Here is a 144,179-nt window from a genome sequence, read left to right on the forward strand (position 1 = left end):
CGATATCTCACTCTCTTTCTCTAAAAATCAATAATCAAAAAGAAAGTATTTTTAGTTGTTCACTTTATGAAGAAAATATATTTTCTGCATTTTGATTTATATCGATTCATGTCCAGTAGCTCAATGACCGGTAAGTAGTAGGGGGCCTGACAAGAATAAGTCTAGAATAAACAAGAATTGACAAAAGAGGAGATTAAAGATGGCGGCGGACTGAGTGGAAGCTACACTGACACTCTCTGGGACCAAACTGGAATTACAACTAAAATAGAGAAAAACCACCCTGAATAATCAACTGCAACTGAAGACGAGCTAGAGGGCATCCTCACAACCAAGGAGGAAAAGTGGAGACTGCACAGAGACTGGTAGGAAGTGTGGAGGTGCAAGGGGGCTGGCTGGGCTCCTGGGCAGCAGCTGAAGGTCCAGAGGGAGATCTCAGCTGTGGGGGGTTCCCACTGAGGACTCTGGGGCCTAAACCCCAGGCTGGCTTCCCACCCAAGAGCACCACAACTGAGGAAGGTATCTACATAACACCTGGCTGTGAAAAGCAGCCGGGTTTCTGTCTGCCAGGGAGAGATGGCTGGAAATGCAGGCACCCTCTTAAAGAGCCAATGCACAAAGTTTCATGTGCAGCCACTCACCTTGGGTTCCAGGAGAGGGAGGGCAGAGTGGACTGGAGCTGTGTGAAGAAAATCTAGAGTTGCGGGCTCTGGAGATAGAGCTCAGAGGGCACCCCTCCAGATTTTTGGTGCCGAGTCATTCCTCCGTACTGCAAAGGACATCTTTCTCAGGCAGACAATTTACTGCTTTTGCCTGTGGGGGGAAGCATTTGTCCTACCCTGCTGGAAAACCTCTAGCCCTACTCAGAGGAGTTTCTACAGCCTGAGGCTCATTAAGAGAATCAGGTAAATCAGGCTTCGGGCAGAGGCAGGCTTCAGAGTGCTTTGACTTCAGAGTGCTTTGAGTCTCCCTGATCTGCTTCTGGATCTGGGCCTTGGAAAAGCAGACTCTGGTGTGCATCTTGGTCCTATCCAACTGCACCCAGCCCCAGCAGAGGACTCTCAAGTCGAGAGGAGAGTTGTTGATAGCCCCAAACAGGGTACTCAGGCCCAGTCACAAATAGCATCTGACATTGGCCTGCACCAGAGACCCTACAAAAAGACGGAGAGTCCTATCAGGCCTACCTAATACATGGAAACAAACCCAAACAGGTAGCCAAAATGGGGAAACAAAAGAACAAGCCCCATATGAAAGTACAAGAGAAGTCTCCAGAAAAAGAACTAAATGAAATGGAGATAAGCAATCAGAAATAGAGTTCAGAATACTGATTGTAAGGATGCTCAACAGCATGAAAAAAGATATGAACACTATGAAGGAAATGAAGAATGACATAGCAGAAATAAAGAATACATTGGAATGAATAAACAGCAGATGAGAGGAAACTGAGGATCGGATTAGTGATTTAGAGGACAGGGTAGAAAAAAATCACTCATCAGAGATCCAAAAAGAAAAAAACAATTAAAAAACAGGAGGACAGTCTAAGGGAGCTGTGGGACAACATGAAACACAACAATATTTGTATCATACAAGTGCCAGAGGAAGTTGAAAGTAAGCAAGGGTCAGAGAACCTGTTTGAAGAAATAATGGCAGAAAACTTCCCTAACCTAGTCAAGGAAAAAGTCACACAAGTTCAAGAGGCACAGAGTGCTCCAAGCAAGGAAAACCCAAAGAGGCCCATGCCCAGACAAATCATAATTAAAGTGCCAAAATTTCAAGACAAAGAATCTTAAAGGCAGCAAGAGAAAAGCAATCTGTTACCTACAAAGGAGCTCTCATAAGAGTGTCAGCTGACTTCTCATCAGAAACTCTACAGGCAAAAAGGGAATGGCATGAAGTATTCAAGGTAATGCAAAATAAGGATCTGAAACCAACACCACTCTATCCAGCAAGGCTAACATTCAAAGTAGATGGTGAAATAAAGAGCTTCCCAGACAAAGAAAGGCTAAAGGAGTTTATTACCACCAAACCAGTATTGCAGGAAATGTTAAAGGAACTGCTATAATTAGAAGTAGAAATAGAGAGAAAGAGAAACATAGGCATAAAGAATTAAAATGGCAATAGGTAAGTACCTATCAATAATAACCTTAAATATAAATGGATTAACTGCTCCAATAAAAAGACATACGGTGGCTGACTGGATAAAAAACATGACCCAAATATATGCTGTCCACAAGATGCCTACCTCAAAACAAATGACTGACACAGGATGAGAGTGAAGGGATGGAAAAAAATTTTCCATGCAAATGGAAATGAAAAAAAAAAAGCTGCGGTAGCACTACTCATATGGGACAAAATAGACTTCAAAATGAAGACCATAAAGAGAGATAAGTAAGGTCACTACATAATACTCAAGGGATCAATCCAACAAGAGGATATAACCCTGATAAACATATATACACCCAATATAGGAGCACCTAAATTTATAAAAAACTTCTAGAGGACTTTAAGAGAGAGATTGACAGCAATACAATCATACTAGGGGACTTTAACACCCCACTGATTTCACTGTATAGGTCTTCCAGACAAAATATCAACAAGGAAACAGTGACCTTAATGACACACTAGATCAGATGGATTTAATTGACATTTACAGAGCATTCCACCCCAAAGCTGCAGAATATACATTCTTCTCAAATGCCAATCAGTAGATGAGTGGATAAAAAAGCCCCGGCACATTTATACCATAAAATACTATGCAGCTGTAAAAAAGAAGAATCTCTTACCCTTTGGGAGAGCATGGAGGGAACTAGAAAGTATTATGCTAAGTGAAATAAGCCAGGCAGAGAAAGACAAGTACCTCATGATCTCACTCATATGTGGAATGTAATAAACAAAATAAACTGATAAACAGAATAGATCCAGAGACATAGAAGGAACAGACTGAAGGATCTCAGAGGGAAGGTAAGGATGGGGGAGTGGGTGGGGAGAGATCAATCAAATAACTTAAATGTCTATAAGCATAACCCATGGACACAGACATTGTTATGGAGAAGTCCTGGGAGTGAGGTGGATGCTGGATGGAGGAGATCAATAGGGGAAAAAGGGGGACCTCTGTAATACTTTCAATAATAAATATAAATTAAAAAAAAAACTGACAAGAATGGGTCTGGAGGAGATATATGTAAATGGAATTCTAGAAATAGGTATTGAATGGGTTCTACAAATGTTTAGCAGAGGATAGGGCATTAGAGGGAAGAAAACAGCTTTCTATGCTAAGCCATGTAATGGCCATTACAATATCGGTGGACTTGCCTGGTTATACACCCTACCCTCAGTATAAGCCTAATGGTGATAATGGCTCTCTACTGTCTGTTAAAGGTTTAGGCTGTAATAAAGAATAAAAAGTATTTATTCAAGCAAAGGATTGCAATCTAAGAAACACAGATTTGGGTAGCAACCCAACCTGTGCTCTGGAGAGAGCAAAACCAGGCAGTGTTTATAAAAGCAAAACCCACAAATTGTAACTCTTTCAAGTTTAAAAAAAAAAAGATTGCTGGGTAGGTTAACAGGGATTGGTTAGTTCCAATTTGTAAACAAGGGAGGCAAAAACTACAAGGGAAAGATTTCAAATTCATTGGGGGGGGGGGGGGAGAGACTGGGAAGGAAGTAAAATCCATGTACGCCCATGTAGCAGTTGTTGCAGGGTGTGGATGGCTCTGGGAGGTTTATGGCTGCTGATGTTTTGAGGTGAGTTGAGCAACTTAATAGCCACTCTGAGAACTGAGGCACAAAATGTGTATAAGCTGCATAGGCCTCACTTCCTCAATAGCCTCCTGACTATTTTAAGTGACTCTTAGCAATGCGTATTTCATTGTATTTCTGTTATCACATCCATAGTTACAGGATGCTTCACCAGTTCTATCCATTGTTTTAAAGACCTGTTCATTAGACTCCCCTCAAGTGTCCCATTTTTTCTTTTGACACTTGACACCTGTTCATTGAAGGGACCCTAGTAGGTACTCAAGACAACTGACCCAAAACTCCTCGGGCCTTTAGGGAATTTAATCTTTTCTTTGATGTTGCTATCCAGGCATCTAGACTGGTGTCTGTTACACAGAAACAAGTTTTCAATATATGTCTGTTGAATAAATGTATGTAGTGACTACTTTCCATTTGTGAGCTTTATGTTAGTGTCTATTTTGATGGTTACCAAAATCAAGAGATTTGTCTTTTGAGGTGTTCTATTCAAGAACTAGTCGTGGTGGTTGTTAGGTAGTTTTATTTACTTGCACCCAATAAAGACAGGATTTGCATCCAAAGCTCTGTCTCCCCCAAGGGAGGCTTAGTCATTTCTTATATGCACTATTTGGTTAATTAGAGGTTGATTTCTTCTTTGCAGAGTGAGTTCCTGTCAAATTCATCCTGTTTACAGCTGTAGCTGCAAAAACTGTACTACATTTTAACATTTAGCAAGAAAGCATTTAGTAAGAAGGGCCCAGACCTTGAGACATGATCTATTTTAATGTAGTTTGGTCAGCCTCCACTCTGGGCTATGGAGTCACTAGGACAGGGCTAAAGGGATGGTGGGTCCACTGATTATAAATTAACAGAGCAGAGGTACCAGGTTGAAAAATTATAGAATTATAATTTTTCAGCTATATAACTTAAATTCTAAATCGTTATGCCTTTTTTTACAGTCATTCTTTTCTAAATAACTTGAGAATTTTTTCACACTTTAGTTAAGTAATGGCAATTTTCCTTAATATTTTCAATATCCAATCCAAATTAAAATTTCTCCAATTTTCCCCAAATTATTTCTGAAAAGAAATGCCGTTGTTTCCGCCAGGAGCCAGTGGAGGACCACCCCTTGCATTTGCCAGAGGAGCTGAAGTTTGCACCCCAACCTCTTCCTTTTTCATGGCTACTCCAAGGCAGTGGGCGCTTCAGGATGGAGCTGAACCCCTTTCCTGCCACCGGCCGCCAGACGACCGCTGAAGCGGGCGATGAACCACCGTCCCTTTCGTGAGCAGCGCGCAGGCTGCCCAGGGAGCGCGGACGCAGCGTGAGTCCGTGAAAAATGAGATGACCTGAGTACCGAGTGAGAGCAGACGTAAACAAAGAGCTCAACCTCCTCTGGTTCTGAAGGAAACTGGGCGGGAGACTTGGAAGAAAAGCATTTCTCGGCTTTCAAAACGCCCACACTCTCGGCCAGGGCGACGCGGCGGCCGACGGGAAGCGTAGTCCCGGCCCGCGCGCCGCTCGCCGCCCGCACTCCGGGGGCTCCGCGCTCCTCGGCGCACGCGCGCGGCCGACCCCGCCTCCTCCGCGGACTTGGGGACTCGCGGGAAGCGGCTGGGGAACCTCGGGCTCTGCTGGAAAGCGAAGGGCCTGCACCCCGGGTGAGAGCGCGGGGACCCGCCGGGAAGGATGCGCCCGGGACGAGGGGTGGCAGCTAGAAGTCCGCGGGACCCTCCCCGCGCCCCCGGCGCCAAGTGCGCGCGCCTGGACGGGGCCCCGCGGAGGCCGGGCCTCGGGGCTCGGGGGCGCAGGTGGGCTGAGCCCCGTCGGGAGCTGGTGCCGTGCGGGCCGGTGCGAGGACCTTGTGCCCCGCCGCCTGCAGCGGACCAGAGAACCAGAGGAAAGCCCGAGCCGGCGGCCGAGGGGAAAGCGCGTTTGTAATGGGCACGGTGCGCGGCTGGAAGGGGCGGTGGGTCTGAGGTGAGCGCCCGAGCTCGAGGCAAAAAGACCCAGTCAAGGCCAGCGCTGTCACCGGTAGTCAGAGGGACAGAAGGAACCTGGGTAAGAGTCAGTGTTCCCATCTGGAAACGAGGATATTAATAATGACTGTTTCATTGTTGTTTTGAAACTTAGATCCAAGTCGTCACTCGTAAAATATATAGGCAAGTGCCAGGTAGGACAACTCAGTGACAACTGTTATTATATTTAGAAGACACTTGCTCCGCTCTTTTGTTCTTTCATTGGACGGCTTCATGTAACCTCAGCCGCTGTAAGGGACGCGGACGGAGGCTCGGGTTGGCGGAGGGCTGCGCTCACGGCCTGAGCGCCCACTGAAGGGCAGGTGTGCGGTGCGCGCGCGTCTTGCCGCAGTAAAGCGAGTGGTAATCTTTTTGCTGGTGGAGCCTCTTGCCTTCAGTTTGTAAAACACGCACCATCTGTGAAGCGCAGTGAAACAGCTACGCCTGTACTTACCATCTCGGGCTTTGTTTAAATATCACACCTGCCCAAAACCAGCGCTGCAGCCCTCACAGGCATGGGCAAGGTGGCCTGCCCTGAATGCCCAGGGATACAAGGCAAAGCGCACACAGGTGCGATGTACCATGTGTGAAATGTATTCCAGGGTTTCCAGTCTCTTCAAATCCCACGGGTCAGACAGAGGTTTCTGGCCCTTCTGCACTGTCAGGCTGTCTTAGGTCTGACATTACGATGAATTGTAAGAGTCAGGGTTTTGCTCCTTAAATGGATTTGTTTCTCAGGTCTATGTCTCAGTTCCACTGAAACAAAAGAAGGCCCTGTAGGAAGTAGGGGGCGCTCTGAACCGAGCCTTACCTGAAGGAGAGCACCCCACTGACCTTAGGGCTCTCTCCAGAGCTTCAGAGCAGAGGCAGAAGAGCCCAAAAAGGAGGAGACCCTAGATTTGGAAGGTCAGAAGCAGCTCTTGATTCCTCTGTCCAGAACGAGCTAGTCTTGGTGTTGATGCCACCTCCAGAAACGGGAGGGGGGGGGGGGACCTGGGGTGACCCAGGGCAGGCAGTTTAGGAAGGGCCATTTCATAGGAGAGCTTGTGAGAGTGAGTTCTGAGGGTAAGGGGTAACCAGGCAGAGGGAGGAAATTCTCCACTTTTCCTAAATTCTCCACTCTTTACAGATGCTGCGCTTCTGTCACCCATGTCCATCACATGTGACGTCCTGACCTCACAGGATCCCAGAATGATGGTACATGAAGGATTTTCCAAGATCATCAATTTCTGCGTCTTTTGAAAGTTCAGTGACTTGTTCAGGGAAACTCAGTTTGTGACGGGGCAGGTGAAAAACATTGTTCTCTCTTCTACAAGTAAGTCACCAAAAGCACCTTTCGAGACATACACCAAAGCTGAAACAACTAGAAAGTCCTGCTTTACAGCATTCTGTCTTTTTTACTAGGCTCTTTGTGGATGGTCTGTACTGGGGTAAATAATGTAAACAGTATTTTTCTGTTAATCTTAATGAAAAAAACGGTGTCTTTTCCTTTGGTGTAATTTAATTCAATGATTCCTCAATTTTTATTTCTTTGTGTTAGTCAGAAGGACACTTCATTATTGTTAACAAATTGAGGAAAGTTTATGTTCACTAGGCTGATCCCTGTAAGGCATAGGACCTGGAGTGTGACACTTGGGGAGGTGAATCTAGGAGCTGTAAGGCAGGTCAGATCTTGTGACTCCCATCTGTTTTTCTGTCCCCTCAGCTGAACCTCAGTTCTGTACACTCTCCCAAGAGCCACAGAAAATGAACATACCTCAGGTGAGCTCTTTATTCTTTCCCCACTTTATCTTCTAGTGGATTTGTGAGGTTTAGAAGAGTCTGTGCATTACATGGAAAATGTGAAATAGAAATAGATCATGTCAGTCTTGAGGGGAATTTTACCATAAACTGTTTGCTGTCAGCTCTTGGTCAGGGTAACTAGGTCCCCTTCAGGTGCTAGTTTGCTAAGATTGCATATTAGACACGAATGTGCATTGCATTATATTGAATACCGTTTGTGTATCTATTGAAATAAAGCTATAGCTTATGTCCTTTAATTTATAAATATTGTACACAATTTAATGGGTTTTCTACTATTACCTTGAATTCCTTTGTAGACCCTAATTGTTAATAGAATGATAAGTTGTTTTTTACAAATTTTCCTAGGGCTTTTTGCTGATACTGTATTTAGGATTTTTTTTTGGTACCCACAAGTTGGATTGGACTATACTTTCTTTTTTAAAAAAAAAATTGAGATATAATTGACATTAAGTTTAAGGTGTACAACCTGTTGGTTTGCTATGTTTATATATTGTAGTATGATTACTACAGTAGAGTTAGCTAGCGCCTTTATTGTGTCACATATTTATATATTTATATATGTTGAGGACAGTTAAGAATTAATTTCTTAGCAACTAAAGTATATAATACAGCATAATTGACTATAATCACTATGTTGTGCATTAGATCTCCCGAACTTATTTATCTACTAGTTATAAGTTTTAGACTATATTTACTTGATTCCCTTTGCAATTGTGTTACCATGTTCATAGCCTCATAAAAGGAAATGGAGCCCTGGCCAGTTTTCTCAGTGGTTAGAGTGTAGTCCTGTGGCCTGAAGGGTCTTCGAGTTCGATTCCCAGGCAAGGGCATGTACCTTGGTTACAGGCCTGATCCCTGGTCCTGGTCGGGGTTCATTCAGGAGGCAACCAATCAACCAATCGATATGTCTCTCGAACACTGATGTTTCTCTTTCCCCCTTCCCCTCCTCTCTCCTCTCCACTCTCTCTAAAAGAAAATCACTGGAAAAAATATCCTCAGGTGAGGATTAAAAAAGAAATTTTTTTTAAAAATGATAATGGGGCACTTTCCTGCTTCTTTTCTAATAATTTAGATGAGAAAGTTGTGTTATGTGTAGATTTTGTGAAACTCACTTATAAATTTGGGGGGACTTTTTGCATGAACACTTTGATTATTAAATTAATTCATTAGCGATAAGTCTATACCAAATTTGTATTTTTTCTTAGTATACCTTTTCTCATTACATTTTTTTCCTTAAATCCTCACCTGAGAATATTTTTTCCATTGCTTTTCAGAGAGAGTAGAAGGGAGAGAGAGAGAGAAACACCAGTGTGAGAGAGAAACATCCAGCTGTTGGCTCTCAGATGCACCCAACTGGAATATAAAAGAATTCTTGTGCCCTGGCTGGGTGGCTCGGTTGGTTGGAGCCATGTCCTGTACACTGAAAGGTTTTGGGTTCAATTCTGGTCAGCGCACATACCTAAGAAAATAAGGCAGTAGCTTTCTCATCATATTATGTGACAATATGTGTGTATAATTTAAAAATAAATATAAATAAATTGGAGCATGAGAATAAATTTTTTGCTAATTGTGCACATATCCCCAAAATATAAGATAGAGTTAGGGCCATAATAGTCATCTTTTATAGCATTTTGTTTTAAACTTTCTAAACAGTAAGTACATTAAATATTTTAAGTTTCCAAAAATATTTTCCATGTCCCTGATTCTGGACCCTAAGTTGATTAGAAATGTGTTATTATAGGCCTCAGTGTCATTCAAGGATGTGACTGTGGAGTTCACGCAAGCGGAGTGGCAACAGATGGACTCTGCTCAGAGGACCCTGTACAAAGAGGTGATGCTGGAGAACTACAGGCTCCTCGTCTCACTGGGTGAGCAGACCTTCCCCTGTGACTCCCCCTAGACTGCAGATTTTGTTTCTTTTTTAAATGTTAATCACTTTTGTTAAGGTATATTTAACAGAAAGTAAAATTCAGCCATTTTCCGCCTACAAATCAGTGAGTTTTACCATCATCAAAATCATGATTGGAATATTTCCATCATCCCAAAAAGATACCTTGTAACCCTTTGGAGTGAGTCCCCTCCCTCCATCCCTACCTCTCACAGTCTGGCAGTCACTCATCTCCTTTCTATTGCAACAGTTTGCCTTTTCTCAAATTTTATATAAACGGAATCAGAAAGTATATATTCTTTTGTCCAGCTTCTTTCAGTTAGCGTAATGCTTTTGAAAGGGTGTGTATGTGCGTATCACTAGTTTATTCTTTTTACCACAGTTTGTTCCTTTTAGTTGATAGACACGTGATTTGTTTTTTCACTTCAGAGCTGTTATGAATAAAGTAGCTATGAACATGCACATACAAGTTGTTGGCTGACATGTTTTCATTTCTGTTGTGTAAATGCCTAGGAGTGGGTTTGCTGGGTCTTCCAGTAAGTTTATATGTATATGATTTTATAAGAAACTGCTAAATGTTTCCAAGTTGGCTCTACTGTTTCTCATGCCCATAAGTAATGTCTGAGAGTTCTCATTGCTCTTTGGTTACCAGCATTTGGTTTGGTAAGTCGTCTTATGTTTAGCCACTGTAGTTGGTGTCCAGTTATATCCTGCTGGGTTGTAATTTGCATCTCCTTGGTGACTAGCAATGTTGAGCCTCTTTTCATGTGCTTTTTAATCATTCATAATTTCCTTTAATGAAGTGTCTGATCAAATCTTTTGCCCATTTTCTGTTTACTTTAGTTTAGTTTTTGTTGGTTTTGATGTTTTTTTTATTTTTGGCCTTATTGTTGAGCTGAAGGAGTTTAGACAGTTATCAAATATATGTTTGCAAACCCTTTTTTTCTTCATCTCTTGCTTGCTTTCTTAAGAAGAAAATGTTTTCAGATTGTTTTTAGCTTTTGCATATACTTAAAAATACTTTGTATATGACAGTTATAGATTCATAGGAATTAGCACAATTGTATTCACAATTTTCCCCCAATGGTTATTTCTTACATGACTATAATATAGTCTCAACACCATTTGTAAAATATCATTGGTACAATGTGTGTGAATAGCTCTATGCCATTTTATCACATTTGGAGATTCATGTAACCACCACCTCAAATAAAGTACAGAACAATTCTATCACCACAAAGATTCCTCTCGTGCCACCTCTTTATAGTCATATCTAGCCCCTCTCCTGCACCATTCCTACTCTCAGCTAGCTACTAATATGCCCTTCATCTCTACAGTTTTGCCATTTCAAGAACGTCATATAAATGGAATTATACAATATTTGATGTGTTGAAATTGAGACCCATCCAAGTTTTAGTGTGTTCCAATAGTTTATTTCTTTTATTTACTAAAATGGTATTCCACTGGGTGACTGTATCATAGTTTGTTTAGCCATTCACCTATTAAAGGACATTTTAGTTGTTTCTAATTTGGGGCTGTTTTATTTATTTATTGATTGATTTAATATTTATTTTTTGATTTCTTAGGAAGAGAGACACAGAGAGAGAGAAACAGCAGATTGTTGTTTCACTTATTTATGCATTCATTGGTTTATTCTAGTACGTGCCCTGATTGAAGATCGAACCCGAAACCTTGGCATGTCGTGATGATGCTCTAATCAACTGAGCTACCCAGCCAGGGTTGGGCTATTTTAATAAAGCTGCTATGGCCCTGACCAGTGTTGTTCAGTGGTTAGAGCTTTGGACAGTGCACAGAAGGGTCTCGGGTTTGATTCCCAGTCAAGGGCATGTATCTGGGTTGCAGGTTGGAGCAGGCAGGAGGCAACCAATTGATGTGTGTCTCTCACATGTATGTTTCTCTCTCTCTTGCTCTCTTTCCCCTTCCCTTCTCTCTCTTGCTCCCTCCCTCCCTGTCCATTGCCCCCCTCCACTTTCCCTAAAAAGCAATTGAAAAAATATCCTCGGGTAAGGATTAACAGCAACAAAAAAATACCTTCAAGTAAGAATTCACAAAATAAAATAGTAATACATACATAAGGCTGCTGTGAATGTTCATGTTCCGCTTTTTGTGTGAACATAATTAGTTCTCTGAGATAAATGCCCAGGAGTGCGATTGTGGCTGCTTGGTGAGTATATGTTTTGTTCTTTAAGAAACTGCCAAACTATTTTCCAGAGTAGCGGTACCATCCTGCATTTCTACCAGCAGTGTATGAGAGATTCAGTTACTTTCTATACTTCCCAGGACTTGGTATTATCATTATTTTTTGTATTAGTGGCTGTAATAGGTGTATAATGATAGCTCATCATGGTCTTAATTTGTATTTCCTTAATGGCTAGTGATGTTAAATATCTTTTCATGTGTTCATGTGCCATTTATGTATTATTAGATAGTAAATGTCTGTTCGTGGTTGTACATTTTTCCCCATCTTTATTGAGGTATAATGACAAAATAAAACTGTGTATACTTAAGGTATAATAAGACTTGATGTTTTGATATACATAATACATTGTAAAATAATTGCCACAATCAAGCTAATTTACATACCCATCATCTGACATAGTTACCTTCTGGGGAATGGGTTGAGAACACTTAAGATCTACCCTCTTGGGTGGCTTAATATACGTAAATCAATCAATGTAACACACCACATTAACAAAACAAAGGATAAAAATCATATGATCTTATCAACAGATGCAGAAAAAGCATTTGATGAGATACCACATCCATTTATGATTAAAACACACAATAAAATAGGAGTAGAAGAAAAGTGTCTTAATATAATAAATACCATATACAATAAACCCTCAGCTCAATGGTGAAAAACGGAAAGCTTTTCCTCTAAGATCAGGAATAGGACAAGAATGTCCACTCTCACCACTCTTATTCAACATAGTTCTGGAAGTCCTGGCCAGAGCAATAAGGCAAGAGAAAGACATAAAAGGCATCCAAATGGGGAAGGAAGAAGTAAAACTGTCACTTTTTGTGGACAACACGATTCTGTATATAGAAAACCCTAAAGACTCCACCAAAAAACTATTAGAAACAATAAACAAATACAGTAAAATTACAGTAAAATTGCAGGATACAAAATCGATGCAAAAATCAACAACAAAACTTCAGATAAAGAAATGAAAAAAGCAATTCCTTTTGCAATTACAACCAAAAGAATAAAATACCTAGGAATAAACTTAACAAAGAACATGAAAGACCTATATACTGAAAACCACAAAGCATTATTAAAAGAGATTGAAATAGACACAACAAAATGGAAAAATATCCCATGTTCATGGATTGGAAGAATCAACATAGTTAAAATGGCTGCATTACCCAAAGCAATATACAGATTTAATGGAATCTCCACCAAAATACCAATGTCATTTTTTAAAGATATAGAACGAGAAATCACCAGATTTGTATGGAACCATAAAAGACCCTGAATAGCCAAAGCAATCCTGAGAAAAAAGAACGAAGCTGGAAGTATCATGCTACCTGACTTCAAATTATACTACAGAGCTACAATGATCAAAACAGTGTGGTATTGGCACAGAAACACACACAGATCAGTGAAACAGAATAGAAAGCCCAGATATAAAACCACATGTATATGGGCAGATAATTTTGGACAAAGGAGCCAGAAACACACAATGGAGTAAAGATAGTCTCTTCAATAAATGGCGCTAGGAAAACTGGAAAGCCACATGCAAAAGAATGAAACTGGATTACAGTTTGTCCCCATATACAAAAATTAACTCAAAATGGATCAAAGACCTAAATACGAGACCCAAAACAGTAAGTTACATAGAAGAAAACATAGGCTCCAAAGTTATGGACCTTGGTCACAGAAAACATTTTATGAACTTCACCCCAAAGGCAAAGGAAGTAAAGGCAACAATAAATGAACGAGACTATATCAAACTAAAAAGCTTGTGCACAGCAAAAGAAACTGACAACAAAACACAGAGGCAGCCAACCAGATGGGAGATGATATTTGCAAACATTAGCTTCCACAAAGGTTTAATTTCCAAAATATATAAAGAACTCATAAAATTCAACAGCAAACAACCCAATCAAAAATGGGCAGAGGACCTGAACAGACACGTCTCCCAAAGAGACATACGAACAGCCAATAGATATATGAAAAGATGTTCAACCTCACTAACAATTAGGGAAATGTAAATCAAAACTACAAGGAGATGCCACCTCACACCGGTTAGAGTGGTTTTTATCAACAAGACAAGCAATAACAAGTGTTGGAGAGGTTGTGGAGAAAAGGGAACCCTCCTTCACTGCTGGTGGAAATGTAGACTGGTACAACCACTATGGAAAGCAGTCCGGCGACTCCTCAGAAAATTAAGAGTAGAGCTACCATATGACCCAGCAATCCCTCTCCTGGGTATATACCTGGAAAACTCAAAAACATGTGTTTGAAAAAGATATATGCACCCCTGTGTTCATTGCAGCATTATTCACAGTGGCCAAGACATGGAAACAACCCAAGTGTCCTGTTATACAGGACTAGATAAAGATGGTGTGGGACAGATACACAGTGGAATACTACTCAGCCATAAGAAAGGATGGAATACTGCCATTTGCAACAACATGGATGGACCTTGAGAATATTGTGCTAAGTGAAATAAGCCAGTCAGAAAAAGTTACGAACCATATGATTTCACTCATATGTAGGATATAAAACTGAAACTTGTGGACACAAACAGCAGTGTGGTGGTTGTCAAACGGAAGAGTGTGGGGAGTAAGGGGGTCTTAATATATGGTGATGGGAGAAGACATGACTTTGAGTGGTGGGCACACAGAGCAATATGCAGATTTTGTACCATAGAAACCCACACCTGAAACCTATATGTTCATATTGACCACTGTCACCCCAATAAACTTAATTTAAAAAGACCTACCCTCTTGGCATATTTCAAGTACAGATTCACCTGATTTTATTGCAGTTCACAGATTTTGCAAGACCCTCCTCCAGCAAAAGATTACAATTCCCTTTATTGTAATATTTACTTTATTATGGTGTTCTGGAACTGAACCCAGAGTATTTCCAAGGTATACTGTACAGTATTATTAACTATAGTCACATTGCTGTACATTAGATCTCCATAGTTTATCTTGCATAACTGAACTTTGTAACCCTTTACCAACATCTCCCCATTTCCCATTTCCCTAGCCCTTACAAACCACCATTCTGCTCTCTTTCTATGAATTTAACTTTTATATTCCAGTGAGGTTATGCAATATTTGTCTTCCTGTGTCTGACTTGTTTCACTTAGTAAATGTATTCCGGTTTTGTCCATGTTGGGGCAAATGTCAGAATTTTCTTCCTTTTTATGGCTGAATTGGATATATCATATCTTCTTTAATCATTCATCTGTCAATGGACAGATTGTTTCCATGGCGTGTCTGTTGTGAATAGTGCTGCAGTGAACATATGTGTGTACATATCTCTTTGAGATCCTGATTTCATTTCCTTTGGATATATACCCAGAAGTGGGATTGCTGGATCATTAAGTAGTTATATTTTTAGTTTTTTGAGGAACTTTCATACTGTTTTCCATAATGACTGAACCAATTTAATACCCCCACCAAGAGTATATGGGGGTCCCGATTTCTCCACATCCTTGCCAACACTTGTTATTCTTTTTCTTTTTTATGATTTCAGGTCCTTACGTTTAAGTATCTAATCCACCTTGAGTTGATTTTTGTATGTAGTGTGAATAAGAATCCAGTTTCATTACTCTGCATGTGGATATCCAGTTTTCTTCCACCATTTATTGAAGAGACCATTCTATCCCCATTGTGTGTTCTTGGCACCCTTGTTGAAGACCAGTTGACCACAGATGTGGAAGTATATTTCTGCGCTCTCTGTACTGTTCCATTGGTCTGTGTATCTATCTTTACTATAGCTTTGTAATATATTTTGCAATTAGGAAGTATGATACCTCCATCATTATTTTTTCTCAAGACTGCTTTGGCTATCTGAGTCTTTTGTGGTTCCAAATGAATTTTAAGGTAGTTTTTTCTATTTCTGTAAAGAATGCCATTAGGATTTTTATAGGGACTGGATTGAATCTGTAGATCACTTTGGATAGTGTAGACATTTTAACACTATAAATTTTTCCATTTCTCTCTTCAGATCTGCCAGTATTAGATATATGCATATGCTCTGGTGTTGGGTGTGTATGTATCTACTATTGTTATATTTTCCTGTGGAATAGACCCTTTAACCATTATATAATGACTTCCTTTGTCTCTAGAGACAGTTCTTAATGTCTATATTATATTTTTTTAATTTATCTTTATTGTTGAAAGTATTACAGATATCCCCCACTTTTTTCCCCATTGATCCCCTCCATCCCACATCCTCTCCCCCCCCAGGCCTTCACCACACTGTTGTCTGTGTCCATGGGATATGTGTATATGGATATAAGTTCTTTGATTTATCTCTTCCCACCCACTCCCCCACCCCCACCTTCCCACTGGGATTCATCAGTCTGTTCCATGCTTCTACGTTTCTGGATCTACTTTGTTCCTCAGTCTATTTTGTTTATTAGATTCCGTGTATGAGTGAGATCATGTAAAACTGAATCAGGAAGAATCAGAAAACCTGAATACACTAATAACAACTGATGAAAGTGAAGCAGTAATAAAAACAAACTCACAGTAAACAAAAGCCCTGGTCCGGATGTCCTCATAAGGGAGATTTCTAATTCTTTAAGTTTTAGGGTTAGATAGTTCACTAAAAATTTTTCTTGCTTTTTGAGGTAGGCCTGTAGTGCTATGAACTTCCCTCTTAGGACTGCTTTCTCTGTGTTCCATAGATATTGGGTGGTTGTGTTCATTTTCATTTGTTTCCAGGAAGTTTTTGATTTCTTCCTTGATCTTATTGGTAACCCATTCATTGTTTAATAATATGCTATTTAGCCTCCATGTGTTTCAATGTTTTTGAATGTTTTTACTGTAGTTGATTTCTAATTTCATGCCATTGTGATCTGAGATGCTTGATATGATTTCATTCTTCTTGAACTTGTAGAGACTGGTTTTGTGTCCTAACATGAGGTCTATCTTTGAGAATGTCCACTGTGGACTTGAGGAGAATGCCTATTCTGCAGATTTGTGGTGGAATGTTCTGTAAATGTCCGTTAAATCCATCTGATCTAGTGAGTCATTCAGAGTCACTGTTTCCTTGTTGATTTTTTGTCTCGAAGATCTATCCAGTGAAGTCAGTGGGGTGTTCAAAGTCCCCTACTATGACTGTATTGCTGTTGATCTCTCCTTTAAAGTTCTCCAGAAGTTTGGGGGTGTTTTTTCCCCCCAGCCTGTGTGAGTCTTTTGTTCTGATGTGGGTCTCTTGTAGACAGCATATATTTGGGTCTTATTTTCTTATAGCTTACAATCAGTATCCTGAACTCTATATCTGATAGATTATTTATCTCCATTCCATTTAGCTCTTTTTCTGGAGATTTTTCTTGTTCTTTCATTTGGGGCTTCTTTTGTCTCCCCATTTTGGCTGCCTATTTGGGTTTGTTTCTATGTATTAGGTAGGCCTGATAGAACTCTCAGTCTTTTTGTAGGGTCTCTGGTGCAGGCCAATGTCAGACGCTGTTTGTGACTGGCCTTGAGTACCCTGTTTGGAGCTATCAACAACCCTCAGCTTGAGGTCTCCTCTGCTAGGTCTAGGTGTGGTTGGACAGGACCAAGATGCACACCAGAGTCTGCTTTTCCAAGGCCCAGGTCCAGAAGCACATTAGGCAAAGACTCAAAGCACCCTGAAGCCTGCCTCTGTCTGCAGGCTGATTAATCATTCTCTTAATAAGCCTCAGGCTATAGTAACTCCCCCTGGTAGGGCTAGAGGTTTTCCAGCAGGGTGGGGCAATTGCTTCCCCCTCAGGCAAAAGCTGTTTGGAGTGTAAATGCCTGCCTCTGCAGTATGGGGGAATGACTAGGTTTCAGAACCTGGAGGGGTGCCCTCTGAGCTCTAGCTCCAGAGCCCACAACCCTAGATTTTCCTCACATAACTCCAGTCCACTCTGCCCTCCCTCTCCTGGAGCCCAAGGTGAGTGGCTGCACATGAAACTTTGTGTGTTGGCTCTTTAAGGGGGTGCCTGCATTTCCAGCTGTCTCTCCCTGGCAGACAGAAACCCGGCTGCTTTTCACAGCCAGATGTTCTGTGGGAGCCTTTCTCTATTCTGGTGCTCTTGGCTTGGAGGCCCAGACTCAGGGTTAGGCCCCAGAGTCCTCAGTGGGAAACTCCCCACAGCTGAGATCTCCCTCTGAACCTTCAGCTGCTGCCTGTGGGAGCCCAGCCAGCCCTCTTGCACCTCCACACTTCGTACCAGTCTCTATGTAGTCTTCACTTTTCCCTTGTTATGAGGGTGCTCTCCAGCTCATCTTCAGTTGCAGTTGATTATTCAGGGTGGTTTTTGTCTATTTTAGTTGTAATTCCAGTTTGGTCCTGAGAGAGTGTCAGTGTAGCTTCCACTCAGTACGCCACCAACTTTATTCCTCCTATATTGTTTCATATAAGTGTAGTCACCTCTACTTTCTTTTGTTTACTATTTGCATGGAATATCTTTTTCCATCCCTTCTCTTTCAGCCTATGTATATCTTTAATTCTAAAATGAGCCTCTTGTAGATGGCATATTTCTGGGATCTTGTTTTTCTGTCTATTCAGGTATTCTATGCCTTTTGATTTGAGAGTTTAATCTACTTACATTTAAAGTAATTATTGGTAGATCAGAGCTTACTAACGCCATGTTGTTAATTTTTTTGTCTCCTTTGCAGTTGTTTTGTCTGGTCACACCTTTCTGTCTTCATTTATAATTTTTGTAGTACTTTGATTCTTTTCACTTTACCTTTTATGTTTTTATTATAGGTTTTTGTTTGAAATTAGCTTGATTGTTGCATAAAATATCTTGAAGTTATAACCATCTGTTTTAAGTTGATAACAGCTTAACCTCAGTTGCACACAAAAACTCTACACGTTTAATCTTTCCATACTTTATGTTCTTGTAATCATTTTGATTATTTTTAATTTTTTCTTTTAATTTTTTATACTAGAATTAATAGTAATTTATGTGCCACCATTATAGTGTAACATTATTTTGTATTTGTTTGGGTTTTTGTGTGTTTTTTTAAATCCTCACCCGAGGATATTTTTTCCACTGCTTTTAAGAATGGAAGGGGTAGAGAGAGAGAGAGAGAAACATCAATGTGGGATAGACACATCCATTCATTGCCTCCCATACAAGGCCAGGTATATGCCCTTGACTGGAATCGAACCCTAGACACTTCAGTGTGCTGGCCGACGTTCTAACCACTGCGCAGAACTGGCTAGCGCTGTATTTATCTGTTTATTTACCTTTATTAGTGAAATTTATGCTTTCATACACTTTTGCATGTTTAATGTGTTTTCATTTTGATTTGAAGAACTCTCCTAATTAAACAGTGTACTCTACTTTTGAGGGTTCTTTTGATCTTTTGGGGGTTCCTTTGAGCTTCATGAATCTGGATGTCCATTTCCCTCACAATATTTGAGAACTTTTTAGCCATAATTTCTTTAACTAAACTTCTTACCCTTTTCTCTCTCTCTTCTCCTGAGACTCCCAGAACATGTATATTGGGTTTTTTGTTTGTGTACCATAAATTGAAAAGGCATTCTTCACTCTTTTTAATTCTTTTTTTGCCTCTGACTGAATAATTTCAAATGACTTATCTTCAAATTCACAAATTATTTCTTCTCCTTGATTGAATCTGCTGTTGACACTCTCTATTTAATTTAATATGTTCTTCAGCTCCAGAATGTCTTTTTGATTCTTTTCTATGATTTCTGTCTCTTTGTTGAACTTCTAGTTTTGTTCCTATGTTTTCCTGATTTTGTTTAATTGTCTGTGTTCTCTTATAGCTCACTGATCTTTCTTAAAACAATTATTTTTAATTCTTTGTCGGCCAACTCTTAGATCTCCATATCTTTGGAGTTAGTTACAGGCAGTTTATTGTTTTCCTTTGGTGATATCATGTGTCCTTGACTTTTTTTAGAACTCAAGGTGTTTTATTTGTTTATTATTATTATTACTATTATTTTTGTTCAAAATATTACAAATGTCCCTTTTTCTCCCCAATGACCCATTCCACCCGGTCCCACCTACTTCCCCAGTCCCTCTCCACACCATTGTCCATGTCCTTGGATTGTGCATATATGCATATAAGTTCTTTGGTTAAACTCTCCCCCTCCACCCCCCCATCCCTCTGAGATTCATCATTCTGATCCATGTCATTGAATCATCAGTTTATTAAGTTCTTTAGATTCCACATATAAGTGAGATCATGTGATGTTTGTTGTTCTCTGCCTGGCTTATTTCACTTAGCATAATTTTCTCCAGGTCCTTCCATACTGTCCCAAGCAGTACTAGATTCTTCTTCTTCACAGCTGCATAATAATATTCCATGGTGTAAATGTCCCACAGCGTTTTTGTCCATTCATCTACTGATGGGCATTTGGGCTGTTTCCAGATCTTAGCTATTGTAAATTGCACTGCTATGAACATAGGGGTGCATTTATTCTTTCTGATTAGTGTTTCAGGATTCTTAGGATATATTTCTATAAGTGGGATCACTAGGTCAAAAGGCAGCTCCATTTTTAATTTTTTGAGGAACCTCCATACTGTTTTTCATAGTGGTTGCACCAGTCTGCATTCCCACCAGCGGTGTACTAAGGTTCCCCTTTCTCCACATCCTCGCCAGCACATGTCATTTGTTGATTTGTTGATGGCAGCCATTCTGACAGGTGTGAAGTGATATCTCATTATGGTTTTAATTTCCATCTCCCTGATGATTAGCAAAGTAGAGCATTTTTTCATATGTCTCTTGGCCATCTCGATGTCCTCTTTGGAGAAGTGTCTATTCAGGTCCTTTGCCCATTTTTTAATTGGGTTGTTTGTCTTCCTCTTGCTGAGTAGTATGAGTTCTTTGTGTACTTTGGAAATTAGCCCCTTATCAGATACATTCTTGGCAAATATGTTTTCCCAGACTGTGGGGTTCCTTTGTATTTTGAAGCTGTTTTCTTTTGCTGTGCAGAAGCTTTTTAGTTTGATGTAGTCCCATATGTTTATTTTTTCTTATGTTTCTCTTGCCCTAGGAGATGTATTAGTGAAAATTTCACTAAGTGAGTTGTCTGTGACTTTACTGCCTATGCTTTCTCCCAGGATTTTTATAGTTTCACGACTTAGATTTAAATCTTTTATTCATTTTGAGTTTATTTTTGTGTATGGTGAAAGTTGGTGGTCTAGTTTCATTTTATTTGCATGTAACTGTCCAATTTTCTCAGCATCATTTATTGAAGAGGCTATGTTCCTTGTGGCTTTGTGCTAATGTCTTCACATTTTAAAGAGCAGCCACCTCTTTCAGACTTTATGGACTGGATTCAGTAGGGTAAGACATTTACCTATGGATGGGTATGAGGGTGACAGTTGGGTTGGGTACAGCAGCTCTGACTTAGGGTTAGGGGAGCAACAGCAGTGTCAACTCTGGGCAGTTCTATCAGCATCAGCAAAGACAGAGCTTGGGTGTGGGGGACGGGTCCTTGACAACAGTGGTTGGTAGGGTCTTTGGTGGCAAAAGCTTTTGTATTCCTCTTGCTGTCCTTTTCCCCTGCTGGGGTACATCAGTGCCAAAGTATAGGCATGCACAGTGGCAATGCCAGCATCCAGGACTTGAGCATGTGCATGGTGTCTCCAGGATGTGGTAGGAGAAGATAGGGGAGTTCCAGCCCCAAAGGTAGCATAGTAGCATCTCCTGCTCCAGAGTCACAGCAGCATGGACTTCAGGCAGGTCCATCAGCTGGGATAATTAGGCAGACTGTGAATGTCCTAAGTAGAGGAAGTTGTGAGTGTCTATTGCAACAGCAAGGGCTATTGGAATACTTGGTGGCACAGTCTGCAGGGGTCCTTTCCTCTCCCTTTCCCCCGCTGGAGGAGGTCATGGCTGAGGGAATGCCTCTTGGCACCAAGCTGGGCCAGGCTACGAGATGGGGTGACTCATGCAAAGTGCCTTCTATGCTTTCCTATGTGGCTGTCAGTTTTTGTGCTCCACTAGGTTGCCACAATGTCTTAATTATACTCTAGAACTGTCCCAGATCTTTTCATTGCTGGGTCATTGTTGGCGGGTGGGGACCTAGTCCTCGCCATCTTGTACTACACTCTCCTGTATGTTTCTTAATTGCAGGCTTTGCGAGTTTATATAGTCTAGATATGAGTTATGTATCAAATATGTGGTTTGCACATTTTTATACTAGTCTGTGATTTGTCGTTTCACCCTCTTCAGAAGGTCTTTTGCAGAGCCTACATTTTTAATTTTGATGTAGTACAATTTATCAGGGCTTTTGTTGTTGTTATGTCTAAGGACAGTTCACCAAGTCTTTGGTCCAAAGGTTTTCTCCAAATTTTAAAAATTATGTCATTTTATGTTTATATCTAAATGTATGGTACATTTGGAGTTAATTTTTGTATAGTGAGTGCGGTTTAAGTAGAGATCTATTTTTCTCCTATTTTCTATGCATTTGCTTATGTACCATTATCTTTCTTACATTGAACTGCATTTGTATCTTTCTTAAAAATCAGTAGGCTGTACCTGTGTGGGTCTGTTTCTTGGTTGTCTAAATCAGGTAGAGTGATGCTTCAAACCTTCTTCTTTTTTTCCTATTTTAAAAATTAAATTTATTGAGGTGACAGTGGTTAATATGAACATATAGGTTTCAAGTATGGGTTTCTATGTTACAAGACCTGTATATTGCACTGTGTGCCCACCACCCAAAGTCAAGTCTCCTGTCACCATATATTAGGACCCCGTTCACCTCTACTCCCTTTCCTCTGGCAACCACCACACTGCTGTTTGTGTCATGAGTTTCAGTTTTATATCCCATGGTGGCCAAGACATGGAAACAACCAAAGTGTCCTGCAATAGAGGACTGGATAAAGATGTGGGACATGCACACAGTGGAATACTACTCAGCCATAAGAAAGGGTGAAATACTGCCATTTGCAACAACATGGATGGACCTGGAGAATATTATGCTAAGTGAAATAAGTCAGTCAGAAAAAGCTAAGAACAATACTTCTTTTTAAAATGTTGTCTTAGCTGTTTTACATATAAATTTTGGAATAATGTCATTATGTTAAAAAAACCTTGGTGTTTGATAGGAATTACATTCAACATGTAAGTTATCGATTTTATAAGAGTTAATATTTTTACTGTGTTACAATTCATAAAAACTATATATACATTTATTGAGATCTTTGATTTTTTAATCAGTATTTTGTAGTTTGAGGCAGAGAAGATCTATATGTGTTTTGTTAGGTTTATAACTATTTCATTATTTTAAGTAACTGTATTTTAAATTCTGTTTCCTATCAGTTGTTTATTAGAAATACTTTTATATGTTGTTCTTTTATGCTGAGACCTTTCTGAACTTTCTTAGGATTGCAAAAGCAGACATACTGCCCTTATTTCCAACCTCAGAGGGAAAGCATCCAGTCTTTTACCAGGTGATGTTATTTAGCAGGAGGTCCTTACAGGTATTCCTCATCAACCTGAGGAAAGTCCCCTCTATTCTAGTTTCCAGAGAGTATTTATCATGAGTATATATTGAATTTTGTCAAATCCTTTTTTTTTGTATCTACAGCTGTATGTGGTTTTGCTTATTTACTCCATTTTTGACTCTTGAATCAGCCTTGAATACTTGGAGTAAACCTTACTTGGTCATGTAGTATAATCCTTTTTATTTATTGCTCAATTTAAAGTAGCTTTTTAAAATCATCACAAAGGATATGTTTTTATTGATTTTAGAGAGGGAGAAACATTCATTTAAGAGAAAGATCCATTGGTTGCCTCTCATACACACCCCAACAGGGGATCGAACCTGCAACCTTTTCGTGTATGGGGCGATGCTCCAACCAGCTGAGCCACCTGCCAGGGCTAAAGTACTTTTGCATCTCTATTCATGAGAGAAGTTGATTTGTAGTTTTGTACTGTCTTCATCTAGTATTCATATCAGGATAATGCTGGCGTCATAAAATTAGTTGAAAATTGTTCCCTCCTCTTCCATTTTTCTGGAAGAGATTGTGTATAAGTGGTGTTGATTCTTTTTTAAATGTTTGGTAGAATTCTCTAGCAAAAGCATCTGGGCCTGAAGATTTCTCTTTTGGGGTATTTTACATTACAAATTCAGTTTCTTTAATAGTTACTGTACTATTCAAGTTATCTCTGTTGGGTGAATTATAATATTTTTGCTTTTCTAGCATTTAGTCCATTTTATCTAACTTATCAGGTTTATATGCATAGAGTCATTCACACTATTATCTTATTTTGATGTCTGTAGGGTCTGTATGTAAATCCCTGTTTAATTTGTCATATTTCTATATTCACCCCTTTTACTCGTTCATTGTTGCTAGAGGTTTGTAAGTTTTATTGCTCTTTCCAACCAGCTTCTTTTATCATTGATTTTTCTCTATTGTTTGTTTGTTTGTTTCAATTATACTGATTTCTGCTTTTTATTTTTCCTTCTGTTTAAGTTGGATTTGTTGTGGTCTTTTATAGTTTCTTCATGTGAGATCATAGACTATTGATTTGTTTCCTCTTGTCTGACATAAGCATTTAGTGATATGAATTTTTCTCTCAACACTGCTTTAGCTGGATTGTACAAATTGTGTATCCAGTCACTAAAACAAATCCTTAATTTATATTTCCTCATACATCTCCTCTGATAGAACCATGATTTACAGCATGTGATCTTGAAATGCAAATAAAGCATAACAACGATTTACTTAAAATCCACTGTTTGGTAGCAGTTCTCAAGATATTTGACATTTAATTTTCATAGGGTGGTTTGAACACTCAGTTCAAGCATTGAACTAAATACTAGAAAAGTAATTGTGAACAAAATACAAAACATCTCTACTTTCAGGAAGCTCAGCATTTGGGGAGAAAATTAAAATTAATTAAATCATATAAACAAATGTAACTGTAAATTTGATAAGCAGCAGGAAGCAAAGTATACAATGAAGTTTCTCAAATAGCACTACTTGACTTCAAGGAGCTCAATGAAACATTTTCATAGAGGAATGTATGCTATTTGTTGAAGCTTGATGAAGGATACATCAGGGGAGGGGTTCACTGGACTTTTTACAGTATTTATGAAGTTTTTCAAACTCAAAGATAAAGAAATGTTAAGTTAAAGTGATGCTTGGGCAAAGCTATAAGAAAAGTGTAGGAATAAGTAAAATAAGGAAATATGAGCATTCTAAGCAGTGAAAAGAACAAGTGCCAAGATCCTTGGTAAAACAAAAGATAGTGAGTACAGAGTCTTAAAAACAAGATTAGTAAGGTTAGAACAAAGAAATCAAGATGGCATGTGGTACAAGATATGAGAAAAGGCCCAAGAGAAGTATTTTCTTGAGGCCATATTCTGAAGTTTTTAATCAGTAGGTAGCCATTGAGGGTATCAAGAAAAATAGTTACACAATGGGATCTACCTTTAAGAAATGAACATTTTTAGTACTAAAATAATTTCAGATGTATTAACTTCTACCCAGCAATCTCAAATCTAGGAGTCGATCATTTTTTACCCCAAAATTGTTGACCATTTTGGTCAATTTTTAAATAAACTTTATTGAGGAATAATTTGCATACAGTAAAACTCACAGATTTTAAGTGGACATCTAGATGAATTATATCGCATACACACTCATATAACCATCACATCATCAAGGCTAGGAGTCTATCTTAAAGCTCAGGTACAAAATGATATGTATACAAGGTTATTCATTATAGCATTGTTGGTAGTAGCAATAAAATATGAACAACCCAAATGTTGGTCATCATTGTCTACTTTACTAAATTTGTATTATATCTACCCTCGAATTAATACTATGTACGGGCAAGAATTTACATACAGATAGGAGTAATATTTAATATATTTTAAGTCAAAAAGAAGAGAACCAGAACAGTGTGCATAGAAAGCTATATTTTGAGGAAAAAAGGAAGAGAGACAAGAATATATGTAATTGCTTATATTGGCAAAAATGAAATACTGGAAGAATAATCAGAAAGTAATAAAAAATGGGGCAAGAGGGCAATGAGTGGAGGGGACATGAATGTAATTGAAACTTTGAATATACCTTTTTATGTACTTTGGGCTTTTGAACTACAAAATATTTTATATATTTAAAAATTACACCAAATTTTATTTTATTTTTTGTTAATCCTCACCTGAGGATTTTTTTTTCTTTGATTTTTTTAAGGAGAGTAGAAAGGAGGGAAGGAGGGAAAGAGAGACACATCGGCTGACTGCCTCCCACACACGCCCTGACCAGAGATCAAATCTGCAACCCTGGTATATGCCCTTGACCAGGAATAGAACCTGTGACCCTTTGGTGCATGGGCAAACACTCTAACCACTGAGCTATAGCGGCCAGGGCAAAAAATTACGCTAAATTTTAAAAGCAGTCCTTAAATGTGAAAATTTTGGAGACTAATGAACTGAGTGGACTTACTTTACCCTGTTCTTCCCCTTAACTACAGCTAATATCCTAGACATTATGTATAAAACAAACATAAGACTTTGGATAGTGGAGATAAGGAAACAGACAGGTTTCCTTAGAGTCCTCACAGAACGCAAGAAAGAACACCCAGTTTTCTCAATTTTATTTTGCATAACGTGTGAGCTTGGGTGCTGGATAAGATCAGTAACCCAGAAACACCAGTGGCCATGGACAGGAAATCCTGAGTAAAGCCTGATTTCTCTAGGTAAGGAAAAGGAAAGGGGCAAGCTAGAAAGACAGAAAACTAGAAACTGTTTTACTTCAGTCAAACACCATGGAAAAAATGGAAGCCAACCTCCATTAGTAAAGACTGACTTCCACCATTGTTCTGCAGAAACAAAGTACCTCGTTTCCAATAGGGTGATGCCAGAGAGGCCTACTGGAGAGCCAAGGCTTTCATCACTGACTAGCAGCAAAAAGTGGCTCCAGTTCCTACCCCGTGGTGTCAGTAGAGGCCAAGTAGAGAACCTGGACTTCAAACCTCACCCAGCCAAAAAAGACAGTATCTCCCTCTCTAGCTGCCAATGTCCCAGGAAGCCTACTAAAACAGAAGATAAAGAAGATCCAGAGTTTAATAACATAATGCCTAGAATGTCCCGGGTACAAGTACTAATAACAATGTATGAGGTGATGATAGCGTATGGGTAAGTTAATGACAGCAATACCACGAGGGATGGCAAGAGCCACAGGGAGTACTCTAAGGTAAATGTACTACATGGAAAGTGGCATTATTATGTTATTATAAGGTAAACATAGATTACTTAAAAATGTATATTGTTAATACTAGGCAGCCACTAAGAAGATTTTAAAAGAAGTATAAATGATAAAATAAGAGAAGAAATAAAAATGGATTCATATAAAATGATCCTTAAAAGCAGAGAAGGAAAAAAGGGAATTGGTGGGGAAAAACAAAGAACAAATGCAATGAATAGAAGGTATGAAAATTTAGTCCATCTGGGTCAGTAAATCACTGTAAGTGTGAATGGTCTAAAAACACCATGTGAAAAACAGAGAGTGTCAGATTCGTTGAAAAAGTAAGGCCCAACTCTATGATGTCTACAAGAAACACGTTATAAATATGAAGACTCAGGTTAAGAGTAAGTAGATATAGAAATATATAACATGCTAATACTAATCAAAAGAAAACTAAAGTAACTATATTGGTTTCAAAGTATACTTTAAAACATGGAAGATTACCAAAGATAAAGGAACACTGCATACTGACAAAGGGGTCAGCTCTCTAAAAAGACATAACAGTTCTAAACATTTATGCACCTAATACCAGAGCTTCAAAATACATGAGGCAAAAAATTGATAGCACTGAAAAGAGAAGTAGACATATCCACTATAGTAGAGTTGGAACCTTACAATCTGTTCTGTCAGTGTTAATCAGGAAGGCAGAAAATTAGTAAGGATAAAGATAGCGTGGACAACACTATCAATCAAATTGTATCTACTGACATATATATACACTGTTCCAACAGCAGGAAAATACAAATTCTTCGGAAGTATACATGAGACATTCACCAAAATGAAACACCTTTTAGGCCATAAGGCCTAAACTTTATGTGTTATAATTAAAAATATGTTCTCAGCCCTAGCCGGTTTGGCTCCGTGGTTAGAGCATCGGCTCCTGGACTGAAGGGTCCCAGGTTCAATTCCTGCCAATGGCACATACCTCGGTTATAGGCTTGATCCCCAGCCCTGTTCAGGGCGCATGCAGGAGGCAACCAGTTGTTTGCTTCTCACATTGTCCCTCCCTCCCTCCCTCCAACTCTCTCTGAAAAGCAATGGAATGTTCTCACACCACACTGGAAGTAGATAAGAAATCAAGTACAGACAGATAGCTGGAATATTCCTAAATATCTGAAAATTAACAAATACAATTCTAAATAATGTGTGGGTCAGATAAGTCAAGGAAAAATTTGAAATTTTCTCTGAAAATGAAAATAAATTTGTGAGATGCACGTAAAGCAGTACTCAGAGGTTAATTTATAGCAATAAGTGCATATAATGGAAAACAAGAAAAATCTAAAATCAGTAACCTAAGTTTCCACCTCAGGAAACTAGAGAAAGGAGAAAAATTAAACCTAAAGCAGCAAAATGAAATAAAAATTAGAGCAGAAATCACTGAAATTGAAAATAGAAAAATAATAGATAAAAATTTTTAAAATAAGACAAGTTTTTTGAAAAGATCAGTAAGTGTATTAATCTCTTGCCAGACTAACAAAGAGAAAAGAGGAAAGACACAAGTTACCAATATCAAATATGAAAGAGGGGCCATCACTTCTGATCCCACAGAAACTGAATGTGTAATAAGTTAATACTACAAACAACTCTGTGCCCATACATTTGATTATTTGGATAAAACAGACCAGTTCCTTGAAACATAAACTTCCATATATACTCATGATGAAATACATAACTTCACTAGTCCTATATCTATAAAAGAAACTGAAATTCGAGTTTAAAAATCTGAAAAGGAGAACACCAGACCTAGTTGATTTCACTAGTCAATTCTACAAAACTTTTAAGAAATAATGCCAAATCTATACAAACTGCTCCAGAAAAGTAAAGAGGAGCGAACACTTCCCAACCATTTCATGAGTCCAGTATTATTCTAATAATCATTGAGAAAACTACCAACTAATATTTCTCATGAACATAGATCCCCAATTTAAAAAATATATATATTTTTATTGATTTCAGAGAGAGAAAGGAAGAGGGAGAGAGAGAAACATCAATGATAAGAGAGAGTTGTTGATGGGCTGTGTCCTGCACGCCCCCTGCTGGGGATGTGCCCTGACCAGGAATCCAGTGGCAATCTCCTGGATCATAGGTAAATGCTGAACCACTGAGCCTCGCCATCCGGGCCCAAAAACCTTTTATAAAATCTAGGAAACCAAATTCAGCAATATATTAAAGGGTAATATATCCAAATGGGTTTCATTTCAGAAATGCAAGGCTGTGTCTACATAAACTGACCAATGTAAATCATTGGTCAGACAGTAAAAAATACTACATGATCATATCAGTAAGAATAAAAGCAGACAGTAAGAAATACTACATGATCATATCAGTAAGAATAAAAGAATACCTCTAAATTCTCAATTCATTTGCAACGAACTGAATGTTTGTGTTTCCCCACAAAATTAATATGTTGAAATCCTAACCCCTAGCATGATGGTATTTGGAAGTGGGGGCTTCTGGGAGATGATAAGTTCATCATGAACAGGAATAGTGCCCTTGTAAAGAGACCCCAGAGAGCTCACTCACCCTTTCCAGCATGTGAGGACATGGCAAGAGTCATAAAGTAGGCCCTCACTACAAACTGAATCTACTAGAAGCATGATCTTGGACTTCCTAGCCTCCAGAACTGTGAGAACTAAGTGTGTGTTATTTATAAGCCACCCAGTCTATGGCATTTTTTTAATAGCAGCTTGAATGGACTAAGATATCATTCATAAAAAAAATTAAAAAAACACATACACAGCACTCTCAAAAAATTAGGAATACTCTAATAAAGGGTATATATAAAAGGCCTAGTGCTAACATCATAATTACTGGGCAACAGAACACTCTTCTCTAAGTTAGGGAATAAGTAAAGAATTTCATTTCTCATCACTGTAAGTCAGTGTCTTACTGGAGCTCCTAGCTACCACAATAAGACAAGAAAGAGGGAAAAGCATACAGATTGAAAAGGAATAAATAAAACTTTGTTTGCAGGGGATATAATTTTCTATATAGAAAACCCCCAAAAAGGAATAAATAAAACTTTGTTTGCAGAGGATATAATTTTCTATATAGAAAACCCCCAAAACCTTCCTAGTAATTTTATAAGATGCAAGCTCAATTTACAAAAGTTAATTGCTGTTCTATATTTGAGAAGCAAACAACTGGAACTTTTTTAAAAAAACTGTTAGCAGTTGCTCTAAAAAAGAGGAAGTACTTAGGGATAAAACTAACAAAATACTAAATGTGTATGCAGAAAACTGTAAGAGAGTGATGAAAGAAATCAAAGGACATCTAAGTAATGAAGAGATGTTTCACATCCATCGATTGGATGAGTCACTATGGTTAAGATGTCAGCTTTCTCAAACTTGATGTATACTTTCAAGACGGTCTCAATCGTGATCCCAGCAAGTTTTTAATCAACGAACTGATTCTAAAAACATATGGAAAACCAAAGGACAATAGCCAAAATAAACCTGAAAAAGAACAAAGGTAGAAAACCAATATTTCCCAATTTTAAGGCATATGATATTGGCAAAAGAATACTTATTATTCAGTGAAACAGAATGGAGGGCCAAGATCCACACAAATACCATCAAGTGAGCTTGGACAAAAGTGCAAAGGCAAGTCAATGGGGAAAGGATAGCCTTTCATCAAATAGTACTGGAACAACTGGATTTCTGTATGTTAGGAAAGTGAAACTCACTTAGGTTACATATCTTACACAGAAGTGAACTCAAAATGGATGATAGACCTAAAATGTAAAATTCTAAAGAAAAGCTTCTAGAAGCTAAAAACAGGAGAAAATCTGTGAGCTGAAATGTTGATGAGTGTATCCATATACCAAAAGATAATCCATGAAAGAAAAAACATTGATATGTTGGACTTCATTAAAATTAAAAATATTTGCTTTTTAAAAAAACACACAACAACTTAAGAGAATGAAAACACAAGCCACAGACTGGGAGAAAATAATTTGCTAATCAAATACCTTATAAAGGACTTGTACTCAGAATATACAAAGAACTCTAAGACCCAACAGTAAGAGAGACTAATGTCAGCTAAATGGTGGACTGGGATACTCCAGGCTGTCCTTCCCCCATGTAAGCATTTTTAAAAAGCTGTCTGAACCAACTTTGTCAGACCTCTGGAAAACAAATGTTTGTATTAACCAAACACACAATCAAGAAAAAGTCGTCTTCAAAATGCTAAGAAAGTCTTGTGTGTTTTACTCACCCCTACCCCTCTCACAGCCCAGCACAGTGGTGGTCTTGGACTTGAGCAGGTGGCAGTACAGTTCCCAGGTCCTCCCTTGAACCAAATGGAGCAGAATACACTTTATTTGCAAATTATTATGTTCATCTGTGTGACCTGTGTGGGGGATACCTGAAAGACTTGACTCAAAAGTACTCATCTGTTTCATACAACACAGAATGCAGGAAGGAAAACTGAGAAAGGCACAAGGCGGACTGCAAGTCATAGATGCCTGGGGCAAGAGATTATGAGTGGAAATATACAATAGACCTAAGACCCACAGGTGAGTCCATGGGAAAATTTAGAAAGCCGCACACATGCCTGGGCAAGACATTCTCAGAAAAGACCCGAGAAGATGTTACACTTTCCCCTCTGGCTGATTTCTGTGCTCAGCAAACCTAGGGAAGTGGTGAAGTGCCCAGAATAGAGCCAGTGTGCAAAGGCTGGGAAAGACCATCCTTCTCTTTCTTGTGTTGTTCCATTTGGGTTGTTTTTTTTTGTTACAGCTCCTAACATTCAAGAGAATCAGTGTCAAAATATTAGCTGAATATAAACTAAAGAGAGACTTCAGGGATCATACACTACAGGGAGGTGACTTTGAAAAAATAATTTGGAAAAGTCTCAAAAGGATAACTATAGCCTTAAACACTTTTTTAAAAAGGAGTAAGCCCTGGGGAAGGGAGAATTTGATTTTCAAAGTTTTACCACATAATAGTCAAATGCCCAATTTTACAAAAAATCACAAAGCATATAAAGAAACAGGAAAACATGGCTCATTGAAAGGAATAGAATACATTGACAGAAGCAGTCCCTGAGGAAGTTCATACCGACTTACTGAACATCACTTAAAAATAATTGTCTTAAATGACTGAAGAGCTAAGAGAAAACCTGGAAGAAATAACTAAAAACCACCAAGAAAACAAAATAGTACTAAATGAGAATACTAACAAAGGGAGGGTAATCACAAAAAGAAAACAAACAGATTCTGCAGTTGAAAAATACAGTTTCTAAAGAAGTGAAGGGTGTACTGCTGGGCTTCAACAGCAGATAGTCTGCAGGCAGAAAACACAGCGACCTTAAACTGAGGACACTGAAATGAATGAACCTGAGGGAGCACAGAGGAAAAAGACTGAAGAGGACCGTGGCACTTGTAGAACACGATCGACAGAACAGTGGAAGCAAACAGGAGTCCCAAAGGGAGAAGAGAGAAAGGGGCAGAAAGGAATTTGAAGAGATAATGGCTTAAAACTTTCCAAATCTGATGTAATACATGAATCTACAAATCCAACAGACTTAGTGAACCCCAAGGAGGATAAGCCCCAAAGAGATGCAAATTGAAGCACATAATCAGTCAAAAGAGAGAATCATAAAAGCAGTGAGATAAGTAACCCGTCACAAACAAGGATCCTCAATACAATTTTCAGCTGTTTTCTCCCTCTAGAAACTTTGGAGACCAGAAAGCAGTGAGGTGATATATATAAAGTACTAAAGAAACAGAAAGTCTAAATAAATCTACAAGTAGTTTCTAGTACCATTCCCAATAAAAGAAATCGAAGTTTTCACATAGATGGTTCTCTTTGTCTCTCCCTCTCCCTTCCTCTCTCTGTTAAAAAAATCAATAAAATTATTTTTTTCCAAAGAAATGGCTAAAAATTTCCCAAATTTGGTGAAAGACATAAACCCACAGATTTAAGAAGCTGGGCAAACTCCATACAGGATAAACCTAAAGGAATTCATGAGAAAAACACCTTGACTTTCAAACTTCTGAAAACGAAAGAGAAATTAAAAATCATAAAAACAACAAGAGAAAAATGATACCTTCCTTATAAGGAAGAATACAATTTGAATATTTTTATGAATTGAATTTATTCTAGACAGTGTATCGTTGGGTCATTTTTAAACCATGTGTCAGTGTTCTATAGATGGGAAGTAAGCCATGTTGGTTAACAGTACTGTTCAAATCTTCTGTAGCTTATTTTTCATCTATTTGTTCTATCAATTATTAAGAAAGTGCTGTTACACTCTAGCTGTAATTGTAGATTTGGGTATTTGAATTTTATTAGGATTTGGTTTGCTTATTTTAAAGTAGTGTTAAAAGATGGAAAAATATTTAGGATTGTTTTGTCCTCTTGATGAATTATTGTGCAGTGAGGTGATGTATGTGCAGTGTTTGTCTTTATTCCAAATAATATTCCTTTATTTTGAATTTTACTTGGATATTAATATAGCCACTCGTATTTCTATTTATTGCGTTTGCATAGTATCTTTTTTGTTCCTTTTCTTATAACTTTTCTGTGTCTTTAAAGTGGATTTCTTGTAGACATCATATACTTGGGTCTTGACTTTATATCCAATCCACTAATCTCTGCCCTTTGATTGTAATGATTAGACTATTGTTAATACTATTATTGATATGGTTGTGATTAAATGTACAATGTGACTCTTTGCTAACTAGTTCTCCAGTATGTTTTTTCCTTTTTTCTACTTCAGTTGCTTTCTTTAGATTAATTGTATATCTATAGTGATTCCGTTCTATCTACTTTACTGGTTTATTAGCCGTGCTCTTTTCTATGGGTGTGTGGTTGCTTTTGCATTACAACAGAGATCTTTTTTCTTAATTGAATTTATTGGGGTTACATTGATTAATTATATAGGTTTCAGGGGTACAATTCTATAGTACATCATCTGTATATTGTATTGTATGTTCACCAACCCAAGTCATGTCTCTTTCCATTACCATTTGTCCCCTCTTTACCCTCTCTTGCCTCCCCCCACACCGCTTGCCTTCTGGTAATCACCATACTGTGTCTATGAGTGTGTTGGGTTGTTTTCTGCTTAATCCCTTCACCTTTTTCACCCAGCTCCCATACCTCCTCCCCGATGACAGCTATAAGTCTGTTTCTGTTTTGTTCAACATACGTCTTTGACTTTATCTATTACAGTCTACCTTCAAAAAATAACATTTACTTCATATATATTGTAAGAATCTTATAATAACTTTTTATTTTTACCTTTCATCTTTTGCGGTATTATCATCATATAGTATAAATCTCACAGTATACTGTCGTTTTAAAACATAATTTACCTTTTTTTTGAGTTCTGAAAATTAGGAAAGTATTTTTATCCTCATGTTTCCAGGTTGTGGTGCTCTTTATTTCTACATATAAACCTATTCCCACCTGATGGCATTTTTTCTTCTGTCTAAAGAATGTCTTTTATCTTTCCTGCAGTACATGTCAATTAGTGGTAAATCCTTTCAGGTTTTGTCTGTCAAAAAATGTTACATATTTGCTAAGTATGTAATTCTAGGTTGACTTTTGCTTTCTCTAGTACTTTAACACTGTCAGGTCATTGTCTTCCGATGCGTGTTCTGACCGGAAGCAGGCATTCTTTCTTACCTCTGTTCCTTGGTGCGTACTGTGTCTTTCTCTGTCTGCCGCAGGTTTTCTTTGACAGTGGTTGTCGGCAATTTGATTAAATATTCCTTGATGTGGTTTTCTTCATGTTTCCTCCTTGACATTTAGTTTCTTGGCTCCAAGGGCGTATACATTTCATCAGAATTTGAACATGTATTTACTCATTTCTTCAAATGTTTTTTCTTCCTCCTTTTTTCCTTACGAGATGCTACTGACACTCATTAGATAACTTGATATTATCCCACAGGTCACAGATAACTCTGCTTACTACTTTCCAGTCATTTTTCACTGTGGGTTTTTTCTTTCATAGTTTTAACTTATAGCTTAATTATGCCTTAAAGTCATCTGACTTGTGTCATTTATCTTTCCTTATGTGGTATCTATACTTTTATTAATACTAACCAGTGTTTTTTGATCTGTTTTATGGTTGGTTTTCTCATTTCAGATATTTTTCATATTTAGAATTTCAGTTTGTGTCTTTTTTAAAAATTCCCTTTTTCTTCTCATCATGTTCATATTTCTCTTTCTCTTCTTGAACACATGGAGTATATTTGCTATTTTAATGGCCTTGATTATTTTAATGTGTCATTTTGTATTCTGTTGCTACTTGCTGATTTTCTCCTTGAGAGTAGTTACATATCCCTGCTTGTGTTCATTCCTAGGAATTTTTGTTTGGTGCTGGATGTTACGAGTTTTATATTATGTGCTAGTCTTGTCACTGTATTTTAAATTGGCATGGAGGGTGGTGGTTCTGGGATGTGATTAAGTTATTTGGGATTAATTTGATCCTTTCAAGATTTGCTTTAAACTTTATTATGTTAGATTCAGAGCTCACTTTAGTCTCGGACTAATTTGGATCCTCTACTGCGGCAATAAATGCCCCTCTGGTTATTCTCCCCAGTTGGTTATAATTTAGGAAGTTTTTCTACCTTCACTGGTGGGAACAGAAACTTCCTACCCCTGTATATGCTTTGGTGATTTTTCAGCCTAGTCTTTTTCACTGGTCTTTACCCGACCTTCACCTGTTTTTCTTACAAGGTATTTCTGCAGGTATTCAAAATATTTTTTTACTGATTTTTAGAGAGAGAGGGAGAGGAAGGAAGGGAGAGAGAGAAAGAGCGATGTGAGAGTGAGCCACCGATTGGCTGCCTCCTGCACACCCCCATTGAGGATCGAGCCTGCAACCTGGGCATGTTCTGACCCAGAATCAAACCCGCAACTTTTTGGTGCACAGGATGACATCCAACCAACTGAGCCACACTGGTCAGGGCCAAGGCTCTTTTATCAGTACATCTCTCTTCTCTGGTACTTTATCCTACAAGTTCTAGTTGCCATAGCTTCCTTAAAGTCCATTTCTGTTTCCTCATCTTATTGAGTCAGCCAGGCTCTGTTTTGGTCTCTTTTTGTGCTGTGGGTTGAAAACTCTCTCAGCCTTAAGCAGCAATAATCATAGAACTCACCTCATTTATTTCCCTATTCTCAAGTATCCGTGTCTACACTGCCTGTTGTCTAGAGCCTAAAAACCATTTCTGTTTTTCAGATGTCTGATATGAGGAGTAAATCAGTTTCTTTTACTCTATTATAGACAGATTTCAAAGTCCTTATGAAGTCTCTTATTCAAAACACAGAAATTGACCATTTAGAATTTAATGTTATATAGGCTTCTGATTCAAGGGTTTAAGGAGAGTGATCCACTATGAATGTAAAAATATGTTTTTTGTTGTCACTTCTCCAAAAAAAGTTTCTAGTGAACATCCTCAGTGTACTGCTTCTGAAGCTGTACCTTCCTTCACGTTCAGAAATAGTGAAACCTATGCAGCTGGCTCAAGTGCTGAATTATTCCCCACTTCCAGGATACTGCTTCACCAAACCAGAACTGATCTTCATGTTGGAACAAGGAGAGGACCCATGGTTATTAGAGAAGGAATTTCTAAGCAGAAGCTCCCCCGGTAAGTTATTGAATACTGGCAGAAGGCATCTAAGAAAATTGGATCTAATAGGTCTAATGTGTAAGGTGGGCAACTAACAAAGGGAATGGATTACAGGTGTGTTGATACTCTTATTTTTTTCCTTTTTACTGAATTTATTGGGGTGACACTGGCTAACAAAATCGTGCAGGTGCACGATTCTACAACACATCATCGGTACGCTGTATTGTGTTTACCACTCCAAGTCTCCGTCCATCACCATTTATCCCCCGTACCCTCCTGCACCTCCCTCCAACTCACCTCCCCCAGCAATCACCATACTGTTATCTGTGTCCATGAGCTTTTTCTCTCTTTTTTCTCTGTTGCTCAATCCCTCCACTCCCCCCCCCAACACAGCAGTTAGCCTGCTCTCTATGAGTCTGTCCCTGTTTAGCTTGTGTGTTTTGTTCATTAGATTCCACATGGGTGAGATCATGTGGTACTTGGCTTTCTCTGCCTGGCTTATTTCACTTAGCATAATGCTCTCCAGGTCTCTCCAAGCTGTAGCAAAGGGTAAGAGACCCTTCTTTTTTACAGCTGAGTAGTATTCCATTGTGTAAATGTCCCACAGCTTTTATATCCACTCATCGAGTGATGGGACTCTAAAGACACAACTGTAAGAGATTTTTGCCCCAGAGCTCCGTTCATCTTTATTCAGTATATTTTCTTCTCTGTAATGAATAATTGAGCCATTCCTACTGTACTGTCATAAAGTTCCATGTTTTTTTTCCTCTGTTCTCTCCATTCTCCTACTATGATCATGCACTGAGTTTTTTAAAATAAATATTTTAATTTAGAATAGCTTCAAATTCACAGAAAAGTTGCAGGGATAGAAAGAATTCCTATATACCCTGTACCCAATGACCCTACTTTAACATCTTATGTTACTAGAAGATTTGTCATAACTAATAATATAACATTGATGCATTATTATTAAATGAACTCCATACTTCATTCATATTTTCTTGTTTTTGTTCTAAATTTTTAAACCTAAGTATACCATTTGAAGCTGAATAATAAGTAATGGATATATATTAACAGTATAAAGATAAAAACTAAAGCCCACCCAGCATGGCTCAGGAGATCGTGGTTCGATTCCGGTCAGGGCATATGCCCAGGTTGTGGGCTCGATCCCCAGGCAGGGGCTTGCAGGAGGCAGCCGATCAATGACTCTCTCATCACTGATGTTTCTATCTCTCACCCTCTTCCTTCCTCTCATTGAAACCAATAAAGACATAAAAACACACACACAAAATCTCTTGACACACACAAAAAAATTTAAAAAGATAAAAACTAAGAAAGGCCAATAAAACAACTAAAATTTGGAGTAAACAGATTAGAAGGGAGAAAGGAACCATTGATTTTATCATTATATAATAATTGCTCAATACCATCTAAATAAATAGATGATTAAGGACTTACATAATGAAATTAGACAACTGCTGGAGCAAACTGCAATCTTTCTGATTGTTAGGAGTTACATACATTTGACAGAGTAAAGAAAGCAGACCTGTTAATAGAAAAGTTTCCTATAAAGCTATGACAGGGGTCCCCTGGACCTCCATGGAGTTCATGGAGTCTCTGACAAGACACAGCATACAGTTATCCTCATAGCTTACATTTATACAGTGAAATGACGCAAGGCAAAATCAGCAAAGAGAAGGGTACATGGGATGAAGGCTAGAGGAAACCAGGTACAAGCTTCCAAGACCGCCAGCTAAGAATTGTGACAACACGTGAAATGTTGTCCACCTGGAAAATTCATTAGGACAAGGTTCTTGGGAACCACCTCGAAATCTAAGTTCTCATATACCAGCCAAGGGCTAATCTTCCAAGCAGACCTTTCTGAGGGTAGCAGTCTCAGGCCTGCTTGCAGACTCACTACATTACAGAGTAAAACAAACATGTCTGCCATATCACTGGTGTAAGCAGAATAAATTCACCTGTTAAGAGAAATGCTATCAAGTTATGAAAGAGATACACCTAAAATTTACTGTAGAGAGTTTGAAATGAAGTTATGAACTGGTAAGCCAAAAATAAAAAATAACTCAGTATGTATTTATTTGTGTAACTAATATGTAAGGTTCAATTCAGGTCAAAAAGGACAATTGCTAAAAAAGATAATTTTTAAAGGATATATAAAAGTTTTGAATATTAGTGTACCAAGAAAATTATCATCGAGTCATAAAGCAAAAATTTCAAGAGTTGTAAGGAGAAATAGGAACACATTTGATATTACAGACCTTAATATTCCTCTCTGATTTTATTCTAGAGCCAGTGGACTCTAGAATACTGCTCGGCATGACCAGCAAAACCTAAAACATTTACTCGCTGGCCTTTTACAGAAAAAGTTTATGGACCTCTGGCCTAGAAGTTAGAAGTAGCATATTTTATTACATCTATTGTGTGTCTTTCAAAACTCTATTCTGAAAACAAAGAATAAACCTCATTTTAAAGGACCTTGGAGCACTGACAAAATGTAAAAGAATTTTAGGCAAGCCCTGGCTGGTTTGGCTCAGTGGTTAGAACATTGGCCTGTGGACTGAAGGGTCGCAGGTTCGATTCCGGTCAAGGGCATGTCGTACGTCAGTTGCAGGCTCGATCCCCGCCCCCAGTCAGGGTGCATGCGGGAGGCAACCAGTCGATGTGTCTCTCCTATTGATGTTTCTCCCTCTCTTCCTCCCCCACTCTCTCTGAAAAGCAGTGGAAAAACTATCTTTGGTTGAGGATTAAATAAATAGATATATACAAATTGATTTCTTTACAAAAAATTTCTTTAGGAAAATGTCGATAAATTCTACAAAGTAAAGATATTTTTGTTTAATAACACTAAATTGCAAAGAATATGAGAAAAATTAAAATCCCTTGATCTTAATAATGAATGTATATCTTTTTTTAAAAACCTATTTTATCAAAGAGTAAATCAATATTGTACAATATCCAGAATTGTTTTTAATGAAAAATATATTTATCAGAACCTCTAAAGCAGTGCTTTGAGGAAAATTTTCAGTCTCATATACTTATTAAAAAAAACAAGGAAAGTTTTAAAAGAAAACTAAGCAGAGCAAAGGACATAATAAAGATAAAACTATAGTGGTAAAATATTACAAAACCAAAAGGTGGTTCTTGGAATAAAAATAATTAAAATAGCTAACCTCAAGTAGGAAGAAGAAAAAAGCACTACTCCTAATGTTAAGTTTGGGCTCAGATTCCTGCTTCTCTAATATACTCTTGGAATCCTTTCTTTTGTAAACTCTTAACCCACTTGAGCATGTCAGAAGAAAATGAGACTCTACTGGAGCATACAGTTATTTAATGAACTCCTTTCCTCAACTAGATTATAACCTCCCCAAAAAGGTCGTCTCTGTTTTACTCTTCCTTAATCTGGTATGTATCACAGTAAATATTATTTAACAACATGTAGATGGATTCCAAAGCCAGGTGGAGAATGGTATTTCATGCTGATTCACTCAGGAAACACTACTATAAATACAAATGCCCAAGTCAAACCTGTGGGACTTTTGAATCATCAAGTAGATCAGCATTGGAGCTGAGCCCTTGTGCTCAGTGAAGAAGCTCTCTAGGTAATTTTGAGGCACACAGCTTTTTATGGGTCATTTACATAATTTATATTACCAAAGTGTATAAGGAATATCACAGTGAGGGTCTTATTTTGGAGAGCTGTGCAAAGATGCATAAATATATCTTATATCATACAAGGTACTGTTGGTTAAAAGGTGAACCAGTATTTTAGGTACAACCAAGAAAGACAAAGGTGTTACCCATTTAACTATGGACTTTCCATCAGTTTTAAGATACCTCCTGATTTTAGTGATGGTAATTACTTTAAAAATAATGAGTCATAGATATAGGTGCTCTCTCGATATCCCTTGTTAAAGTAAATGATTCAGACACTAACTTCTTTTATATTTTTAAACAAATGTTTAAATTTGTGGGAAGATATTAGAGCACTTTTATTTTTTTATTTTTATTTCTTTTGTTTATCTTTATTGTTGAAAGTATTACAGATATCCTCCCTTTTTTCCCCATTGATCCCTTCCACCCCACATGCACACCCCCTCCTAGTCCTTCACCACACTATCATGTGTCCATGGGTTATGCATATACGCGTACAAGTTTTTGATTAATCTCTCCCCACCCGCTCCCCCACCCCTGCCTTCCCACTGAGATCCCTCAGTCTGTTCCATGCTTCTACGTTTCTGGATCTACTTTGTTCCTCAGTCTATTTTGTTTATTAGATTCCACTATGAGTGAGATCATGTAAAACTGAATCAGGAAGAATCAGAAAATCTGAATAGGGCAATAAGAACTGATGAAATTGAAACTAATAAAAAAAAAAACTCCCAGCAAACAAAGGCCCTGGTCTAGATGGCTTCATAGGGGAGCTAATTCTTTAAGTTGCAGGCTTAGATAGTTTACTAAAAATTCTTCTTGCTTTTTGAGGTATGCCTCTAGTGCTATGAACATCCCTTTTAAGACTGCTTTCACTCTGTCCCATAGATTTTGGGTTGTTGTGTGCTCATTTTCATTTGTTTCCAAGAAGTTTTTGATTTCTTTCTTGATCACATTGGTTACCCATTCATTGTTTAATAACATGTTATTTAGCCTCCATGTGTTTGAATGCTTTTGAGTGTTTTTACTGTAGTTGATTTCTCATTTCATGCATTGTGATCTGAGATGCTTGATATGATTTCAGTCTTCTTAAACTTGTAGAGACTGGTTTTGTGTCCTAATGTGTGGTCTGTCTTTGAGAATGACCCATGTGCACTTGAGAGGAATGTATATTCTGCAGCTTTGGGGTGAAGTGTTCTATAAATATCAATTAAATCCATCTGATCGAGTGTGCCATTTAGAGCCACTGTTCCTGTGTTGACTTTTTGTCTGGAATATCTATCCAGTGAAGTCAGTGGGGTGTTAAAGTCCACGATGATGACTGTATTGCTGTTGATGTCTCCCTTAAAGTCTTTAAGGTTATTGTTGATAGGTCCTTATTTATTGACACTTTAAATCTTTATGCCTATGTTTCTCTCTGTTCTTATTATTACAGCAGTCCCTTTAACATTTCTTGCTATGCTTGTATTTCTACTTCTAATTACAGCAGTCCCTTTAACATTTCCTGCAGTGCTGCTTTGGTGGTGATAAACTCTAGCCATTTTTTTATCTGGGAAGCTCTTTATTTCACCATCTATCTTGAATGATAGCCATGCTGGATAGAGTAGTCTTGGTTTCAGATCCTTGTTTTGCATTACCTTGAATACTTCATGCCATTCCCTTCTGGCCTGTAGAGTTTCTGATGAGAAGTCAGCTGACAGCCTTATGGGAGCTCCTTTGTAGGTAACAGATTGCTTTTCTCTAGCTCCCTTTAAGATTCTCTGTCTTGAATTTTTGGCGTTTTAATTATGATGTGTCTGGGCATGGGCATCTTTAGATTCTTCTGCTTGGGACTCTCTATGCCTCCTGAACTTGTATAACTTTTTCCTTCACCAGATTAGGGAAGTTTTCTGCCAGTATTTCTTCAAACAGGTTCTCTAACCCTTGCTTCATTTTACCTCTTCCAGCACTCCAGAAGAGGTCAAGTGATGCGAATATTGTTACATTTCATGTTGTTCCACAGCTCCCTTATACTGTCCTCCTGTTTTTTACTTGTTTTATCTTTTTGGATCTCTGATTAATTTTTTTCTACCTTGTCCTCTAATTCACTGATCTGATCCTCAGCTTCCTCTAATCTAATGTTTATTTCTTCCAATATATTCTTTATTTCTGCTATGTCTGTCATTCATCATTTCTGACTGGTCACTTTTCATAGTTTCTGTATCTTTTTTCATGCTGTTCATCATCCTTACAATCACTATTCAGAACTCTATATCTGATAGATTACTTATCTCCATTCCATTTAGCTCTTTGTTTCTATGTATTAGGTAGGCCTGCTAGGACTCTCAATCTTTTGGGAAGGTCTCTGGTGCAGGCCAGTGTCAGATGCTCTTTGTAACTGGCCTTGAGTACCCTGTTTGGGGCTATCAACAACCCTCAGCTTGAGGTCCCCTCTGCTAGGGCTGGGTGCAGATGGACAGGACCAAGGTGCACACCAGAGTCTGCTTTTCCAAGGCCCAGGTCCAGAAGCACATCAGGCAAAGACTCAAAGCACTCTGAAGTCTGCCTCTGCCTGCAGGCTGATTTATCTGATTCTCTTAATGAGCCTAAGGCTATAGAAACTCCACCAGGTAGGGGGAGAGGTTTTCCAGCATGGTGGGGCAATTGCTTCCCCTTCAGGCAAAAGCTGTTTGGAATGTAAATGCCTGCCTCTGCAGTATGGAGGAATGACTGGGCATCAGAATATGGAGGGGTGCCCTCTGAGCTCTGTCTCCAGAGCCCACAACTCTAGATTTTCCTCACACAGCTCCAGTCCACTCTGCACTCCCTCTCCTGGAGCCCAAAGTGAGTGGCTGCACACGAAACTTTGTGTGTTGGCTCTTTAAAGGGGTGCCTGCATTTCCAGCTGTCTCTCCAGCTGGCAGACAGAAACCCGGCTGCTTTTCACAGCCAGATGTTCTGTGGACACCTTTCTCAGTTCTGGTGCTCTTGGCTGGGAAGCCCAGCCTGGAGGTTAGGCCCCAGTGTCCTCAGTCGGAACCCCCTGCCACTGAGATAACCCTCCAACTTTCAGCTGCTGCCCAGCCCTTTCACACCTCCTTAGTTCCTACCAGTCTCCATGCAGTCTCCACTTTTCCTCCTTGGTATGAGGGTGCTCTCCAGCTCATCTTCAGTTGCAGTTGATTATTCAGGATGGTTTTTCTCTATTTTAGTTGTAATTCCAGTTTGGTCCCGAGAGAGTGTCAGTGTACTTTCCACTCAGTCTACTGCCATCTTTAATCCTCTCGATCCCTTTTGTTTTCAATTAAGATTTTGGAAAATAGTTTTGCCCTGCCTGACAGGGCATCTAAATCCTAAACAGTTCTAAGGCTATCCCAGAGGATAATTTAGGGAAAAATGCCAGTATAAAGTTATTGCTGGAAGTGAACCATTTAATGAGGACTGACATCTTGACAGGGTAAGAGCAGAAAATACTGTGAACTAGTTGAATAGTAGGTATACCATGAAATAAGCATGTAGTTTGTAAAACTTCCTTTTTCTAAATCATATCACTTAAATCTTTCATCTGCTGGTACCAAGGACAGTGCATTCAAAACCTTCAAATAATTTTAGCATAGGCCTGACATTTTTTGCATGGAGTGTGGGTAGCAGCAGGGCAATAGCAATCAAATAATGCACAATAAATTTATAGTAAATAAATGTAAAGGATATTTCTAAAATTTCTAGGGCCAGTTTGTAACATGTGATCCTTAAAAGTTCTCGCAGTCAATAAAAACTACATAGGCTTGTTAAAAAGTAGATGGAAAATAGGATTAAGAATAGACAGGGACAAGATTTGTTTGGGGAAAATGAGTAAACAAATTGAAAGAAGAAAGTTAAGACTTAATGATAAAGAGATATTCCCTATTGAACAGCCCTGATATAAATGCTAAATAAGACCAGGACCAGGATAAAGTGGTGACTCCAATATACATGGAAAACTTATTTAACTCTTACCACTTTTTCACTTCCACTGATACATTTATGTTTCTGTGAATGATACTACAAAGAATTAAAGGATGGCCAATTGAATGATTTCTTTCAACATGAAAAAGTTGGTGCCGTTATAAATTTATCTACTTAGTGTGATAACCCTTTGTTAATTCATCCCATTCTCTGCCTTTTCTGTCCCTAGGATCCAACTCTCTTAAGTGTAACCTCTCCTCTCCGTTGCTTTGTCCCTTTATATCTTCGTCTCTGTTTTGAAAATTATATCTGAAGATGCCAAAATATGTGTATATTTATTTCTAGTTTCCTCTCTTTTTTTCTACTACACAATGTTTATTTTTAACAAAAAGGAAGAATATACACTTGGAATTTCTTTATTTTGGGAAACTGAGCCAGAAACCAAGGAGTCAGATATGTCATAGGGCCTATAGGTCCCATTCCATAAGGAATATGTTAAATATTGTAAAGTAATTTTAATTTTCTTATTTTTAGAAAAATCTGAACTTGATGAACTCTCAGAGAAGAGCCCAGAAAGCCAAGGCAAAGAGTTGTGGCAAGTTTTATTTACCAACAAATCATTGACTACAGAGCAAGATATTTCAGGAAAGCCATGTAATCTGGATATAAACATTTTTCCTGCAAGAATGATGCCCTGTAAATCTGACACTGCTTACTTGCATCTCAGCTCATTGGCCCTACATTGTCAGTATTCAAGAAGGAAGGCTCCTGAGATTAATGTATGTGAGAAATGGCTCCTCGGTATTAAGGATGGCAGAACTAATACTGGAGAGAAATCCTTTGTTTACAGTAAAAATGTAAAAGCCTTTGGTCATAAAGAGGAAGTTATTCAGCATCAGACTTTGTGGCAAGCTTTTGAATATAAAGAATGTGGAAAATCTTGCCTTGGAAAGACTGCCCTTATTACATCTAATAACACCTACCCAAAAGTGAATTTTTATCAACTTAATAAATTTGGGGAAAACCAGTGTGATAAATCAACCCTTAGAGTCTCTCAGAGCAATCATCCAGAGGAGAAGAGTCACTATGTATTTAATGGATATGAATGTACTGAAAACAGAAATAATTACAGTAGAATCACTCAAAGAACTGACAAAGAAGGGAAATCTTTCAGCCCCAAATCCCACATTAGAGAACACCGGGAAATTCATATCGGGGTGAAACCCTTTGAATATGGAAAGAATTTCAGCCATAATTCAGCCCTCTTGGTGCATCAGAGAATTCACACAACAGACACATCCTCTGATTATAACACATCTACAGAGACATTGGGTGACCGGTCAACTTTCAGCATACATCAGAGAGCTCACATAACAGTGAAACCCTATGAGTGTAATGAGTGTGAAAAATCTTACTGTATGAATTCACACATGATTCAGCCTCAGAAAAGTCACACAGGGGAGAAACATTATGAATGTCATGAATGTGGGAAAGCTTTCAGTGAGAAAGCACGCCTAAGAAAACATCAGAGAACTCACACAGGAGAGAAACCCTATAAATGTGATGGGTGTGAGAAATCTTTCAGTGCAAAATCAGGCCTAAGAATACATCAGAGAACCCACACAGGGGAGAAACCCTTTGAATGTAATGAATGTGGGAAATCTTTCAACTATAAGTCAATTCTTATAGTACATGAGAGAACTCACACAGGGGAGAAACCCTTTGAATGTAGTGAATGTGGGAAATCCTTCAGCCATATGTCAGGCCTAAGGAATCATCGGAGAACTCACACAGGAGAAAGACCATATAAATGTGATGAATGTGGGAAGGCTTTCAAACTGAAGTCAGGCCTAAGAAAACATCATAGAACTCACACAGGGGAGAAGCCCTATAAATGTAGTCAGTGTGGGAAAGCTTTTGGTCAGAAATCACAACTCAGAGGACATCATAGAATCCACACAGGGGAGAAACCCTATAAATGTAATCATTGTGGGGAAGCTTTCAGCCAGAAATCAAACCTTAGAGTACATCACAGAACTCACACTGGGGAGAAACCGTATAAATGTGATGAGTGTGGAAAAACTTTCAGGCAGAAATCAAATCTCAGAGGACATCAAAGAACTCACACAGGGGAGAAACCCTATAAATGTAATGAATGTGGAAAAGCTTTCAGTGAGAAGTCAGTCCTAAGAAAACATCAGAGAACTCATACAGGGGAGAAACCCTATAATTGTAACCACTGTGGAGAAGCTTTCAGCCAGAAATCAAATCTCAGAGTACATCAGAGAACTCACACAGGGGAGAAACCCTATAAATGTGATAAATGTGGGAAAACTTTCAGCCAGAAATCAAGTCTTAGAGAACATCAGAAAGCCCATATAGGGAATTAAATGTGAATATAAAGAATATGGAACAACTCTAAGGTGGAAATCAAATCTCACAATACAAAACAACAAATAGAGAACCCCTGTGAATATAATGAACACTTGAAAGTTCCTCTGCATGATACCATCCTTCACTAAACACCAGAGATAAATTCTTAGAATATATTTTATATGGATAGTCTTTCATCCAGAGTATAGACCTCATTGTAGATCACAGAACTCACCCAGCAAAGAAACTCAGTAAAGATAATGAATATAAGAAATACTCTGTGCATTCAGTCCTCAGAAAACTCACACTGCAGGAAAACTCTGAGAATGTAAAGAAAATCTGGAAACTTTGCATCAGCAAACATACACATATATCATCAGAGAAATCACAGTGAGAAAACTGAGAATGTAATCAGTGTTTTATAACCATTAGCCAAAAACCAGCTTTCTCAGTACAGCTGAAAATATATAGAGTAGAGACCTCATAGCGTAGCAACATAGACATGAAATGACGTAATGGCTGTGGAGAATCCTTCTACTATAAGTCCTCCCTGAACTTGACTTCTCAGGGGTAATCCCCTATGTTATATAATAACTATTAATTGTTCACCAATAACCATTTCCTCTTCCTCATGACACACCTAGTCTAAATTTATCAACCACTCTGTCATCCAAATGGGGTCATATTATTAACCTCTGGCTAGTGGAATGTGGGGATCAATGGCAAGTCTTATTAGTTAACATCCCTCGAATTCTCAGTGTTTTCTCCTGTCCCCTACCAGAATGGAGTGGCAATTACCCTCAGTGAAACCATGGAGCTGAAGATGGAAGAGTACACAATGGAAGGAAACACAGTCAAAGAGCGACTGCCATTAGCCTTTAGGCAGTGACTAAATAAACTTGTTCTCTGCTCAGCTCCTATAGGTTTGGGTATAGTTAATATTTCCTGTACTCACCATCTCTCAGTTAACAAAGCCTATGGGTATTTCTGTGGACATCTGAACTCAGTATCAGAAACACCACATTGGAGAAACCCCTGATAATAGACTGAATGAGCACAGTTTTTATCCATAAGTATTCCTCATAAGTCAGGAACTATCAGGAAAAGAAATCCAACATTTCAACCTGTAGGAAATCCTGTACCAAAAATGACATCTCATTAAATATCTGATAATTGAGTTATGAATGTGTGAAAGTTTTCAACAAGTTATCAAATTTTAATATTTCTGAATGTGTTACAAGGGGGAAATCTATTAATGTAAGAGACGTAGGTAATAGCCTTTACCTTATAAATTCTTATATCAGAGCTTTTTCATATGTAATATTAAAACATTTAATGATATATAACTACTGATTCATAGACATTCACTAGAATAAGAAGCTTTAAAAGAAAATAAATAAATTCCATAAACTGAACAGTATTGAAGTATGTGAATATTTTCTGGGCTGTATGGTTTATCTGTGAGTTTGTATACATGCATGCCACTTAGCAGATATTTGTTTCACATGTGTATTGGAACTCAATGTTGTAATTACAACATTGTTTAGTAACTATTCTGACATCAGCTTCAATTTGCCACATGAATATTAATAACAAATAAACCTTTTATAGGAAGTGTCTGAAAAGTCAGAATCATACCACATTCCCTTTCTCACGCTGCCTTCTGACGTGTAGATATAGGGAAGGACACTCACAAAATTGTCTCTTTTCAGTGGAACCAAACAATGAAAACATACATGTAAGCATGCACACACACACACACATAAAATCTTAAATATCACTGTTTCTTTCCTCAGAGGTATCAACTGTACTTAAGGAGCCCTTTGAAGGCATTTTTTATTTATGGTACTTTTTTTCTTGTTAATCCTTACCAGAGGATATTTTTTCCATTGATTATTTTTAAAGAGAATGGAAGGCAGGGAGGGAGGAAGAGAGAGAAACATCTATGTGAGACAAACATCAATTGGTTGCCTCCTGCAGGAGCCCCAACTGGGGCCAGGGATCAAACCTACAACCCAGGTACATGCCCTTGACCAGGAATAGAACCCACGGCCCTTAGGTGTGCAGGCCAACGATCTAACCAACTGAGCCACACCAGCTGGGACTATTGATGATACTTTTTAAAATTTTTCCAGGTTTTAAAGTGTATTATACTTTAACATCTCTGCTGAAGTGACCTAACTGATCTTCCCCACTAGAGTCATTATGCATGGCATCTGGCATTCTCTCTCTCAGTTAAGCAACAGCTTGGGTCCCTGTTTCTCCCTCAGCCACCCAGCTTTCCGAACTTTGGGTGCGTTTCCTGCTCTGCAATCTCAGGTATCTAAAGCATTCAAGTCTGCCCAGCTCTTGTCTTCCTGAGAGCAGCAGTGCTCTTTCCTGCTCTCTACTTATCTGAGCTTTAACTGAAAGTTGTCAGTTGATTTTTAACAAATGTTCCAAGGTAATTTGATAGGAAAAGGAGGACTTTTTAAAAATTGTGATAAAATAACTGGATATTCATATATATAAAATGCACCTTTATGTTTATACTGTAATTATTTATTCAAAATAAGTTGTAGACCTAAACAAAATATCCAACAGTATAATTAGAAGATATAGAATAAACTAATTTCGCTCTGAGGCAAAATGAGATTTTTAAGATTTAACAGGAAACAAAAGCCAAAAAATAAGTTGGAATTTATTAAAATTTAAAGTGTCTGCTTTTCAATATGTTATCAAAATGAAAAAGGAAATCACAGATTGGGAGAAAATGTGTTTAGTAGATTCATCTGACAAAAAACTTGCACCCATAATATATAAAGACTGTTCATAAAGTAATAATAACAGACAACTCAGTTAAAATGGGCAAAATAAGAAAAAAGGTTAAAACAGGCATTTTACAAAAGAAGATATACTGTAAGTTGGAAAGATTGGAAATAAGGTGGACAATTAACTAGAAAAGATTCTAAAGCTTTAGTCATCAAGGAAGTACAAATTAAAACTATACGATAATGGTATTACAAGTCCATTTGACAGCTCTGTAACTACAACCAACAATTTCAATTCTAGCTATTCACCCCAGAGAAAGAATTGTACCCCCCAAAAATTAATAAAATAAGTTTTAAAGATTTCTATTAAGATGTTCATAGAATTTTAGTCATAATAGTCCCAAGTAGAAAGAACACAAATGTCCATCAATGCATAAATGTATAAACTGTGATATAGCTTTCTTAATGTAATGCCACTCAGCAATAAAAAGGAAGGAACTACTGGCTGGCCTGGCTCAGTGGTTGAGTGTTGACCTATGAACCTGGAGGGCACGGTTCAGTTCCCAGTCAGGGCACATGCCCAGGTTGTGGGCTCAATCCCCAGTAGGGGGTCTGCAGGAGGCAGCTGATCAGTGACTCTCATTGATGTTTCTATCTCTCCCTCTCCCTTCTCTCTCTGAAATCAATAAAAACATATTTTTTAAAAGAAGGAACTAATGCATGTAACAACATTGATAAATCTCAATAAGATTATGCTGGGCAAAAGAAGCCAGGCACAACAGAGTAGACTTGCATCATTCCATTTATATGAAATTCTAGGAAAGACATGTAATGTAGAAGGGCAGGAGGCAGGCATTGGTTGTCTGTGGGTGGAGTGAGGGTTAACTGGGTAGGGGAGCAAGGGAATGTGTGAATGTGATAGAATGTTCTGTATCTAGACTGTCCTGTGTTTACAAGCTATGTAAGTTTTCACATAAAAATACACTGAAATGAATATATAAATTACACCTCAAAATGGTTTATTTTAAAAGTCGTAAGTGAATTTTGGAATCCTAGTACACTGAGACCCAGATTCTGAATTTGTTAAGTGGTTTATTGCCTTAACCAGCTGGGTATTCATTCCCTTTCCTCTCCTGAGTGGCTGTGTGACCTTAGGGGAAACATTTCTCATCAGTGGTTTGGGCGTGACTACACCTGCAAATGTTTCAACAGTTAGGTGAGATGAAATCAAATAGAATGTTGAGAGAAAGCAGCCTTTTGTTTGTAATATAATGTAGTCTTGTATTAAAATTATTGGAACAGGGCAGCAGACAGGCAATAGATACAAGATATAGGAAAAGAAGTACAGACGATTACAGTGAAAGGGTGGAGTGTACTCTACTTAAGTGAGCATCAGAAACCATTTAGTTGCCATCAGTTTTAACTGCTAGACCTTACTTCATGCATTAATGCATTATATCAACATGCTATATTTTAAATGGAGATGAGGGTTTCAGTACTAAGTTTTCTATTCATATCATGTGTCTTGGTAACTTATCCTTGGAGAAAACAAAATCCAAAGCCTACACCCAAATAAGAAGATAAACAACAGTTTACCCTGGGCCCACAGGCCAAGTGCTTGTCTCACAGAAGCCCCACAGCAGCTGCATGTTCTGGGAAGGAAGGTGACCCTCCTAGCATGAATAGCACAGCAGTTGGTGTCTTCAAAAAGGCCAACCAGGTAGGTCTCAGGAGCCTCCTGTAAAGCCCCAAAGGACCCACACTGGAAGCACAGGTCAGGCTACAAGCTTTGAGCAATTCCTAGACTAGTATCTATAAAGGGCTATTGAGGATCAGAAGCTCCTGTGATTTCTGGTACTGCTTGATTTGTGAAGAGTGACAGGCCAAGATAGGTAAAAATGTGACACTAGCAGGTGGTCTTGCTGACAGCTCTGGTGCCAGGGTCCTGGGCATCATGGTCAACTTGGTACAGCACAGGCTGCTGAGCAACACTTCCCACTGCCTACTTTCCTGTGTGGTCTTTGAGAGAAAGAGTGGCCTCTGCACCTGAAGAGGCACAACGCAGCTGCAGGCACATAGTATGATTTTAGCTCTGGACCACATCAAAGTGTGTACCACTTTAAGCTTGAGCACATCACACCTTAATAGAGGTTTACCAGAAAAGGGAGTGCGAGAATTATGTTTCTAACAATCAAACATGGTAATTTTTCATAGTATTTGTGTGTGTGTGGAAAAATGAGTACAATTTTTTTTTTTAATTAAGTCTGGCTTCGCCTCACTCTTTGGCATATTTTCCCAATCTTTTCAGTGAGGTCACAGGACAGATCACTGTCCCCAAAATAGAAGAGACAGACAGGTAGAAACAGAGATCACAATTTACCGTAACAGATCCACGAGCAGAAACCTTTGTGGGAACCAGAAGTAGGTTAGAAAAATCTGAAGTATAACTGATGAATTGCTAGAAGCTAAGTATGGACAAGTCTGAGAGTTTTAAAACTCTAGGGAGGGGGGCAATCTCCAGGGAGTGCACCCACACTTTTGTGAGTTTTACTTCCAAGAGCTCCATCAGGTTCTCACAGTGAAGACTGGGGATAAATCCTCTCGTACTTCAGGCAGAGGGAGGGGAAATGTAACTATTTTGCAATAATCCAGAGCACTCTGTTCTTAACATGGCCTACCCTCAAAGGAAACTATTTTATCAGAACCTAACCTGCTGAGGCTTTATCAAAACCTAACCTGCTGAGGTTTTATCAGAACCTAATGACTCGAGGGGAGATCAATACCCAACTCCAGCCTCCTCTAGCCATCCCTACCCACCTAAGATGGGAAGGGAATTAAAAAGCCCTTGTAAAGTGTACATCCCAGGTGTACAGACTCAGTAAAAGACTGAAACCTAATTATAGGACTTTAGAACAACTTCCCTCCCCCCACAGCTAACTACAACACAAATAAAGGCCTAAGTACCAGAGTTACTTGTGCCCAGTATACCATGTCTGGCTTTCAACGAATATTTACAAGGCATAAAAAAAAAGTCTGAAGAGACAAAGCAAGCATCAGAAGCAGTCAGATATGGGAAGAGTATTGAAATTATCAGACCATCAGTTGGACTATGATTAACATGCTAAGGGATTTAATGAGGGGAAATGTGAAAAATTGCAAGACCATATGAGTAATGTAAGCAGAGAAGTAGAAATTCTATGAAAGAATAGAGAAGAAATGCTAGAGCTCAAAAACACTGTAACAGAAATGAATGCCTTTAATGAGCTCAGTAGTAGACTAAACATGGCTCAGGATATAATACATGAGCTTGAGAAAATAGAAACCTCTGGACAAAAATGGAACAGAATATCTAAGAAGTATGGAACTACTTCAAAAGGAGTAACATACTGATAATGGAATACCAGAACAAAGAGGAAAAGCGAGGGAAATATCTGAAGTAATAATGATTGATAATGCCCTTAAATTAATGCCAGACAACAAACCATAGATCCAGGAAGCTCAGAGAACACAAAGCAAGATATATGTTCCCAAAACTACACTTAGGCATATCATATTAAAATGGCAGAAAATAAAAGAAAAAAATATTTAAAGAAGCCAGGGAAAAATAATATCTCACCTAAAGATAAGCAAAGATAAGAATGACATCTCCTGAAAACAACGCAAGTAAGAAAACGATGAAATGAAATATTTAACGTGTTGAGAGAGAAAAACCTTACAAACCTAGAATTTTGTATCTTGCAAAATTCAAAGGTGAGGGAGAAGTGAAGAATTTTTCAAACAAACAAAAACTGAAGAGCCTTGGCCTGTGTGGCTCAGTTGGTTGAGCATGATGCCATGCACCAAAAGGTCGCCAGTCTGATTCTTGGTCAGGGGCACATGCCCAGGTTGTGGGTTTGGTCCCCTGTCAGAGTTCATACAGGAGGCAACCCATAGATGTTTCTCTCTGACATCGATGTCTCTCTCTCTCTCTCTCCCTCTCCCTTCCTCTCTCTCTAAAAGCCAATTAAAAAAAAACAATATTTTTTAAAAATTGAGGAAATGTGCTGCCAGTAAACCTGCCTTGCAAGAAATGCTATAGTTCTTCAGAGAAAAGAAATTTATATAGATCAGAAACTCGTATCTACATAAATAAAGCAAGAACATTAGACAAGAAGCAAGTGATAGTAAAATAAACCTTTGATTTTTCTTATTCTTAATTGATGTAATATAACAGTTTGTTCAAAATATTGTGAGCAACAATGTATTCAATAACCATAGCTTATCTACAAGTGAAATGAGTAACAGTAATGTTACAAGGGCCAGGAAGAAGGAATTAGAAATTTTTGTTATTATAGGTACTTGAACTACCCATGAAGTGATAGTGTTATTTGAAAGTGGACTTGGGTTAGTTGTAAATATATATTGCAAACTTTAGGGCAACCATGAAAAAAAGTACAAAAGGAAGTATAATTGATATGCTAAAAATAAGAGAAAATAGAATAATATAAAATGCTCAATTAAACCCTCAAAAGGCAGAAAAGGAATGGAAAAAAATAGCAACAAAGAACAGGGCAACAAATAGAAAACAGTAACAAGTATGGTAGATATTCATCCAACTATATCAATAATAACTAAATGTCAATGTCTAAATATACCAATTAAAAGATAAAGATTGTCAGAGTGCATCAAAAAATAAGACCCAATGATATGTTGTCCACAAGATATCCACCTTAATATAAAGATACATATAGATTAAAAATAGAAGGATAGAGAACAGTGTAACATGCTAACACTGTTGAATCAAGATAGCATTACAGTGCCTAGATTAATTCAGACAGAGCAGACTTCAGAGCAAGGAAAATCATCAGGGATTAAAGGGGCTTTACATAATGATAAAGGGATCAATTCTCCAAGAAGTCATAACAATCCCTAATATGTATATGCCTTAAAACAGAGCATTAAAATACATGAAGCAAAAACTCATAGAACTGGTAAGAGAAAGAGATGAATATACTATTATCACTGGAGACTTCAATAGCCCTCTATCAGAAAGACATATCCAGCAGGCATAAAATCAGTAAATACATACTTGGGCTCAACAGCACCATGAATTTACCTAATATAATTGACATTTGTAGACTCTTTCATCTAACAACAGAAGAATACATATTGTTCTCAAGCTCACATAAAAAATTTAACAATGTAGCCCACATTCTGCGTCATGAAACTCACCTTAACAAATGAAAAGGTATAGAAATTATATAATGTATACCCTAAGACAACAATGGAATTAAACTAGAAATCAATACAGAAACAAAGCTGGAAAATTCAAAAATAGTTGGAGATTAAGCAATATACTTCTAAGTAACAGCTGAGTCACAGAAGAAATCTCCAGGGAAATTTAAAAATATTTTTAAATAAAGGAAAATACAACATCAAAAATTGTGGCATGCAGAGAAAACAGCACTTAGAGGGAAATTTGTAGCCTTGTATGCCTATATTAGAAAAGAGAAAGGTCTAAAGTCAGTCATCTATGATTCCACCTTAGGAAACTAGGAAAAGAAGAACAAATTAAATCCAAAGTAAGTAGAAGAAAGAAAATAATTAGTGCAGAAATCAACAAAATTGAGAAAAACAATGAAACCAAAAGCTGATTCTTTTAAAAGATAAATATAAAAATTGATTAACCTCTAACCAATCTAGTAAAAAAAAAGACACAAATTACTAATATCAAAAATGAAAGTTGGGACATCACTACAGATGCCATGCACATTAAAAGGGTAACAAAAGAATACTATGAATAACTCTATGCCCACAAATCTGACAACCTAGATGAAATGGACCAATTTCTTGAAAGACACAATCTACCAACACTCACACAAGAAGAAATAGACAATCTGAATAGGCCTATATCTATTAAAGAAATTAAATCAATAATTACTAACCTTCCAAAACAGAAAGCAACAGGCCCAGATGAGTTCACCTGTGAATCCCACCAAACATTTAAAGAAGAGATGATACCAATCCTCTCCAGTCTCTTCCAGAAGACAGAAGCAAACGGAATATTGGTTAATCTGTTCTATGAAGACAGCACTGCCCTAACACCAAAACCAAACAAAGACATTGCAAGAAAAGTAAACTGTAGACCAATATCTATCATTAAAATAGATGCAAAAAATCTCCACAAAATATTAGCAAATTGAATCAAATAATGTATAAAGAGAATTATACACCACAGCCAAGTGGGGTTTATCCTACTCATGCAAGGCTACTTCCAGATTTAAAAGTCAAGGTACTGTAATATTATCTATCACATCAACAGGTTAAAGAAGAAAATTCACATGATCATATCAATAAATCCAGGAAAATGGTTTACCAAAATCCAAACTTATTAATAATAAAAATTCTCAGCAAACCAGGAATAGAGGAAAACTTCCTCAACTTGATAAAGAACATCCACAAAAGTCTTGCAACTAACATTATACCTAATGGCAAGAAACTAGATACTTTCCCGTTAATATTAGGAACAAGCAAGGATGTCCCCTCACCACTCCTTTTCAACATTGTGCTGGAAGTCCTAGTAATACAATAACCAAGTAAAGGAAATAAAATGTATACATAATGAAAAAAGAAATAAAACCATCTTTGTTCACAAATGTCATGATTGTCTATGTAAAACATCTGAAAGAATCTACAAAAAATACTCCTGGAACTAATAAGCAGTTATAGCAACGTTGCAGGATATAAGGTTAATATATGAACGCTGATTGTTTTTCTATATACTGGCAATGAACAAGTGAAATTTGAAAGTAAGGACACAATACTATTTACATTAGCACCCCAAGAAAATGAAAAACTTAAATATAAATCTAACAAAATATACACAAAACCTATGTCAAGAAAACTACAAAGCCCTGAAGAAAGAGATGAAATAATAAACAGATGAAGGGTATTCGATGCTTATGGTTAGGAAGGCTCAATATTGCAAACATATCAGTTCTTCCCAATTTGATCCATAAATTCAATGTGATTCCAATCAAATCCCAATAAGTTATTTTGTGGATATAAAGAAACTGATTCCAAAGTTTATATAGAGGCAGAATTGAAAGATAAAAACAAAGTCAGAAGACTGCCGTTATCCAACTTCAAGACTTGCCCTAAAGCTCCGGAATAAGGCGACGTGGCATGGGTGAAAGAACAGACTACTAGGTCAATGAAACTGGGCAAAGAGTGAAGACGGAGAATATAAAAATGCTGTCACTTTAACCAAGCTGCTAACATTATTATGATGATGAAGTTTGACGCACGAGAAAACACTCCGTTTTTGTTCTAACCAACCTGGGAATTTAAACTGATTTGAACTTCCCCACCTGTGTCAGTGCCTGGATATGCATCTGGACCCCAGACAATCCTCTGAGTACCCCACAAGGCCCCGCACCCCGACCCCCTGGACGTCTCCGGCAGAGGTCCACTTGCCGTCCATTCTCCAGACCGCCCGTCACCAGACGTCCCGACGCCCGTCCTCTGGGCGCCGCGCACCCGTCATCCAGGCTGCCTGACGCCTGCCTAGTAACTACCCCGGACCGCTCCCGGGCTAAGAACGCAGGCCCGGTAACCCGCGAGAATTTACTTTGGGCCATAGGGACTTCTAACGTCTCTCGTCCGTGGAACGCTTCCGGGGTTTGCCTCGCTGCGCTCCCACCGTGCGGACGCTAAGGCCTCGGGGTAAATCTTGGTCGCGGGCGCGAGCCGGCTCGGACGCCCTCGCGCAGCGCGCGCGCTCATGGGAAACGCAGTCCCGAGCCGCGCGGGGGCTCGCGCTGCACCCTGGGAACGGCGGCCTGCGCCGCCCCGCCCGCGCCGTCCGCCCGCCCGCCCGCCCCGCGGTGCCGAGGGTGCGCGGGTCAGGTGAGAACTTCGGGGGCAGCGCCCCGGCTGGGCTGGCGCCGCGGGGAGGAAACACGAAGTTACGATCTGACCTCGAGAGCAGGCTGCCCCCGCCTGTCCCGGAGCCGGGCCTGCGCGTCGTCCCGGGAAAGGGGGCGGGGCGGCGGGGCCTCGAGTGCCCACGGCGCGGGGGGCTGAGTCCCGGTCCCGCGGGCGGGGCGGGGCGGGGATGGGGAGCGGCGGGCCCGGGAAAGGGGGCGGGGCGGCGGGGCCCCGAGTCCCGGTCCCCCGGGCGGGGCGGGGCAGGAATGGGGAGCGGCGGACCCGGGAAAGGGGGCGGGGGCGGCGGGGCCCCGAGTCCCGGTCCGGCGGGCGGGCCGGGGAGAGCCCTGCCGCGGCGGGGGGACGGCGCTTCCTAACCTGACCGCCACCGGGTCTGCGCGGGGCCGAGCCTGGGCCGGAGGAGCGGGCAGCGCCGCCTCTGCCCCTTGGCCGCGGGAAACCGTGGTAGTGAAAACTGCTTTGCGACGCGGTGCAGAGAGAGAAATCAGAACTTGGAAAGCACTTGTTTAACCAAGTGCTAATTAATGAGCGCTAATAAGTACTTGTTAATAGGTCAGCATTACACGTTGGCTCCCATATTTGGAAGACAGCTTCGTTCTTTCCATTTAGTATTTCATTTAATTCTCACGACCACCCTATTTATAGGTATAACCACATCACTAAAAAATAAGAAAATGGGCTCAGAGGAGGAAAAAACGTACAGACCCAAGGTCACAAAGGTGAGGAAGGCGGGATGCAAATTCAGATGTGCTTCACTCCCAAACTCACTGGTCCTCCGCCCGGCCTACGGGAACCCAGCGTTGCAGCTTCCACCCACCAGCCGTGACTTGTGGTGGTAAAGTCCCTGCCGACCGAATCCCTCTGTGACAAGTGCACGTGTTCTGGGATTTCTGGCGTGTCTCCAGCGCCTCTGGGAAGGCTCCTGACACCCTCTGCTCTGTCCCGGCAGTGTCTACCTTCAGAAGGACAGTCTAGGCAGTGCTGCCCGATAGAAAGGTCAGGTGAGCCTCACATGTCATTTTAAATGTTCTAGTAGCCACATTAAAAACTAAAAAGAAACATGTGCAATTAATTTTAAGAACATACAGCAGGCCACTGAATAACGATATTTAATTCAACAGCGTCCTGTAACAACGATGGAGGCAGGAAAGTGGGTTCCCGGCTGTGCCACTGCCTAGAGTTTGCACATCTCCCCATGTGCCTGGGTTTCTCCAGGGACTTCCGTTTCTTCCCACACCCCAAAGTGTGCATGTGATTTTAACTGATGTGTTTACACTGTCCAGTCTGAGTGAGTGTGGCCTGCAATGGAAGGGTGGGGTCCTGCCTTGCATCCTGAGCTGCTGGGGAGGCTCTGGACACCCTAAACCTGAATAAGCAGGTTAGAAAAATCATTGTCTTACTTGTTTTCATTAATCTGTCTTAAATACATATATAACTCACATTAATTTCAGTGTTTAGTATTGGGAGTGTTTTGGGTCTTTATTTAGAAGTTTGGTGATGTTTTTATGACCAGAAATATGCCATAGGAGCTTAACTCTTGTTTATATCAATTAGCCTGTGATCAAATTAGTTGTGATACACCATTTCACTTAAAGCTGCCATTTCCAAGAACCTATCGATGATGTTAAATGAGGACTGACTGTATTGCATTTATCTTAACATGTGCAAAATGTTATTATTTCAACGTGGCACTAGTCACATTTCAGATGCTCAGTAGTAGGATGTGGCTATAGTAATGGATAGAACAGTTCTAATGAATTCCAAGAGACTCAGGTTTAACTTTATCATATACACTAGTGGTTCGCAACTAGGGTGATTTTGCTCCCCAGAGAACTTTTGAAATGTCTAGAGATGTTTTTGGTTGTCTCAACTGGGAGGAGGATTGCCTCTAGCACCTGGTGGGTAGGAGCCAGAAATCCTGCTAAATGTCCTACAATGCATAGGGTAACACCCCGTGATAAAGATTTATCCAGCCCAAAATGTCAACAATGTTGAAATGGAGAAACACTTCTCTCAATGAAAGATTCAACTAAAATGAATTTGTTTCCTAGCCTAAGGCTCAGCATCTCTGGAACAAAGTGGCTCTTGTGTGGCAAGAAGGAGGGAGCCCTAGGGACAGGAGTCCTGCCTGGAAGAACAGCCCATCGATAGGGACCACCTTCACCAGAGCTTTGGAACAGATGCAAGAGAGCTCAGAAAGAAGCGGGTCCTGATTCACTTCACCAGAAGCAGTTCTTCATCACCTTGACCAGAGAGAGCCAGACTTGGTGATGTTGCCACACTCACAGGCTGTGTGAAGTGGAAACCGTGGACCAGCTCACAGAAGGTGGGAAGCTGGGATTGAGAGGGATGGGTGACTGTCAGGCTTTACAGGAAAAGCCACAGCCAGAGCCAAGGAAGTTCTGTAGTAGTTCTTCTGAAGTAGCCCTTCATTTTCTTCCCTCTTTCCAGGCTCTGAGCCATTCTCACATCATGTCCTTCACATGTGGCATCTAGAGGTATGCTGAAGCTTCCTTTATCCTGAACAGATGGAATCACAAAGTGATAGTACAGGAAGGGATTTCTGTTTCTAACTCTTGAAACCAGGACAGAACTGGGAGCAAAGCACAGTGCTACTCATTCTGTCACAGGTAAGTGACTAGAAGTGTCTTATCAGAAGTCTTTTTAATAAGACTTTTAGAGGCTGTGGGGAGGTAGAAGACGGGGAAAGGGAGATAAATGGTGATAGAAGGAGACTTGACTTGGGTGGTAAACACTCAATATAGTACACAGATGATGTATTTATAGAATTACAGTCCTGAAACCTATATAATTTTATTAACTAATGTCACCCCAATAAGTTCAATAAATTTTTTTTTAATTAAAAGAAAAAGAACAGATTCAGGAGAATCTGAAGTAAATTTGACTCAAGAATTTTAGCCATCAGGTGGAGAATAGAAAAGGAAACTTAGCTGGGGCAGGGGGAAAGTGTTTTTGAGAAATTGCAACAAATTGGAACAAAATATTTTAAAATTTTTAATCAGTAAGCATCTTATCATTCTTTTCAGTTTTCTGTTGATTTTCTAACTCAAGGTGTGAATAATAATATTAATATAATTAATAATATTAAATAGAATAGTGATATTAATCCTGTTTTGATTTGTTGTTAATTAGAGGAGACATACTTTTTAAAAATCAATAGTAAGATAATTTACGATCACCCAATGAAAAATGGCAGGGTTACATCCGTGTGATCATATCAGAGATGTACATATTCAGGGCATGCTGTCTCTGCCGGCTGCGTCCTGCCCCTTCTCAAGGGCCGGTGGAACATTTCATAGGGAGGCCTTTCCCCCCGCTGGCGCAATAAGGTCTTGGGCAAGTGAATGCAGCAGCTCACCAGACCTCTCATGACTCCGCAACTCTCTCCTCACCCCCAGCGTATCCTTCACAGTTCTCTTCACTCTCCCAAGAGCAGCAGAAGATGAACAAGCCTCAGGTGAGTTGCTGATTAACACCTTTTTTATAATGGATTTTGTTAGTGGTTAAGGAACCGTACGTGCATGTGGACAAATAGAACTATAAATGTATCGGCGTAATTGAAGGAAGGTAGAGAAAAGCACATGAACAGCATGGCAGAGCTGGCATGTAGGCAGATGCAGGTCCTCATGGTACAGATTTTCCAAAGCACGGCTGTAAATCTCTTCCTAATTCTTCCAATAGGAGTGTCAGAGTGAGGCCAACAATGTTAGCTTATAGATGTATATTGATGACAAGCTTAAGTCAAGCATTCCTCATGGCACCTAAAATCCTCCAAGTCAGGAAGAAATGTCTTTGTTGGTCTTCATGTCAGTGATCATAGTGCAGAACTTTCTAATAACAACCCTGAAATATATGCAGGAGGAGGTTTCCACTTTTTCCTCAGTGGAAGTAGAGGCTACGTTTCCAAAGCAGGGCTGTTGTTCATACAGTTGCTCAGGTAACTAAAACAGAAGTTGAAGTAGATACTTTCCTGATCATCCTGTTGAATTCAGGAATGACACTTAGGCCAGCTGGAGGTCAGCCTGAGTGATCTATACATTCATGTCCTTAAAATATCTCTCCATAAACATTTCTCTCAGGTACTTGTCATGAACAAGTTATCCAGGAGAGTTTAAAGTTCTGTTCTCTGGCAAATGTCGCCACACTTTCCATTCACACCTCAGTCCGCTGCGTGAGGCCTCGATGTCTCTCATACACCTATGACCTGCAGGCTCCAGGGACCTAACTACAGTCAAATCCAGTGGGTCCTGCCCAGTCCTTTCCTTACTAGGCATGTGTCCACCCCACCCTTCTGGTAGAACTCGTGTGTCTGTGACGCCCTCCTCTGCCACTGTCCTGCCTCTCATTTCTTTCGTGGAGTCACTGTCCTTCTCTTGTGCTTTCATGTGCCTCATCCACAAGTTTCCATTCCTTCTCACTACTCTTCTGGCTACTTTTCTTGACTCATTCCATCCCTTCTCTGGTTTTAACAATGGTGTATGAGCTACTTCTCCCAAATGTGGCTCTGCAGCCCACCCTGACCAATAGCGCTCTTTGTGATGATAGAAATGAGCTATATCTGCCCTGTCCAGAGTGGTGCCACTAACCACATGTGCTGTTGAACCCTTGAAATGCAGCTTATTTGACTAAGGAACTGAATTTTTAAGTTTCAAATAGTCACATGTGGCTAGTGGCTACCACACTGGACACAGTTGATTCAGCATCTCTCTGTAGGTGGCTGCAGCTCAGCTGATTCAGAGTAAAAGCCAACATTTGCAGCCCTTCCTGAACTAGTCCTCCTCAACTTTCCCTATTCAGCCAGACACCCACACCACAAAAGCGGGGTGCATCTATCCTGGGTTCTCCTTGCGCGCGCACGCGCTCTCTCTCTCTCTCTCTCAAGTCCTGCCGCATCTGATCAGTTACCATGTTCTGCTCCTTTTCCTACTGGGGTCAGTCAAAAATAATAGCAGTTTTGTATGATTCAACCTAATGCATTTAAATGCATTTCTCTACTTTATTTCCCCTACTGCTATCTTATGGTCTCTCAACTGAACTGTTGGAATAGCTTCTCCACTAATCTGCCCACCTCTATCCTCACCTCCTCAAGCACATTTCACGTGGGTTGTTCATCTAAATGCTCATGAAATAATGTCTCTTCTGCCTGTAAATCACCTCAGTGGCTCCTCACCCCTCTACAGTAAAATTCCCAACTTCTCAAGATGACCAGCTCAGGCTTTGGAGGCATCGCCCCGTCCTATTTCTCCTTTTTACTTTATTGCTGCTCTGGCTTTTTTAACACTTATTTATTGAACAGCCAGGATGTTCCAGGGAATTGACATCTGCTTTAGTTGCAGCTTAAACAACACAGATAGTTTTTTTCCCTAACAGGGTTCACAATCTAGTGGAAATATGAAATTTACAAATTCAGTATGTAACTTTATTCTCAAGCAAAACCAAACCTCATTTAGCTTGTGCCTGGCTCGGCCTCATATTCCTTCCTATTGTCTCCTCTGGACTGACCCTGAGAACCACGTCCTCATTGTGTTCACCGGGTGCTATGGGCTGAATTGTGTGTCTCCCCTACAAAGTTCATATGCTAGAGCCCTAACCCTTAATGTTACTGTGTTTGGAAGTGGAGCTTTTAGGAGGTAATTAAGGTTACATGAGGTCATAAGGCACGGAGGCAAAGGCCACATAAGGACACAGTGAGAAGGTGGCCATCTGAGCCAGGAAGAAAGCCTCCCTGGAATGGGCCATGCTCATACCCCGATCGTGGACTTCCAGCCTCTAGAACTGTGAGGAAATAATCTCTGTTGGTTAAGCCACTCAGCCTGGCATTGGGTTATGGCAGCCTGCGCAGCTAGGACACCTGGCTCTTTACTTTCTTTTTCTTTTTTCCATTTTGTTTTTAATTGTGGTAAAGATAGATAACATAAAAGTTACCATCTTAGCCATTTTTTAAGTATACAGCTCAGTAGTATTAAGTACATTCATATTGTTGTGCACTCAATCTCCAGAACTGTTTTCATCTTGCAAAACTAAAGATCTAGACCCATTAAATAGCAACTCCCCATTCCTGCCTCCCTTCAGCCCCTGACAATCACTTTCTGTCTATGAATTTCACTGCTCATATACGTGGAATCATACAGTGATTTTTCTTTTTGTGACTGGCTTTTTCACTAACGTCAAGTTCTCAGAGTTCATCCATGTTGTAGCATGCGTCAGAATATACTTCCGTGTTAAGACTAAACAACATTCTACTGTGTGTCTTCACCCCGTTTTACTCATCTGTTCGCCTGGCGATGGACACCTAGGCTGCTTCTACCATGTTGTTGTTGCTAGCCCTCACCCGAGGACATTTTTTTCCATTTTGTTTTGTTTTGTTTTTTTAGAGAAAGTGAAAGGGAGGGGGGGGGGGAGAAATATCAATGTGAGAGAGGCGCATTTACTGGTCGCCTCCCGCATGCACCCCAACAGGGGCCAGGGATCGAACCTGCAACCAGGTATGTGCCCTGACCAGAAATCAAGCCCACGGCCCTTTGGTGCGTGGGCCAGCGCTCTAACCACTGAGCACACCTACCAGGGTGCTTCCACCTTTTGATTACTGTGAAAAATACTGCTATGGACATACGTATACAAATATATTCGAGACCCTGCCTTTAATTCTTGTGGCTATATACCCAGAAGTAGATTCTCTTGATTTTGTTGCTTTATAGTTAAGTTTTGAAATCAGGAAGTGCCAGTCCTCAAAGATCAGTGCCAGTGTTTTCTTGAAAGGTAGTCCTCTGTGTGTCATGGTTGCAAGTTTTTTTCCCTACTCCTAGATCCTGAAGATAGTCTGTGCTGTTAGTAGATTCTTGATTATTTAAGCTTGGTCACCTGGAATTGCTTTATTGTATGATATAAGGTGTCAAGGTTCATATTTCTATATGGATATCAAGTAGGTATGGTAATGTTTGTTTAAAAGACCATCCTCTGTCCACTGAATTGCAAGTGACCGTGTATGTGTGTGTGTGTATGTACAGCTAAACTGTATTCTGTTCCTTTGACCCAATTTATCCCTTTGCTAGTACTTCACTGTCATAATTACTGTTGCATTACAGTACGTCATGAAATATGATAGTATAGGCCTTAAAGTTAATTCTTCAAAAAATTTATTCGCTAAATTTTGGTCCTTTGCCTTTTCATAGAAATATTGTCAGTTTCCACAGAAAATCCTGCTGGGTTCATTGTTTATTGTTGGTTTATTAAAATGCAATGTATTTTTTAATACAGGTATATCTTGGAAATACTGCGGGTTCAGCTCTAGACCACTGCAGTAAAGCAAATATCACACACAGTAAAGTGAATCACATGAATTTTTTGGTTTCCTTGGATATAAAAGTTGTTTACACTAAACTATATAAAGTATGCAATAGCATTGTCAAAAAAATTGTACGTATCTTAATTGAAAAATAGTTTATTTCTAAAAAATGCTAACCATCACTTTGTTTTGGCATCGATATTACACTCTCATAAACTGGTTCTCCATTTTCCGTTTTATGGACAAGTTTAAGATTGCTCTTATTTCTTCTTTAATTTTATATATATATATCTTTATTGATTTCAGAGAGAGGAAGGAAGAGGGAGAGAGAGAGAGATAGAAACATCAATGATGATAGAGTCATTGATTGGCTGCCTTCTGCATCGCCCCTGCTGGGATTGAGCCCACAACCAGGGCATGTGCCCTGACCGGGAATTGAACCCTGATTTCCTGGATCCTATGCCAATGCTCTACCGCTGAGCCACGCCCAGCCGGCCTCTTCTTTAAATGTTTGGAAAATATACCATTAAAGCAAGTTGGCCTTGGAGTTTCTTCGTGGCTGGTTTTTTATTATGAATTCAGTTTCTGTAATAGACATAAAATATCTGAAAATGCCTATTTTTCTGGTGTCCTTTTTAAAAACAACTTTATGGAGATAAAAATCACATACCTTACAAGTCACATATTTAAAGTAGTCAATGGTTTTTAGTATATTCACTATTGTACAGTTATCACCACAGTCAATATTAAAACATCTTCACCACCTCAAAAATACTCCATCCCAACACACCCCCACCCTAAGCAACCACTAATCTACGTTTTGTCTCTATAGATTTGCCTAGTCTGGACATTTCAAATAAATGAAATTGTGTAATCTGTGGTCTTTGCTACTGTTTCTTTCACTTAGTATAATGTTTTCAAGGTTTCATTATATGGAATGCCACATTTTGTTTATCCATTCATCAACTGCTGTTCATAGGGTGTCTCTACCTTGGCTGTTACGAATTGTGCTACTATTAACATTTAATAAATAGATGATAGATGATGATAGATAGATAGATGATAGATAGATGGTAGATAGATGGTAGATAGATGATGATAGATGATGATAGATGATAGGTAGATAGATGATGATAGATGATAGATGATGATAGATAGATAGATGATTGATAGATAGATAGATAGATAGATAGATAGATAGATAGATAGATAGATAGATGATAGATAGATAGATGATAGATAGATGGATGATAGGTGATATATGGATACAAGTGTGTGAACATCTATTTTATTTTTTTTTCATTTCTTTGGGGAATAAACCTAGGAGTGGAATTGCTGAGTTACATGGTAACACTGCATGTATCTTATTCAGGAACTGCCAAACTATTTACCGCAACCACTGCCCCATTCTGCATTCCCCAGGCAGTGCGTGAGGGTTCCAGTTTCTCCACAGTGTTACCACCACTTGTTGTTTAACCCTTTTATAATCGCCACCCAAGGACGTGTATTGACTTTTAGAGAAAGAGGAAGGGAAAGAGAGAGAGGGAAGCATTAATGTGAGAGAGAAACATCGATCAGTTGCCTCCTGTATGGGCCCCAGCTGGGGATCAAACCCACAGCCAAGGTCTATGCCCTGAAGGGGAATCATACCTGCAACCTTTTGGTGTATGGGGTGATGCTCCAACCAACTGAGCTACCTGGCCAAGGCTAACTTTTTGTTTTTTAATTATGACCATCTTAGAGTGTGAAGTTGTAGCTCATTTGAGTTTTTGGTTTCAATTTGCATTTCCCTGACAATAACATTGAGCATCTTTTCACGTGCTTACTGGCCATTCATGGATCTTCTTTGGAGAAAAGTCTATTCAGGTCTTTTGCCCTTTTTTAAATTAGGTTGTCATTTTGTTGTTCAGTTGTAAGAGTTCTTTATATACTCTGGCTACCAGACGTTTCTTAGATTCAGATACTCCTCGATGGTTATGTCCTGATAAACACATCATTGAGTTGAAAATATAAGTAAAAACTGCATTTAACAGACCTAACCTACAAAATGTCATAGCTTAGCTTAGCCTACCTTAAACATGCTCAGAACATTTACATTAGCCTTCAGTTGGGCAAAATGATCTAAAACAAAACCTATCTTATAATAAAGTGTTGAATAGTTCATGTAATTTATTATATATTGCTTCGACACCATTATAAAGTCAAAAAATTGTAGGTCAAACCATTGTAAGTCTGGGGTTCTGTATATAATTCATGATTATTTCCTCCCATTCTGTGGGTTGTCCTGTGAGTTACTGAGAGAGTTCTGTTAAAATCACTGTAACTGTGGATCTATCTATCTAATTTCAGTTAACTTTTATTTATATTCAGTTAATTCTCATTATTCTTGGCAGTTATATTCTAAGTTACCATGAACATTGAATAAGCAAATACTGAATCCTTGCTGGGGGGAAATACAGGGCTAGGTTCCTGTAAGCCTCTGGTCACAATATTTTGGACAACCAGGACAACCAATCAGTCCAGAACCTCGTTTTATATGTGTTCTTGTTTTAAAACACCTTATTTGATATTATTGTTGTTTCATGATCTAACAGCCAACAGCACCATAATTAATACTTGTACAAAGCCTATCTAACCCCCCTCTTTTCTCCACAAGGCAGAACACAACCTTCTTGCACTCAGGAGCCTTAGACAGTACTTCTGCATTACATAGGAAGGCTGTTTTAAAAAGTGAAATCACAAGAAAAAACAGAAAAATGCAAAAAATGTGCCAAATAGACTGGAAAAAAGACACTTGTTTACAGTATGACAGCTGGGACATGCAGACAAGGCATTACTTTATTCAACCTCAGCTGGGAAACCATGTATTGGGCACTAAATTTTTTATCATTCTGTGAATGCAAATGACCACAAAATGATGAGTATTGATTTTGAGTTTACAAGTAAATTGTGGTGACTGGGTGAATTTGCAAATATAGAATCTCTGAATAATACAGTACTTCGAAGCTACATTTTCATGTGCCTACCAATTTATGTTACTTTTTTTTTAAATTTTATTTTTGTTTAAAATATTACAGATGTCCCTTTTTCTCCCCAATGGCCCATTCCACCCCGTCCCCTCCCCCTCCCCAGTCCCTGTCCCCACCATTGTCGGTGTCCTTGGGTTGTGCATATATACATATAAGTTCTTTGGTTACTCTCTCCCCCTCCACCCACCCGCCCTCCTCTATCCCTCTGACATTCATCAGTCTCATCTATGCTTCCATATCATTGAATCTATTCTGTTCATCAGTTTATGAAGTTCTTTAGATTCCACATATAAGCCAGATTATGTGATGTTTGTCCTTCTCTTCCTGGCTTATTTCACTTGGCATAATATTTTTCAGGTCCATCCATACTGTCCCCAAGGGTACAAGATTATTATTCTTTACAGCTGCGTAGTATTCCATGGTGTAAATGTCCCACAGCTTTTTTATCCACTCATCTCCTGATGGGCACTTGGGCTGTTTCCAGATCTTAGCTATTGTAAACTGTGCTGCTATGAACATAGGGGTGCATATATCCTTTCTGATTAGTGTCTCGGGATTCTTAGGATATATTCCTAGGAGTGGAATCACTGGGTCAAAAGGCAGCTCCATTTTTAATTTTTTGAGGAACCTCCATACTGTTTTCCATAGTGACTGCACCAGTCTGCATTCCCACCAGCAGTGTACTAGGGTTCCTGTCTCCACACCCTTGCCAGCACATGTCGTTTGTTGATTTGCTGAAGGCAGCCATTCTGACAGGTGTGAAGTGATACCTCATTGTGGTTTTAATTTGCATCTCTCTGATAATTGGCGACGTTGAGCATTTTCTCATGTGTCTCTTGGCCATCTGTATGTCCTCTTTGGAGAAGTGTCTATTCAGGTCCTTTGCCCATTTCTTAATTGGGTTGTTTGTCTTCCTCTTGCTGAGTACTACGAGTTCTTTGTACACTTTGGAAATTAGCCCCTTATCAGATATATCCTTAGCAAATATGTTTTCCCAGACTGTGGGGTTCCTTTGTATTTTGAGGCTGTTTTCTTTTGCTGTGCAGAAGCTTTTTAGTTTGATGTAGTCCCATGTGTTTATTTTTTCTATTGTTTCTCTTGCCCTAGGAGATGTATCCGTGGAAATTTCACTACATGGGATGTCTGTGACTTTACTGCCTATGTTTTCTTTCAGGGTTTTTATGGTTTCGTGACTTACATTTAAGTCTTTTATCCATTTTGAGTTTATTTTTGTGTATGGTGAAAGTTGGTCTTATTTCATTTTTTTGCACGTATCTGTCCAATTTTCTCGGGACTACTTATTGAAGAGACTGTCTTTACTCCATTGGATACTCTTGCCTCCTTTGTCAAATATTAACTGACCATAATGGCGTGGGTCTGTTTCTGGGGTCTCTTATGTTACATCTTTGTTAAAGGGCCATTTTATCATGCTGTTGTTATCCATTATGTTTTATCATTCCTTCTTCGAGTCTGCTTTCCATGGAAATATGAAATCAGCTTTCCTTTGGTTAGTGATTACTTATGTATCTTTTTCCATCTTCTTACTGCCAATCTACATATATTCCTCTCTATAAATGGTGTTTCCTTTGTTGCTTTATGCCATCAGTCCTTTAATTGGATTGGTTAGTCCAGAAGTTGGCGATTTGTTCTGTAATGGGTCAGAGTACATGTTTTCCTTTGATAGTTATAAGGTCGCTTATGGAACTCCTAGGCTGTGCTGTTTCAGCACAAAAGCAACTACAGACAATACTAAAGGCCGGGGGGGAGGGGGAGCAGTGACTGAGTCCCAATAAAACTTGATTGAAAAAGTGGAAAGCTGGATTTGGCCACAGGTCATAATGTGCTGATCCCTAGCCTAGAGTATGTATGGCTTGGGTTGTATATTGGGGTGTGAGATAAAATTGTAGGAAATTTTTTTATTTTTTTTGCTTAAAAAATTCAAGCAACAAAAGCTTTACTAATGTGCTTATTGATTGTACTTGTATATAACTCAAAATTATATACAAATTAAGTTAACACTTTCACTTATTTTCATTTATTGTTTTAAGCTCCTTACAGTAAACATGGTTTCATATGTATTTTTCTATTTCACCTCATTCTGAACCCTTCAAATTGAACAGAAATGTACTGTTGCAGGCATCAGTGTCATTCAAAGATGTGACTGTGGAGCTCACCCAGGAGGAGTGGCAGCAGATGGGTCCTATTCAAAGGAGCCTGTACAGACACGTGATGCTGGAGAACTACAACAACCTAGTCTCCGTGGGTGAGCATATAAGCATAACTTAGGTTTATAACACTGTAGAAGGCACTGCTTTTTTCTGCACTAGTACAAATGGATACTTTACTTAGATTTTAATGTTATTGGGGGTTTTAATTCAGTAGTATAACTAAGCCCTGTTGAGGAATGTGCTGTCAACTCCCAATGATAAATTCAAATGAGAACCTTCAGGTTGCTCTTCCTGAAGCTGTATCTTTTTCCACTTTTGGATACTAAAGAGCTTATCATCCAGCCTAAGCGCTCCATTGTGCCCTGTTTATAGGGAACTGCATTTTCAAACCAGAGGTCATCTTCAAGTTGGAGCAAGGAGAAGAGCCTTGGTTCTTAGAGGAAGAATTCTCAAACCAGAACCACCAAGGTGAGTTACTGAGCACTAGCAGAAAGCACTGTGGGGCTAGTTAGACTCTAGAAGGTCAATTTAGCATGAACACCTTTGTATTTCAAGACTTTTCTTAAAAGGCACAAAGGCACAAAAAGCACCAATCAAAAGGAAATGATTAACAAATTTAACTAAATGAAAATTGAGAACTTTGTTCATAAAAGATACCATTAAAAGGATGAAAAGACAAGCCAGAGTAGCAGAATATGTATACAGTACAAGTAAACTGAGAAGGATAAGCATCCTGAAAATGTAAGAACTTTTGCAGGTCAGTATAGGGAAAGGTAGCAACTCAATTGAAAAACAGGCTAAAGACTTTAAATAAGAACTTTGAAATGCCCAACTAAATGTTTGAAAATGTACTCAACCTTACTACTTTTCTCAGAGTGCAAAAAATATATAAGAGAGATGTACAATATGTGGTGAGGTCCTGATGAGGATGTGCAATATTAAAGATCCTCATTCACTGACTGAAAATGTAAACTGGTAAAACCACTGTGGAATTAGGAGGATGTTATCAATCAAGTTGAAGTTTTACATACCTTGTCACTAAGCAGTCCCTTTCCTAACTGTATACCCTACAGAAAGGCATGATTGTATTCTCTAGAATGAATAAAAGAATACTTATGGCAGTACTGTTTTTGTCAAAAATTGGGCTCATCAGCAGTAAAATAAATAATTGTATTCCTAAGGGAGAGCCCGGGCAGAATGGCTCAGTGGTTGAGCATCCACCCATGAACCAGGAGATCGAGATTTGATTCCCGGTCAGGGAACATGCCCAGCTTGTGGGCTTAGAGACAGCCGATCAATGACTCTCATCATTGATGTTTCTCTCTCTCCCTCTCTCTAAAATCAGTAAAAACATATTTTTAAAAAATAAAGCTACATAAAGTCTTATGCACTGATTAAAAAGATACTATTAAGTGAAAGAAACCAAAAAATATAAGTATGTATGTGTAATTATGTGTTAGAAAAAGGCAAAATCCAGTTACATTTTTTAGGAAGTCACATATTGGTGCTAAAACTATAAAGAAAATACAGGAAATTATTAAATATTAAGAGGGTCAAATAGGGATTTTTGCAGAGCAGTTTGTGTTCTATTTTCTGACGTGGTTTCTAATTCCATGAGTGTTCACTGTATACATTTATGTTGTACATATAAATTTGATGCAGATATAAATTATGATTAACAGAGAGTTAAGAAATGAGCCAAAAGTAGATGATATTTGCAAGTCATATAACACATAAACAACTAGCATCCAGAATACATAAAGAATTTAGAGGTTTTGTTTTGTATATGTTTTGGGGTTTTTTCCAGAGAGAGGAAGGGGGAGAGGGAGAGAGAGAGAAATGTCAACAATGAAAGAGAATCATAGATTGGCTGCCTCCTGCATGCCCCACACTGGGGACGGAACCCGTAACCTGGGCATGTGCTCTGACGGGGAATCAAACGAACTATGACCTCTAGGCTCATGAGTCAGTGCTGCACCTCTGAGCCACGCCTGCCCAGTTATACCTTTTTTTTTTCTTTTTATTGATTTCAGAGAGAGAAAGGGAGAGGGAGATAGAAACATCAGTGATGAGAGAGAATCATTGATTGGCTGCCTCCTGCATGCCTGCTACTCAGGATTGAGCTTGAAACCCGGCAATTGCCCTGACCAAGAATTGAATCAGGGTTCATGGGTCAGTGCTCAACCACTGAGCCACACCATCCAGGCATGGCTAGACCTTTCTTAAGTGTCATCTTCGCAGTAAGACTTTCCATGATACCCCATTTAAAACTGCATCATTCATATAAAATTGAAACGTGGAAATTTAGGATGAGGTAAGTGATCAGGGTCACTAATTGTTCAATTTTGATAGAATAAATCAAAGGTGAATCTAACTTGGTTGCAAGAATGGATTTTCCTTTCATCAGTTTTACACTTGTTTGTATTACTATACAGACTCACAGCTATAATGTGGGTTAAACCGTTCCCTATTGGGTCTAGCCCACCAGTGCTCATTATCTTCTCATTTTTCTTATTACTCTACTCAACTTTATAGTCCTTGTTATATTCATCCCATTACCTGGTTTTCCTGCTCCCTAAAATAACCACTTAAATAAAGGTATAATTTCTATTTTCCTCATCTTTCCCTTTTCCATCTAGGTAGGAAAAGCCCATCATAATCCAAATATAGATATGTATTTATTACCATTTTCCTCTCTCATTTTCACTAGATCAATATTTTTTAAAGGGAGTGAATATACATATATATACATACACATGTGCATGCATGCAAATTATTCAATCTTGAGAAACCAAAAATTGAAATGCAACATAAGGTGTATGTATATAAGCCCCACTCACAAAAAATGTAAGATTCAGATGTTTTCAATTTTTCCCAGTTTTAGAGCATTACAGAGATGATCACCTGATCAAGAAGAACAAGAAAATCAAAGACAGACACTTGCAGCATGTAACACTGATCAGTAATAAGCCTTTGACTAGCAAGGACAAGGACGTTTGGAGGAAACCATTTCATGTGCATATAGCTCCTGTTTCTTCAACAAAAATGTCCTGTAAATATGACCCATGGGGAGTGAATTTGCAAAATATTTCTCAATTTATCATTAATAGAACCCATTCAACAAAAAAAACAAGTTGCTGTAATATCTGTGAAAATTTGCCTTTCAAAATTAACTCTGCGAGAACTCATACTGTAGAGAAATTTTATGACTATAATAAAAATGGGAAAGCTCTCAGTTATAAGGAATATCTTCCTGAGCATCAAAAGTGTCAAACTTTGGAGCAAGGTTTTGAATATAATGAAACTGAAAAATTCTATGATGAGGCTGCCTGTGTCACAGATGAGAGTACTCACACAGGAAAAATGTCCTATAAAGATGGTGGATTTAGGCAAAACTGTGATAAGATGAATCTCTTTGACCAGAAAAGAACTGGGACAGAAGAGAAACACTCTCATCCTAAGCAGTGTGGGAAATCCTTCTGTGAGAAGTCAACTGTCAAGGAATACAATAAATTTAACATGGCTGTGAAACACTATGAATGTAATGCCATTGGGAATAATTTGCACAGGAATCCCACTCAGCCTCAGAGAATTGCCACAGAAGAGAATGCATTGGTATGTAATGACAAAACACAAACTGGGGATAAATCCTTTGAATATCATGAAAATAGAAAATCCTACCAGACATCAGTCCATAAAGTACACCAGAGAACTTGCTCTGAGGTAAAACCCTATAAATGTAATGTATGTGGGAAATCCTTCTGTCAAAAAGGACATCTCATTCAACATCAGAGAACCCACACAGGAGAAAAACCATTTGAATGTAATGAGTGTGGGAAAGCTTTCTCCCAGAAGTCTCATCTCAGTACACATCAGAGAATTCACACAGCAGAGAAACCCTATAAGTGTAATGAATGTGGAAAAACATTTGTCCAGAAATCAACCCTCAGGGGACATCAGAGAATTCACACAGGAGAGAAGCCCTATGAATGTAGTGAGTGTGGGAAAACTTTTGTTCAAAAGTCAACCCTCAGAGACCATCATAGAATTCACACAGGGGAGAAATCATTTCAGTGTAATGAATGTGGGAAAACTTTTGGCCAGAAATCAAACCTCAGAATGCATCAGAGAACTCACGGTGGTGAGAAAACTTACCAGTGTAATGAATGTGAAAAATCCTTCTGGCGAAAAGACCATCTCATTCAACATCAGAAAACACACACAGGAGAGAAACCTTTTAAATGTAACGAGTGTGGGAAAACTTTTGCCCGGACATCAACCCTCAGAGTTCATCAAAGAATTCACACTGGGGAGAAACCATTTAAATGTAATGAATGTGGGAAAAATTTTGTCCGGAAGGCAATACTTAGTGATCATCAGAGAATTCATACAGGGGAGAAACCCTTTCAGTGTAATAAATGTGGGAAAACTTTTGGCCAGAAATCAAACCTCAGAATACATCAGAGAACTCACAGTGGGGAGAAATCTTACAAATGTAATGAATATGGAAAATTGTATAAGAAGTCAACCCTAAATGTATGCCAAGGAATTCCGAGAGGGAGAAGACCCTATTGATATAGTAACTGGAAAATCCTTCTGGCTAAAAGATCAACCCATTTGACATTAGAAAATTCACACAGGAGAAAGACCATATAAATATGAGTGTAGGATGAATTTTGTCCAAAAGGTAACCCTGAGAGTATGTCAGAGAATTCACACAGGCTTCTGTTTTTTTCAAGCAACTGTGGAGAAAGCCCTTTTGAGTAAAGTCATGCCCTATTAGAACTCTCACACATCACACAGGATAATCTGTTCAATAGTAATTTCATTTTTCCTCTAGGCACATAACTAATCTAAATTTTCCAGCCTCCCTTTTATGTAAGTGGGATTTTGTGAATGGCTAGTGGAATGTGGATCCTTATGTTGTATGACATCCAGTTCTGACAAAAGACTTCCCCAACAAATTACCAGGCTGCTGTAAGGGTAGAATGGAGATAAATTCCAGCCCAACCTTAGGTACCATGGTTTAACATGGCACAGCACAAGATAAAAGCCAGGGTGCCTGAAATATGTGGAACAAAATTCTCTTCCACAACTTTTCATTTGAACATTTTGTGAGCAAGACTTAAACTTGTATTCTATTGGGTTCTTATATGTTTGGGTATGTTTCTGCACATAATTTAACCATCCCAACTCTGGAGAGGCAGAATACTACTTGTGTAAGCTAAGCTTACATCAGCCAGAGGGTACAAACCTTACTGGAGAGTTGATATGTGAAAGAGTCCCTCAAAGATCATCAGAGAATTCATACATAAGACATCCTTTCAATATAATGAAGTAAGTAGATCATACCACCTGGTACTAGGCTTTGGATGAACAAAAAAAGTTGGAAGATTATTTTTTAATTGGATGAATGGTGAGCAGCTATCATGCAACTAAAGTAAACATGGCTTGTTTCATGTCATGAAGCCGCTATCCATCCACACCTCCTGGCACTTTCATATATCTCAGCCTCAGCTGCTTTAAGGGGACAGAAGTTTTCCTGTTTGCAAAGGGGACTCAAGGCCTTTGGCACACTTCACATACTCTAGGGAACTTCAAGAGAGGGGAAGAACTCACGTTTTTATGGTCCTATAGGATACAGATACCCAAGTCAGCATCTTGCCAGTTCCCATGGAGGTAGGGGGGACCTAGATTTAATGTTGTTAGGGCAGGACTTACAGTAGGGAAGGGAAATTAATGTAACCTTATCAATAAATGGGGCCATTTGTACCAGTGCAATGAACTGTGGTTACTTCTGCATCTGGAAGTATAGTAGAAATTAATGTTGCCCTGGCCAGTGTGGCTCGGTTGGGCATCATCCCATGCACTGAGAGGTTGCCGGTTTGATTCATGGTTGGGCGCATGCCCAGGTTGGGGGCTTGATCCCCAGTAGGGGGCATGCAGGAGGCAGTTGATTGATGTTATCCTCTCATATATCGATGTTTCTCTCCATCTCCCTTCCCCTCTCTCTAAAATCAATAATAAAAACTTTTTTTTTTTAATTTTAGAAAAGAAATTAGTATTATATGTTGTCCTCTCCCTTCCCATAAGTCAGAGAGAATTCTCCCAGTAGGAGGTAAAGAAGATACCTTTGAGGTCCCACAGCCCTTAATGACCACTTTGGGCTTCAAGTCTCTGACTGATTTTGTTGATTCTGACTTTTAGCAAAAGGAGGACCCCTTGGCAGTGAGGGGGAAGGGTGGTTTGACTTGATGCCCTGACAAAGCTACCAGTTTTACCCCTTTTGTAGGCACCTGTTAGCATAGTCTTGAGCTTTTTTACACTGGACACCTGGCTCTCAGAGGCCTCTGACTTGATTTTGGAGTGTGTCATCTTAGACTTAGTAACAAGATGGAAAGGACTTAACAACCCTCGAGTGAAAGGCACATTGTGTATTCAGGAATACAGCTGTCCTAGTCCCAGTAGTATCAGCCATACATGAAATAGTAGCTATCCTTTAGAGAGGAAATTTATCGCCACTGCTGCCTGGAGCAAAGCTGCTGGCTCAGTAGGGCCCTAAATTCATAGAGTTTAAGTAGGCCTTGTTTTACTGATGGTTTGACTAGTTGAAATCACTCAGATTCTGACTATTCAACTCTGCCATTATACAGACCCAAAACTTGATGTGTTCTCAACTCTAGTCAGTATTCCCTTTGATAAAACTTGGTATGTTTTTATTTACTCGGGCTTTTTCTGTGCCTATTTGACATGTCAGATATAACACTACAGAATGACAAAAGCACCCCTCTTTGGTTCTGTGAACTGTGGGGAAAGTCACAGCTGTTGAGCACAGTATCTGGATTGTTTATCTAGATGCCCATGTTAAGAGACTATTCTCTGACAAAACTGACTGGAATCAAGTTGTTGATGAAGACTTCACTACCCTGATCGCCAGCTGCCCTGAATCAATTGTCATACTGACATAGCAAAACATCCACCATCATATACTGTATACAAAGTAAAGGTCTCTGTATATCCAATGCCTCCCTTGATGTATTTTGAAATTAGAATCTACTTTATTTTGTTCTAGATTAATAGTCAATGCTCAATATACCATTTGATTAACTTACCCCTTTCCTGATTTTAAGTATCTTCATATGCTAAATTGTCATTTGTAAAGATACTGTCTATGGCTGCTCATGACCCACTTCCTACATTCTGATATATTAGTAAAAGATCCTCCTTTTGTGAACAGGGCTACCTTATCTGAGCCCAAATACCCGATCTTTCTGGCCTGGCACTGAATGTTTCACTGAAGGGTACTTGAATCAAGTTTACAAAAAGAGAATATTTCCTTGGATGTTAGAAATGGAACATCCCAGACCTGTTACATTGTTACTCTAGAGCTGCCAGCAGTCCTGCCAAGAAGATGTATCTACAATAAGAGAAGATAATGCTATATTTAACTATTCCTGTTAGTGCTATATTTCCAGAAAATCAAAAGATTATTGTTTACTGTTTTGATGATAGTTGGTAATTTTAAGAAAGCCTCATTGTTTCTTAAAATATTTTCTTGGAGTCTTAAGATATTTAAAGTAATCTCCCTCTAACTCCCCCTTTTATATATAATTGTTGAGGGTTATGGTTGGATTTCCTATTAAGTACAGGATCATCTACCGGCTAGGATGGAACCAATGATACACCACATTAACGAAACAAAAGGTAGTATCATTTAATCATCTCAATAGATACAGAAAAAGCACTTGACAAAATTCAACATCCGTTCACGATCAAAACTTCCAACAAACGGTATACAGGGAACATACTTCAACATAATAAAGGCCAAATACCATATGATTTCCCTTATATGTGGAATCTAAAGAACAAAATAAATAAACAAAACAGACTCCTAGAGAACAAACTGATGGTTACCAGATGGGAGGGAGATTATAGGGGGTTGGGTGGAAAAGGTAAAGAAATTAAGAAGTACAAATTGGTAGTTATAAAATAGTCACAGGGATGCAAAGTACAACATAGGGAATATGTTGTAGTATTGTCAATAATATTGTAATGACCAAGTATGGTGCCATGTGGGTACTAGATTTATCTGAGGGAAAAATTATATAAATGTCTAACCACCATGCTGTACACCTGAACCGAATATAAAATAATATTGAAGGTCAACTATAACTTTAAAAATTAAATTAAAAACACACACCATGCAATAAAGGCCAAATACGACAAGCCAACAGCTAACATTATACCCAATGGTGAAAAGCTAAAAGCTTTTCCTCTAAAATCAGGAAAAAACCAAGGATACCCATCTCACCACTTTTATTCAACATAGTATTGGATGTCTTAGCCAGGGCAAGTAAGCAAGACAAAGAAAGAAAAGGCACCCAAAATTGGAAAGAAGTAAAACTGTCACTATTTTCAGATGATGTGACATAATATATAGAAAATCCTAAAGACTCCATCAAGAAAACTGTTAGAATTATTAAAAACAAAATCAACTGAGTAAATTTTAAATATTTTATTAGCATTATTCAGTTATTCATAATCAGTATCCCATCTAGCAAATAGAAAGGAGGTCTGAGGAGTTGTACAAAATGAAATCCTTTCATAGGTAGAAAGGAGCAGACCAAGTCGGTCATACCAACAAAAAGCAAATTGGTTGTGGCAAGGTCACCTTCCTTTAGGGGACAGCAAGCGTCTGTCAGATTACTTCACTAATGCTGACTACATAATTCCAGATTGACTGGTTTAAGATTCCATTCCTGTGAGAGGCTGAAACTGTGGTTTAGGTATTAACTCTCAGTTTCATGTGGAGCTAAGCATAAGTGACTCCATTGTGTACCTGCTGTCTCTTTTAACAGAACTAATAAACTCAGGAAAGTTGTAGGGTAAAACAAAAATACACAAAATTCTACTGTGTTTCTATACAGTAATAATGAACCATCAGAGAAATTAAGAAAACAATCCCATTTAAAATTACATCAAAAAGATTAAAGTATCTAAGAATAAACTTAACCAATAAAGTAAAAGACTCATATGTTGAAAACTACAAGACGTTAATTTAAAAGACGAAGAGAATACAAATAAATGGAAAGATATCCTGTGCTCATGGATTAGACGAACCAATATTGTTAAAATGTCCATACTACCCAAAGTGATCTACAGGTAAGTGCAAACCCTATGAAAATTCCACCATGGGTAACAAACCATGGAAAGCAAAACCAGGGATGAGGGGAGACTACTTAGGTTTTCTAAACTGATGGCGGAAGCAAAAGTATAACTGCCTGATATAGTTTAATGTGTGGGGAGAAGATATTTAACAAGGTTATATTATATATATGGGAAGGTAAAAGGAAGTTTACATCACCCAAACTAATAAAATGTCAACACTAGCAGCCTGTGATAATTTATATAAAATGTGACTCCTACAGAAACCAATAAAGCCAATCAGAAACACCCTAAAAGACTACTGGCAGATTAAAACTCTAAAAAATTTTCAGGTAACCCACAAGAAAGAAAAAAAGAAGAAAGAACAGAAGAAAATTAACAAAAGCAAACTTAAGCCCTAATGTATCAATAATTACACCAAATGTAAATGATCTAATGTACCTTTTAAAAGACAAACAATCAGATGAATTTAAAAACATAATCCAACTATATACTGTCTGCGAGAAACTCACTTCAAAAGTAAAGATGTAGGGAAGTTAAAAGTAATAGAACAGGAAGTGATAGACCATGCAAACATTTTTTTAAAAAGCCGAAGAGCTATATTAATATCAGACAGGAGACTGCACAGCAAAGAATATTAAGGTAGACAAAAGACAGTACATAATGATTAAAGGAACAATCTACCAAAATGACATACCAATACTAAATATGTATATACCAACAACAGAGCTTCAAAATATATAAGCAAAAACCAAGGCAACTAAAAAGAGAAATAAATAAATCCATTTCTGATAGAACTAGACAGAAATAAGGATACACAACATAGCGAAACCAGCAACCAACATGCTCTCATAGACATTTATAGAAAATTCCACCCAATAACAGCAGAATACATGTGCTTTTCAAAAATCTATACAATATGTACCAAGATAGGCAATATCCTGAGCAATTAAAAAACCAAGTTTAATAGAACTGAAATAAAGTGTATTCGCCAATCACAGTGAAATCAAACTAAAAATAAGTAACAGTTATAGAAAAATCTCCAAATACTTGGAAAGTAAACAACACATTTCTAAATAATCCTTCAGGGAGGAAGTGTCAAGAGAAATTTAAAAATACATTAAACAAAATGGAATGAAAATACATCAAAATTTGTGGGCTGCCGCTAAAACACTACCCAAATGGAAATTTATACCACAAAATCCTCATATTAGAAAACAGGACAGAAGATGTATTATAGAATTGTACACTTGAAACCTATATAATTTTATTAACCAATGTCACCCAAAAAAATTCAATAAAAAAGAAAACAGAAAAAATCTCATCAATAATTGAGTTTCCATCTCAAGAAAGTAGAAAAAGAAGAGCGAAATGAAACCCAAAAAAGCAGAAAGAAGGAAATTTACCCCCATTCATGATAAAAACCCCTAAGAAAACTAGGAATTGAGAATTTCCTCAACTTGATAAAGGACATTTATTAAAAACATACAGTTAACATCATATTTAATAGTAAAAGATTGAATGCTTCCCCCTAAAAGAGTAAACAAGGCAGAGATAATGATGTCTGTTCTCACCTTAAAGACATTATGCTAAGTGAAATAAGCCAGACACAGAAAGATAAATATTGCATGAATCCACTTATATTTACCTGGAGTAGTAAAATTCAGAGATAGAAAGTAGAACAGTGGGCCCGACTGGTTTGGCTCAGCGTTTGAGCATCAACCTATGATCCAGGAGTTCACAGTTCAATTCCTGGTCAGGGCACATGCCCGGGTTGTGGGCTCCATCCCGTCAGGGCCATGCAGGAGGCAGCTGATCAATGACTCATCAATGATGTTTCCATCTCTCCCTCTCCCTTCCTCTCTCTGAAATCAATAATGATTTTTTTTTTTTAAAGTAGAACAGTGGTTAATAGAGGCTGGCGGGGGGAAGGAATGGGGAGTTAGTGTGTGACAGGTAGCTTCAGTTAGGAAAGATGAAAAAGTTCGGGAGATAAATGGTGTTGAGGGTTGCACAACAATATGAATATATTTAATGCTACAGAACTCTACACTTAAAATTTATTATAATTGTGGCATGCAATCTTTCTCCCAGGAGCACACCCGTGCCTTTCCCTTCCCCCTCTTCTCCCACAGGTGTGCATCTCCTAAACTCTAAGGGACCTCATGAGACTTGCAACCAGGGGAGCAGTGGACAGCAGGAGCTCCACCAGGGCTAACCCCCTGAACCTATCTCCAAGGCTCCCTTTTCTCAGTGAGCTAAAGCAGACTCGCCTAGGTATCTCCTGTAGCTGCTTCTATCCTAGGCCTTTCTTTGTTTCACTGTTCCCAGAATAAGTGCTTTACCTCTAAGATTAGAAACAAGACATGAATATCTTCTCTCACCACTTGTATTCAATGTTATATTGGTAGCATACAGTTAAAAATGAAGAAGTAACATATCTTTATTAACAGATAACATAACTGCATATAAAACATCCTTGGGAATCTCCAAAAGATCCACTACAATCAATAAGATTAGCAAAGTTATAAAACGCAGTGTCAATATAAATAAATCAACTGAATTTCTACATACTTCCAACAAACAATTTGAAATTGACATTGTAAGCTACATGCCATTTATATCATCATTAAAATCAAAATACACATTAACAAAATGTGTAAAACATACACACTGAAAGTTACAAATCATTGCAAAGGAAAAGTAAAGACCTAAACAAAAAGAAGCAGAGTCTGGTCAAGATGGCAGCATAGGTAAATGCTGTACTCACTGCCTCCCACAACCACATCAAAATTACAACTGAAATACAGAACAACCATCATTGAGAACCACCTGAAATCTAGCTGAACCTTTGCTAAGCCTTCCCCCAGCAGAGCCGGCAGGCCAGCACCATATCTGGGCCTCCATCAACCTGACTCACACTTTTCACCCAACCCTGTGATTCCCTGAGACCCTGCCCCTCTCTACTTGCAGGCTCAACCAGTCCAGTTCCAATGGCTTTTTCATACAACTGGCCTCTCTTGCCTCATGTCTCGGAGTTTCCTAAAATCTCTCAAACAAGCAGCATCTGGCCTCAGCGGTCCCCATGCCTCTCAATAAGCAGTCCCAGGCCCGGCACTAGCGGCAGCCCACCTTTGTTCATAGCTTGGCCTCTCTGGGCACCTCCAAGCCCAACACAAGTAGCAGCCATCTACAGGTTGCTGTGTAGCTCATGCTGGCTGACCCTGGGCGGGCACAGGCAGAGGCTGACTTTGCACCTCCCAGGAGGCCCCAGAGACAGTACACCCAGTGGTCAGCTTCAACCACGCCAATTACAACCCCACCACATCCACAAGTGATACACACAAGGGGCGAACTTGGTGAACACAAAAGCCCCATTGAAGCATGTCCTGCTCCATAAGGGTGTCTCCTGCACAGCAGCTCTTCCATGTAGTGGAGGCTGGTCCTCAGAACTGATTGGCCAGAGGGTCAATCCCTCCCAGTGATACCAACAGCAATCAAGGCTCAACTACAACAGGACAGTGCACACAGCCCACACAGGGGAGCTGCTAGAGTGCCCACCCAGCTCAGGTGACTGGAGAGGCTGAGCCACTGGGCCCTACAGGACACCTACTACACAAGGCCACTTACCAGTTCCAGGAGACATAGAAGCTTTACCTAATACATAGAAACAAACACAGGGAAGCAGCCAAAATGCAGAGACAAAGAAACATGTCATAAATGAAAGAACATAAGAAATCTCCAGAAAAAGAACAAAATGAAATGGAAGCAAGCAAACTACTAGATACAGAGTTCAAAATAATGGTTATAAGTATGCTCAAGGAAGTAATGAGAATTTCAAGGAAATTAGTGAAAACAACAATATTAAAAAGGATGAGTCAGAAATGAAGGATACACTAACTGAAATGAAGAATAATTTACAGGAAATCTACAGTAGAGGAGATGAATCTGAGAATCAAATCAGTGACTTGGAAGCAAAATCACTCAATCAGAACAGCAAAAAGAAAAAAGAATAAAAAATAAGAAGATAGTGTAAAAAGCCTCTGGATCAACTTCAAACATACCAACACTCACATGGTGAGGTGCCGGAAGGAGAAGAGAAAGGGCAAGAAATTGAAAACCTATTTGAAAAAATAATGACAGGAAACTTCCCTAACTTGGTGAAGGAAATAGACATAAAAGTCCAGGAAGCACAGTGAGTCCCAAACAAGATGAACCAAAGAGGCCCACACCAAGACACATCATAATTAAAAAGCCAAAGGTTAAAGACAAAAAGAGAATCTTAAAAGCAGCAAAAGAAAAGCAATTAGTTACCTACAAGGGAACTTCCATAAGACTGTCAGCTGATTTCTCAAAGGAAACTTTGCAGGCAAGAAGGGATTGGCATGAAATATTCAAAGTGATGAAAAACAAGGACCTACAACCAAGATCACTCTACCCAGCAAAGCTATCATTCAGAATGGAAGGGCAGATAAAGAGTTTCCCAGGCAAGAAAAAGCAAAAGTTCACCACTACCAAACCAGTATTACGTGAAATGTTAAAGGGTCTTTCTTTTCTTTTATGTTTTTATTGATTTCAGAGAGCGGAAGAGAGAGGGAGAGAGAGATAGAAACATTGATCGGCTGCCTCCTGCACACCTACTGGGGATCGAGCCCAAAACTCTGGCATGCGCCCTGTCGGAAAATCAACTGATGACCTCATGGGGCATGGCACAACGCTGAACCAACTGAGCCACACCAGCCAGACTAAAGGGTCTTCTTTAAGAAGAAGGAAAAGAGGGCCTATGTCACCACCACTGGAGGAAGAATTGATGTGGTTGTTGCTCCCTCTCCTCCCTCAACTGGCTCCTGAGGCACGGGGGCCCCACAGTCCCTATGGCTGCTTTGCTCCCCCGATGTTCTCCTCCATGGGCTTCCACGCCCTTGCTCCTTCCTCAGGCTGCCTCTTACTCCAGGGTCTATGGAAGTAATGTCAGGACCCCTCAACCTGGCTCATCAACAGAGCAGATAAGATCATTTATTAGCTACAGGAAAATAGGAGGCTATTTCTTATCACTACAAGACTACAGCATATCTTCCTGAAGCCATGCAGCTGACACAGCCTGAGCAGGCGCATCTCTCACTGGAAGTGCAGAGGGACAGGCCCAGGAAGCAGCCCCCCTCACTTAGGAGGGTGGAGGAGGCAAAGCGGGAGGAGAGGCTGAAAGCCCAGCAGAGCCCTGACGGGGATGCCGCTGCCCAGTTCCAGGCATCTCTCAGGCCCTCTGCTGAGGATGCGGAAGGCCAGAGCTGCCTTCTCTCTCAGAAGCACAGCCCTTCCACTGAGAAACGCCTGCCTGGAATTCCGGGGGTCTGTGACAGGGATCCAGACTCACTGCCATTTTTACTTCAGCAAAAGTGTGAGCCAACAGAACCAAGCATTGGAAGCAAAGCCCCAAATGATGACAAAACAATTCTAGAGGAGCAGGCAGCCAAAACTGCGGATTTGAAGAGGCATGTGGAATTCCTCGTGGCTGAGAGAGAAAGATTAAAGAAAGAAAATAAACAGCTCATGGCTGAAAAGGCCAGACTTCTAAAAGGCCCAATAGAAAAGGAGCTAGATGTAGATGCTAGATTTTGTAGAAAAATCAGAGTTGTGGAGCTTGCCGCCACATTATTCAGAACCTGCTACAGTTTCTTCAACCTGGCAGAAGTTTGCAGCAAATACTGGGAAAGCCATGGATATGCCAATACCCAAACTTCCTCCCTTGGATTTTCCATCTCCAGAACTTCCCCTTATGGAACTCTCTGAGGATATTCTGAAAGGACTTATGAATAATTAAAATGGAAGGCCACAGAAGAGGTGAGAAGGGGAAATAATAGTTAATCCAGAAGAAACAAAAAAGGGAAAAGCACGTGCAAGGGTAATCCCAGAGATGCTTCATCATCTGGCGCACTGTGGAGAGGAGGCATCACCAGGACTTGGGAAACGGCCACTGTGAAACATGTCACATATCTGGCTTACTGACTTGAGCTAATGATTCCAGACTTGGCAGACGCTAAACTCTCGGAGGTTCACTTTCTCCTGATACAAACCAAATGGCCACCTGGAATAATCTTTCAAGCAACAATTCTTATCTTCAGAGTTAAGATGTATAAAAGTATGTGTAATTAATCTATAATGCCATAAATGACAATGCAAAACCTAAATAATATGATGGTCTGAGGGGCTGCCTTATATTTGAAACATGTTTTCTATCATGCAGTGACTGCATGTGTTTTGTTATGCAATCTTCATTTGTTTAATAAAGTGTGTAAGACAACTTTCTAGATGAAACTCTGTGTGCCACACTTTGCACTACCCATAACATAATGATAACCTCAAGACTAGCAGGAGAAATATTTAAATTTCCATCTTATGAAGAACCAAATTATTAGTTATGCTTCTAAAAAACTCTACCAGCTTACATAATTAATCAGGGTGCATGTTAATGTTACCTGTGAATATTACCTTATGTGGTAAAGGGACATTACAGGTGGTAAATGTAAGTGGGGGATTTTGAGATGAGATTAGATGGGGTTATCTGGGTGGACCCAGTGCAATCACATAGGTCCTTACAAGGGAAGGCAGGAGGTCACAGGAAGTAGTAGGAGATCTGAGGATAGACAAGAGAGGTGACAGTGATGTGTGGACGGGATCATGAACCACGGGATGCAGGTGGCCCCTCGAAGCTGAGAAGGCAAGGGAGTGGATTCTCCCCTCAGCCTGCAGAAGGCACCAGCCCTGCTGACACTGTGACTTTCATCCAGTAAAACTGATGTTGAACTTTTTGATCTGAACTAAAAGAATAAATGTGTGCTGTTGTAAGCCACTAAGTTTGTAGTAATTTGTTACAGCAGCAATAGGTCACTGATACACCATCTTTGAGAAAGGACAGAACTGACCTAAACTTCACCAAAACTGAAAGGAAGCTTAGGGCTGTGGAGGGGCTTGATTTAGAGCCCTTGGAGACCACGCCTGCTCCCGCGGCAGAGGTGGCAGCAAAGGCACACCGAGGGGTGTGTGGAACTGGGCTCTGACATGGAAGGCGGGCAGATTCAAAGGATGCAGAGGCCTGACTCCCTGGTGGGCCCCAGCACCTCCAGCGGATTCCAGCAGCCAGGAAAGACTCCATAGGCCTTTGTTCTGCACAGCTCAACAGGGCAATGACATCTTCATTGACTCAAATTAAAACTTTCCAAGTTCTGTTACCTCTGTATTCGCCACATGAGGGTGCTGGTCTCCCACTCACACACATGAAGGACTCAGGTTTCCTCCGGAACCCAGTGACAGCTGAAACGGCTGGAACCTTCAAAGTGAGATTTACTGAAGTCTGAGAGAAGGAAAGGAAAATAAATGCTTAGTGTCACAACCCAGTTAATCTGGTTTATATGTCAGTTTATCACCTTCAGCTAACACTTTACGGTAAACAAGGAGCCTCTGGTCCTCGTTCTGGGGCTGCCCTCCGAGAGGGAATCGTGTTTAGCCCCCACCACCCAGAGGGTTCCTGATGGACACCCCTAATCCCACCTTCTCCTCTCCCCTCCTCAGGAGGGTTTCCTGTCTGCAGATTATACCACTCAGGGGTCGGCCCTGAGCATGCCTCTCCCACAGGGTGTGAAAAGGATCACTGGTGTTCAAACATGGTGAGCCACACTGTTCCGAGCAAATATGATTTCCAGGAGGTATGCACGTCTATCAGGAGGTTTATAACTGGCCTGGGGTGACTGAGGCACACTTGGATGTGTGTGAATCACGATGCCCAGGAATGATGACAGACCCCCAGGTACTCTCAAATATAAGGGGAAAACTGAAACCATTTTACTATTGGGTCTGAGTGAAGATTTAGATAATACATGTTTTCCAAAATGGGAATAATGAACAGGACTAATAAGTAGGTCTCCTCCAAATCCACTCTAGTCCACTCTTGGATTTCCTTCCACTGAAAACATAAATGCAAATTGTCTTCTATTTATAGTGTATATAAGAAAACCACACCATCTAGTGTACTTCTTGTGTGACTTCATCAAACAAGATTATTACTTGTGAAATATTTGCCTGTTCTAGACAAAGGTTGATTCTTTACCACATTTGCTTTTTATGTTCTTGTCTAATGAACCAATCTGACACATAAAACATGATAGGAATTCTAATTTATTTTTCCAACCTGACAGATGCAGATAAATTCATCAAAACTTAGGTTTGATTTTACTTTTGAGCTGTTTCCATTCTGTTTTCAACAACGAGCAAAGGAAATGGTGAATTGCAACTTCACTTCGTCCTAACGTATGTCAGGTATCTTCAGGAAGGAGACCTCTGTTCAAGGCGCAGGGGTTACAGAGAACTAGGTATGTGACCGAATCTCCTCGAGAATTAGCTCTAGGCGACCCCAGTCACCATCGTCCATAGAATTGATATGATTTCTACATTTAGTCAGAGCACTTTTGGTGACATGTAGGAAAACAGCATACAATCAGCTTAAATCAAAGGGAAATTTTTTATCAGCTTTTAAAGGTGACTCCCAAAATGTAGGAGCAGAGGTGCAGCCCAAGCTCGGTAATGAACTGAAAGCAAAGCCTCCGTTGCCCTCAGAAATCTTTCTCCTTCGTGGACTCTGCATGTGTGCCCTGTCTCTCTAGCAGCCTGGACTTCTGTGCTCCTCACAACAGAGCAGAAGGTGTCTTCTCAAGGGGCATTCGTTTCTGCCCTGTCTAGGAGACCAGCCGGGCTAAGAGAGTGGGAAGCCTGGGGGACCAGCCCGATAGGTTATGTTCCATAAAACTGACAGAGCCCATGGTCTGTAACATGATGTGGCAATAGAAATGAACAAAATGTTAACATCAAATATTCCTAATCAAGTACCAAGAGGCAAGGTCCGGTGTGACCTTGTATTTGATACCTTAGAACAGTTTGTGTAACTAATGAGTATAATGAGATTGGCTGGTTGCTCCTAATTGCACTGGACAAAGTGGAGAAAGACAAGGAAGCATGCATGGATGTGAAATCCCAGCTGAATAAGTAACGTGACGTTTTCTGTGTCTGCCCTGAAAACCCTTATCTCCTGTAGCTGCAGAGCTGAGATTGCTGAAAAACAGACCTAGCGTTTCATCCTAAGGTAGGTGAATTACAACACAAATGGAATTCCCAGTCTCACAGGGTGTCTACCATTAACGTGGAACACTGACTGGAAAGAAATGGGATCCTGAAAATGGAAATGGGGATACATGGGAAGATGCTGATGAAATGGAATATTGGCCCCTAAATTCTGCCGAGTCTTCTTTGCCAGTAGAAGCAGCCACTTCACCTCCATCTGAGATTAACCCTACTTTGCCCAAGGAACCTGTAATGGCCTCAATGGAGGTAGCTGCCTTGAAGACAATGCTGATTCTCCTCAAGGCCCCCCACCACTTGTCTCTGCTTCTAGACTTATAATTGGACTCAAGTCCAACAGGCCCTAAAGTTGAAGTATGGGGTCTGATTCATGAGGAAGCACACCACACACCAAAAGAAGTACATGATTTTTCTAATTTATACAGACAGAAATTCAAAGACTGTACGTGGGAGGAGGTATTAAGAGTGTGGGATAATGGTGGGAGGAACATAAGGTTGGATCAGGCTGAACTTATTGGTGTGGACCCAGTGAGCACAGATTCTGGACTTAATGTTGCAGTTCAAGGACTTAGAAATGCCACTAATAATATGTTCAGCTGGTTGGACCAAAAGTGTGTCCTACACCAAATGAGACTGGAATTACAGAACTGCCTTGGTGCACTTAGAGGGAAGGATCCAGAGGCCTGGGGAGACTGGAGTATTAGAGTGGATTCATCATTGTAGACCTGCTCACCCACCTGGGTGCACCCAGAGGACACAGCTTCCACCATGACTATGAGAAATAAATTCGACAGGGAGCTTGGCGTCCGTGAAGGGCTCTAGTCATTCTCCTCCCTGTGTTAGAAATGACAGTGGGAGCTGCTGCCGCCAAACCTGGGAACCTAAATGCGGTGGGGTTATTGGATCCTGCCAGGGGGCAGGCATCAAGTGGTGGCATTCAATCACTGAAGGCAAGGTAGGCACAGTCGCTGAATGGACAGCAGATCCAAGCAGCCATTAGAATAGTCTGACTCGCAGAGACTTATGACCTTAACTGATCATGAGGTCTTTAGACGTGAAATAGACCGACAAGCTACCAAATTTTTACTTGATCTGTATAAGCGGAAGAGTTCTAGGTCAGTGAACAGAGGTCTAATGAATTTTTTTAAATGGCCCCCCAAACAATTCCAAGATGTTAGCCAGCTTACGATCCATACCCCTTGAATGAAGAGGAGGCCAGGTCCCATTGAGGAAGGACCCTGCTATTGTTGACAATGTGTACTGTTTATCTTCCTCCCAGCTTTCCCCAGAGAAGCCTAAGGCCTGTTACCAGGGTGACTGGCACTGGGATACAGAAAATAATCAGACTTTTTGTGGATTATTGGACACTGGCTCTGAGCTTGAAATGATTCCAAGGGACCCAAAATGTCACTGTGGTTTACTATCATAATTGAGGCTAACGAAGGTCAGGTGATCAATGAAGTTTAAGCTCAGTTCCAACTAACAGTGGATCCAGTGGGTCACCAAACCCATCTTGTGGTTATTTCCCCATTTCTAAAACTCCTAATTGCAACAGACATACTCAGCAATTGGCAGAATTCCCACAAAGGTTCCCAGATCTGTGGAATGAGGGCCATTGTGGTAGGAAAGGCAAGCAGAACTGCCTCTACCTAGAAAAACAGTGAACCAAAAGCAAAGCTATACCAGATGAGGTTTCATCGATTGAGCAAATTAATACATCCCTGTTGTCTAGCAGCAGCTACTGATCTGGCAAATCCTTTTTTCTCAATACTTATTAGAAAAGACCACCAGAAGCAGTTTGCTTTCAGCTGGTAAAGCCAACATTACACCTTCACTCTCTTACTTCAGGGGGACAATAATTCTCCATCTCAGTGTCATAATTTAGGCCACAAAACCCTTGCCCTCCCTTGCCTTGCCCTCCCACAAGACATCACACCGGTCCACCACACCGGCATTATGCTGACTGGACCGAGGGAGTAAGAAGTAGCAGCTTCTAGACTTACTGGTAGGACATTTGCATGCCAGGGGTGGGAATAATAAAAGTCCAGGGGCCTTCCGCCTCCATGAAATTTCTGGGGTCCAGTGACCTGGAGCAAGTCAAGATGTCTCTTCTAAGGTAAAGGACACGTTGCTGCATCTGGCCCCTCCCACAACCACAAAAGAGGCACGCCTGTGGGACTCAGTGGATTTCAGACACAGCATGTTCTTCATCGGGATGTGCTACTCTGGCCCATTTACCAGGTAACCTGGAAGCCACTGTTTTGAGAAGGGCCTGGACAAGAGAAGGCCCTGCAACAGGTCCAGGCTCCTGGGCAGGCTGCTCTGCCTGTTGGGCCACACGGTGCTTGGAGGGGCAGTGGCACACAGAGCTGCCGTTCGGAGACTTCGGCAGAACCTTAAGATCTTGCAGCAGAGCCATGCCTTCCTGTGGCTCCCGATGCCTATTGTGGATAACTGTTCTCATTTTGAGAAACAGCTTTTGGCCTGCTACTGGGCCTTAGTAGAGACCAAACACTTAATCATGGGTCATCAGGTTGTCGTGCACCTGAGCTGCCAATCATAAAGGGGTGTTATCTTTACCCGGCCCGATAAAGCTGGGCACTCCATCGCCAAAAGGAAGCACACGTGAGATTGGGCTTGAACGAGGAAGCCGCCCCAACGCCCATAGTGCCCTTTCCTCCTCCATTATCTCTGTCTCCCAGCCTCCACTTATGGCCGCATGGGAGTTCCCTACAATGCACTGGCTGGGGAGAGACTGCACGCTGTGCGGGCGCCACCCAAAGAGTGGACAGCTGCAGCACTCCAGCACTTTCTGGGACACACCTGAGGAGAGTGGTGAAGGGGAATCCTCCAGGGGGCAGGACGGCAGGACGTGCGCCTGGCTGTTCGCTTTGCTTGGAAGGACTGACCAGATGAGCACTTGGACGCAGATTCATGAGCTGTGGTCAGTGGTTTCGCCGGATGGTCAGACACTGGGAAGGAATATGATTAGGAAACTGGTGACAAAGAGGTCCGAGAGCAAGTGGACCCACCTCTCTGGGGGCGGGGAGGGAGTTGTGTCCCATGTGAATGGTTAGCAAAGGATGACCTCAGCAGAGGAGGATTTTAATTAATCAAATGGGTCAATCCTGTGGATACCAGTCAGCCTCTCTCCCAGCCACCCCTGTCATCACTCCGTGGGCTCATGAAAAGAGTGACTATGGTGGCGGAGGGGAGGTTATGCATGGACTCAGCAACACCAAGGCTGACCTGCCTCAGACACAACTGAGCACCCAATGTGCCAGCACCAGAGACCAACACTGAGCCCCAGTACAGCACCATTTTCCAGGGCGATCAGCCAGCTGCCCAGGGGCAGGCTGATTACATTTGCACCACTTCCCTCATGGAAACACTAGCATTTTGTTCTTCCTGAAGTACACACTCTGGATACAGATTTGCCTTCCCTGCATGCAATGTTTCCGCCAAGCCCACCACCTATGGACTTCTGGAACACCTGAGCTACCATCATGGTATTCCACACGACATTGCTTCTGATCAAGGAACTTTCTTCACAGCAAATGAAGGGTGGTGCAGTGCACACCGCGGCCGTTCCCTCTCTTGGCACACCCCCTCCCAGCACCTCAAAGCTCCCCAAACCCTGTCAGTTAGGGATTTTGGAGGTTCCATTACACAGACATGGTTGATTAAACCACTGATCAATGGTGATTGTCTCAGTCTCCAATCCCTATCCCCTCACCAGAGGTCAGGGTGGGAACAAAAGTTCCAACCTTCTAACCACATAGTTGTTTCCTCTGGTAACCAGCGCCCATCCTGCAAGTCACTTCATTACCATCAACTCAGAATGTTAGGAAGGGGCTTACTATGAACAAATAAAGATGCTCCTCTCACTGCCATCACTCCAGGAATTACAAGGGTTTTAGAAGCTCTGCGCCAGGAACTGGAGATCAAGACCAAATATATATTACTTCTTATATCACAATTTCACAGTGTGTGTAAGTACTACCATGCCCTGTGATTAAAGTTAATGGAAAACTCTAACAACCCAATTCAGATAAGACTACTAATGGCCCAAACTATTCAGAATGGAGGTTTGGTTCATCCCCCTGATAAAGAGCCACAACGAGCTGAGGTGCTTGCTGAGGGTAAAGGAATATAGACTATGTAGTGGAAGAAGTGGTCATAATACCAGCTAAAAACCCGTGGGAAGCTACAGAAATGAGGACGGTAATTGTCATGAATGTATCTTATTTTGTTATGAATATGCTTGTGTATGTGTATGTGTACACATGTCTATATTTCTTTGTTTTCTTCCCTTTCTTACCTCCTTATCATATAGCATGGCAAGCATTAACTTTAAATAATAGTATTTAAATCACAGGATATCAAGAAGATCAAGGAAGTTAGGACTTTGCATAATCCTCTGGAAAAAGCGTTAGCTTTTTTTCAGTTGCACAAAGGGTAGTTGTATCATGTTAGGCAGAAGTAGGACTTTGTTATTGTCTTCATTTGAAGATTATGTATGTCTCGGGGATATGTACAGGCACCAAGCTGACACAAGGCAGACTGTGATGCTTAATTTTGTTTGTCAATTTGACTAAGCTACGAGAGCCCAGCAGCTGGGTCAAACATCAGTCTTGATGTTGTTTTAAAAGTACTTTTGTAGACGTGACTAACATTGAAATTAGTAGACTTTGAGGAAAACAGACACCCTCCATAATGTAGGTGAGCCTCATCCAATCAGTTTAAGAGCAAAGATTGGCTTTCTGAAGATAAAGTGCTTCACCTCAAGACTGCAATATAGACATTCTGCCTGTGCTTCCAGCCTCCTGTTCTGCAAAATTCTGATTCAAATCTTTTTTAAAAAATATATTTTTATTTATTTCAGAGAGAGAAAGGGAGCCAGAGAGAGATAGAAACATCAATGATGAGAGAGTCACTGATCAGCTGCCTCCTGCACACTCCCTACTGGGGATCAAACCTGCAACCCGGGCATGTGCCTGGGCCGGGAATCAAACCTCGATCTCCTGGATCCTAGGTCAATGTTCAACTGCTGAGCCACACCAGCTGGGCCTGATTCAAATCTTACCTGCTGGCCTGACCTACAGATTTCAGACTTGCCAGCCCCACAATCATGAGTCAATTCCTTACAATTGATTTTCTCCTCTCCACCCCCCCCGTTTCTCTCTCTCTCTCTCTCTATATATATATATATAGATAGATCATGTTGACTAATACAACATTCAAAAAATTAATGAATTGTACACCCATGTTCATACCAGCATTATTTGTAATAGCCAAAAGGTGGAAACAACCCAACTGTTCATCAACAGATGAATGGATAAGTAAAATGTGATATATGTACATACAGTAGAATATCACTCAGCCTTAAAAAGGCAGGAAATCCAGTCATATGCTAGAAGCTGGATGAACCTTGAGGACATTATGCTAAGTGAAATAAGCCACACAAAAGGACAAGTACTGTATGATTCCACTTATATGAGGTGCACAGAGTAGTCAAATTCAAAGAGATAGAGAGCAGATGGTCAAGGGGCTGGAGGTGGAGGAAAAATGGGGAGCTATTGGTTCATGCGTATAGAGTTTCTGTTTGGAAACATGAGAAGAAATCTGGACATAGATGGTGCTGATGGTTGAACAGCAGTGCAAATATACTTAATGCCATTGAACCGTATACTTAAAGTGGTTAAAATGGTAAATTTTATGTTAAGAATACTTTAGCACAATTTTTTAAATGGGAAAAAAGATTTTTAAAAATTCAGCAATTAAGAAATAACTTACACATCCTCTGTCTCATCCCCTCAGGGCTTTACTCCTTGCAGTTGAATCTACTGTTGAACTTGTCAGAAGATATTTTGGGGCAAGAGGCTTTTTTCTTGGGCAACAAACTGGTTCATATAGGCAACTGCACTCACAGGTGGAGCTGTCTCTGTGTGTATGTGCTTTTCAAAGCTAGCCTTTGTTTCAATTTAGAATCATGGACACACGAGAAGCATTTTCCTTAGTTATACCACCAAATACTAGCAGATCATTGTTAAATAATAACAGAATGGAAACAGTAGTTCACATTTACACTTCCTTTATCATAGTCTCTAAGGCACTGTGTCAGTCCAGGCCCAATAAGGGGACTGAAGCCACAGTGTAGGCTAAACAGGGGAAGTTTAATATAAAGAATTATTAAACTTGGATTAAAGTGTGATTAGAAAATATAAGGAAACTACGACTTGAGGGAGAGTACCCAAGGAAGAGAACCTTGAAATGGGCCCCTCCCCAAAAATGTCTGGGGTGCAGGCCTCAGTGGAGAAGATGCAGTTTGGCCTACCAGATAGCAGAGAAGTTTGCAGGATCCCCCAAGACGGTCAGTGTCCAAGGTGCAGACAGTGCACAAGCTGGAAGTAGCCCCCCGAGTGCAGGTGAGGCTCAGGTGGTCAGCCACCAGGGGCATGAGTGGGCGTGCAGGAGCAGCCAGAGTGCTGGAGAGTGACGCAGGCCTGTAGAGAGAGTGGTGGCTGGATCGGAACCCTCTGTGGCACAGGTGAGGAACTGGGCCACTGCTGGGGGCAGGAGGGCTTCCGGGAAGTTTCCATGTCAAATGAGGTACAGGAGGGTTGTTGCTACATCAGGCCATGGCTGCAAGGTTGCTGAGGAAATGCGTGTCCTGGGCACAGGGCTGGGGCGGAGCTCCACCCAAGAACCCAACATGCAGCTGGAAACAGCTGGAGACCCCTTCCTCCTGCAAGCCCCCTCCAATCGCCCTCCACTGAAAAGGCTTGAACACCACACTCACTGTAAAGGAAAGCCGCTTGCAGGAAATCTGTTCAGTAGCACAGAGTATATACTGAAGGATTCATTCGGAGCTGAGAGGCAACAAAGGGCTAACTGTCGCAGGCACTTTACCTCTCAGTCTCGTTGGTTCAGTAACGTGCTGGCGCTCCCCAACAATCCCTTCTAATTCCTGCATTTGCACGTGGCTACCATCCCTCCTACAAAATTGCTTTCTCATGATGTCTGAGTTTATTGCTCTGCTAAAATACCAGTGACTAAGTCATATGGCTCTTTATATTTGAAAATGAAATTGTCTAATCTGTAATTTGTATTTCACATGAAATACAGCCCTGAGAGCAGTAACGTAAAAGAAAACTTTCATTCATTTATATTAGTAATTAATTAGAGCTTGTCAAAATACAAGCAGCTGTTTTCTTTTTTTAATTTTATTTTATTGTTGACAGTATTACAGATGTCTCCCATTTTCTCCCTTTTTGCTCCCCCCCCCAACCCCTGCCCCACCCCAGGCCTTCCCCATGCTATTGTTTGTTTCCCTGGGATATGCATCTTCGTATATAAGTTCTTTGGTTGATCTCTTCTTCCTCCCCACCCCCCACTGAGATCTGTTATTCTGTTCCATGCATCCATGCTTCTGGACATATTTTGTTTGTCAGTTTATTTTGTTCTTTAGATTCCACATATAAGTGAGATTATGTGATATTTGTCTTTCTCTACCTGGCTTATTTTGCTTAGCATAATAGTCTCCAGGTCGCTCTCTCAAAGGGTAAGAGATCCTTCTCTGTTATAGCAAGCAGCTGTTTTCCTCTTTTATTTTTTTAACCCTCACCCGGTGAAATTTTTTCCGTTGCTTTTTCAGAGAGTGGAAGGGGGGGCGGAGAGAGAGAGAGAGAAACATCTATGTGAGAGAGAGACATTGATTGGTTGCCTCCCACACGTGCCCCAACCAGGGCCAGGGACCGGAATTGAACCCGAGACCCTTCAGTCCGTGGGCTGACATGCTAACCACTGAGCCAAACTAGCCAGGGCTTCTTTTTTTTAAAATTTTTTTTTATTGATTTTAGAGAGAGGGGAAGGGAGGGAGTTAGAGAGATGCAAACATCAGTAAGAGAGAAACATGAACCAGTTGCCTCCTGCACATCCCCTACTGGGGATCAAGCTGGCAACCTAGAAATGTGCCCTGACCAGGAATTGAACCGGTGATCTCTTGGTTCATGGGTCAATGCTCAACCACTGAGCAGTATTGGCCAGGAGCAACTGTTTTCTTATTTGCACAACTATTCTGCTTTCCAGAACACTGCTTGAAATAAATGTGGTCATGTCTTTGGCACACTGACTGTTGTCAGTGCTACCCATCAGCCTATTACTCTCTTTTGGTCATGCATTTATTCCCAGAAATTCAAGACACTCCCTCTCTACTGACCAAAGGCTTTGGTGCTGAAATCCCTGCTGTCGAAGAGACTTCAATGTAAGCTCACTATTCTCTTTCCTTAATATCTCAAATTAATGACTCCCAAATGAGACAGAGGATGCAGATGTCAATTTAAAATCCCACACAAGCCCCATATGGAATTAGAAGTTTTGAAATAAACTCACACTGGCTCCTGGTCACCATTTTAAATGATCTCGGTTAATTTTTAAAAAATTTTTATTTATTGATTTGAGAGAGAGAGAAATATCGATTTGTTGTTCCACTTATTTATTCATCATGGGTTGATTCTTGTATGTGCCCTGACCAGGGATTGAACCTGCAACGTTAGTGTATTTGGACAATGCTCTAACCAACTGAGATACCAGGCCAGGGCCTATCTCAGGTAATTTGATAAGGGAGTGGGAAAACAAGCTCTCAAGGCTGCCTCTGCCATGATACAGTTGTCAATAACCCTCACTTAAAATGAACATATCCTGTCTCCTTAGGCAAGGGAAACAAAAAAAATAAACAAATGAGACTACATCAAATGAAAAAGTTTTGCACACCAAAGAAAACCATCAACAAAATGGAAAAGACAACCCACCGAATTGATGAAGATATTCCCCAATGATACATCTGATAAGGGGTTAATATCCAAAATTTATAAGGAACTCATACAACTCAACTCTGAAGAAAAAAAATCCAGCCCTGGCTGGGTAGCTAGGTTTATTGGAGTAATGTCCATACACCCAAAGGCTGTGGATTTGATTCCCAGTCAGGGCACATACCTCCTAGGTTGCAGGTTCGATCCCTGGTCAGGGTATAAGTGGGAGGCAACTGATCGATGTTTCTCTTTCTCTCTCTAAAAATCAATAGAAATATATCATTGGATGAGTATTTTTTTAAAAAAAGATACTTCTCCAAACAGGACATACAAATGGCGAATAGACATATGAAAAGATGCTCAGCATCACTAATCATCAGAAAATTGCAAATTAAAACTACAATGAGGTATCACATCATACCTGACAGAATAACAAGTGCTTGTGAGGGTGTGGAGAAAGGGGAACCCTGGTACACTGCTGGTGGGAATGCAGACTGGGGCAGCCACTATGGAAAGCAGTATGGTGGGTCCTCAAAAAATTAAAAATGGAGCTGCCTTGTGACCCAGCAATTTCATTTCTGGGTTTATATCCAAAGAAACCCAAAACACTAAATCAAAGGAATATGTGCACCCCTATGTTCATTGCAGAGTTATTTACAATAAGCAAGATATGGAAGCAACCCAAGTGCATATCAATAGACAAGTAGATAAAGAAAGTGTGGTACATATATACAATGGAATATTATTCGGCCATAAGAACACAGTTTTAACATTTGCAACAGCATGGATCGACCTCTAGGGTATTATGCTAAATGAAATAAGTCAGTCAGAGAAAGACAAATGCCATATGATTTCACTTATATGTGGAATCTAAAGAACATATAAACAGCTCAGCCAGGGGTGGCTCAGCGGCTGAGCATCGACCTAGGATCCAGGCGATCAGGGTTCGATTCCCAGTCAGGGCACATGCCCGGGTTGCGGGCTAGGCAACCGATCAGTGACTCTCTCATCATTGACGTTTCTATCGCTCTCTCTCCCTCTCCTTTCCTCTCTCTGAAATCAATAAAGATATATTTAAAAATAAAAAAAATTAAAAATAAAGAACATATAAACAAATGAACAAAACAGAAACAGGCTCATAGACGCAGAGAACAGACTGATGATTGCCAGAGGGGTTAGGTTTTTATTTGCATTTCCCTGACAATTAGTGATATTGAACATCTTTCTGTGTATGTGTTGGCTATTTACATTTGTTCTTTAGAAAACTATCTTACTTAGTGCCTCTGCCCACTTTAAAATCAGCTTGTTCGAATATTAAAATTATTTGATATATGGTTTGCAGTTGACATTCAATAATTATGCTGGTTTCAGGTGTATGGCATAGAGGTTAGACATTTATATGTTATGAAGTGATCACCCCGTAAGTCTAGTAGGTACACTTGTAAAATAGGTTTATTATACCAGCTCTTAAATAGTAGTACTGGAGGAATTTTATCCAGTGATGAAAATGTTCTATATTTTCATAGGGGTGTGGATAGCGGGTGGATAATGGGGCAAAACTCACCTAACTGGAGAGAGGGTAGATACCTGTTAGAGAAGCGTAAAATGTTAACAAGCATCTAGGTGGTAGATATAGGAGGGGTCACTGTGAAATTCTTTAAACTTTTTGGATATCTTTTCAAATGCCATGCTTAAAATGTTGGAAGTTTTTATTTAATTTAACAATAAAATTTAACTCTACACTTAAGATCTGTACATTACACTGTTAATGATAACTCAGAAGAGAAAGCGGGGCAAAACTGAGGAGGGGGTTGGGTTAAAAACAGAATATAAACTAAAACAGTAGTAACTCTATTGGAATCTAGACATGGTTGTCCTGGGTAAAATAATAATAATGAGAGAAAACACCGATCCCTGGTAACCGGTGCTCCTGAATAGATAAGAACTGACGGCAGCCAAGCGGCTGGGGAGGGCAGGCTCTGCTTGCTTCCTCCTCAACCCTGTCCTGGCCTCCGACCCTTCTCACTTTTCCCACCAGGAGTGCTCGTGTCAGCGACGCTCCGGCGATCCGCTCTCTCCCGCGGAGCCGCGTGGAAACCCGGACCCGCGGGACCTGCCCTCGGAGCCCCGCACCGCCCGCAGCGCGCCTCCCCCCCGCGCGCCGCCCCCCGCGCGCCGCCTCCCCCCCCTGACACCACCACCCCCCGCGCGCCGCCCCCCGCTGAGCGCCGCCCCCCCCCCGCGCGCCGCCGCCCCCCCTGAGCACCGCCTCCCCCCCGCGCGCCGCCTCCCCCCGCGCGCCGCCTCCCCCCCCTGACACCACCACCCCCCGCGCGCCGCCCCCCGCTGAGCGCCGCCCCCCCCCCCGCGCGCCGCCGCCCCCCGCGCGCCACCGCCCCCCGCGCGCCGCCGCCCCCCCCGCGCGCCGCCGCCCCCCCCGCGCGCCGCCTCCCCCCCGCGCGCCGCCGCCCCCCCCGCGCGCCACCGCCCCCCGCGCGCCGCCCCCCCCCCCGCGCGCCGCCGCCCCCCGCGCGCCACCGCCCCCCGCGCGCCGCCGCCCCCCCCGCGCGCCGCCGCCCCCCCCGCGCGCCGCCGCCCCCCCCGCGCGCCGCCGGGACTGTGCCCTGCCCCCGTTGCCCACCGCGGCAGGGAGCGGTTTGGCACCGCCTGTGTGTTCCGCCCGCGCCGGACCTGCGCGAACCCGGGCCCGCGGAATCAGGAAGCGATGGCCGCCCCGGCCGTGGCCCCGATCACGCGGCAGGTCGGCGGCCCCACCGCCGCCACCCGGGTTGCGAGCTGCCCCACCCCTGTCACCGGCGGCGCCGAGCGCGGGCAACCACTGCCCGCCGCCGTGGCCGAGCTGCCAGTGCTGGACGCGTCCGGGCGACGGGTGCCGTTCGGGGAGCTGTTCCGGGAGCGCCGGGCCATCGTGGTCTTCGTGCGGGTGAGCGCCGGCGGCGGGAGGGCCGAAGCAGGGCGCTCGCCGGCAGGCTGAGATGCGGTTCGCCTCCAAAGCCCCGGCTGGGAGGCACCCCGGGGCCCTGGGAGGGTGGGGTCCCGAGCGGTGGCCACCCGGCCCTTCCCATGGCTGCCCACCGGAGGCGTCCAGATCGCGAGGCGTCCTCTCGCTCCCCGTAAGGGGAAGGGACAAGTAGGCCGCCGAGCCAAGGCCGTTTTCTCAGCAGGCGAGGAGCGCCGGCTGGGGCTGGGTGCGCCCTGGGAGCCCGGGACACCTTCTTCTCCTCAGCTTGGGTGCTGGTAGAGTCATGCGGAAGGAAGCACTTGGTCCTTTCTGAACCTGAGGGTGTTGGTTGCTAACTTGTTCTTTTTGCTGGGTTGGGATTTCAGCATTTCCTGTGTTACACGTGCAAGGAATACGTAGAAGATCTAGCCAAAATCCCCAAGAGTTTCTTACAGGTAAGTTTCCTGAGAGGGAACAGCCGCGTGCCCTGCCCCAGGGGACCTTGTGAAAGCCGCCTGACGTCTATAAGCAGTGCTGTGGGGGTCGGGTGTGGAGCGGCCTTAAACCCAGATTCTCACCTTCCCCCCCCCTCCAGCACCTCCTAAAAGGGGAGAGCACCTCAGGGATCTGTTTCTGCATAAAAACATACTAAGCAGAGCAATGATTTTCACTTACCCAGTGACCTGCCTCTTCACAGATGTTGACTGGTAATAACCAAAACCCAAATGCTGGCAATGAGTGACATTTCTTTCCTTTGTTTGTGTAATAAAAGCACTCCCAGTAGTTGCTCATTGTAGGAAAATGCTAATATATCTCCAAGGTGAAGCCCGTGTGTGCACCGGTGCGCATTCCCCGCCCCTGGGACAGCCAGATTCAATGTCCTGCTGCAGGCCACACAGGCCTGGCCCGGGCAGCTTCCGAGAAGGCACCGGGCACCCTTGTGAAGCTCAGCTGTGCTCAGCAGACCTTACCGCCTGGGCTGGGAGAAATAAACTGGTTAACTAAGCCTACGTTTAATAGCTTTATTCTTTTTTAAAGTACACTTTCGGGGGGTGTAGAGAATTACTCACTCTATTATGTTAAAGTCCTTGCTTAGCGAAAGATCGGCGTCATTAGACCTTTGCCACACATCCCTTTCTTGGGCTCACCCTGTGCGCTCTGCTCCATTCTTCTAGGAGCCCACACGCGGCATCAGAACGGAAGGGAAGAGCTGGAGGGGAGCTGTAGAAACACGATTGCTAATAGTGTGTTCCTGTGTTTTCTCCTAAAGGAGGCAGATGTCACCCTCGTAGTGATCGGACAGTCATCCCCCCGTCACATTGAGGTAAATGCAAACCAACTGAGAACTACCCGGTTTCACTAACACATAAAGTCACATGGTTTGAACCACTGAGTGTAGGTTTTATCTACTGAAATTCAGTTAGACTACAATTACTTTTCTCTCATTTCTTCTTATAAAAATCCCAAATATTCTCTTTTTGTAGCCTTTCTGCAGACTGACTGGGTATTGCCATGAAATCTATGTTGATCCTGAGAGAGAAATTTATAGAAGATTGGGAATGAAAAGAGGTGAAGAAGTCACCTCCTCAGGTAACACATGACATATCTCCAGTAGAAAACACTGGTGATGTATTTTTACAGTTGAATCTATACACATAGAGGAACACATGGTAAGTTCAAGAGTCAGACTGTTCTTCATGATTCTACTAAGTGGTCCAGATACACCAGAGGCTCCAAGATTCGTTTCTGGGGTGTGATGACGTGGAGAGCTGTCAAGTACTAAGTGAAGTAAAAAGCAGGTTGCAGGGCAGTGTTTTCAGTATGAGTCCAGTTTTGTAAAAGCAAAAACCATTCCATAAACAAAGCTCTGTATTGTGATTGGGTGTCTGTGTGTCCGTGTGTAATGAAAAAGCTTTGTTTTTTTTTTTAAATATGTCTTTACTGATTTCAGAGAGAGGAAGGGAGGGGGAGAGAGAGAGAAACATCAATGATGAGTGTGGGGAGCCGGCTGGCTGCCCTTCATGAATAGTCTCCCTGGTAGGGTGCTGCCCTGGAATACCTCCAGGGGCTCGCCGACCCTAGCGCCGCCTTAGAGAGAAATCTCTGGCACGTTGACCCGCAGGGTGGGTCGGTTGAGCTAGCACCTCTACCCCCTGTAGCTTAGTTTTAAGATTAAACATTGCTTTAGGGCAGTAGAAGCTTTGCACAATAGATTTATTGCTCTACCTGGAGACATCAAGTCTCGATAAACAGGTGCGGATATGCGGGAATTTGAATTGTGTAAAGGTCACTGCTGGGGGCATTGTTTCACTGCTTGGGGTATTGTTTGGGTGCACTATAAAAGGCTTGTAATCAATAAACTCGGGGCCTCAGCCTGACTCAGCTTAACTTAGCTCTGCCTTGGTTGTGGCCCTCCCGATCCCATCCTTTTGTCTTTTTCTTTCTTTTCTAATCCTCACCCCCTCAATCAGGTCCTCGTTCGCCTGCCGGCTGGCTCCGGCAGATGAGAGCGTCATTGATCGGCTGCCTCCTGCACGGCCCCCCTGGGGACTAAGCCCCCAACCCGGGCATGTGCCCTGACCAGGAATTGAACCTCAATCTCCTGCATCATAGGTCGATGCTCAACCGCTGAGCCACACCAGCTGAGCATGAAAAGGGTTTTAAAAGACATTGCAGTGCTAACCCCAGGGAATGGAAGTGAGAGAAATGGTTTTTATGTTTTTAAATGAGTACACTTTACTTTTGTAATTAAAAGAAAAATAATTGCAGAGCTAATATATTTTTATACCTCATCTTCATGACTTGGAATACTCTGTTCTTTAATTGATGAAATCTTAGTTTTCATTTGAAGCTTAACTCAAAGGGGCCCTTAATAGCTCTTCAAGCAGAAGCAGTTGCTTCCCTCACTGTATTTTAACAGCTCTTTGTTAGCTATTGCATGTAAAGTGGCTGGGAGAGTAGATAGTTGAAGAGTTTGATATTCTGTCTACCTTCATGTGGTCCACATTCCCTGCCCTTAGCACATTCTTTGTAATTAATAGATTTACTAAGCTTTAGGTGAACTGTTAATATGTGTTTTAGGAAGAACTTGGCTTCTGAAATGCCAAGTAAGAGAACTCAACTCGAACTCAAAACATTCATTCTCAGCAAATGTTATTGAGCTCTGGTTCATGGCAACCACTGTGCTGGATGCTCCAGGAGGATGGTGATAAATGAACACAGTCCCTGCCATCCCGAAGTGCATGATCTACCCTGAGGGACAGAAGCAAGCAGCAAATTACATTCCAGTTTAAAGATCTGTAATAGAGGAAAACATGTTCTGGGAATACCTGTGCCAGAAATGCAAGGGGAGAGAGTACCTGGGAAGGCTTCTCAGAGGAAGCGTTGTCCAACTCACTCTTAAAGAAGTTAGCTGAGTGATATGAGGCTGGAGAAGGGTGCTGCTGACAGAAAGCATGTGAAAAATCATATAGGCTTTTGAAAAAACTTGATTCTTAGAGAAGTACAGGTCCCTGCATCTGGCCAGAGTCTAAGAGCCAGTTTGGGAATTGGTGAGCCAGGGGACAGGTTGTGGCCAATTCATGCCGAGCATGGGGTGACATGCCAAGGAGTTTGGATTTGTTCTGGGGGCAGTGAGGGGGCTTTACAAGTATCAGAAGTGGACAAGTTATGATAGTCATGTATCCTGGGTGGAGGAGGAATTGGAACCCACCAACCAGAGCCAGTGATATTTGTGACAAGGTTGTGGCAATAGGCTGGAAAGAAATGACAGGGCCTGAAGTACTAGAGGTGGATGGATAGGAGGTGATGGATTGCGGAGCTATTTATGAGATAGAGTTGACATGATCCATTTACTGATGTTTTTAAAGAAAGCCACTTAAACTTTACTAACACTATTGGAGAGCCAGCATAAACACAGAGTTCGCTCTCTCTCTTTAGTGGAGGAAACTTCAACAGCACCAGTTGTGGACCTTACCCTTTGCGTGACAGATTTCCTGTGCTGTAACAGAGTCTCAGCAACAGGCAGGTCTGAGGCAGCAAATCATCGAAGTAAGAAGTTAAAAGTAAGTCATAAAAGACAGAGAGAGGAGAGAAATAAGTTACAAGGATAAAGTGACTGGGTTTCTTCAGGCCAAGGGGGTGGAAGTGAAATATCAGCCAGAGTGAGAAAGGAAATGGACAAACTGAGCCCAGGGAAGGTGGGGAGGCAGCTGCAGTGGCTACAGCTAAGCCCCAAAGGCTGAGAGCATAACATGCTCGAAGGTTCTTTCTTTTACTTTTCAAAAAGGGTGCATCTGTTCGGGTGCCCTGCCCCCAAGTAGCCATTCGGGGACACGATATGGAAGGGCCATCTTGTGGCTCTGCCATCTTCAGCCCAAGGCTTCCCAGAATGTAGAAAGAACATGGAGTCGCTTGTGGCACGTTGTTGGGGCTGGGGGAAGTGGCACACATCCCTTCCCTCGCTGGCTGGGACATAGTGACATGGCACAGCAAACTGCCAGGAAGACTGGGGATGTAGTTTAGCTGTGGGCCCAGAAAGAAGAAAGAGGTTTTGACCAGCACATAACAGTCTGTGCCACAATGTCTCTTGAAAAGGAGGGTAGCTACCTATTTATAGGTTAGACACTAAACAATGTATAAATGGGGAATTAAAAAGGAAAGCACTGCCAGTTTGAGAAGTCTATAGCGGATAGTTTTCTGTGGCAGAAAGTGACCTAGGTCTGTCATCACATTTTCCATTAAAGCAGAAGTCCTCGCCCTGGCCAGTTAGGCCGGTTGCTCAGTTGGTTAGATGATCATCCTGATAAGCCAAGTTGCAGGCTCCATCTCTGGTCAGAGCACATACGAAAATCAACCAATGGCCCTGGGTGGTGTGGCTTCGTTGGTTGGGCATTGTCTTGTGCACCAAAGTGTTGTGTGTTCAATTCCCAGTCAAGGCACATGCCCAGGTTGCTGGCTTGATTCCCCATACAGGGCATGCCAATCAATGTTTTACTCTCACAATGTTTCTCTCTCTTCCTCTCTCTCTAAAAATCAATAAAAAATCTTTAAAAATGGAATTAAAAAAAAAAGAATCAACCAATAAATGCATGTATAAGTGGAACAACCAACCGATGTTTCTCTCTCTTCCTCCCTCTCTCTCTAGAATCAATCAATCAATCAATAAAACCAAAAAAATCCTTAACCAGGGACAATTTAGTCCCCCAAGGGACATTTGACTTTGTCTAGAGACATTTTTAGTTGTCACGACTTGGTGCTTGCTATGGCATCTAGTGGGCACAGAGGGCAAGGATGCTGCTAAACACCCTACACTGCACAGGACAAGGAATTATCTGGTCTAAAACATCAGCAGTGAAAGGCTGAGAAACCATTCTGGGCAGGGAAAAAAGACAAGTCAAAAGTTAAGATGACACACAAGAAAGAGAAGTACTAACATTGTCTTTTTAATATCTAATCGAATATAAAATGATAACATCTAAAACACTTTCTAATATTTCAGGACCGAGCCCCCATATAAAGTCAAATACACTCTCAGGAAGCATTTGGAGCCTGTGGCGGGCAGTGACGGGCCCTCCTTTTGACTTTCAAGGAGATCCAGGTCAGCAGGGCGGCACCCTCATCTTAGGGCCAGGTAAGCGTCAGGGCCCAGGCCGTCCCGAGGCCACCTGCTTTCCTCATAGAGTAAAGAACCGGTGAAAAAGGGCAGCTTGACACTGTACCATCAGGATGCTGTGCTTCCTTAGGGGCACCTTTTGTTTTCAAAGCTTGTGTGTATTTTGACGTCTGCCTGTTGGATGTAATGTGCCCATCATTTATGCCCAGTGTTTTCAGGTGTTTGGGATGGGAAAGTCGGTGGTGCTTTGGTGAACCGTATATGGCTGGAACACTTGAAAAAGTTCACTGGAAGCCCTGGTCAGGGGGTTCAGCTGGTTGGAGCATCGGCCTGTGCACCAAAGGGTTGCCGGTTAGATTCCCGGTCAAAGCACATACCTAGGTTTCGGGTTCGATCCCTGGTCTGGGCGTGCATGGGAGGCGACTGAGTTTCTCACAACAATGTTTCTCTCCCTCCCTCTTTCTCTCCCCCATCCTCTCTGTCTCTAGTCAACAAAGACATATCCTTGGGTGAGGATTTTTTTTAAAAAGTTCAATGGCGGTGAACGTTCCCAAATAGGAGAAAGCCATCAAGCACTTTTTGGGGGTCAATAGATGAGTCAATCTAGTTATTTGTATCTAACAAAACTAGGACACTTGCTCAGTGTCAGAAAGCAAGTCGGCCCAGGGACAGCTCATTCAGCAACAATTACTAAAAGCCACATGCTTTAACTAGCTTTATTGGCCGGTTTCAGTTCGGAGCACCTGAAATTCCTTCGGCTCCACTCTGCTAAACGGTTGAGTGTTGAATCTCTACCATGTTCAAGTCTGCAGTCAGGGACAAACAGCCATACACGACAGTGCCAAAAAACACATTACTACGTTGTAAACTGTTTTTCTTCATTCTTCTTCCTCTTTAAAATTGTCCACGTTAGTGTAGCTTCCAAGAGTTATAAAATTTACATTACTTTAATAAATTCCAGATAGCAAAAAGGAATTTCGAAAGAGGATTTTGAGCAAGCATATGACTTTTGGGCTTTTGCATCTGGGACACTGCAGCTGGCTAACGCCTGTTATTAATCTCCCTTTCCCTCTCATGAATTTACACGTTCGAGTGGCCCCAAGCAGCCGTGTGGTGTGGAGACGAGCACTGTGCCTTGGCCCAGAGTTACATGGAGCCGCACTTCTCGCTGGCTCCTTTCCACCCTCCGAGCCGCTCGGCGTTCTTCCAGTCCCTCCTCTCCACGTCTAGGCATCACCTGGCCTCTCCCTCAGCTGAGCAAGGAGGAAGCGCCCAGGGAGAGTGGCATTTGCGTCCCAAGCTGGGGACATACGAAATAAGGAGATTTTGATACTGCCTACTGGAAAAGATGTAGCTCCTCTAAGGAAAAAGCTAGGTGTACTTATTTATACAAATCTATATCATGGTTAACCTAGTATTTCATTTTGCCTGATTTGTATTGTTTGATAACAAGCCAGTTTATGATATTAAATCTATAGTGTTGACTGTAGAGAGCAGATAAATACAATGCAGAAAACATGCCTCTAACAATGTTTCCATAATTTAATGTTTTAAGTTAAAATTCTGATCTTGAACCCAAAAATCCAAGTAAACAGAACATGACTTGTTTCTGTTTGAGAAGATAAAAGGATTGTGGACATCTAAATATATCCTCATTGTCTTAATGCCCTTATTTACTCAGCCTATATGGTCTATAGCTATAATGCAGATAGCCTTTTTCTAAAGTTTTTTTTTGTATTGGGGGTGGGTGGAGTTGGACAAAGGGAGGGGTAAGGGGAACACCTGCAATAATGTCAACATTAAAAATTGTTAATAAATAAAAAATAACTTAAAATAATAAAAATATATTTGCAAAGTGAAAAGAAAAAAGATTTCTTATTGATTTTTCGAGAGAGAAAGGGAGAGGGGGAGAGAGAAACATCAGTAACGTTGACCTGAGAGTGAAACATCAGTGGCTGCCTCCTACACGCCCCCTACTAGGGACTGAGCCTGAAACCGGGCATGTGCCCTGACTGGGAATTGTATGGGCACCTTTGGGTGCATGGACAATGCCGAACCAACTGAGCCACACCAGCCAGGGTGCAGACAGCCTATTAAATCCGTATTTGGGAGTGAATTTTTTTAAGCGAGTGATTTATTCTATTATTACATTTAAGAAACAGATGTGATTTTCCAGCTTGATATCTATGTTAGTTCCATTTTCTGCCTATCTGTTTGACAGGACATTTTATTTAATTACATTGAATAAAACCTAAGACGTTATAATTTAAGAATCTTTCCCCTTGCATCGCATAAAACATTAAGTATCACTCTTATTTAACCATATCCTTGTCATGCTTTATTACCTTAATTAAAAATTATTATGGCCTTACACATACAATATAATGTACTCTGGGTAATTAATTTTTCCCTTTGGACTAATTATAGGTTGAAGAGCTTCCTTGATTCTAGTAAGCAATAAACCTAATAGGTGATAATATATGCCAACCTCTGCCTTTTATTCCTGTTGTCTTCTAGGTCACTACATCCATTTCATACACCGGGACAGGAATAGATTGGATCAGAAACCCATCAACTCTGTTTTACAGCTTGTAGGAGTTCAGCAGGTGGACTTCGCAGGCAGACCTTCCATTATCCATGTGTGACAGCACAGACTCTGTCACTTTCAGATGGCCCTCGAGACAGGGTGTGAAACGTCAGAGTGCAGTGTCCTTGTGCGTGTCTAAGTCAGACGCTGAGGAGTCCTGAGGACTTAGAGACATGCACCAGCTGAATTGCATGCTGGGAAGTATCAATTGTCAAAAATGTGATGTATGTTTATAATGTTATGGCTTTTAAAGTATTAAAATAAAATTTTAGTTTTACAAAAAAAAAACTTTAAAAGCCATAACATTATAAATACCATTCTTTATCTCATATCTGGTATATCCATTCAATGAAAGGGTTTTTTTTGGCCATGAAAATCTTAAATTCTTATGAACATATAAGGGGAAGGTTAAGCAACTCAAAACCATTTTATCCAGTGGACAAAGGAAAAAGATATTAAATTCTGATTTATGATTATTATATTAAACAATATAATCACGTTTTTATATGTGTGTTTATATTTTTACATGCTTAGAAAAAAAGACAAAAAATAAACACACCAGAGTCTTATTTAGAATCTATTCTTATTGTTAATTCTCACCCAAGGATATTTTCCATGGCCTTTTTAGATAGAGTTGCGGGGGAGGGCGGGGGAGAGAGAGAGAAACATCAATGTGAAGAGAGACACACATCATTTGGTTGCCTCCCTCGTGTGCCCTGACCAGGGCGGCAGCGAGCCTGCACCCCAGGTACGTGCCCTTGACTGGGAATCAAACCCGACACCCTCCGGTGCTCAGGCTGACACCCTAACCACTGAGCACCACCCGCCAGGGCAACATACTGGAACCTTGTTTGTAGGTATCTCTGTGTGGTAGGATTTATTTTCTTTTTCACACTTTTCAATATCTCCCAACTGTTGTCTAGTGAGCATTATTAATTTTTTTGGCCAGGAAAAGGTCCTTAAAAATCACATGAAGAATATATTCCTACCCAACAAGCTCTAGCTCCACAAAGGTGCCATTATATAGTCTGCAAGGCCACATATTTCTATCCTAATTGCTCTACTCAGAGGAAATGGGCAAACCGCACCTTTCACGTAGTCTGTTCAAAGCACCTTGTCACCGCTCATCCACTGTCCATTTCAGTAGGATTTTCGGGGGGCGGTGGGGGGAGTGAGCATTGGTCCATAAGTTTATGGACACTCAGGTTATTTCACTATGAATCACCCATTCACATCCGTTGCCAATTTTCCACTGGGTTGCCTTTTAGTTACTGATTTGTAAATCTACACACATTGTGGATGCTAATCGTGTGTCAGCTGCATGCCTTGCACACATCTTCACTCAAGTCTACAGCTTGTCTTCTCACTTTAGTTGTAATGTTTTAGTATTTGCCAGGTTTTGATTTTAATATTGTCAAATCTTCCTATGATTTATGGGGTATTTTTGTTTTGTGTGAGAACTCTCTCTGTAAAAATGTTGTTCTGTGTTTCTTTTTAAAGTTGTACACTGTTCGTCCCCGTTTGGTCTTGAATGCATATGAGACTCACTGTGTGTGCTCCGAGAGAGGGATTTAATTTTCTCCACAGTGAGCCCTGGCCCGGAATACTTACTGAGTAGTCCACTGCTCGTTAGTACTCATAGCAAAGGCCGTGCCATTAAATTCAGCTTCCTACATACGAGTGGAGACCTCAGAAACCATGCCTCAGGATTTTTTTGAGGGGGAGGAGAAAAATATATTTTAGATATTTAAGACACATATTTAAAATATGGTTGGCATGCTTTTTCTCATTGTTATTGTTAATCCTCACCCAAGGATATTTTTTCAGTGATTGTTTAGAGAGAGTAGAAGGGGGCGAAGACAGAGAAACATCGACGTGGGAGAGACGTGTCGGTTGGTTGCCTCCCACGCGTGGCCCCGAGCCCGCAGCCACAGCAGGTGCCTTGCCTGGAACCACACCTGACTCTCGGTGCACAGGCCGAGGCTCTAACCACTGAACAAACTGGCCGGGGGGGGGGTGACAGTAATGGCCACCTGAAAAGTGGAGGACAGCTCTGTAAAGAAGCAACATCTCCTGCTTCACAGTTCATAGTTATTTAAGAAGAGTGCTCCAGTGATGATTAGGACGTGCGGTTGCAGAAGGTACATTGACCTCGTTCTGTGAATAATGATTCCGCATTAGATGAGCGTTCTGCTAAATTACTTTCACTCACTTTCAACTCCTCTATCCAGAAAGACTATCATTTAAAACTGAAGGTGAAATTAAGAGCGTTCCAGACAAAAAAAAGACTAAAGAGTTCATTACCACCAAAGTAGCACTGCAAGAAATGGAAAGCGACCTGCTTTAATAAGAAGAAACAGAAAGAGCGAAACATAGGTACATATTGCAAAAATAAGTACATATCAATAGTAACCTTAGGTGTAAATAGATTAAATGCTCTAATAGAAAGGCTTAGGATAACTCAATGAATGAGAAAACATGACCCATATATGTGCTGTCTACAAGGGACCCACCTCAGAACAGAAGATTCAAACTGGCTGAGAGTAAAGGTATGGAAAAAAAACATTCCATGCAAATGGAAATGAAAAAAATCTGGGGTAGTATTACTTATATTTGAAAAAATAGACTTTAAAACAAAGACCATCACAGGATCAAAGAAAGTCATTATCTAATACTGAAGGGATCAATCCAACAAGATGTAACACTTTAAAATATATATGAACCCAATATAGGAGCATCTAAATATATTAAAAAACAACAACTCTTGGTGGACTTTAAGGGAGGGATCAACAGCAATACAATCATAGTAGGGGACTTTAACATCCCAATGACAACAATGGAAAAATCTTCCAGACAAAAAAAAATCAACAAGGAAAGAGCAACCTGAAATGACACAGGAGAACACATGGATTTAATTGATATTTAAAGAACATATCATCCCAAAGCAGCAGAATATGCATTCTTTTCAAGTGCACATGGAACATTATCAACAATAGACCACATGTTAGGACACAAAATAAGTCTTACAAATTCAAGAAAACTGAAATCATGTGAAGCATCTCAGATCACAATGGCATGAAACTAGAAATCAATTATAATTTAAAAAAACTCCAAAACATTCAACAAATGGAGGCTAAATAGCATGTTATTAAACAATGAATGCCTTACCAATGAGATCAAGGAAGAAATATAAAATTCCCTGGGACAAATGGAGATGAACACACAACCCAAAGTCTATGCAAGACAGCGAAAGCAGTCCTGAGAGGAAGTTCATGCATTGCAGGCCTACCGCAAGAAGAAAGAAAAGTCTCAAGTAAATAATCTAATTCTACACCAAAAGTAACTAGGAGAACAACAACAAACAGTCTAGAGTAAGTAGAAGGAAGTAAATAATAAAAATCATAGTGGAAATAAATGACAGTCTAAAAAAAATACGAAAGATCAATGAAACAAAGAGTTGGTCCTTTGGAAAGATAAACAAGGTTGATAAAACTTTAACCAGACTCATGATGAAAAAAGGAGAGAGGACCAAATAAATAAAATAGGAATGAAAGAGAAGTAACAACTTACTCCACAGAAATATAAGGATTGTAAGAAAATACTATGAGCAACTCTATGCCAACAAATTGGACAACCTGGGCGAAATTGACAAATTCCTAGTAGCATACATTTTCCCAAAACTGAATACAGAAGAATCAGAAAAACCCAAATAGACTGATAACAACGAATAAAATTGAAGCAGAGCAAAAAAACTCCTAGCAAACAAAAGTCCTGGACCTGATGGTTTCACGGGGAAATTTTACCAAACATTCAAAAAAGAACTAACCCCTATCCTCCTCAAGCTATTCCAAAAAATTCAAGAGGAGGGACAACTTCCAACTCTTACTATGAGGCCAGCATTATCCTAATTCTAAAACCAGATAAAGACAAGACAAAGAAAGTAAATCATAGGCCAATATCCCTGGTGAATGTAGATGCTAAAATCCTCAACAAAATATTAGCAAATCAGATCCAGCAATATATTAAAAAAGATCATACAACATGACCAAGAGGGATTTAGTCCAGGGATGCAAGCCTGGTACAATATTCGCAAATCAATAAATGTGATACATCACATAAACAAATTGAAAGAGAAAAATCACATGATCATATCTGTACGTGAAGAAAAAGGATTTGATAAAATCTAGCACCCACTTATGATAAAAACTCTCAGCAAAGTGGGAATAGAGGAAACATACTTCAAGATAGTAAAGGCCATATATGACACACCTACAGCCAACATCATCCTCAATGAGGAAAAACTACAAGCCTTACCCTTAAGATCCGGAAGAAGACACCACTCTTATTCTACATAGTACTGGAAATCCTAGCCACAGCAATTAGACAAGAGGTGGAAATAAAAGGCACACAAATTGGAAAGGAGAAAATAAAACTGTCAGTCACACATGACATGATATTGTACCTAGAAAACCCTAAAGAATCCACCAAAACACTACTAGATCTAATAAATGAATTTGGCAAAGTAACAGTATATGTAATTAATATTCAGAAGTTGGTGGCATTTTTATACACCAATAACAAACTATCAGAAAGAGAAATTAAGAAAAAAAAACACATTGACTATTGCAACAAAAAACAAAGTACTTAGGAATAAACTTAAAGAAGGAGGTAAAAAACCTGTACTCGGAAAACTATAGGATATTGAAGAAAGAAAATGAGGAAGATACAAATCAGTGGAAGCATATATTGTGTTCATGGATTGCAGGAATTAACATCATTAAAATGTCCATGCTACTGAAAGCAATCTACAGATTCAATGCAATTCCTATTGAGCAAAAAAAAAAAAGAGGGAGAGAGAACTCCTGGACATGGAGAACAGTGTGGTGATTGTGAGGGGTGGGGTTGCTTGTAGGCGGAAGAGGACAGACAGGGGATAAAAAGTGATGAAAACATAAAATACAAATTTAAAAATAATAGTAATATCAAAAAAACATTTATTTCACAGGTGTAGAACAAATATTCCAACAATTTATATGGTACCAAAAAAGACCCGAATAGCCTCAGCAATCTTGAGAAAGAAGAACAAAGCTGGACGTATTACATCACCAGATGTCAAACTACACTATACTGCACTGGAATCAAAGTGGCCTGGAGCTGACACAAGAACAGGCATACAGATCAATGGAACAGAACCGAGAGCCGAGAAATCACCCACACTGTCATGGACAACTGAAATCTGGCAGAGTAGGCGAGAGCGTAGGATGGAGAAAAGGCAGTCTCTTCAATAAGCTGTGCTGGGAAAACTGGACAGGAACATGCAAAAAAATGAAACTACAACCACCAACTTACAGCTTACACACAAATAATCTCAAAATGGGTAAAGAACTTAAATGTAAGTTATGAAACCATAAAAATCTTAGAAAACATAGGCAGTAAAATCTCAGACATTCCTTGTAGCAATATTTTTGCTGATATATCTCCTAGGGCAAGGGAAACAAAGGAGAAAATAAAAAAATCATTAAAGTAAAGAAGATCTGCACCACAAAAAATACCATAAACAAAATGAAAAGGGATTCCACTGTATGGGAGAACATATTTGCCAATGATACACCTAATAAGGGATTAATTTCTGAAATAGATAAAGAACTGATACAACTCAAAACCAGGAAGACAAACAATCCAATTAAAAGTGGACAAAGGACTTGAATAGACACTTCTCCAAAGAGGAGATACAGATGGCCAAAACATAGGAAAAAATGCCCAACGTCACTAATCATCAGAGAGGCAAGTTAAAACGACAGCAAGGTATCACCTGTCACCCACCAGAACTGCCATCAATAAATGAACAAGTACTGGCAAGGATGAGGAGAACAGGGGACCCCAGTGGTGGGAATGCAGACTGGTGCAGCCACTGTGGAAAACAGTATGGAGTTGCCTTAAAAAATTAAAAATGGAGCTGCCTTTTGACCCAGGGATCTCCTTCTGGGAATATATCCTAAGAATCGTGAAACACCAATAAGAAAGAATATACTCACCCCTGTGCTCATAGCCGCGTTATTTACAATAGCTAAGATCTGGAAACAGCCCAAGAGCCCATCAGCAGATGATGGATATAGAAGCTGTGGAACATTTACACCATGAAACACCTCATGGCTGGGAAAAAGAAGGAACTCTCAGGCTTTTCGACATGTGTGGACATGGAGATTATTATGCTGAGTGAAACAAGCGAGTCAGAGAAAGAAAAATGCCATATGATTTCACTAATATGTGGAATCTAATGAACAAAATTACTGACAAACAAAACAGAACCAGAGGCATGGATGCATGGGACAGACTGACAAATGTCAGGGGGGTGGGGACTGAATAAAGAAGGTGAAGAGATGCCCTGGCTGGTTTGGCTCAGTGGTTAGAGGGTCGACCTGCAGACTGAAGGGCCCCAGGTTTGATTCAGGCCAAGGCCTGTACCTCCGTTGGTTGCAGGCTCGACTCCGGCCCCTGGTCAGGGCCCTGCGGGAGGCAATCAGTTGACCTGTGGCTCCCAGTGATGTTTCTCCACCGCACTGCCCCTTCCACTCCCTGAAAAGCAAAAACCAAAAATATCCTTGGGTGAAGATAAACTAAGAAGAGATTAGCCAAAGAACATACATGCATGGGCCATGGGCACAGACAACACCGTGGCGAAAGACGGGGGGCAAAGGGAGGCAAAATGGGGGGCACCTGTAACAGTGCCAACAGCACCAAAAATAATTAAAATAAAATAAAATGAAACAATGGGCAGGCCTGTCTCTGGGGTGGAGGTTTCCCAAGAGGAGTGACAGCCTCAGCCCCACACCACGCTCCCAGCCCAGGGTTCCTGTGAGTGGGAAGGGAAGAGGGGGGCTGAGTGAGACAGAGGGCCCCTCCTCCTCAAGAGCCCCCGCAGACTCACCTGCTGACGGACCCACCACCCTGCGCTCCAGCACTGAGGCGCAGCTTGAAGAGCACCAGAGGCACGGAGAAACCCTGAGGGACTTTTTGTGTGGGCGCTGAACCCACAGAGTGGGATACACTTTAATGGGGCTCTGTTGCTTACTGAGCCCACTCTTTGGGTGTGTCATTTGAGGTGGTAATTTGGTGGTGCCCTGTTTTGGTCTAAAGCTCATAGCTCATGGGTTGGTTTTGGGGCCTCTTGGGAGGAGCTCTAACGCAGGCCCAGCTCAGCCACTGCTTGTGCCTGGCCGTGGGGCAAACTGGTATGAGCTACAAAATGATCTGTGGTTGGTAGGTGCCTCTGCCGGGCTTGGAAGCTCCAGGGAGAGGCTATGCTTCAAACCAAGGCCAACTGCCACTAGCGCAGGGCTGGGGGCCACTTAGTACAGGGCCCTCTGGGCCCATCCACTGCTTGTTTCAGGTTTGTGGATCTTTCAGAAAATGTAGGGCAGTCCACAGCGTGGGCTGAGGCCAGCTGCTTGTGAGTAACAGCTGCTGAAAGAGGTCTGGCCTATGGGTCAGTTGGGTGGAGGGAGCTCAGGGAATCACCTAAGGGGGGGGGGGTAGATGAAGAAGCAGATTTGGTGCCCACCTGCGCATACAGGCTGTGTTGGGGGAGGGCTCTGCAAAGGGACACTGGCACCTGCCAGCACTTTAGTCCAGGACAGAGCTGCACCTCCCGCCCTCACCCTGAAGCTAGACAGTTGGGTTCCTCCTTGTATATACCTGGTGCTCTTTGAGCTGCTGCTCCAGCACTGGAGCTCAGAAGGAGTTAGTTCATCAGCAAGTAGGTGTGTCCACAAGCCTCTTAAGAAGACTATCTGGGACCCCAGCAGCCCCCTGTGTCACCCAGGCAGAGGCCCCTCTCATTTTCACATCCAGGTGTTATGGGGACTCCTCTTCCTGGTACTGGTGGTCTAGGCTAAGGAACCTGGTGTGGGGCTGGGATCCCTAACTCCTCAGGAGAAACCAAGGGGAGATATCCCTCCCGATTCTTAACCACCACACGTGGCTGTGGGACCAGGCCTTTTTCCACTCCGCCCATCCTATCAGTCTGACATGGCTTCTTTATATCCTTACTTATAGGTGTTCTGTTCGGCTAGTCTTCAGTTGCTTCTCAAGGGTGCTTGTTCAATAATTTAGTTGTAATTTTGATATGGTCTTTGTATTCTGCAACTTTACTGAATTCATTTATTTATTCTAATCTTTTTGTTTTTTTGGTGGAGTCTTTACAATTTTGTGTTAGTCAAGGTGCTCTGTGGATGTGATTGAACATGGATGCCCATCTTATATAAGGGATAAAACTTTCACATTTCAATCAACTTTTGCACTGCTGAAAATAGCTCATATTGAGAAAATTTTATTGTGGCTTATGTCAAACACAATTAGAAATGACTAAAAGGAAACAAAGTTGTAATTTGGGTAACTGCTATGCTAGAACATTTATTCTACCCAATGCAGGCACACATTTTTTTCCTGTGCTTTGCTTTATTGGGCTCTGCAGATACCGTGTGCTTATTGTGTTTGTTTGTTTTTTTGTTTGGTTTTTACAATTTGAAGTTTTGTGGCAACCCTGCCACAAAGTGTGTGTAAGTCTATCAGTGCATTTTTCCAACAGGCTCCGATGATAGTATTTTTAGCAATAAGTATTTTTAAATTAAACTACATACATTGTTCAGACGTAATGCAATTGCACCCTTAACAGGCTACAGCATAGAGTGAACACGGCTTTTCTATGCACCTGGAACCTGAAAACGCCGTGCGACTTGCCTCACTGTGACACTCGGTCTGTTGCCGTGTTCCCGAACCCAGCCCGCAGCATCTCCGAGGTGAGCCTGTGACGGACACTGGAGGGAGACTCACAGGGCAAGTGCTCCCGTCGGCGCCTCACTGGCTGTGCAAGAGCAGTTGTCCCTTTACCTTCATTACAGGGGGCGATGGGGGAAATGGAACGCAGTGGCCAAGCATGTTATTGAGAACATCACCGGAGATGATGCCACGGAGCCAAGTGCTTTAGTATTAACTAAAGAGTGCGTGCACTGGAAGGTTGGAAACACGGCGTAAAGAGTCATATTTATATCAGGATTTTCCTGTTAGTGCTCTAGTTCACAACGCAGTCTACTGAGTTAGGCCTAATCAATCAGGAGTTTTCAGCTAGTCCAACCTGGGATGTGAAAAGAAAGAAAAGAGTAGGGATAGCTCTGGCCAGTCATTCAGTGGTTAGAGTGTCTGGCCGGGGACTGAAGGGTCCTGGGTTTGATTTGGGTCCAGGGCACGTACCTCTATTGGAGGCTTGATCCCCGGCCCGGGTGTGGGGGAGGCAACAGGTCCATGTGTCTCTCTCACATCCATGGTTCTCTCTCTCTCTCCCTTCCACACTCTCTGGAAAGCAATGGAAAAAATATCCCCGGGTGAGAATTAAAAAAACACACAAAGATTGGGGATTAAATTACACAGAAAAGCCAAACAACAACCAACCAACCAAACAACTGCTCTGAGCATTTTAACACAACCTAACTTGCAATCCTTTTATGCCTTAAGAAAAATTTGTTCTGAAAGCCTCACCAAAAGTACACGACACTCATGAAAGTAAGTTAAAAAGAGCTTCCTTGCAAGTGGCTCTAATTAGTGCCCTCTCAGAACTTAAGAACACAGCTTGGTTTTTACCCCACATCACCCACAATCTTGCCTCCTCTCGACACTGCTGTTCTTTATGGAAAGCCCATGAAGCCTCCCTTGCTCCAGAGTTAATAACAATTCCTCTAGGCAGGGTTTCCTCCAGCACAGGGAATTAAACAGCTTTACTGTCACTCAAAGAAGTCATTCTCAGATAAACTAAGAAGTTGCTCGAGAGATAAAAATTACATTTCATCATCATTAGATCCTTTGAACAGTATCCACATGTGATAACCTTTCTACTGATACTTTTACTCTAGGGAGGAAAAGGAGAGAAATTACGTGTGAGCGTTTGAGCTCTATTTGACTTCCACCATCAGAAAACTTGTCTCCTCTAAAACTCCCAACTCGATTCACTAAGAACGACTCACACTCACAAAAATGAATTTAATGGATACCTAATTCTCCATCCATTTTTTCCTTTATCAGCATTTTGATTAGAAAGCCAGTATTACTCAGTAAGAAACGGAAAAGTGCTTAAAATCAGGCTTTATATATAACAACTTATTGTTTCATTTAAAAAAATTATACAGCTTTGATTTCAAGGGATCGAACGTGGAGGACACTGGCTGCAGCCGGGCTCAGCACATCAGAGCTTCCCCTGGGGAGGGCAGGGTGAAGCGAGGTCTATCCGTCCCTCCTCCACCAGGGCATTTCATGACATCTCCGTGTGGTGGCCGCTGGACGCTGGATTCACCGTTTCCATTCCACTCTCCTTCTGGCCCCAGTGGTGGAAGCTACCGCTGAAACTACGTCTTCGTGTAAATTGAGGTGATGGGATTTGGAAGGTGACAGTGAGACAAGGTCCTCCGTCTCCCCCATTCAGCTCTTTCTACCAGGAAGCAAAGTCTTGGAAATGTTAGGTTTTCTTTCCAGTTCTCCAGTATCCCTTCTCCACCCGGAGGGATGAGAGGCTATTAGAGCAGCTGCAGCACCTCCTCTCAATTCTGGCTTCCTTCCCCTGGATCAGGGCTCCCGGGTGTGTCTTGAAATCTCACTCCTGGAGGTAATGAAGGCAGAAGCTCTGTTAGGCAGTCAGTTTTGTCTTATTCTGGGTGGGATGGTGCAATAGTTTGAAGGCCTTAAAATACAGAAAACTAAAGAATTCTCGTATAACATAAATAACACAGGAATCATCTTTCCACTGGAAACTTTGGTGTTATTGGGTTGAAACTTCAAAAAGCTTGTTAGGTGAACATGGCATAAGAGGAAAATTGGATAGGGCTTTTGCACATATTACTCAGAAATGTGTTTAATAGAACCCCATCGAAACTGTCGTAGACAAGTGATGTCTACATAATCTGAACCTTCCATAACAGTGTTCATTTAAAACAGTAAGTATTGAATTTTCAGTTACAAAATATGATTACAACTACAGAGTACATATTTCCAGTGAATAAAATACAGAATTTCCATCCAGTTATGAGACGTGAAAATGAAGTAACAAGAACCCAGGCTATAAGAAAACATCACACATGTCTACCCAGGGCTTGGCTTCCCTTCCAACTAGTAGCCTTTTCATGATTCAAAGAAACCCCCTTCACTTCCTCTCTAGTGAAGATGTTTCAACACTCTCCTTAACGCCCCATCCAACTACTTTCCCTCTTGACTTGGTGATGCTCCAATTGGCTCAGCTGGAGTCAACTGCCCACCCATCCGCTGGGGGAGCGGAGGGCGTCTAAACTAAGAACGCCCCAATACTGCACACAGGTAAAGTAGCTCCTCCCAAACAAGGAGGGAAGGATGCCAGTGGCCAGAGGATGCGAACTCCTAGGCATGGTGTATGTGACCCGTCACAGCAAGGCCCTGCCAACTCTTCAGGATGCTCTCCTCCCTCCTCTCTTCATTCCCTGCCAGCCGTCCCATGTGCCGTCCTCTATGGCATCTGCCTACTTTTGGACTCTCCTTCCCTACACCTGGCTTGGTCCCCTCCAGTTCAATTTTCAAGACCCTGTTCAGCTTTCAACTCTTCAGCAAGTCTTTTCCGACAACTCTCTCTTCCTCCCTTGCCGCCCCTCCAGGTTGGATGCCCTTCTCACATGTTCCCATGCCACCCAGTTGTCATGATATGTTCAGATTGTCTGTGTACTTTCTTTCTCCCCATAGATGGTGGGCTCCCTAAAGGCAGGGCCATATCTAATTTACCTCACTAATCCCTGATGCGTAATGGAGCAGCAAGTATACAACAGGCATAAAGCTATTGAATGCATAAAGGGAGCTCCAGACTTATTAATAACCCCTAGTCTATGCTGGGAAATATCAAGCTCAAACTTTTCCTTTTTTTTTTTTTTTTTACTTTTTACCAAGCATGTTTGCTTTTACAGCACCATACGGGTATTTTGACATGACTATTTTTTCATTGGTGTGTCATGCGAGGCCGGATTTGTGAGCTACAGGGCAACGGTCGTAGCCTCCTGTTTGTTGATTTTTGTCAGCCTTAGAAGGAGGAGCCTTTGTGGACTTAGCGCACAGAATCCTATTCCTTAGGCCCCTGTGCTTGCAGTACTGTGCAGCAACTCGTGTCAGACGGTTTGGTCTATCTAAAGGGTCCTCTGCATTCTTGTTTGTCAGCATTACACCTCCCGGTGCTCATCTGCACCATGGGGCTGGGAACGCCTGCCCTGAGGGGTAAGCAGGACCATGTGTGCAAAGGGCCTAGCCCAGTGTGAGTCACAGACTAGGTTTTTCCTCATAAGTTGTTGAGCACATTTATTTCTCCAGAGCTGTGTGTGTGATAAACACCCCCCTCCCTGCAAAGGTTAAAGAACAACAGGATGTAGTGGGGCCTGCAGGTTGTCTTATGCAAACGCATTCCCCCCTTTTTGTGGAAGGCGATTGTATTGAGGGCAGGACTGTGCTTAGACCACATCTCCCAGCTAGGTGAGGCCTGTGGCTAAATTGACAGATACGGGATGTGGGTAGAAGTTGTTGGGGTTCAGGAAGGGCCCTTTCTAAGTGAGGGTGTGATGGCTGGAGCTCCAGCCTCCATTCTGGCACAGGAAGGACCTTTGAGGGTGGGCGCCAATATGTAAAGATGAGAAAGCACGAGAGTTTGGATCCCTGGGTACCTACCTAAGACTTCCTTTCATGACAGAGTTTTTAAAACCTCACGGGTTTAGAATATCGAAATTTCGTTGTTTCTGTTACCTGTCGGTGACCCAGCAGCCCGTCTGTTGCACAGCAGGCACGGGGTGCCCGCCGGGGGGGGGGGGCTCCCAGCCCAGCACCTCCCGTCCCTCCTGGAGTCCTCAGGAAGGCCCTGGGCCAGCGGGGGCTGGGTGGCAGGGTCGCGCCAGGATGGCATCAGGGGCACAGAGACGGGAAACTGGCAGGAGCGCCGCGTCCCGGGCGAGAGTCAGCAGAAGCCTGGCCGCTCCTTCCCCTCCTTCTCCTGCCCACGTCCTGTCCGGTCTGAACGCAGTGGGAGTCAGAGCTGGACGTGGGCTCCCGCAGCCGGGCAGAGGCGGGCCCGCACCTGTCAGAGCCTCTCACCCCGCACAGCCCGCACCCTGCTCCCTGCACGCTCCCAAAGCCCAAGGCCTGCGGGGACCGGCTTTGAGGCGCCCAGAGCCTGAGGCTGAGTCACAGCCGCCACAGGCTGACATTGGTCGGCGATCCCCTCCCCTGGTCCAGGTACAGGGAAGGCGAATAACTTTAGTCCATGGGCCTCATTTCCTTGGAGCCCTCAGTGCTCATCAGAACCAGGCAGGGGAAGGCCCCGGAAACTGCTCCACCCACTCCCTGAGGTCAGCAAGCCCATGGCTTGTTTCTGGGTCGTGGAGCAAGAAGGATTTGAAATCTTGCCGTTTGGGGGTCTTGCTCTTCACCCCCAAGCCAATGTTGACCCTTCATCTATAAAGTGCACCACCTTCCGGAAGTCATCCTCACGAAACTGTCCAGAGGTCAAGGCTGGGGCCCCAAGCCGAAGGCCCCCCGGAGTGATGGCACTTGGGTCTCCAGGACAGGTGTCCCTGTTGGCTGTGATGGATACAAGCTCCAGCACCCGCTCAGCCCGAGCCCCATCCAGGCCCTCGGGCCGCAGGTCCACCAGCACTAGGTGGCTGTCAGGCCACCAGACACCAGGGAGTAGCCTCGATCTGGCAGGACACCAGCCACGGCCCGAGCATTCTTCAGAGCCTGCAGGGGTACTCCCGGAACATGGGGGTGCGGGCCTGCTTTAGGGCCACAGCCACTGCAGCAATGGCATGGTTGTGGGGGGCCCCCTGCAAGGACGGAACACAGCAAAGTTGATTCGGTCTTCAAACGTATAAGGGATCCCCGGCCAGTCTTGGGGTCCACAGACTGTACCCCCTTCGGGTAGAAGATGAGTCCTGACCTGGCCCCTCGAAGCGTCTTGTGAGTGGCAGTGGTGACAACATCGGCATGCTTGAAAGGTGAAGGGATCACCCTCCCAGCCACCAGGCCACTGATGTGGGCCATGTGTGCCAGCAGGTGTGCTTTGGCCTCATCACACCCCTCTCTCGTGCGGGCACAATCAGTGAGGCGGGCATAGGCGCTGCTTCCAGCTATGACGGGCCGTGGTCGGAAAAGTCGAGCAGTGATTGCCAGCCGGGCATAGTCAGTAAGGCCAGTTTGGGGGTTCAGTTTATAGGGCATAGACTCAAAGAAGATGGATGCGGCTGAGATCCTCTGGACATCGGACACACAGCCATGGGTGAGATGGCCTCCGCCAGGCAGGTCCAGCCCCATGATTGGGTCGTGAGGCTGCAGAAGGGCTGCATAGGCCCCAGATTGGCTGGGGACCCCGAATAAGGCTGGACATTGACCCCCACTGTGCAGGATCCACGTCAAAGGCCTCCAAGGCCCGGCGTTGACGCAGCAGCTCGATTTCATCCCCTACCTCTGCTCCTCCAGAATATCTCTTGCCAGGATAACCCCCGAGGACTTGTTGTTCAGACAGGACCCCAGGGCTTCCAGCGCAGCTCGACTGCAGAAATTCTCTGAGGCAGTGAGTCCAGGCCACGACATTGCCTGTCTTCTCCCTTTCAGGAGCCCCCACAGCTCAGGGTCACTGTCTGACAGACTCCCCTGGCCTGTCCAGCCCCTGGTTGCTTCTCCAGTCTGGGTCTGGGCTGCGATTGGCGGGGAAGGCCTGGCGGAGGGGGGGCTCCTCGGCTGTGAGGCCGCAGGACCAGGGGCTCCAGGCATCCCGACCTCCAGCTGCTGCGCGGTGAGCCTGGGGCCCCTGCACTGCGGGGAGGGGGTCTCGGCCGCAGGTTCAGGGGTGTGGGTCCGCACCGTGGCCACCAGTTAGCATTCCACTTGTGAGCTCTTCTATTTCTTTCAAAGAATGTTTTGATATTTCACATCAATACTGCAGGTGATTAAAAAAGAATTGTTAGAGTTAAGTCTGTGTATAATGATTACCTGAAAGAGAATGGAAAGAGCTCTTATCTTCCCCTTTCCTTAAACTGCTTCCTTAAAACTTGAAAATTGGTCCACATCAAAGCAGTAGGTTTGCATCTATAAATGTAACAATGCTGGCTTCTTTATATACAAAGGCTTCACAAAAGTCAGCAAAGAAACAATAAAGTAATTTAACAATTCAAGCAATTCTACCTGAAAAATTCTACAAACTCTAAAATTCTATATACTCCATATTTAAAACCTATTTTATCAATTATATGTATAAGCAACTGAATTTACTATCATTGATCATCCTGCATTGAGGAAGGAAACACAAGTTAGACACACCTAGAACTAAAATGACCATTTTGAGGTTACCAGGCGACACTGAAATAATAATTTACTGGAGCAATTATCACATGTAATAAATGATCAAATGTTATTTTACCTAGTTTGCTGCTATTTCATATATAGTTTCATTCTTTTTTGACTTGACATGCCTTTCTTGAAGGTCTTAGTTACTGATTTGGACACTGTCTTGCACTCCACTAATAGTGAAACTCCTAAGGAGTTTGCTTCTATGCACAAAACACGAAGAGCTTTAAGTTCCTTATTTAGTCTCCTCTCCAGCTGTGAGTCTACACCTTGCCCATCTGTGTATCTGTCACTGACGGCCTTCCTCTCACTTAGAATTTGGTGCTCCTCATGTGGTGCTGGGGCAGGAAGTGGCTCAGCTAGTGGAGGAGTTTGATGGAGGGAAGAGCCCCCAGCCTCTGAGAGGGCTAATGGGCGCAGGGCTGCGATGGAGAAGCAGCCGGTGTGAGGCAGAGGATGGCGGTGGCTCCAGCCTTGGGTGATCCCCAAAGCCTTTCAAGGGTTTCTAAGCTGAGCCCGAAAGGACGAGCAGCATGAGAGCTCACAGGAGAAAAGGCAGAAGAGATGAGTGTGTGTTCAGGTCAGAGGGCCCGGCTTGGGAAAGGCCAGGAGGCCAGCAAATGTGAGGAATGTAGGATGGGAAGTAATTTGGGTCGTGACTTCAGCAGAGCACATGTGACAGAGGAGAGGTGAAGCTGGAGAAGCAGGCAGGGGCCACCCCAGGAGGGTCTGAGAGGCCGTCCTTGCCTGCAGCTTGGTCTGGAGAGCAGTGGCAAGTCTGATGCCCTTCAGCTAACGGGTGAGGAGGGGGCAGGGCTGGGGGACAGGGGTCCCCTGGAAGACATGAAGACTAGAGAGAAGGAGCCAAGTAAGACACAAGAGTCATCTGAATTTTTCTCTGACCTCCCCCATCATTTAGGGGCAGAGTGGAGAAGACCTGACAGTAGATTGAGGAAGAGCAGAAAAGAGAGCAAGTCCAGGGCGCCCCCCAGCCGCCCTGCTTGCAGATGACACGCAGAGCATTTACACACACACACAACAAACAATACCACCCACAGAACACTCCAGGGGCCTTTTAAATAAGGAAAATAGATGAGGCTTAGTGCACAGATTCTGTACCTTTTATTTTGCTGGTTCAGGGCTTATGTGGTTGTCAGGGTTTTTCTTGATTTTCATCTTTGTTCTCAATTAGTAATATTGTGATAGAGCTAAAATCTCAGGCATGAAATTATAATACCCTGTATACTATTTCACAGTTTTTTAAAACCATTAATATCTATAAAGAATTAAGAAGCATTAATATCTAATGATGATCAATTCTATGTAAATCATTCAAAAACATGACTTTTCCAAGATATATAATATAATAACTCATCAAAATGTATCTAATCAATTCCATTTGTTTCAAATTTAGTGTTAGTAAAACTTTCCACACTTCTGAGCATGTCTTTAATTATGTTTTAGACTAAATTCCTACAAACTAAAATGGTGGGTATTGACAATAAAATATTTAAAGTTCTTGATTAAAAAAAAAAGCAAACTATTTCCCAGAAAGTCTACCAACTTATACTCTCTCCAGACACATTTGAAAGTGTTTATTTTACCCCACAATCATTATTTATTATATTTATTTTGAAAAATTGTAAGCTGAAATATGTTCTCATTTAATTTTGTATTTCATTCTCTAGTATATTGATAAAAATCCCCTCCCCTTTTTACTGCTGGGAAACAGAAAACATTTCATTCAATCATTTCTCATCCACATGTATTCATCATCTGTAGTATGGCACTCAGGGTTATCAGGCAGTGGGAAGACCAAATTTGGGTGTTACTGAGTTTAGTGCTTTGAACACCATGTCTGAAAATCCTCCACTGAGAAAGTAGTCACCAGTGAAGTGAATTTCCTCTAAAAAATCCCTCACACTATAAAATTGCATCTAAATTTCTAAAAATCAGAATTACAGATTTCAACTAAACTTTCTTTTGTTAAAGGTACATTGAAAAAATCATTTTTTGATAAATTTTTAGAAAGAGTTGCCAGTTTGGAAGCTGAAATTGTAACTGGACAACTGTGGGGAGCCTCTGTGGCCCCAGGCACAGAGGAGCTGCCTGGGTGAGCTGCAGATGTGCTCTCCTGCTCCCTGACTCAGACCTTGAGGCACCAAGGCAATACTAATTTAGCTTGCGGCCTTAAGTTCCAGAGAAGCTTATCAGGATGTTGGTCCCGGCCTGAAGGGTTAAAGGACAGTCAAGCCACATACCAAGGCAAGGACTCAATCGTCCCCGCAAGTTCCCATTAGAAGCCGAAACAAAGAGAGTCACCAACGTCAGAGCTCCTGCAAGAGGCAGGGTGTTTACTCTGAGATAGCATTCAATGGCCTTGAAGGAACTACTCAAGGGGTAGGAATGCGGAGCGGGGTGCTATTCAGCAAAATTAACAGTGTCTGTATAAACTGGGCTGGCAGCTGCCAACAGGCATGAGCTGCAGCCCTCCCGATCCCATCGTTTCTGTGTCTGTCTTTTCTTCATCCTCACCCTTTCCTCAGGATCGTTCGACTCTGCGGGCGGCTCTGGCAGACAACATACTTACTGTATCTTCCTGCCACAAGTGTAAAATAACCCGAAGACCTTAAGTGCTCTGCAGACGACAGCTAGCCAGGACACCTGCCCAGTTCGTTTGGTGTCCTGAGATGGCGTCGCCCCAAAGCTCTGCTTCCCTAAGGCATATGATGATGGTGAGGGGACAGAGTGAAGGGAGAAGGAACAGAAGCATGGACAGAAGAAAAGTCTTCTCTTGGGAGTGCTCCCCCTTCTCACTTTCAGCTCATTTCTGCCCCTGGTCAGGCTGCTGCTTCTATCCCCCCACCACCCATTACACAGGCTTCATCCAGCTCCAGATCCTCTGTCCAAGCTGCGGCAAGGAAGGCGGAAAGCCATTCCCATTGAAGGGGTTTTAGCCATCCCATGTTTGAACCCTGAGTGACAGCTTACAGAATTTTAAATTCTCCTAATTTGAGTTTCAAGGAAGATATTATCCATATATCAGGAGTCATCTGGAGATTAATGATTCCCTTCAGAGCCTAATGCAAATTTTTAATCTCTCTCAATCAGACTTAAATAATTTTTGTTCCATGAGGCAGAAACCACTGTTGGCATTAGGGACTGAGTCCAACATACTGGTCAACTAGAGAGCTAAACTTCTGTTAATAATAAAAATGAAAATAGCTTCAACAACACAATAAGAATAATGCTCAACACTTATTTATCACTTACAATGTGCCATGCATTACACTAAGTGATTTACATGGGTTAAACATTTGGTCCTCACACAATCCTAGGAAGGAGACATCATTATAATTCCTATTTTACAGACAAGGAAATTGAGTCACAGAGAGTAACCTCTTATAAGCCAGCCCCTGTACTTTGTAAGCCAGCAGTGAACTGAAAGGTGAGTCTCTGCAGACAAATGCTGACCTCACTCCACTAAGAAAATACAGCAGAAAGGACATGCCTCACTGCTTTGCAACAGCCTTCAAGGCCAGTACTGAAAATGTCAGGATTTGGGACAATATACTTTGATCAATTTAATATATCATAATGTAATAATTTTCTCAACTTTTCATTCAACACACATTTATTGAGTACTTAATATGTATTAGGCACTGATGTAGGAAAATTCCTACCCTAATGGGATTTAAAAGTAAACTGCTACATTCAAATAAATATATTACCAAAATATGGAAAAGAGAGAAAAATTCACTAATAATAAACCATCTCAACATAGCTACTATTACAATTTTGAACATTTGTTTCTACTCTTTTACTCATGAGTATATTTGCTTTTAAATAACTGCTTGATATCCATACCATTTCATTTAAAACAGAAAAGTAAAGGTGTTCATTTTTGACAACTATTTTACCTATTTGTCATTTACTGGATTTTTTTATGGTATTATATTTTGGATTTTTTTTTAAAAGATAGTCTCAAGAGAACGCACTTAGAGAGTGCTTCCTAAGTATGGTATATACAGTAATTTAAAACTTTTCTATAGAATGTCTAGTATTCTCTTTTCTTAAAATGTAATTATAGTAGATTGCTTTTTTCATATCCAATTATTAAATATAGTATGAGGCTGGGCAGACAAGATCAAACTATAATGCCGAAGAAAAGAAAATCCTAATTGACTGATTAACCTGTCATGGAATTACTAGATTATATTAACTATATAGTACATTGTATTTATCAGTGTTCTAGTGCAGGCATCATTATTGTTATATTATTGGAGAACATCACATCATGACTTTGGTCATTTTATTTTTTATACACATTTTCAAAATGTTGTGTAAACTTCCAATTTTCTGGGTTCTATTTGTTTCTTTTTATATAATTTCTATCTACTTCATAGTACATTATTCAAAGGCAAATCAAATGACACTCATGTAAACATACTCTAGGTCCAATAAAGATATTAAAGTCCCAAACAAAATGTAAACATTTTACCTCTTCTCCAACCAGTGATATGAACCACAGTGTTTCCCAAAGATGTTTTATCCCAACCTTGACATTGAAGTTTCTTTAGATTCCCATTGAGTTGTGTAAGATCTTCATCCAGGTTGATAGGTGATTAATTGCAGCTCCATGTTGAATATTTCTTTCTCCAATTTTTTTGATTTAGTGCTCCCCAGAAAAGGAAAGTAGAGGAGTTAGTTTTATAAATTACTATGCAAAAGCTTAATTTTATGTTCTAGTTAATCCATGACATTAAAATATGTACAGTAGTATGAAAATTTAAGCCATCTTTGAACCAGTTCATAGAACAAGGATGCCTACATTGAGATTCTGGGTTTTAATACAAGAAAGGCCTATAGAACTGTTACTAAAATGCAGGTTCAGCTGCCTACCGCATCAAAAGCCAAACTTGTGAAACAGGTGCTGGTGCAAAAGGAAAGAGGAATATTCAGGTGCCTCAACCTGGCAGAATGGTGAACTTTATTCTCAAAGACCATCCACCATACCTGCTCAAGCCTGCCATTCTTCTAAGGACAGGGAGGGGAGGCCTCTTTCTTTCTCTATCCAGTTATCTTTCTAACTTTTGGTGTTCTGGGCCCTATTAATTCCTCTGTTTAGTTTTTGGCAAACTCAGACCCTGTCCATTCATCTTTGTAACTTTTGACATGTTCAGTATACGAATCACTCTTTGCCATCTTGGCCAATGGGGAGACACCCCATACTCCCTGACTGATTATGGTAACAGACAAGACATCAATTGCAGAGATTAACACAGCTTTCTTCTAGCCACCACACTCTTGCAAATCAGCAGAAAGCCTAATTGTATTATAAGGTAGTGAGTGCTAGCCCAGAGTTCCAGGTTGAAAGATGCTATTTCTGACTTCCTTGGCACTCCTCATAGGGATAGCCCCCTTCTCTCATCCTTCTCATCAAATGATGTGCTTTCATTTCCATCTGCTCAGAGTCTTATTGATAAAAACAAAATTGCCAGCACATCCTTGAAATTCCCAGCACATTCCCATTTTTCAAAAATTAAACCTACCAGGTTTTATTATTTAACATTAAAGAAAATAAAACAGGCCTTTCTATAAAGATGTTGGCTCAAGGTGCAGTGAATACTCACCTGTTCCACAGAATGAACAGTCCTCTAAACCAACACTGCCCTGTGCAGCCGTCATTGCACCCCTACCTGAAACTATGAACCATGCTCATAACCTTATGTCACTGGACGTTGTGTAGCTAGCACCCCAGCCGTGCTAAGCACAGCAAGGTTTTATTTACAGGTCTATTAAAATATATGAAATTTGGAAGTCCAAGTCTTAAACTTTTTTCTGGCTAAACCAGCATTCCTGCAGATCCCATGAAAGAGCAGATTGGCAGCACAGTTTCCAGCATATATCCTGTCCAATGCTTTTCTTTCAGAAAACAAGTTGAGTAAGACAAGATTTCACATGGTTGATGTTGAGGGAAATTATAAGTAAGCACACCCTCCATACCACCCTAGTCTATGCCACTTACTTCTTGTGGTAAAGCAATCAGTGAGGGTGGACTTTTGTGCAAGCTCTCATTATGTGACAAAACTAACTTTGCATACTCGAGCCCAGGAGAGAACTAATAATCACTCATTTCATGAAACTCCCTATATATCCAGAGAAAATTAGGTAATTCATCTCCTAGTGAGGAATCTACCAAAACCGACAGGCGCTGAAATAAAAATATAAAAAATCTAACTCTATTCCTAAAGAGTGCTTGAGTGTCATGTGCTTTATAAATACACACAGAGATGCACATGCCAGCTTCTGGGAGCAGCTCTAATGATTTGAGTAATATATGTCAGTTTCACTGTAAAGAATATTGGAATGATGGCAAGAAAACACTGCTGGTTTTACTAATGTCAGTGCAAGAGAAGCAAGAGGGAGAAAACGCACCACAAATCAGAAAGGCCCTTTGTATCGCTTAAGTTTTTAATACAGTGAAATAAATTCCAAGACTCTCAGGAAGAGTGGTACATAGAAAACATAAAAATTTAAGTCTCGAGCAACATTGCATATGATATAAACCTGCTGTTACCCATTGAGTTTAGTGATCGTCTCTATTTGGATTCCAATTTGGTTTATCAAAACTGAACACTTGATTTCTGCCCTGATACCAGCTCCTCCTACAACCTCTGTCCTCCTGTAAACTTCGAAGTCATCCTGATGCCTCTCATTCCTGCTCAGCAAGCCCTTAGGGTATATCTTCAAATCATAGCCCTAATCAGACCTTTTCTCATCTCCACCATTACCACCCTAGCCCAACATGCCGTCATCATCAGCCTGTCTTGATCTTCCACAAACAACATTGCTGTCACCTAGGAGATGATTAGGAGAGTCAGGCTGTGGTCTTACTAAGTCTCAACCTAATTTTAACACAATTCCCAGGAGTTTCACACACACATTAAGTTTGGGGAAGCAATGGTTTAGATATCTCCAATGCTTCTACCTGGTCTCCAACTTCCCCTCGGCGAACTCAGGCCCTGTCCATTCATCCTTGTAGCTTTTGACATGCTCAGAATCTCCCCCTTCCATCTTGGCCAATGGGGAGACCCCCATACTCCCTAAAAGTCCACAGTAAGAGAACAACACACCAAGTGCAGAGATGAACACAGCTTTCTTTCGCCACCACACTCTTGCAAATCAGCAGAAAGCCTAATAGTATTATAATTCCACAACCCTGTTCTTCACTTACATGGTAGGAAGGATCCTGAAGTGCCCCCAAATTCACACACTCTACGTGTCTAAGAGCTAAGAGAGGCCCCAGGCTGACATGCAGCGAAGCAAACAAACACGCCAGTCACAAAAAGGCAAACACTGTGATCCCAGTTATATGTGGCACAGACAGTTGTCCAACTCACAGACAGGAAGCAGAATGCTGGTTACCAGGGGATGGGAAGGAGGAAGGGAAATTGTTTAAAGGACACAGAGATTCAGATCTGCAGGATGAAAACGTTTAAAGGTGTTTCACAACACCGTGAGCATACTTAGCACTCCTGAACTCATACTGATCAAATGGTTAAGATGCTCAATTTTATGTTACGCATTTTTTTACCTCCACAGAAAAAAAAAAAAAAGATTAGGATGGCAAAAACAAACGATACGCAAATATTGGGAACCTGGACCTCAACCTTGAAACCACAAGGAAGTGAATTCTGCCAAAACCTGCACAAGATTGGAATGGACCCCGCACTGCAAATGGCATCTTGATTTTAGACTTAGAGGATGCTGAGCAGAGAATCCAGCTAAATGGCCCCTCCCTCCCAACTCTGATCCCTGGCAACTCCGAGATAATAAGTACTTGTTGTTTTAAGCCACGAAATGTCAAGTAATTTGTTAAGAATCGTGAGAAAACTAATGCAATCAGTAGATAAATAATTTCTTTAAATATAGATCAGATCGCGTGTCCTTCATTCGCTCAGGTCCCTCCAATAACTTCTCATTTCACTCAGAGTAAAATGTAAATAAATGGTTCCCATGGCCAACAGATACTATATGCTATCACCCCCACATCCTTTCTGATCTTGTTTCCTACCGCTCTGTGGTGATCACTACTCTAGCCACACAGGCCTGTTTTCTCTTCCCTGAGCATGGGAAGAGGCCTAGGGCTGGGCACCGGACACCACCTCTTCCAGGATGGAACACTTCCTGAGAAGCTCAGCCTCATGTCTGCAAGGCTCCCCCCCTTCAATGAGGCCCCTGCTGAAGTGCATCACCCTGGAGAGGCTTTCTCTGCACATCCTGTACAAAATACAGTCCTGTCCTTGGTCATTCTCAGTTCCTTCTCTTTAATTCATTTTTGTTCTCCTAAGGTATTAATTACGTTTATATTTTCCACATCCTAGAACCTGGGGGAAAAGGCCTGGTACATAGAAGGTGTTCAGTAAACCTTCGTTGAATGACTGAATCAGACAAATAAAAGATGATGATGTATTTTGTTTTCTGAGTTTAAGCTCACAGGGATCTAACACAAAAATGGGAACAGAAAAATAACATCAACAAAGAAAAACATTTCTAAGTTCAACTGTAGGTCATATTTTCCTACTTGCTATATGACACATTTATTGAGTAGTTCCTACTAAACTTCTGCTGAAGGATATCAAGAAAGATGACGTTCAACCTAAATGTTGTCTGACAGTTTACAGCACAAAGATCCTGAATAACAAGATTATGTTTGAAGTGACTCAAATTGCTAAACTGAGTGTGGACCTAGTTTCAAAAACCTACTAGATCATGGGGTCAAGTACAGGTTCAAGAAGCCTCCTTAATGTTTGTGAGTAATGGACAAAAAAAGAGAGACAGAATAGGAAAAAATATTCTTTATGAAAAGGTATAAAAGAGAAAAACTACATACAAAATAATTTTAAAAGTCTATAAAACAAAAGTCTACTGAGGTTCTCTTTGCAAAGGATGCTGGAAATGAGGTTTTTTGAAATCACCATAAGTAGAAAACCAAGGGAAGTAAACTAATAAAGTGTTAAAATGGTGCATAAGGATAAACATAGATGGAAACAGCATTAAATGACTTTACCTGCCTTTAATAATGAGATAGTAGGTTAATCTTATGCCTGTTTGTGTTTTGGGAGCTAAAAAGAGCAAAGCAGTTGGTGAATGTGGAGAATGGTTGCTCTGAAACCAGATCAATTGCAAACAAGTTCAGATGAGAAGCCCTTTAGTCAGGACTGCATTTTCCTTTCCTATCTGCTCTGATGGGACACTCCCATCAGGACAGTAGAAACCCTCTGCAGCCTGTCGGACATATCCAACTGACAGGGGGACGCATGCCAGGGAAGGCAGTTACTAGTTTGTTTAGGAAATTGCTAGCACAAATGTTCCGTAAGCTTTATGATATTTAAGGAAATTAGTCACTGAAGTTTACTATAACAGAGAGGTCATAAATTATTTCAAAGTTCTTGTTTAAGATTTTAGAACTTTTTAAATTACAAAAATCCACATCGTACTGACCAGTGTTGCTCAGTGGTTATGATACCAGGAGTTCTCCTTGCCGGGTCCTTTGTCTCGTGGGGTCGAAGAATGAAACTCAGGGACAGTGTGAGCCAGGGACAGGGCACCAAGGGCTATTGTAGAGAGAGAGCAAAGCTCTCGTGACTCTCGAGAGGGGTCCGGGAAGGGCTGCTGCCGGGGCTCACAGTCCAGGGCTCTCTGTCTCCTACAGTTGTTCTCCGCTGGCCCATCCTAAGGACTCTCCCTGAGGGACAGCGCGGCCACCTTGCTTTCCGAGTCCCACACGGCGGGCGGGTGGAGGGCAAACTGGTTGTCCCCAGACCCTGCTGGCCCGACACGTGTCACCTCTGCGTGGCCAGCCCGACACTGCCCGGCCGTGCCTGAGTCCCCAGTTAGAGCACTGGCCTTGCTCCAAAGGGTCACAGGTTTGACTCCCGGTCAAGGGCACTTACCTGGGCTGTGGGTTCGATCCTTGGCCGCTGTCAGGGCCGGTGCCGGAGGCAAACGATCAATGTTTCTCATCCCCCTCATGTATGAGAGAAACATGGATACTCCCCCCTCTCCCCAGCCCTGTCTCCGCAACTTCCTTCTGTACCTTCCAATGTCTGGGAAGTCATGGAAAAAATCCTCAGTAGAGGATTGACAACAAAAAAGTCCAAATAAACAACAAAAAAGCAAAAATAAAAACTGCTGCTCTATAATGCATCAACACCTTAAGGGTTTGCAAGCAAACTGGAAGCAGGATCTTTAGCTGTGGGAGAGGCAGGCAGGAGAGGGGCCTGGGAAAGCAATGAGGGGTGAAAGAGGGGCATCTGCGCCGGGGGAAAGCGCCGAGGCTCTGCTCCATGGGTTCTGGAAGGAAGGTGTGGGAGCTCCCTTCCCCACTGGCCACATCTCACACCTGCTATGGGGAAAGGCAATGTTTTTAAAAAGCTATTAAACACTTACAACCAGGGCGTGTTCTGTCATCTTTCATTTTAAGCTTCAAAACGACTGCGCGATGGAGACGAAGCCCAATGAGGCAGGGTCTCCACTGCTGTAGCCTGTTATCAAATCGTCTCTAACCGAACCAGAAACCACAGCTGCAACTGAAAAAGCCTCAGACACCACGAAGAATTGTTGCTCTGCTGCCTCCCCCGACAGGCCACCCCTTCTAAAAGGGAGAAAGGCTCAGGGGTAGGTGCTGTGATTAATGTCATGACCTTTATATTTGTGTGATTCCAAATGAACCGGCTTCAGGTTCCAGACCAAAGGCACTGCCCGCTGATGAAGTGCAGGGCTTTTCTGTAGCGTTTGCTGTTAACTAACCTCCCTAAAAGGCAGGCAAACCGCTTGTGGAAGGAGGAGAGAAACAGTGGGATTGCTCTGCTGCTGCAGGCTGCCTACCACCAACGATGCAGCAAATACAGAACCAAAAAGCCCGGGAGCCTGGCCAGTGCGGCTCGGTTGACTGAGCCTCATCCCAGGCCCCAAAGGGCACCGGTTCCATTCCCAGGCAGGGCACACGCCTGGGTTTCGGGTTTGATCCCCCATCCGGGCGTGTGTGGAAGGCAACCGATCGATATTTCTCTCTCACATTGATGTTTCTCTCTCTGTTTCTCTCTCTGTTTCCCCCTCCCTTCCTTTCTCTTTAAAATCGATTTTAAAAAAAGAAGGCCTTGGTTTGAGGATTGAAAACTCGTCTCATAGAATGGCTCTGAAAGTGCCTTAGAGTCACTGTGAGCTCCCCTGTGGTCACCAACTCCCCTCTTCAATAACTGAGCCTCCAGGCTCTCCCAGCGGGAAGCAAGGGCACAACAGAGAACAGGGGCTTCTGGCAGTGACACCACCATCCCGTCTGCCCCCGAGACTTACTGTCCACACACTTACTATTGACACGACCTAATAAGTATGACAGTGAGCTATGCATGGGGAATTCCAGGGCATAAAAGGTGTACCTAGTCCAGATGTGACAAGAGACAAAGAAGACTTTTGAATGACAAGATACTTGAGAAAAGTCATAAATGGTGGGCAAGGATTATCACATTGGGGTGGGAAGGAAGTCAAGGGAAGGTATCTAGAAGGAGAGAACAGCCTGAGCACAGCATGGTTATTTGGGGACAACAGCAGGAAGTTCTATGTCCTGATATATAAAATGCAAGGCAGGGAGGGCAGAGGAATGGGTCGAGTGAGCAGATTTTGAGGTTTTCCTGCCAGATCCAGGGGTTTGAACTTTAACTGTAGGTTACTGAAGGGATTTAAGATGTAGGTCGTTCTCAACTGGGCTCCTTTGCCCTTCACCCTCAAATGCCACTCCCCCAACACACAAACCCCTGAGGTGTGGTCCTCTCACTTCATGTAGGACCATCCGCAAGTTTCAGTGAAAGGGGTTAAGCCTCTTCCTAGTGGAGCAAAGTCATTTATGGTTACACGGTTTGCAGTGGAAGCTCTGCTCCTAATTTATTGAGATTTGTGGGTGAACTGGGTGGTGGCTCTTACAAATCCCTGGGCAGTTCCCCACATGCAAGGCTAGTGTGTGCTCCACCCAGAGCACAGGCACAGTTGCTGTGAGCAGGAGCCTCCAAACACAGTCCCAGTTCCTCCAAAGTGAGAGGGGTGGTCTAACTTGGGGATGGAGGCAGGGGTTTTGACTGAGAGTACACATTTCTCTGAAAAAATGTCTGGTGTTATTCCCCCCACAGCACTACTGCTGGGGACAGGGTGACCAAGGACTTTGTATGAATGGGAGCCCAAAAGCCAGCCAGTCATTGCGGGTGTTGTGCTGTCCCGATCACTCTACCTGTGGTCTGGAGAGTGGGGCTGCAAGTGATCTGGTGGCATGTGGTGACACAGTGGCCTCTCCCAGGTGAGGCATTTTCCCTGTGAGGGCACCACCCGTGTTCCGCCGAGGTGGGCCCCAGTTGTACTGGGAAAGTGGGAATAACAGGTCCTTCCACCCGGGGAGGGACGTGCCCTCCCACAGCATGACCTGCATTCTGCACAGGTGGGGTCTAGGAGCTTGGAAATAAAGTGCAACTACAGCTGTGTCTAAACGCAGGGATGGTGCTGGGACTTGCATCCATAATGGATGTGATGTAGCCAGGAAAGCCCCTGGGGTCTGATAAAAGGGGGAAACAGACAGGTCTCAGGACGTACCTTTGTTCTCCGTGGTGGTGGCTGCTGCAAGTGCAGGAGGTTTTCTATGTCCGGGTGGCCGCAGGTGCACTGAGGGCAGGTGTGAACACCAGGCCTCCAGTCATGGGAATGGCGTTACACTCTCCCATGGCCATGCCCCCTGGGATATGCACAGGTGGGCTCCAGGTGATCGGATGTGAGGTGGAACCAGCAGTGTCCCCAAGCACTGGGAGGCGTGCATGCCCCTCCTCCTGCAGCAGCCAGGCTGTGGCCAGATGGATCCCCAGTTATATGGCTAGAGTGAGGCAGAAGCAGTGCTCTGCGCCTCCCTAAGTCCACCTCTCAATTGGATGCTCTGGATGTCTGTGAGGGAGTGGGGCCTGGGGTGGAGGTACTGACCCCATGGCTCCCCCCACCCATGGGGACTGCTGCAGGGCCACGGGGAGGACTGTGCATTTTCACGTCCTCATCATCTGAAGTCGACTGAGAAGAAGAGCCCGTGGAACTAGTGTCTGTTTCACTGCTGTCATCATCTGAAGTCGACTGAGAAGAAGAGCCCATGGAACTAGTGTCCGTTTCACTGCTGTCATCATCTGAAGTCGACTGAGTAGCATTGCAAGGGGGACTAGTGTCCATTTCACTGTCATCATCTGAAGTCATCTGAGCAGCATTGCAAGGGGGACTAGTGTCCATTTCACTGTCATCATCTGAAGTCATCTGAGCAGCATAGCAAGGGGGACTAGTGTCCATGTCACTGATGTCATCATCTGAAGTCGGCTGAAAAGCATTGCAAGGGAGACTAGTGTCCATGTCACTGATGTCATCATCTGAAGTCGCCTGAGAAGCATTGCAAGGGGGACTAGTGTCCATTTCGCTGAGGTCATCATCTGAAGTCAGCTGAGAAGCAGAGCAAGGGGAACTAGTGTCCATTTCGCTGATATCATCATCTGAAGTCAGCTGAGATGTCAAATGTGCAGATGCACTGGCTGTGATGGGATCAGGGACCTGCCCAGTGTGAGTGGCCAGGGGCAGGGTGTCTGCAATCCCCGAGCCAGGGGGAGGGATAGCAGGGGCAGACTGAGTGGCACTGCAGTGAGCCCTGACCTCTGTTTGGCCCTGCAATGTCCCTTCACTTTGATCCTCAGTATCAGTGCCCAGGCCTTGGTGAGTATCAGTGGCCAGGCCTTGGTGAGTGTCAGTGCCCAGGCCTTGCTGAGTGTCAGTGCCCAGGCCGTGGTCAGTGTCAGTGCCCAGGCCTTGGTGAGTGTCAGTGCCCAGGCCTTGGTCAGTGTCAGTGCCCAGGCCTTGGTGTGTGTCAGTGCCCAGGCCGTGGTCAGTGTCAGTGCCCAGGCCTTGGTCAGTGTAAGCGCCCAGGCCTTGGTGAGTGTCAGTGCCCAGGCCTTGGTGAGTGTCAGTGCCCAGGCCTTGGTGAGTGTCAGTGCCCAGGCCTTGGTCAGTGTCAGTGCCCAGGTCCTGGTCAGTGTCAGTGCCCAGGCCTTGGTCAATGTCAGTGCCCAGGTCCTGGTCAGTGTCAGTGCCCAGGTCTTCCTCAGCTGCAAGGCAAGGCAGCTTAGGAGGTGGGGGCAGCTCACCTCGACCCCACTCCAGGGGGGGCAGCGGGAGCTGGGGGGGCAAGGGCATTTTCCTCTTGGACGCCCTCCTGCCTGCAGAGGCCAGCGGAGGGGGGCTCCCCCCGGGCTCCCCAGCATCCGCCTCCTCACAGGCAGGCGGGGACTCTGGGAGGCCGGGCGGAGGGTCCTCCCAGGCCCCCCCATCCCTGGGCCTGGGGGGCAGCGGGGCGCAGCCTGGGCTGGGGCCCGAGGGCGCGGCTGCTTCCCAGCCTGGCTGCGGGGCAGGCAGCGCGTCTCCCTCGGGGCCCCCTGAGCCGGCGACCCCCCGGCCTTCGGGGGGCGCGCACCTGGGGGGCGGCTGGGCGCTCCCGCTCAGGCTGCCTCCTGGGCGCTGGGGACTGGAGTCCAGGGGCCCAGGGCCGCCCCGGCCGGAAGCGAGGGCCCCCGGGGTCGCCAGGGGCCTGGGGGTCAGCGCCGGACGCCCGTTGGCACAGGGGCTGCTCGGGGCACCCTGGGGGCTGCTCTCTCCCCCCCTGGCCGCCTTCCCTGACCTCCCTTCTGGGGACTCTGCCTGCACCCTCCCCTCCCTCTCTGGGCAGGTCCCGGGGGGTCCGGGCCTCAGGGCCCCGACTCCCTGCTGGGGCGGGAACCTGCGCCCTGGGGGCGGGGCAGAGGCCGCCCTGCAGGGTGCCCACCGCCTGGCGCTGCCCGCAGGGAGCTCGGGCCTCCCCGGCGGGGCCTCCGGGCTGACGGCGGGGCGGGGCCCCAGAGGGCAGCTCGCAGGGTGGGGGGCCCGGCACGGCCCCCCCTGAGAATCGGGCCAGCCACAGGCTGCGGGCGCAGGGTCCCCGCGGAGGCGCCTGTGACCAGGGCCCAGGGCAGGGGCGGGAGCCGGAGCCGCCGGGGGGTCGGGGCCGGGCGGGGGGTCAGCCCTGCGCGCAGGGACAGCCCCCGGGCGACGGCCACCGGACCAGGCCCGGGGGCGGCGCTGGATCAAGAGGCACAACTTGGACAGCACGTTGCCCATCTGTGCCCAGTTGTGCCCCAAACGAACCAAGAAGGAGACTAGACGCGGGGCTTCTCCCGCTCGCTGCTCCTGGGCTCCAGCAGCACTGAGCCGCCTCCAAGGGGCTGCTGCTGTCTCCATGGGAACGGCTGAGCGGGGGCACGCGCAGGCCCAGCGCCAGGGGGCACAGATCAAAGGGCAGGGGTCAGGCCTCCAGTGCAGGCCACCCCTTCAGGACTTCCTAGCGCCTGGCCCCCCGCTGGGGTGCAGGTGTGGCACCCGGGCCTCCAGGAGGCCTCTGCACAGACCAGGAGGCCCATCCGCCAGACCTCCCGCCTGCCGGGCTCTGTGGGCGCCTCGGCCCCTTTCCCAGGGTCCAGGAGGCCCGAGCTGCTCAGGGCCAGAGCGGCAGCCCCCAGATCCTGCCGGGTGCAGGATCAAATTACATATGATTCTTATTTGTCACACAGTTGTATCAGTTTTATTTGATTAAAACCCTCCCAAGCCCTTTGTCATTGCGTGGTAGGCCCTGTTTAGTGCCAACTAGTCTCGCTGCTTCTCCCCAGCTCCCTCCCTCCTGTCATACTGAAGTCCAGGGGTGCCCTGAAGAGGACACCACACCTCCCAGGTCGCACCTCCCAGGTCACTCTTACCCATGCTCTGTCCTGTCCCTGGCATGTGCTCCCTGCTCTCTCCATTGGCCTCCTCACTCCTGAAGACTCAAGTGGGCATCGCGCCCTCTGGGGCGGCTCCCTGACTCTGCCTCGGTCCTCGCCAAGTCTGGCTCTGGCCAGAGCGCAGGCCTGTGCCCTGGTGGGAACTCGGTGCCCATAGGGTACAAGATAAGTGATGTGCACGTGCGGCTGTGTGACTGCCCAGGTGAGCCCATGTTCTGGGCATCCAAGCCCCAGGGCGGTGGGCACACAGTGGTAACTGCCTGCTGCCTCATTGTCTCCCCCATGACCGAGCCCCAGGAAGGGACTTAGTGAGTGTGTCCCCTCTTTCCCTCTGCCCTGAGCTGAAGCCCAGCCCTCATTCACCGGACATTTAACAAATGGCTCAAGGACTCCCTTTCCACAGAAGGCAAATATGGCAGGTGACCCTTAATGGCTGTCTATTGCTCCATGCAGTGTCCACCCAAATGTCCTTCTGAGTTAATGTGGAGCAGTGATGTTTCCACAGTGAAGTGGTGAATCCCAAAAGTAATCGTAACAAAAACAGTAATAGCTACCATGTCCTGTGTGAACCAGTGTGTTCAACCACGCACTGGCCTTACTTTCCTCACTTTACAGTTTGGAACCGTGACATTAAGTGGCTTGTCCAAGTTCACAGAACTGTAAAAGACCGAGACAATATTTGAAGCCAGGTCTTGATTTTAAAGACTCTTAAAGCTCTCTCCACTATGCTTGATATGGGAACATAATTTCTGCCTCTATAATTTTATAATAAAAACTGATGACCTTAATGCTACGAAATTTTTCAAAAATAGTATTTTCTTTTTTCCCCAAACTGGAACATCTGAATTCTTGCTTTTCCTCATGAGTACTGGCCTTCAACAGGCACTTATGTCATTTGCCCTGTGATGGGTTTTTCTTTATGGATACACTATCTTCTTTCTACTTTCTTGAACTGACTTGAGAATAAGAATTTAGGAGATTCCGAGACAGCAATGAATTAAGTGCAAGCTACACTGACATTCTCCGGGGACCAAACTGATTTCAACTAAAATGTAGAAAAACAACTCTGGATAGCGAACTGAAGACTGGGTGAAGAAGACCTTCATGACCAAGATTGGGAAGTGGAGACCTATAGAGCAGAAGAATTGAGGTTTGCATATATGTTCAGTTTTTTTAATTAACTCTAATCTGAAAGTAAGTTTATATTCCATGAACTTTTTTAAAAGTAAAGAATAGAAATAAGAACACAGAAGAAAATAAAAATCTCTTGTAATGTCACCAACCAGAGACATGACTGCCAGGAGGATTCAGGTGAATATCCTTCTAGACCTTTCCTTGAAGTTGAGAAAATGGCAGTATTTCCACAAAAATGAAACTATACCATATATATTGTAATTGATTTTGTTTTACTCAATGATAAAAATATATTATTAATTACACCATTTTTTATGTAGCAGTTCATTGTATAGTCATAATAATGTGTTAAACCACCTTCTCAGATTTGGATATTTGGGTTACACTTATATGTTTTACCATTATAAATATCTAATTTATAAATATCCAATTTGTCAATCTGTAAATAAATATCCAGCTTATATAGATTTGATAAATTTTATGTAATATATAAATGTCCTCATTTGACCAAGAGAAAAGTAAGAGTTAGCATGAAAATTGTCAAAATTCTGTACCCAGTAAATGCAATGTAGAAAAATATCTCTGCAAAACTCCATTGCAAATCCTTGCAGACGCCATGTGAGGCCTGTATATCCATGTAAACCCCTTGGGAGCAGAGGTCCCGCTGCCGCTCTCTTGCCTTCATAGAGGAACTGGGTGAGGGTCTGTGCGCGAATACGTTTCACCAGAACTTTAGTCCCGGAGTTTTGCGTTGTTTATGTGGAGCGGCCCTTTACTGGAAAGCCGTGTCTTTTTGGCTCCATGGAATGTACACTGGTTTTCTAACAGTCACAGAATTTAGTGGAACCGCTGGATGTTGAAGGAGTTAGTAAGAGCTGTCTTTTAGAGAACATGAGAGAATAACTATAAAAACGTGTTGTGAGTGTAAGGTGGGCGGGTGAAGTTCAAGTTTGCCCCAGGCCTTCTAGGTGCAGGCGCTCCCCGGGCCCTCCGCCCACCAGCAGACTCCCCAGGAGGAGCAGGGCCTGGAAGCACAGTGGGAAGGCGGGGGCTCTAAAGTCCCCCAGGCTTTTGCTTTCAAGGGCCAGTGTCAATTCTTATTAGTTACAGAAAAACTGTCAATTTACTTAATTTACCAAAGTCTCAGCTTCTTCACCTATAAAGTGACAGTTAAAATGTCACCTTGTAGGATTGTTCTGGGGTTTATATGAACTAAACCTTGCAAAGCACAGCCCTTGGGGTTGGAGGAGCCTGGAAGTAGGCACGGACCCCTGTGAGGCAGCCGCGCCAGCGGCTCCCAGGCCTTCGCTACTGCGCGGTGAGCCTGGGCCCCTGCACTGCGGGGAGGGGCCTCGGGCCACAGGTTCCTGGGCTGCGGGTCATGCTCCGCGAGCACAGACCTGGTCTCCAGAAGCTGAATGTCGGACTCACGTGGAAGCTCCTGACTTTCTACTGTTGGCCACTAGTTAAATTAACTCATTGAACGCCTGGGAAGCCAGGGAAGACCTTTGTGACAGTTGAAGACCCAGTTCTGCCCTGGTTTGTGGTGTCACCTGACCTAGTCGCCTCCCAGGAGGCTCCCTGCTCACATTCTTGGGGGCAAATAGGACTTGGTGCAGGGCCCGGTGCCCTCCCAGAGGCTGCAGAGCCGAAGCAGATGTGCAGTGTCTCTGTGAGCTTTTCGTGTCCTGGGGCAGGGGATTAGGAGAGAAAATGTCTAGAAAGGCTCCTGGGGGGAGGCGGGGACCATGAGGAAAAGGTGGGAAACTCTGCTTTGGGGAGAAGCAGGCGGTCCCTAAGAGTTGCATATGCATTAAGGGATCAAGGCCAACCAGCATTCACAGGTAGGGACAGACATAGTTTTCCGTGGTCATGACAGCAGGGGAAGTGTCACCCCACTTCTGTGAGAACACCCGAGGCTCAGAAGGCTTCAGTGACTTGCTGCAGTCAGAGCAATTGATGGAAGACCTGAGATTGAAACCCGTCTGCATGGCTCCAAACACACCCGCCCATCATGCCATCTCTCAGCCTCCAGCCCAGGTGCGCCCAGACCTTCTGCACAAGAATTCCACCTTGTGACTTTTAACAGATGCAGATTCCCAGCAGCCCTTTCAGAAACGTGGATTCAGTATCTGGAACCGGGCCTGGGTACCTGCATTTTCACCATTTTTTTTGGTGATTCCACTTTGTTGATCTAGGGAGAATTTTGAGAACAACTGCATCCAATCCAATTTCCCACCCAATTCTCATGGGGTTGCACCCAAGGGACTCAACATTGCCCTTCCTGAGCAGAGATTCCAACTCCTCCTCCAGGCAGGCGGCTGACCAAGCTTCGGGAGGAAATCCTGTGTTGAGAGAAGCCAAGGCTGATGAGGAGAGAGCACCTTGCACTGCAGAACAGCTCAGTTTGAGAAAGTGCTGACAGTTGCTTTCCCTTTTCTTTTGTAGAGCTTCTTTTAGCCTTATTCTGACCTTCCTGAAAAAGAAACAAACAGGTGAAGGCATTTATTTTAGAGTTAATATTAAACAAACTTTAAAACACCATGAGAAGGTTTAAAAACCACAGATCATCCATAAATGTCACCAGCCTAACAATTATTTTCATGTTCTGTTGTTTTCTCCTGTGTATTGACAATCTCCCAGTTGTTAATCACGTAGATTGTTCTGCTGCACAAAGTTTAGGAAATTCTTCCAAGAATGGGCTTGACCTTGAAATTCCCATTGGAAACCTGAAAATTATCCAGAAGATAAATCTTAAATCACAGTTCTGTTAAAGGCATATCTTCCTCTTTTCAAACTAAAAATGCCCCAAAGTGTGAAGATACTTAGTTCTATAATAAGTGGTAGAGTGGATTTGAAAATGTATATACATTGAAATATTTCTTTTCTAGTGACTTTATCTGTTCTTTCCCATATCACTTCAACCTCACCAAAGAATGCATTTATTTTAATTACTTAATTTACTTATCTATTTCCTGTTGTAAAAATTATATAAATTGAATAATCTAAACATTTCTTTGCTTATAGTAACTGTATCACTTAATGCACTTGGTGTATGTTACTGGAAAAAGTTATTTTTTTTTTCTTCTGGTTCCTGTCAAGACAACATGGGGCAGAAGGCATAAAGTGGGCTTTGGATTAAGAAAAAGATGTTCTGATTCCAATTGTAATACTTTCTTGACCTTAGGCCAGTGACTTCCCCTCTGATTCTCACTTCACTCATATTTATGGTTCCTCCAAGGTTTTATCTAAGAAAGCATCTCTAAAACCCTAGTAGAGTAATAAGCACAATTATTTTTCTATGGTTAGTTCTTTCCGCTTCACTCTCTTTAGAGCAATTTTGTGAGCTCCAACCCTGCTGTGATATTCGAGGTCATTTTCATTTCCAAAAAGATGCAACTTTTTCCAGGAGCTACTGTTTGTGAAGCATCTTTTAAAAATCCATAAAACGTAATGACCCAGCTTTAAAAAATATTTTTGAGTAATCTGAGGGGATACTGTCTAGCTTTTTACCACATTTTGCTATGACCAAAATCATCCATTTGTTAATTCAGTAAATACTTAAGAACACTTATTAGTACCAGGTACTAGGTTAGATGTAGAGGATATACCAGCAAAGAAGACGGGGTCCCTGATCTTACAGAAATTATGTAGGGAAAAGACAGTAAGCAAATAAAACAGGTAATTACTGATTGTGGTAGATGCCTGAGCAGTAAAACTATAAAGTCTCTGAAAGTTACATGGTGAGGAAATGTGTTCCTCACTGAGTGTCATCTATTACAAAATGTTGGTTAGAAAAGTCTCTTAAATTCATGTCTCAGTTAAGATTGTGCAGGTAAGTTGTGTGTCAGGAAATGGGAAGCTTAAGGAAATTAAATTAGCGCATTAAAGATTTTCCAGGTCTGAAATACTGTTTACAAT

At 42.0% G+C, this 144,179-nt stretch overlaps 3 protein-coding genes and 2 pseudogenes across 17 annotated transcripts; 4 read left to right on the plus strand and 1 right to left on the minus strand.

The window, feature by feature from the left end:
• The first annotated feature begins 5,293 nt into the window (after window positions 1-5,293).
• On the plus strand, window positions 5,294-47,825 carry ZNF782 (zinc finger protein 782). 6 transcript variants are annotated; one of them, XM_081152045.1, is made up of 6 exons: window positions 5,294-5,396; window positions 6,883-7,068; window positions 7,459-7,514; window positions 9,298-9,424; window positions 36,313-36,462; window positions 44,572-47,825. In XM_081152045.1, the coding sequence occupies exons 3-6, from the start codon at window positions 7,500-7,502 to the stop codon at window positions 46,425-46,427; spliced, it is 2,148 nt and encodes a 715-aa protein (XP_081008171.1). In that variant the 5' UTR covers window positions 5,294-5,396; window positions 6,883-7,068; window positions 7,459-7,499; the 3' UTR covers window positions 46,428-47,825. The 6 variants fall into 6 exon arrangements, with proteins under 6 accessions (XP_081008171.1, XP_081008175.1, XP_081008176.1 ...); XM_081152049.1 differs by having other exon boundaries at window positions 36,367-36,462; XM_081152048.1 differs by lacking the exon at window positions 5,294-5,396 and adding an exon at window positions 5,410-5,684.
• An 8,833-nt stretch (window positions 47,826-56,658) lies between these two features.
• On the plus strand, window positions 56,659-75,364 carry ZNF510 (zinc finger protein 510). 7 transcript variants are annotated; one of them, XM_081152052.1, is made up of 9 exons: window positions 56,984-57,047; window positions 57,735-58,090; window positions 58,211-58,467; window positions 59,141-59,415; window positions 59,541-59,719; window positions 60,509-60,567; window positions 69,561-69,687; window positions 69,965-70,060; window positions 72,471-75,364. In XM_081152052.1, exons 6-9 carry the CDS (start codon window positions 60,553-60,555, stop codon window positions 74,165-74,167), a joined length of 1,935 nt encoding a protein of 644 aa, XP_081008178.1. In that variant the 5' UTR covers window positions 56,984-57,047; window positions 57,735-58,090; window positions 58,211-58,467; window positions 59,141-59,415; window positions 59,541-59,719; window positions 60,509-60,552; the 3' UTR covers window positions 74,168-75,364. The 7 variants fall into 7 exon arrangements, with proteins under 7 accessions (XP_081008177.1, XP_081008183.1, XP_081008182.1 ...); XM_081152053.1 differs by having other exon boundaries at window positions 57,735-58,085; XM_081152051.1 differs by lacking the exon at window positions 58,211-58,467 and having other exon boundaries at window positions 56,659-57,047.
• An 8,378-nt stretch (window positions 75,365-83,742) lies between these two features.
• Window positions 83,743-86,117, plus strand: LOC308564201 (nuclear receptor-binding factor 2 pseudogene; annotated as a pseudogene). The gene has a single exon. The product of its transcript is annotated as a nuclear receptor-binding factor 2 pseudogene (transcript).
• Window positions 86,118-99,297: 13,180 nt separating this feature from the next.
• On the plus strand, window positions 99,298-110,717 carry PRXL2C (peroxiredoxin like 2C). 2 transcript variants are annotated; one of them, XM_081150495.1, is made up of 6 exons: window positions 99,298-99,643; window positions 100,048-100,116; window positions 100,932-100,985; window positions 101,146-101,251; window positions 105,162-105,293; window positions 107,793-110,717. In XM_081150495.1, exons 1-6 carry the CDS (start codon window positions 99,425-99,427, stop codon window positions 107,918-107,920), a joined length of 708 nt encoding a protein of 235 aa, XP_081006621.1. In that variant the 5' UTR covers window positions 99,298-99,424; the 3' UTR covers window positions 107,921-110,717. The 2 variants fall into 2 exon arrangements, with proteins under 2 accessions (XP_081006621.1, XP_081006620.1); XM_081150494.1 differs by lacking the exon at window positions 100,048-100,116 and having other exon boundaries at window positions 99,333-99,643; window positions 107,793-108,436.
• Window positions 110,718-121,192: 10,475 nt separating this feature from the next.
• Window positions 121,193-122,676, minus strand: LOC308563574 (serine hydroxymethyltransferase, mitochondrial pseudogene; annotated as a pseudogene). Its single transcript has one exon. The product of its transcript is annotated as a serine hydroxymethyltransferase, mitochondrial pseudogene (transcript).
• Between the last annotated feature and the right edge of the window lie 21,503 nt (window positions 122,677-144,179).

Source organism: Miniopterus schreibersii (assembly GCF_964146895.1).
Source record: "Miniopterus schreibersii genome assembly, chromosome: 11".
In the NCBI taxonomy this organism is placed as follows: Eukaryota; Metazoa; Chordata; class Mammalia; order Chiroptera; family Miniopteridae; genus Miniopterus; species Miniopterus schreibersii.

What these genes read in the sequence shown, in the direction of transcription:
- ZNF782 (XM_081152045.1), top strand. An exon ending in CAGGCTCCTCGTCTCACTGG is followed by an intron (nt 9,425 to 36,312) that starts GTGAGCAGACCT and finishes CTTCACGTTCAG; the next exon opens with AAATAGTGAAACCTATGCAG. An exon ending in TCTAAGCAGAAGCTCCCCCG is followed by an intron (nt 36,463 to 44,571) that starts GTAAGTTATTGA and finishes TCTTATTTTTAG; the next exon opens with AAAAATCTGAACTTGATGAA.
- ZNF510 (XM_081152051.1), top strand. An exon ending in CAACAACCTAGTCTCCGTGG is followed by an intron (nt 69,688 to 69,964) that starts GTGAGCATATAA and finishes CCCTGTTTATAG; the next exon opens with GGAACTGCATTTTCAAACCA. An exon ending in CTCAAACCAGAACCACCAAG is followed by an intron (nt 70,061 to 72,470) that starts GTGAGTTACTGA and finishes AATTTTTCCCAG; the next exon opens with TTTTAGAGCATTACAGAGAT.
- PRXL2C (XM_081150495.1), top strand. Translation starts at nt 99,425, where the DNA reads ATGGCCGCCCCGGCCGTGGCCCCGATCACGCGGCAGGTCGGCGGCCCC. An exon ending in TGAAGAAGTCACCTCCTCAG is followed by an intron (nt 101,252 to 105,161) that starts GTAACACATGAC and finishes CTAATATTTCAG; the next exon opens with GACCGAGCCCCCATATAAAG. An exon ending in CACCCTCATCTTAGGGCCAG is followed by an intron (nt 105,294 to 107,792) that starts GTAAGCGTCAGG and finishes GTTGTCTTCTAG; the next exon opens with GTCACTACATCCATTTCATA.